A 121,896-nucleotide genomic window follows, 5' to 3' on the forward strand; every position below is an offset into this window, starting at 1 on the left:
GGAAAGGGTTAACTACAATGACTGAAATATAAGATACTAGAGAAATCCCTTGGTTTTAAACACAGAGATCTGCTTCTGGGTTCACCATCCCAGAGAAACTAGAGCGAATGGTTATTTTCAAAGTCGCCCTGTTTTTTTTTTTTTTTTTTTCTCTCCCTTCAAAAGATGCACACATTTCACCTAGGGCGTTTAATCCCAGTTCTTGATAGGCTAAAACAGGAGGATTGCAGCAATTTAGTGAGAACCTCAGTAAAACCCTGCTTCAAAATAAAAAAATAAAAGCTGGGCATGGTGCCAGGCGTGGTGGCGCATGCTTGTAATCCCCTCGCTTGGGAGGCTGAGACAGGAGGATCGCGCAGGTTCGAAGCCAGCCTCAGCTACTTAGTGAGGCTGTCAGCAACTTAGTGAGACCCTGTTTCCAAACAAAATATAAAATAGGTCTGGGAATATACCCCGGAGGTAGAAAGCCTCTGGGTTCCACCCTCAGTACCAACAAAAATTAATTAATTAATTTTAAAAAGTGGAGCTGGAGATATAGCTCAGAGGCAGAATGCCCCTGGGTTCAATCCCAAGTACCAACACACACACACACACACACACACACTATATATATATATATATTTAAATTCCTCTAGCCCCCAAAGTGTAAATTCTATCACTTAGGTAAAAAAAAAAAAAAGAATGCAAATATTAGAATTAGCCATTTTGGGCAATTGTGAAAAGAAAAACCAAAAAACAAATCCATAAAACAGGGGGGGGGGGAATCCCATCAATAATATGAAAGAATGCAGAGGAACTGCGCTCCAGACGGTTTTCCCACCCATCACAATCCTTGGTAGTTTTCATCAGTGAAGCTGTGTGGACCAGCTAGAAAGTTAGACAGAACGTGTGGATACGACACCCGGATTCACCTCTGTGCTCCCGCGACAGAAACACAGCTTCTCTCGCAAACAGAATCGTCCTGTTTAACCCTCAGCATGAGGCCGAGGCTTGTGCAGCCGCCCTCGCGCTTTGCAGTGAGACATCGAGTTCCCCTTCGTAAAGAACAAAACCTTCTGAAGCCTGTGAGGCTGCAGACGTCACAGGAGCATAACAGACACAGACAGAACTTCCAGACAAAGGAAATGACTCAGCCTGCACCCAGTGTGCAAGGGCACCAGAGGGGGAATAGATAGATAGAGGGGGAATAGTAGATAGGAAATGTCCAAATGAGACAGCGAACGCACATACCACGCTCCTGAGCCGCGGGACCAGGTTCTCACGCTGTGCTCTGGGCTATTTTTGTTGTTGTGTTTGTTTTGTTTTGCTGTCTAAAAGTTTACAGTACTTGGGAGGCTAAAACAGGAGGACTACAGATTTAAGGTCAGTCTCGGCAACTTACTGAGACCCTGAGCAATTTGGTAAAACCCTGCTTCAGAGTAAAACATAAAATAGGACTGGGGATGTAGCTCAGAGGTAGAAGGCCCCAGGGTTCAATCTCAAGTACCAACACACACACACACACACACACACACACACACACACACACACACACACACACTCCTCCAGCCCCACAAATACAGATTTTATCACTTACGTTAAAAAATGCAAATAGGAGCCGGGCGTGGTGGCGCACGCTTGTCATCCCAGCATTCGGGAGGCTGAGACCCGGGATCGCGGTTCGTGGACAGCCTCAGCTACTTAGTGAGGCCCTCTACAACTCAGTGAGACCCGGTTTCAAAATAAAGAATGAAAAATAGGGCAGGAGGTGTAGCTCGGAGGTTGAATGCCCCTGGGTTCCACCCACAGACCCGCAAAAAAAAAAAAAAAAAAAAATGCAAATATGAGAACTGTGCTCACACAGTAGATAGGAAATTATAAGACACTGTCAAACCATAGCAATGAATATGGTCCACATATGTGTGATTGCAAAAATTCCTACCCAAAAAATTCATTTGCAGCCTGGCATGGTAGTGCACGCCTGTAATCCCAGTACTTGGGAGGCTAAGACAGGAGGATCACAGGTTCAAGGACAGCTTCATCAACTTAGACTCTCAGCAACCTAGCCAGACCCTGTTCTTTCTCCTCCTCCTCCTCCTCCTTCTTCTTCTTCTTTTTTTTTTTTTTTTTTTGTGGTACTGGAGAATGAACCCAGGGGCATTCTATCTCTGAGCTATACCCCCGCCCTATTTTTTATTCCTTATTTTTAAAATTCTTTATTTTGAAACAGGATCTCACTAAGTTACAGTGTTTCACTAAATAACTGAGCCTGGCCACAAACCTGCAATTCTTCTGTCTCAGCCCACCAAGTACTGAGATTATAAACACCACCATGCCAAGCCTCAGACTCTGTTTCAAAACAAAACATAAAACGGGCTGGGAGTGTAGCTCAGAGGTAGAATACCCCTAAATTCAATCCCCAGTACCAAAAAAAAAAAAAATTCATCTGCAATACATAAGACTATTTGCAATTTACAGTTATCACTTGAGTATATAAAAAGACTTCTGGCACGTCTGCATTAAGACTTCTGGAAGCCAGTTGTGGTGACACACACTTGTAATCCTAGCACTTGGAAGGCTGAGACAAGAGGCTTGCAGGTTCAAAGACAGCCTCAATTATATCACAAGACTCTTAGCAACCTAGCGAGACCCTGTTTCCAAACAAAAAATAAAAAAGGCTGGGAGTGTAAGCTTGAAGGTAAAATGCCTCAGAGTTCAGCCTCCAATACCAAAAATACATAAATAAAGAACCATAAAGACTAAAAAGTGAGGAGATAACCTACCCCCACCATATGTACTGAAAAAATAACATTTTCTGCAAGCCAAAATTCAAGTTATGTCTAAATATTATTAATGGCACAATCTGGATAGATACATGACAGACTCTTCTCGAGTGTTAGTGCCTCTGCAGGACTAAACATGGGCTGCAGCCGCCTCCCAGACAGCCCATCGAGGGCGGGGGACGGCACGGCCTCCTCACCACTCAGAGTGAGTTGCAGAAGCTGGCCTCAAACCTGTATCCTCCTGTCTCAGCCTCCATGCCCAGCTCAGTGTGAGATTAAAGTTCACACCTCTGTGAAATCACAAAAGATCACATGTCATGAGCTTATAATAAACTTCTTCAAAGAGAAAAAGCTCAAGGTCTGTAAAAACTCAAAGGCCCTGCTTTGATCAATAACTGGTTTCAGCCATGGCATGGTGGCACACGCTTGTAATCCCAGATTTGGGAGGCTGAGATAGGAGGATTGCGGTCTACAGACAGCCTCAGCTACAACTTAGTGAGGCCCTTTGCAATTCAGTGAGACCATGTTTCAAAATAAAGAATTAAAAAAAAAAATAGGGCTGGAGGTGTATCTCGGAGATAGAAAGCCCCTGGGTTCCATCCCCAGTACCACAAAACAAAACAACAACAACAACAACAACAAAAAAAAACTGGTTTCAAAGACAAGAGTCAGGATTCCTGGACAGCTTAGCTGGTGGGAAAGCGAAGGAATTCAGACCCCAAGTCCCTCTGGTAGAATACCTGGGCGGGTTCACTCTCACGTGTGAAATGCTGCCCTGGCAAAGGCATCAACCAGCATGATTTTGTTTTGCTGTTAAGGAACTAGATTCTAGCTCCAGCCCAAGGCTTAATGTTTCAATAATTAGGAACCTGAAGACATTAGTAAATTAGAAGGGAACTGGGAGAAACTGCTTACACAGTGGAGGAGGAGGAGGTACAGAAGCAAATCCCTAGCAACAGCAACCACTTGGAAACAGACATTCCTCTTACTGACTAGTTACCTGACACTTAGTGACTAATAGTCAGAAACCTCCTGATGGAGAAGCACACGGCGTTACTGATCACTGGTACAAGACAACCCGACACGGCACATTACCTCCCTTGAAAGGTCTTGCTGATAGCTGGTTCCATTTTATGGAATAGCTTTAAAACTTCTTCACATTAAGCCGGGCAGGGTGGCACACACCTGCAATCCCAGTATTTGGGAGGCTGAGACAAGAGAGAGCAGGCTCAAGGACAGCCTCAGCAACTTAGCAAATCCTGTTTCAAAGTAAAATAAATACAAAGCCGGGCGTGGTGGTGCACGTTTGTAATCCCAGCATTGGGGAGGCTGAGACCAGAGGATCGCGGTTCGCGGACAGCCTCAGCTACTTAGTGAGGCCCTCTGCAACTCAGTGAGACCTGGTTTCAAAATAAAGAATAAAAAAAAAAAAATAGGGCAGGGGGTGTAGCTCGGAGAGCGTATGCTCCCGGGTTACATCCCCAGACCCGCAAAAAAAAAAAAAAGTAAAATAAATACATAAATAAATAAAGGCAAAATGCACCTGAGTTCACTCCCCAGTACCAAAATCAAACAAACAAAAACTTCTTCACATTATGGCAAAGTTTATACATTCAATTCTAAGTACACTAATTAAATAAGTACTTACTTTGTGCTTGGTAAGGGTCTCAAGCTTGTCCAAGCAGCAAGAAGCGGGAAGGACAAGTTCCTGCTCATTCTACGTTCAGAAAAAAATCGACCCCCATCAGCTGGGAACTGCTCTCCAGGGAGGGCAATTTCTTTCAGAACTTATCATTACAATGAAAAGACCATTTGAGAAGAAAATTAAAAGCTGTTTTGTTTTGGCATTAGGGATTAAACCCAGGGCATTCTAGTTCTGAGTCATACCTCCAATCCTTTTCTCCACTTTTTATTTTGAAAAGGGTCTCGCTCAGTTGTCGCCAAGGGTCTAAGTACCTGAGGCCGGCCTCCGACCTATAATCCTCCCGCTTCAGCCTCCCTAGTTCTGAGATTTGGGGCATGTGATATTGAGCCCCACTGAAAATGAAAAGTATTTCTATTACCATGAAAACTTTTAGGAATCTCCAAAGTCCTAAAAGGTATGCAAAACTCATCTTTCCCAAATAAACTTGATTGCTTATAACAAATAAATATGTTTCCAAATATGAACAGAAATGAGAAAAGAAGTTCTTGTCTTCCTGGGTTTCCAGCTGGTGGAGTAATCCTATTTCGAAAATGGCAAAAAGAAAAAAAATCTGCACTGTTGTATAAAAATGTGTTGACTTAAAGGATCAAATTATCTAAGTATTAAAAGTGACATTATTCCGTAACAAATGGTCTGTTTCCGCAGGGAAAAAAATAATTCTCCTCCAGCTCTCTTTATGGCCAACTATTTTATACACTGTCTCCTGAATGTTCCAGCTGTGCGGAACGACAGCTGTTTGGTTAGCAACACACCATCTTAAATTACTGTGCTGTTCAGTAAAACGGTCTAATGACTTTTTGAAGTTGTCATTATTTTTCCTGTCGTTTGTTTTTTAGTTTTTGAGGCACATGGACAGTCTAAACCTTTTTATAACCTACGAGATGACTTATTCTTCCTAGATGAGGAAGATTATTAAAAGTCTTATAGTGGCCTCCAAGCTTCTCCGATAGGCATCTACTGTATTTTTATTTACCACAAATAAAGCATCAACACTTGCCATCATAAATAATAGTGCTTGGCTGCAAACTGGATTTCACAGTCCAAAGAAAAAAAAACAATCCATTTATTTTAGAATATTGATTCTCTGAAAGGGATGTTCTCGTCCTTCCTCGCGCCTTGAAAGAGTGAAGTCACTTAAAAACGAGGGTTTCGTGCTCTGGAATACCATACTTCCCTTTATGCTCCTCAAACAGCCTCCTCAGCTCCTCCAGGTACGTCTGGTGCAGCTCCTCGATCTGCTCCGGGGTTGGCTGCGGGGTCTGGAGCACAGGAATGGGGCGGCCAACTGCAAAGACAGAGAACAGTGGGGCGGAGGCGCCGCGAGCGCCCCCGCGCGGCGGCCGGGCGCACAGCCCGGGCGGGACCTGCCAATCCGAGGCCCGGCCCGCTCCCTCCATAGCTGTCTGCATTTTACTGGCTGTCTACAGCGGTCATACCATCCAAACTGCTTAACAGAGGGCCTTCCTTCCCGGCAGACAGTATTGACAGTATCTGGTGGTTGTGACTTCGACTCAAACGCGCCCCTGTGCCGCCTGCAGCTGTGAAGTAAGTGGAAATAGCTGCGCCCCCACGTCACCAGCATCCCCGGGACAGCTGCCAGCGGACCACAAGCTCTCATTATCAGCGCTGTGAAATCCTCCAGTCATGTGACAGTGTGGCACCCCTCTATTCTGACTCCCTTTAATATAGTTTGTTTGTTTGTTTATTTAATTTGCTGGGGGTTGAACCCAGGAGCATTCCACCTCTGAGCTACATGCCCAGCCCTATTTTATTTTATTTTATTTTTATTTTGAGACAAGAGTTTTTACTAAATTGCTAAGGCTGGCCTCAAATCTGTGATTCTCCTCTCATCCTCCCAAGTACTGGGATTGCAAGCATGCACCACCATGCCTGGCCCCATAATATCTTTCTAAACAATAAAAAGTATGCATACCTTTATAGCTAAGTAGCTGTACCAGAGAAACACATATAATCACAAGGATTCCACCGTGTATAATAATGGAAAACTAAAAGCCCCAACAGACAAATTATTAAGTAAGCCAAGGGGCATTCATTTAGTGGAATTCCAGGCATCAACTTTAAAAAGATAAAAAAAAAATACGTGCCACACACACACACACACAACTAGATGTATAAAATGTACTAAGTGGAAAATAGAAGTTGAAAAAAACCATTATCCACTTATGAAAATAAGTCTATAAGTACATTAATGTTTTTAGTGCATAGAAAAAAGCCTAAAAGACAAAGAAACAGATCCCTCTAGAAAAGGGGGTAGGAAAGGGAAAGTTTCACTTTACTTATATTGTGTAACTTTTCTACAAATAAGAATATATTTGTTTTTTACTTATGTAATTAAAAATATATTAATTAGCCAGGCCTGGTGGCGCATGCTTGTAATCCCAGTTCTTTGGAGGCTGAGACAAGAGGATCACAGGTTCTCAGCCAGCTTCAGCTGCTTAGTGAGGCCCTCCACAACTTAATGAGACCCTGTTTCAAAATAAAGACTAAAAAAATAAGGCTAGGGGTGTAGCTCAGAGGCAGAATGCCCCTGGGTTCAATCTCTAGTACTGCAAAAAATACATATTTTTATATTTTGTTTATATATCATTTTACATATATAATATATGATGTTATATATTATATATAATTATATATATATATATATATATATATATATATATATATATATATTAGCTGGGCATGGTGGCTCACTCCTGTAATCTCAGTACTTGGGAGGCTGAGACAAGACGATTGCAGGTTCCAGGCCAGCCATAGCAACTAATCAAGACCCTGCTTCAAGATAAAAATGACTGGGGGTGTAGTTCAGATTTAAATGCATCTGGATTCAATCCCCAGCACAAAAGTAAAATGAAAAAAAGTGTATATATATATATATATAATATATATACACACACACATATATATATACACTAAATATATATGCTAAATACATACTCTAATTCAAAATAAATCTGGTAACTCCTATACATATTATAAAAATGTTTATATAATAAATAATGCACACTACATTGGCCTCAGTTTTAGGCAATATGATACCTATGGCTTGGGCGTTGTACTCATGGCGCCCCTACTGATCCGATGCTGCCACTGATGCCAAGAACTGCAGATGTTCAGGACGTCACCAAGGCCAGGCAGTGAGCTTTGTGTGTGCTACCGGGGTTTGAACCCAGGGTGTTCTACTTCTGAGCTACCTCTCCCCTCCCCGCCCTTTTTATGTTCTGTTTGGAAACATGGTCTCGCCAGGCTGCTGAAAGTCTCACTGAGTTGCTGAGACTGGCCTCCAACCTGCACACCTCCCGTCTCAGCCTCCCAAGCAACGGGATTATGTGCATGAGCCATGCCATGCCTGGCTAAGCTGTTTCTCTGACTTTTGATCATCTTGGGCATGGAGCGAGTGTGAAATTAAATGAATGCATAGTGGAGGGGGTCCTTTGCCTTAACCTGAACCTGTCCGTGGTATACACAACGCTCTGATCCATGACGGGAACAGAAGGTGCTGGTTAAAAGAACACCGAGCAAATGTTAAGTGACAGAGCAGGAGGACAATGATGAACGGCATCGGCAAGGGGGCAGAGAGAAGGGAGCGCTCGCTACACACAAACACAGCCTCCGGCAACATTAAGAAACTGGAATACTAAGAGCGGCACCAGAGACAGCCTCCGGAAGCTCGCAGCCAGGTTTTTCTTTACAGTTTGTATGTCAAGCTTACGCACAGTAGACATCAGTCCTCTTTAACTCCGCATAAAGAACTGGAAAAATAGCCGGGCATGGTGATGCACGCCCGGAATCTCAGCACTTAGGAGGCTAAGACAGGAGGATTGTGGGTTCAAGACCAGCCTCAGTAACTTAGTGATACACTCAGAACCTAGCAAGACTCTGTTTCAAACAACAACAAAAATTTTTTTAATGAGATGGGGATATAGCTGGAGATAGGATTCCCCTGTGTTCAACTCCCAATATCACCAAAATGATGTTAAAAAAAAAAGAACTGGAGCCGGTCGTGGTGGCACACGCTTGTAATCCCCGCGCTTGGGAGGCGGAGACAGGAGGATCGCGCAGGTTCGAAGCCAGCCGCATTGGCGTAAGAGACCCTGTTTCAAAAATATAAAATAGGCCTGGGAATGGAGCCCGGAGGTAGAAGGGCTTCCAGGAATCCCAGTACCACCAAAAAAAAAAAAAAAAACTGGAAACATAACCATCTCACTGCCAGTTGTGGCTGGAAAGACAGACTAGGCAAGGCTGATGTGGTGATGGCGGAATGTGAAGCTGGTGTTGGCAAAACGCCCCGGGCTAGCCGGGGTCTAGACGGTTTAGCGCACTGAGCAAGGCACTCTTTCTCTGTCTTGAATTTTCACATGCAGAGGAGAAAGAGACAGTAGAACCTGATGATTTTGAAGCTTCCTTCTAGCTCTGACCTTTGAAGAAAAAACTTGAGAGTACATACAGATCTACTAACAAATCTGTGGCTTTATACACACAGGCTGTGTTTTCTTAGTAAAACTCCCCCCAATGAGAGAAGGCAACTCGGGCTGGGGTGGGATTAATAAAGAGACACATTGGCCTCAGAAGATGAAGTCTGCTGCTCCCAGCGTGTGTGTGAGAGTGGGTGGAGGAATTGCTGGGGATTGAACCCAGGGGCATGCTAACTCTGAGCTACACTCCCAGACCAATTTTGTTTTTTATTTGGAAAAGGTCTAAGTTGCTCAGAGCCTCCTATGTTGCTCAGGCTGGTTTCAAACTTGTGACCTCTTAGCATTTACAGCTTATTTTAATTAGGACTTGGGCACTCTGAGTTAGTCAGCCTTCTATCCCAGGAGCTATCTATCCTACATTAATTTCATCCTGTTCTCTTTTGTCATGGTTAGATATAAAATGTCCCCTAAAGAGCTCCTTTGCTAATATCCAGGGTTGATACAGTGGAGCCCTGAGGGTTGTAACCCAGCAGTGGATGTCCACTGTAATGGATTCCCCTGGGTGCACTCAGCAGGCCAGCAGCGTGTGGCTGGGGGCGGGCCCTGGGTGTGGACTTGAGAGTATATAAATGGTTCCTCCTCCCCCTGCTCTCTATCTCACTTCCGGCCGCCATGATGTGAGGAGTGCAGCCCAAGTACTCTCCTGCTTCTGCCACTGCTCCCTGAGATACGGGGTCCCCGGCCTCACATGGAGCCTCTAATCATAAGAAAATAAATCTTTCCTCTAAGTTACCAGTCAACCTTTTAAATTATAGCTGCACGAATGCTGACCAGAACGTCTTTCATTATATTGCAGGGGGCTCTTCCAGAAAGCTCGCTCAAGCGTGCTATGCACTGCGAATGTCACAGAGCACTTTTCCCTTTATTATTATTTTTTATTCTTTTGCAGTACTGGGGATGGAACCCAGGGGCATTCTACCTCTGAGCGACACCCCAGCCCTATTTTTTATTCTTTATTTTGAAACAAGGTCTCACTGAGTTGCAAAGGGTCTCACTACGTAGCTGAGGTTGGCTTCACACCTGTGCGATCCTCCTGTCTCAGCCTCCCAAGTGCTGGGATTACAAGTGTGCGCCACCACGCCCGGTCGGACTTTTCCCTTTAGATGAGGCAAGTAGGCTACATGCCTACTTGTTTACTTGTAGACGGACTGCGATGCCGAAAGTTCCGAACTACCCACACACCCCAAAAAACCCAGGAAATTAACACTTAAGTCTCACACTCCTGCTCTTTCTTTCTAAACTAACCCAAGACTGGATTAGAGGGTGAGACTTTTTTTTTTAATTGCTTTTTAGGAATAAAGCCAGAGGTAACAAAACAAAACCTTGCTCCTCAGGACCACAGTTTGACTAACAAGCTGCAGGAAGCCCAGCTGACAGGATTGAGGTTGAAAACGGCCACGCTGTGTGTGGCGGGAAATAGCCTCCTCTTGTGAATTCTGCTTCCTAACTGCTTTGATGCCTACCTGCGCCTGTGTTGGAAGAAAAGCTATTATTTATGAGGGGGTCTTCTAGCCTTCTAGACATCATTAAAAGAAATCCCGGAACAACCTAGTGTGGCCGCCATTACTGTCCCTGTTTTTACAAGTGAGAACGGCAAGGCAGCTAGCTGAGGAAAAACAGCCAGACACGGAGAACAAGACCTCAGGGATGAGCTCCAGCCAAAAGGCAGTGAGATGAAACCTCCATGCCCCTCCTGCCCCGGGGGCTCAGAGGGGTCACCATGCCTCCTGCACAAGAGAGGGCCGCTGGGGAGTACGGCAGCTCCAAGGGCCCCATTTTGCCCCAAATCCTAGCAGCCCTATTACGACTTAGCCCTACGCTCTTAGGCCCAATTCTCCATTTCTTTGGGCTTCGGTTCACCTTGGCAACCTGGAATAGTCTAAGTTTCCATCCCAGTGTAGTTCTTACTATCTCCGGCACTGTGAGGGTCATATGAAAAATCCACCCAGAACCGTCCTAAATTATCACAAATTGGAAGATTCTACGAAGGGCCCCCGGAGCCCTTAAGAGACCAGAATCCACTGGGCATAGTGGCGCACGCTTGTAATCCCAGCACTTGGGAGGCTGAGACAGGAGGATCGCACAGGTTCGAAGCCAGCCTCGGCAACTGAGTGAGGCTCTCAGCAACTTAGTGAGACCCTGTTTCCAAATAAAGTATAAAATAGGTCTGGGAGTGTAGTCCGGATGTAGAAAAGCCCCTGGGTTCCACCCCCAGTATAATAATAATAATAATAATAATAATAATAATAATAATAATACCAGAATCCTCTCTCTTTGCAAAAAGTAGAGTTTTTTTTTTTTTACTACTAAGAAGAAACAAAAATACTTTGGATATAGACTAAGTTAATTGCAAGCCTTTGCAAAATTTCTCTTAACATAAAGAAAAAGGCAGCTGGAAGGGGCCGCTCTTGGAAACAGAACTTCCTCCCCCTGCAAAAATCAGCCAACACCTGAGCGTGGCGGAGCCAGGAGCCAAAGCTCCTGTTCCTGTGTCACCGCTCTGAACCATGGCCAGGCTCGCTGCGCACTGATCAGTCCATCCCACAGCTCAAGATGCTCTGAGCCTTGGTGGCCTGAGCAGCCGCCCTGCCCCAGTGTCTACAGTGCTGCGCTGTGTACCTTGGTAGAGAATGAGGGCCTTTGTGGGCCTCGGGGAACCCGGTGGACAAAAGTTTGGAAATTTTCTTTAGTTTCTTCTCATGGAGGCAAAGAATAAATACTTTCTATTTTTTTTATCTCTCTCTCTCTCTCTCTCTTCCTTGCCCTCTCTTCCTCTCCTCTACACACACACACACACACACACACACACACACACACACACCTTGTTCTATTTTTCAATCGTTAGAAAGATTCCATAGTTTATGACTCTATCTTATATAAGAACTGCTCTTTCTTAAGATGTTACTAGCTGGAAGCCCTGCATGGTGGTGCATGCCTTTAATTCCATTACTTGAGAAATGGAGACAAGAGGATCACAGAAGCCAGCCTCAGCTACTCAGTGAGATTCTGTTTTAAAATAAAAACTAAAAAGTGCTAAGGGTGCAGCTCATAGGTAGACTGCCTCTGGGTTCAAGCCCCAGTACAAAAAAAAAAAAAAAATGCTATCTATAGAGCTGGAGACAGAGTTTGTACCAAGTAAGACTCTAAAGAGGAGAGACGGGTCCAGACAGAACTTGAGTTCAATTCCAACTTCTGGCTTAGGTGGAGGCTCAAAAGGTGCCCGAAGTAAGCAGATGCACACACATGTGTAAGAATGTATATGTGTAAGCATGCAAATGTGTAAACATGCATATGTATAAGCATGCAAATGTGTAAGCAGGTAGATCATATACTTACATACACACCCTTACTTTTTTTGTCCTGGGGATTGAACCCAGGGGCATTCTACCTCTGACCTCCCCCCCAGCCCTATTTTATTTTTAGTTTTTAGAAATGAGGTCTCATTAGGTTGACGAGAGCCTCACTACTTGCTGAAACTGTCCTTGAACCTGCAATCGTCTTGTCTCAGCCTCCCAAGTATTGGGATCATAGGCATGTGCCACCACACCCAGCTTAGACTCAACGATTTCTATCATTTTGTACACATAAGCACATATACGCATGTACACATATGAATTATTATTTTTACTTGGAAAGCATTTGAAGGTAAGTTGTGTGGATCAATGACTCAATCATGTGTATTACCACTAAATATTTTCTCCTCCCTGGCCTAAGAACAAGAACAGTGCCTACATAACCACACTTTTATCATACCCCCCAAATTTAACCTCTGCGCAAAATCATTTTGCACTCTGTCCACACTCAAACTTTATCAGCCATCTCAACAATATCATTTATAGCTGCCCTCAATCCGTAACAGCTGTGGTGGGTCCCTGAGCACCCTCAGGGACCTCCTCCATCTTTCATGACACTGATATTTTCAAAGAGTGCAGGCCAGATGTTTTATACAATGTCCCACAATCTGGATTTGTCTAATGACTTCCTGATGATTTGATTTGGATAAACATTTCTGGCATAAAATTTCCACAGGGAAAGCTAAAACACTTGATGACTTTTGGTGAGCTGGGAGGGAGGCCTGTGCTCTGTGTCCCAGCTGCATCTGCACCAATCACCAGAAGAACCCACGGAGAAGACAGGACAATTATACTTATCTTCCTCTCTCTCCTGTGTGTGCTCTGTGTGTGTGTGTGTGTGTGTGTGTGTGTGTGTGGTGTATGCATATGTATATGTATATAATTTTTTGGAGATTGTGGTGGTACTGGGGATTGCTCCCAGGAGCATTCTACTTTGAAGTTATACTTTCAGCCCTAATTTATTTATTATTTATTTATTTATTTATTTATTTGTGTGCTGGGTATTGAACCCAGGGGCACTCTACCTCTGAGCTATACCTCCAGCCCAATTTTTTATTTTTTTATTTTTTGGTGGTACTGGGGTTCCTGGAAGCCCTTCTACCTCTGGGCTACACTCCCAGACTTATTTTTATATTTTTATTTGGAAACAGGGTCTCTTAAGCCAGTGCGGCTGGCTTCGAATCTTTGCTATCCTCCTGCCTCCCAAGCGCGGGGATTACAAGTATGCGCCACCACGCCCAGCTATTTTTTATTTTGAAACAGGGTCTCACTAAGTTATGGAGGCCTCAATAAGTAGCTGAGGGAATCTGTGATCCTGGGTCCTCCTGTCTCAGCTTCCTAAGTACTGGGATTAAAAGCGTGAGCCACCACACCCAGCTTATTTTTTATTTTGAAACAAAATCTTGCTAATTTGCTGAGGCCCTTGCTAAGTTGTCATAGCTGGGTTTTTTTTTTTTCAACTACGCTACTCTCAGAACTTGTCTCTGTTCCTTCACTCAGTCACAGGCCTGGTCCCAGTATTACCAACTGCCGCAAGGGATGAAGGGATGGCAGAAGGTCATCTGGGTCTCGTTTTCGATCCTCTATCAACCTACAACCCTCCTGTCTCAGCCTGTTGGAGCCATCTTAGCCCATGCGATGAGGTCACTGTTTTGGACCAGCTTAACCAGGTATACAGTACATGCTAAGTGGAAATTGACTGCAGACAGACAAGCTTCCTTGGGCCAGCGGGGACCGAAAGCTGGACTCTGATGACCTTCTATTCTCCTGAAATGTTTACCCTGGCTTTCCCTAGTTTTCGTCCTTGCCTACCACTCTTTAGTCTTAACTTGTGATTAAAACACCCTAATCTTAACTTGTGACCTCCTTCTCGTTTGCTTTGTTTGAACCCCATAAAACAAAGGCCCTGGCTACATAAGGCCAGGAGAATTGTCACCTATCTCCTCCCCAACCCCCTAATTGTTAAATATACATTCTCAAAAGTATTATATCAGGTTTCGTGTTGTCATGTGAGATAGACTAGCGTTAGGAAGCTGCCTTAGCAGCGACCTTCTGAGGTAGGGACCACAGAACAACTTTCAGGGAGCTGCCTGGAGCAGCAAGCCTCCATGGTGGGACTATGGAGCAAGCTGCTAGAGCCTGCTGTATCAGCCTTTCGGGTACTAGGATTACAGGCGTGCACCACCACACCTGGCTTATCTCCTCTATTATAGTTGAAAAATCTCGGGCTCAGGGAAGACAAAGGAGACATTCAAAGTCGCTTGGAATCAAATCTCAGATCTACTTGGCTTCCTCCTGTACATCCTGTGGATTCATAATCAGTGCCTTCTTTGAGCCCTATCAATACACGTGAAGCTGGGACCTGCCTCAGATGCAAGCCCTCATGGCGTACCATGAAGGAAAAAACCAACTGTGTGTGTGTGTGTGTGTGTGTGTGTGTGTGTGTTGTACTGAGATTTAAACCCATTCTACCATTGAGCTACACCCCCAGTCCTCTTTATTTTTTATTTTGAAACAGGGTCTCACTAAGTTGTCCCAGCCTCACAAATACTGAGATTACAAGCATGCGTCAGCACACCCAGCTAAGAACTAAGTTCTTAATGGCATTGTTTGTATTTTTCCAATGTCGCTATCAGAATTAAAATGAAATAAATACTTCAGAAAACAGGCCCTGTGGGGCGAGGTGGCACATGCCTATAATTCCAGGACTTGGGAAGCTGACACAGGAAGATCCCAAGTTCAAAGTCAGCCTCAACAACTTAGTGAGGCTCTCGGCAACCTAGCAAGACCCTGTTTCCAAATAAAAAATAAAAAAGGGCTGGGTGTGTAGCTTGGAGGTAGAATGCCCCTGGGTCCAATCCCAGAACCATAAAAGGAAGAGGAAAATGAGGAGGAGGAAGAGGAGAATGAAGAAGAGGAGGAGGAGGAGGAGAATGAGGAAGAAGAGGAGGAAGAGGAGGAAGAGGAGGAGGAGGAGGAAGAGGAAGAAGACGAGGAAGAGGAAGAGGAGGAGGAGAATGAGGAAGAAGAGGAGGAAGAGGAGGAGGAGGAGAATGAGGAAGAAGAGGAGGAAGAGGAGGAGGAGGAAGAGGAGGAGGAGGAGGAGGAGAATGAGGAAGAAGAGGAGGAGGAGGAGGAAGAGGAGGAGGAGAATGAGGAAGAAGAGGAGGAAGAGGAGGAGGAGGAGGAGAATGAGGAAGAAGAGGAGAAAGAGGAGGATGAGGAGGAGAATGAGGAAGAAGAGGAGGAAGAGGAGGAGGAAGAGGAGGAGGAGGAGAATGAGGAAGAAGAGGAGGAGGAGGAGGGAGAAGAGGAGGAGAATGAGGAAGAAGAGGAGGAAGAGGAGGAGGAGGAGAATGAGGAAGAAGAGGAGGAGAATGAGGAAGAAGAGGAGGAGAATGAGGAAGAAGAGGAGGAAGAGGAGGATGAGGAGGAGAATGAGAAAGAAGAGGAGGAAGAGGAGGAGGAAGAGGAGGAAGAGGAGGAGGAGGAAGAGGAGGAGAATGAGGAAGAAGAGGAGGAAGAGGAGGAAGAGAATGAGGAAGAGGAGGAGGAAGAGGAGGAGGAGGAAGAGGAGGAAGAGGAGGAGGAGGAGGAAGAGGAGGAGGAGAATGAGGAAGAAGAGGAGAAGGAGGAAGAAGAGGAGGAGAAGGAGGGAGAAGAGGAGGAGGAGGAGGAAGAAGAGGAGGAAGAGGAGGAGGAGGAGAATGAGGAAGAAGAGGAGGAGAATGAGGAAGAAGAGGAGGATAATGAGGAAGAAGAGGAGGAGAATGAGGAAGAAGAGGAGGAAGAGGAGGAGGAGGAGGAGGAGGAGGAGGAGGAGGAGGAGGAGGAGGAGGAGGAGGAACAGCCATCGTTGTCCAGGAGTGAGGAGAAACACAGCACTTGGAAGCTGGAGAACAAGACCAGAGCCCTTCCGGGCCCCACAGAAATGCAGAGCGGAAGCTGCAGGGTGTTTGCAACCTAACAGCCTAACACTGGTCTCACTTTTTTTTTGGGGGGGGGTACTGGGTATTGAACCCAGAGGCATTCTACCCCTGAGCCACTCCCCCAGCCCAGTTTAAATTTTTTTAAATCAATGTCTTCTGAATTACAGAGGGCTTCACTAAGTGGCTGAGGCTGGCCGAACACACCAGCCCACAGGGAGGAACAACCAGCTTAGCCGCACATGGCAGGGATGTTTCTTGTTTGTTCTCAGGTCCCCGCATCCACGGAGTCGGGGCTCAAGAAACATTTGTGAATAAACAATGATTCTCTCATCAGCCTGTCTGATTAAAGTAATTCTTAAGTTTCTAGGAGTCTGAGAGGTGCACACTGGAAATCTTAAGGTGAGTCTCAGCAAGTGCAAGTGTTGGTGCCAGGACAGGAGGCGAGATGGGGCTGCAAGTGTGGGCGGGAAGGACACGCCACGGGAGCTTGTGGGGTTTGTCCTGTTTTGTGGTACTAAGGATGGAACCCAGGGACAGTCTACCTCTGAGCTACACCTCCAGCCGTATTTTTTATTCTTTATTTTGAAGCAGGGCCTCACTAAGTAGTAGCTGAGGCTGTTGGTGAACTGAGATTCTACTGTCTCAGCCTCCCAAATGCTGGGATTACAATTGTGCGTCACCACGCCTGGCCAAGAACACATTTCTTAAAGGGAATTAATGAATAGGACACCATCAGACACAACCCTGTACTGTTAGTGAGAAAGGCTCAAGTTGTAATGAATCTTCTTCTTGCAGTCAATGACAAAAAGTAGCCTAAGCTATGTGAAGAAACTATTTATAGGGTGGAGAACCTGGGCTTCTCTGAGTACATGTAAGTAAGATAACTGCAGATGAAGAGATGCTTTAGGAGAAATCTAAGTAATAATCCCTGAGTCCTTATGATGTAAGGTATGTTATAAGTCCTTATGATGTTAAGGTATTAACTTAGGTCCTTGGATGACCTAAGTTAATAAACTCTTAGATAACTAGAAGGAGAAGAGGCCACAAAATAATTTACCACTCTGGATGCTGCTGGAGTCCTGCCCAGGGTGGGAAGAAAGAGTTCTTTCCAGTAGTCAGAAAAAAAGTGCATTGATTTGAAATAGAAATATGCAGAGTTCAGGCTGGGCGTGGTGGCACACGCTTGTAATCCCAGCATTTGGGAGGCTGAGACAGGAGGATCGTAGGTTAGAGAACAGCCTCCGTAAGTAGTGAGACTCGTCAACCTGGCAAGACCCTGTTTCCAAATAAAAGTAAAATAGGGCTGGGGATGTACCTCAGAGGTAAAACGCCCCTGGGCTCAATCCCCAGTACCACACACACACACAGACAAGAAAACACCCCCAAACTTAAAAAGCTCAGGCCACCCAGGTGATATCTAGATAACTACCATCATTTAACTCAACAGAACACACTTTTCTCTGGGCATTTAAAACTTATTTCATGTGAACATACAGGAGTTATATCTAATTAAAAATTTCACTCTCAAAACCGTTCCTTACAATTTCCTTTATATTACCCCCAAGAAGCCAACAGTAGTATTTTGTACATAGGGATCAAAATTCATATATTAATATTATGCCAAAAAATATAGTCAACTGATCATGAAAAATACAACTGTCCTTAATACACTAGCTAGCCAACAAGCTGTAAATAGTCTGTGAGAGTTAAACAGTACTGAAAATGTTAGAGTTATGAAATTTTATTGTAGTCACCCTGAGAAAAAAAGTTTTGTTCTTCATAAATAAAAAAGAAAGAAATTATCTTTTGAAACCTTAAGAAAAAAAATGGGCCACGCGTGGTGGCGCACACTTGCAATCCCACTGTTTGGGAGGCTGAGACAGAAGGATCACAGTTTGTGGACAGCCTCAGCTACTTAGTGAGGCCCTCCGCAACATAGTGAGACCCTGTTTCAAAATAAAGCATAAAAAAATAAGACTGGGAGTGTAGCTCAGAGGTAGAATGTCCCTGGGTTCCAAACCCAGAACCGGAAAAAAAAAAAAGGGGGGGGGAATTAGGTCATTGCATGTGAAAGACAAAACTCATATAAAACAAGGATAGAAAACCCCATTGTGGCAAAACAGTTGGGAAAAGAATAATTCACTACCTTTGGATTTTATTTCATCCATGATGAAAATATTATTTCAGTTTCATATACAGTATCTCACTTTGGCTAATTCTGCTCAGAACATCCTCATTTCAACTCTCCAGTCTCCTCTCAACCTGAAGAGCTAATTACTTTGCGCCTGTCCATTTACTTATTAGTTTGTGCATTGACATGGATTCTCCTGGCCTCAAACTCCGAACCCCAGGGCCCAAGCCATCCTCCCACTTCGGCCTCCCGAGTAGCAGGCACTGCGGACAGACATGCACCACTGTGCCCTGCCCCGGTCATTCTGGATCTTCCTCCTCCTCTCCCCATCTCAATCCCCCCAAAAAACATACAACTTTTTAAAATAAAATCAGTCAATATTAGAATATATAAAAAATAATGAGTTGCACCCCCCAAAAATGCTTTTGCTATAGAAACCAGTGCCAGTGTGAACCGACTGTGATGAAGGTCTGTTATACAGAACTTTTCATCTATTTAAAAGATGAAAGAATTGCTCAAATCATCAAAGAATTGGTATGCGATTGGTGGCTAAGACAGAGAAAGAGATTCACCATGGAGTATTAGAAACTTCACCGGGAAGATGGCGACAGAGAAAAGCGGGGCTTAAGAGCCCCGCTAACAACAAATCTCCATTACCACAAAATCAGCGCCTTTCAAAGCCAGAAAACAACATCACCAGAGAAACTAAAAAAATCACCAGGCTCCAGAGAGAAAGCGGACTGAGAACAGAGCCACAGAGTAGATCCTCACGCCAGAGGACGCGGCTTCACGCCTGAGGACGCGGCAGCAGCGCCATACTGCTGGCGGCAGCGGAGAATTCACGGGACGGCCACAGCAAGCCGAGGGGAGCCGCTGCGGAACAGCCAGGCGGGATTTCTCGGCGCAGAGGGCATCTAAAGCTCCCAGTGGCTGAGCTCAGCACACGCTGCAGGGATTCAGAGTGGAAATCAAAACCAAGAAAAAAAAAAAAACGCCAGCCCCATAGCCGAGGGCGTAGCAGCGGCGCCATATTGCCACCGGCGGCAACAGCACCGAATTCACTGAATTCAGTACAGCTACATCTGCGTACTCAAGAACAGTGAGTCAAATTGTGGGCCACAGCGGAGAAATCCCAGTACTGTACTCACTGGGACTTGACCCAGTGGGAGAGGGGCGGTGGCAGATATAACACCATAGGAGAACGTGCAACCTGGCACCCCCCACAGTCTAAAGCAGCCTCTATCGACTCTCTGGGTCGGAGACTCTGTGATACAACCCAGTAAAGGAGTAGTGGGGTCTGAGATACTACTGACTCGAGATCCAGAGCACCTTAAGTGAAGTCATAGTGACCCAAGGGAAGAACCCAGAGAAGGCACAAACATCCGAAATCATGGGAAAGAGGAATAATACTGGAGCAATGAATGCTCACAACCCCACAACATCAGAACCCGGTAAAACAGAAAATCAGAGATTTCTAGAAGATCAAATCAGGAAAATAACTGTAGAAATAATAGAGGTGCTTCAAAAAGAACTCAGAGAGAGCCAAAAAGAGATAAAGGATGCAATTAATGAAGTAAAGGCCTCAATTCAAAGCACAAACAACCGATTAGAACACATGGAGAACAGAATCTCGCTCTTAGAAGATGATCATTCCAAAAATGAACGCATAGTTTCTAATATAGGAAAAAATATCCGACAGCAGGAATCTGATATTGAAGAAATATGGGCCCATTTTAAGAGAGCTAACCTAAGAATAATTGGAATAGAGGAGGGAAAAGAAAGTGAAACCAAAGGGATCAACAATCTCTTCAAGGAAGTAATAGCAGAAAATTTTCCAGACATAGAGCAAGAGGTCGATACGCATGTCCAGGAAACGTATAGAACTCCCTTTAGACAGGATCGGAGAAGAGGATCCCCACGCCACATAATTGTCAAAATGACCAATGTGGAAGCCAAGCCGAGAATCTTAAAGGCAACAAAAGCAAAGGGCCAAGTGACATTCAGAGGCAAACCAATTAGAATCACTCCAGACTTCCCAAACCAAGTTATGAGAGCCAGAAGGGCTTGGAGTAACATATTCCCAATTTTGAAAGAAAACAACTTCCAGCCAAAAATTTCCTACCCAGCAAAACTTTCTATCAAATTAGATGGAGAAATAAGAAGCTTCCATGACAAACAGAAACTGAAGGAATTTATGTCTTCAAAACCAGCACTAGAGAAGATACTCAAAGAGATTAACTACAAAGAAGAAATAGGTAACACACATCAGAACTAGAGAAAGAAGATTTTCCATCCAACAGACAATTAAGATTGGTTATCTGTGGAGATTCATTATTTATGTTAGTCTGTTACCTATCTCTAAAGGGTATTGTTTGCCTTTATTGTTGTTAATTTTTAGGATTTCTAGTTGGAATATTAATATACCTTCAGATATAGCATTTGGAAATATTTTATCCCATTCTATTAGTAACTTTTAACTCTGTTTAGAATGTCTTTGGATATACAATATGTTTTTTTATTTTTTAGGGAGTTTGTATACTCTTCTGTTGCCTGTGCCATTGAAATCATAACCAAGAAATCACTGCCAATTTCAATGTTGTGAGGTTTTATGACCCAGATTTTCTCCTAAAAGTTTATAGTCTTAAGATTTATATTTAGGTCTTTTATCTATTTTGAGTTAATACTTGTATATGGGATTAGGTAAGGGTCCAATTTTATTCTTTTCCATGTAATTATTATGTTTCAACAATATTTAGTTAAAAGATTATTATTTCCCCCACCAAATGTTCATGGAAACCTTGTCAAAAATAACTTGACAATATAGGGAAGAATTTAGCTCTAGGCTTTTATTTAACTCCAATGGTTTATATATCTGCCTTTAGAATAGTACTACACTGTTTCAATTATTGTAGCTTTATATGGTTTGAAATCAGAAAATATATATCTTCTAGCTTTGTTCTTTTTCAAGATCGTTGTGGGTACCTAGAGTCCATATTCCATATTAGGATAGATTTTTTTTTCTGAAAAATAAATATATAAATATATGATAGTTTCACCTAAAAAATAGGAAAAATAGATTCTCTGGTAAGAAAGAAAGCAAAAAGAAATATTGAAATGTTATCTTTAAGTCATCAAAAGCTTGGTATCAGACAAATGAAACTGTTATGTGAGATTATCATTTTTAATTTTTGATAAATTGCTATAATACTAGATGTCAATCACTAAGCCAAGCATGGGAGGGAGGGATAGGGAGAGAATGGGGTGGGGATTGGGTGGGGACTGACTGGGTAATGTGTGCATGTATGTCTACAAAAGTATGTATCCCACCATGATGTATGAATACAGTGCACCAATTAAAAATAAAAAAATAAAAGTAAAAAAAAAAAAAAAAAAAAAAAAAAGAAACTTCATTTCTTTTTTTTTTTTTTTTTTTTTGCGGTACTTGATATGAAACCCAGGGGCATTCTACCTCTGAGCACCCCCAGCCCTATCCCCAGCCCTATTTTTTTATTCTTTATTTTGAAACAGGGTCTCACTGACTTGCAAAGGGCCTCACTAAATAGCTGAGGCTGTCCTCAAACTGCGAATCTCCTGTCAGCCTCCCAGATGCTGGGGTTACAAGTGTACTCCACCATGCCCAGCTAGAAACTTCATATCTGAAACTGGATTCTACTTGTAATTCAATAGTGGTATTCTTCCTCCCTCTCTCTCTCTCTCTCTCTCTCTCTCTCTCTCTCTCTCTCTCTCTCTCTGGCAGTACTGGGGATGGAACCCTGGGGGCAATCTACCTCCTAAATATACCCCAGCCCTACTTTTTATTCTTTTATTTATTTTTTTGGTGGTACTGGGGTTTGAACCCAGGGGCTACCTACATCTGGGGCTACACTCCCAGATCTATTTTATATTTTATTTGGAAACAGGGTCTCACTAAGTTGCCGAGAGCCTCCCTAAGTAGCTGAGGTTGGCTTTGAACCTGTGCCATCCTCCTGGCTCAGCCTCCCGAGCGCGGGGATTTCAAGCGTGCGCCACCATGCCCAGCCTATTCTTTACTTTGAAACAGGGTCTCACTGAGTTGCAAAGGGCCTCACTAAGTACCTGAGGCTGTCCGAGAACCACGATCCTGTCTCAGCCTCCTAAATGCTGAGATTACAAGCGTGTGCCACCACACCCAATGAATCAATTCCTATTCAAATGGAACACGTAGCTGCTTCATACACAGAATGCACACCATAATCAAGGCTCCAAGGGCGTCTACAGGTTCTTATTTCAGGAAGTTCATACTCAAAGCCACTTCTCTCTGGCATCAGTGCCTCCGTCAAGAACACTGAGCACTGCTTACAGTAAGATAATAATCGTGCTCATTTTGTGTACGTACCCACAGTGTGGATGGGCTTCCGATAGGGCATGAGGCCAAAACTGTACTGAAAAATCCCTCTGGCATGAAACAGCGGCAAAGCAAAGCCCATGATTTTTTGCAGTTTCTCTTGCACAGCTCGGAGCCAGGAGCCTTCGGGGTTGTTGATTTGCTTAAATAGTTCATTTTCTCCAAAAGAAAACACTGGGACCAAATAGGCACTGCAAGTAACAAAAGGGAAGAAAATGAATTTTAAATTAAGGATTTGAATAATCCTATTTTTTGATCCTGGTATGCGTGCCAGTATTCCAGTACTTAGGAGGCTGAGACTGGAGGACTGCAGGTTTGTTTGTTTGTTTGTTTGTTTGTTTTTGTGGTACTGGGGGTAGAACCCAGGGGCTTTTCTACCTCCGACCTATACTCCCAGACCTATTTTATACTTTATTTGGAAACAGGGTCTCCCTAAGTTGCTGAGAGCCTCATTAAGTAACTGAGGCTGGCTTCGAACCTGTGCGATCCTCCTGTCTCAGCCTCTCAAGCACTGGGATTACAAGCGTGCGCCACCACACCCAGCAGGATCACAGGTTTAAGGCCAGCCTCAGCAACTTTGTCCAGTTGACTTCTGCAGCAAAGAACAGAAAATTCTTTTATTGCTGTTTTTATTTTATTATTTTTATTGATGCCTTATAATTGATTATACATACTAGCAGGATTCATTGTGATATATTTGTACATACACAAAGCATAATTTAAAAACTTAGCCAGGTGTGGTGGTGCATGCTTGTAATCCCAGCATTTGGGAGGCTGAGACAGAAGGATGGCAGTTTAAAGACAGCCTCATCTACTTAGTGAGGCTCTTTGCAATTCAGTGAGACCATGTTTCAAAATAAAGAATAAAAAATAGGGCTGGGGGTATCGCCTGGAAGTAGAATGCCCCTGGATTCCATCCCTAGTACCAATAAATAAATAAATAAATAAATAAATAAATAAATAAATAAATGCAAGCTTAGAAGTTTAGCCGGGCGTGGTGGAACACACTTGTAATCTTAGTACTTGGGAGGTGGAGACAGGAGGATTATGGTTCGCAGACAGCCTCAGCTACTTAGTGAGGCCCTCTGCAACTTAGGGAGACCCTGTTTCAAATAAAATTAAAAAAATAGGGCTGGGGGTGGAGATCGGAGGTAGAATATCCTTGGGTTCCATCTCCAGCACTACAAAAAAGAAAAGAAAAATTAAAAGTTCTTAAACGCATTTACGCTTTCCTAGACTGTATTGCTAACTTGATGTTAAATACTGCAACTGTATTATCCCTGAAACCCTCGGGGTGGGGGGTACTTCAGTAAGCTACCCACTGATGGGATTTTATTCCAAGGAAAATCAGCGTTCCGCTGGGCATGGAGGTACATGCTTCTAATCCCAGTACTTGCAAGGCTGGGACAGGAGGATTGTGGGTTAGAGGTTAGCCTTAGCAACTTAGCAAAACTCTTCAGCAATCTAGCAAAACCCTATTTTGACATAAAAAATAAGAAGAGCTGGGGATATAGCTCAGAGGTACTGGGCTCAATCCTCAGTACGAATGGACAGACAAAGAGAAAGAAGGAAGGAAGGAAGGGAGGGAGGGAAGAAGGGGGTAGGGGAGGGGAGGAGACGGAAGGGGAGGGGAGGGGAGGGGAGTGGAGTTTATTCCTAGAAGCTTCTCTGTCCTTGTCTTCTGTCTGCTCTTTGGCTGAGAATTTGTGCTGTGTGCATACACTTTGGGTTTCTGTGTTGCTCTTGTTAATTGTTGGACAACATGGCACTGAGCTACCTTGATGGAGAGGCTAGATTCTTTCCCCAAGAACTTCCCTTTCTCACACCTGCTAATTGCCAGAAATACTTGAAGGGTGTCTTTTTTAATTTTTTAGTTTTTGGGACTAGGAATGGAACCCAGGGGCTTTCTACCTCAGGACTACATTCCAAACCTATTTTTTAAAATATATTTTATTTGGAAACTGGGTCTCACTAAGCTGTTGAGGCTGGGTTTGAACCTGCACAATCCTTCTGTCTCAGCCTCCCAAGTACTAGGATTATAAGTGTGCACCACCATGTCTGGCTGAAGGATGTCTTTAAGGGCCGGAAAAACGACTTTCCTTCTTTGTGTTCATTTAGTAAAGTCTGAACATTCATAACCTAGTTACTTTAAACAAGCAGCCGCTTACCCATGGGTCAGAGCGATTTTAATGAATCCTTTCCTCCGGCGGATGAACAAGGTGAAGGTTCCAGGGTGGGCGTCCAGGGATTCTTCTGCACCCCCGAGGACAATGACGGAAATGTGTCCACCTCCCTCCTTGCTCAACACGTAGGACACGCTTTCCTTGGAAACGGAAACTGGCCCTTAGTGAGTAAAACAAAAAAGTGGAACTCATCATCCTTTTTAATTAAAAATAAATCTTTTGTAATACTCTATGGCAATACTGAACCTTTAACACAATTTCCTAGACTGCTTACTTTGGGAGCATTTTGTAGGGTCGTAATTTTTTTTCGGAGCCAAATCTTTGATAATGTATTCATTCCATTAATAAGAGGTAATATTTAGGCAGGTGATAGGTTTGATCATTAAAATGTCACCTAGGCCGCTATAATCCCTGTGCTTGGAAGGCTGAGACAGGAGGATCGCACAGGTTCGAAGCCAGCCTCAGCTACTTAGTGAGGCTCTCAGCAACTTAGTGAGACCCTGTTTCCAAATAAAATATAAAATAGGTCTGGGAGTATAGCCTGCAGGTGGAAAGCCTCTGGGTTCCACTCCCAGTACCACCAAATAAGTAAATAAATTTTAAAAATGTCACTTGATGAGCCGGGTGTGGTGGTGCACACTTGTAATCCCAACATTCAGGAGGCAAAGACTGGAGGATCCCAGTTCGCAGACAGCCTCAGCTACTTAGCGAGGCCCTTCGCAACTCAGTGAGACTCTGTTTCAAAAATAAAAAGACTAGACGCCAGGTGTGGTGGCACACGCTTGTAATCCCTGAGTTTGGGAGGCTGAGACAGGAGGATCGCACAGGTTCGAAGCCAGCCTCAGCTACTTAGTGAGGTTCTCAGCAACTTAGTGAGACCCTGTTTCCAAATAAAGTATACAGTAGGTCTGGGAGTATATCCCGGAGGTAGAAAAACCCCTGGGTTCCACCCCCAATACCACAAAAATAAATAAATAAATACATAAATATACTAAAAAATAGGGCTGGGGGTATACAATACCCCTGGGTTCTGCTCGCTCTCAGTACCGCAAAAAAAAAAAAAAAAAAAAAAGTCACCTGATCAGCCAGGTGTGGTGGGGCCTCTAATCCCAGCATTTGGGAGGTTGAGGTAGGAGAATTGAAGGTTCCAGGTCAGCCTCAGAAACTTAACTAAAATAGGGCTGGGGGGTGTAGTTCAGAGGTAGAATGACCTGTGTTCAATCCCCAGGACCAATAAACAAACAACCAACCAAATAAATAAATGCACACACAAAACCAGAATGCAGGAAACTTCATAAAGACAGAGCATGTCTCATCTCTTAAAAGAAAGATACACTAATTTGAGTTTCTACTATGGGGAGTTCTACTCTAGTTTTATGCAAAACTATGACAGAATTCTGAATATTCTCTTTGGAGGTACAGAAGACTGAATTAGAGCAGCCCTATTCTGACAGCGCTGTCAATGTCCCTCTGTATGTACGTACGTATGTATCTGACATAGGGTATTGAATCCAGGAGCATTCTACCTCTGAGCTGCACCCCTAGCTCTTTTTAATATATCTGTGTGTGTGTGTGTGTGTGTGTGTATTTTTTTTTCAGTACTGGGGATGGAACCCAGGGTCATTGTACCTCCAAGCTACATACAAAGCCCTTTTTATTTCTGAAACAGGGTCTCACTGAATTGTGAAGGGCCTCGCTAAGTAGCTGAGGCTGTCTGCAAACCGCGATCCTCCAGTCTAAGCCTCCCAAATGCTAGGATTAAAAGCATGAGACACCACACCTGGCTCTTTTTTTAATATTTGTTTGTTTGGTTTTTGTTTAGTAGAGCTAGGAATTGAACCCAGGGGCATTCTACCTCTGAGCTGTACCCCTAGCTCTTTTTAGTATTTATTTGTTGGTTGGTTTATTTGTTTATTTATTTAGTGGTGCTAGGAATTGGACCCAGGGGTATTCTACTGCAGAGCTATAACCCTAAACCTAATTTTACGTTTTATTTTAAAATAGGGTCTCGCTAGGTTGCTGAGAGTGTCACTACTTGCTGAGGCTGTCCTCGAACCTATGATCTTCCTGTCTCAGCCTCACAAGTACTGGGATTACAGGTGTATAAGACCATGCCCAGCCTTTTTTTTTTTTTTAAACAGGAATTTCACTAAGTTGCTGAGGCTGGCCTCCAGCCTGCATCCTTCTGTTTCAGCCTCCCAAGTATTGAGATTAAAAGCATGTGCCACCATGGCCAGCTGTCTCTCTTACACTCTAACCTCATCTAGACCCATGGATTCAACTACCATTTGGGTGTGCCCCGTTCTCCCAAATCCAACTTCTGAAAGACTTTCCTCTTTGGTCTCCCTGACCACAACTATCAGGGATATCTCCACCTTGTCGGCACTAAGACTCCTCAGTCTCCTTGTCTCCAAACATGGCTCACTGAATTCTCCTTCCTCGTGGTTTTTCTTTCAACATTACCAATGAAGGTGAATGGATGTGGGGTGTGTGTGTGTGTGTGAGAGAGAGAGAGAGAGAGAGAGAGAGAGAGAGAGGGAGAGGGAGGCAGCGCGCGCAAGCATGCACCCAGGGAATTCTACCTCCAAGCTACATCTCCGGCCCTATTTTATTTTTAAACAGAGTCTTATTAGGTTGATAAGAGTCTCACTACTTGCTGAGGCTGTCCTCGAACCTATGATCTCCAGTCTCAGCCTTCCAAGTACCAGGTGTGCACCACCAAACCTAGCAATGGGACCACCCTCTCTCCAGAGCCCGAGCAGAAGCAGAAACCCCCATGCTTCTGTTGGCCCCACGCCGCTGGTTCACTCATCCACCCACAAGCTGCACCAAACACCTGCCGCAGCCAGAATCTGAGAATAACAGTGAAACAGTTGCTGCCTTCATGAGGATGGATCAATCTTTAAGTCCTGTACACTCTATCAAATATATTTTACATTGATCTCTCCTGCATGTCCACCATCGAACCCCTTCTCCCCTCTTGCTAAACACCACATGAAGCCTGGTCCCTGGTGACAGCCCGCAGCTCATTCCCTCCAACCCATGTGTACTTGAGGCTAAATGATCTTTCTAACACAAAAAATCCAATCAGGTCCCTCTTTGGCTCACATCTTCCACGAGTTCCTCGAGCTGACCTATGATATAAACTCTAAGTCTCTGCACAGTGTCCAAGGCTGCTGTGCTCCAATCCCTGCTACCTGCTCCTTACTGGGTACACAGAAAGAAACATGAGCTTTAAAAAAGTCTGATCAAGCCAGGCGCGGTGGCACACGCTTGTAATCCCCGCACTTGGAGGCGGAGACAGGAGGATCGCGCAGGTTTGAAGCCAGCGGCGCTGGCTTAAGAGACCCTGTTTCCAAATAAAAATATAAAATAAGTCTGGGAGTGTAGCCCTAAGGTAGAAGGGTTTCCAGGAACCCCAGTACCACCAAATAAATAAATAAATAAATAAATATTAAAAAGTCTGATCTGAATGACACCTGACGAGTACAGACACACCCTAATGGGCCAAGATGAGCGGGAGATGGGATTTAAAAGGACTCGCAGCCATGGAAACCTTCTGAGCAAGACACCTGTCAGCAAGGGCTTTCCACACCCTACTGGTTCCTTCTACATGAGGTCTGGTGCACACGTCTGTCTTTTCTTCCGTCCATAGGATGGAATAGGGCTGGGGGTATAACTTGGAGGTAGAATTCCCCTGGGTTCCATCTCCAGTACCACAAAAACAAACAAATAAAAAAACCAAAGAAAAAGATTGCATGATATAAACCAGTGCAGCAGACGGGTTTCCTGTCAAATGTCACCTCTCATAAGTAGCAGTGGCTGTGGGGCACCATTTGGAGGAAGGCTCTGAGATGGATTATTTGTGTCTGACCTGACCACGGAGAGAAGGGTATCACACTTGTTCTCAACTACACTGCTCAGATTCACCTGCGGCTACATTCTGAATCAGCAAATGACTCTGCTGCAAATATATTTCTGTGTTCTCTTTAAATTTTTAAATTTCTAATTTTCTTCCTTTTATAAAACTCTAACCCCATATCTGAAAAACAAGATGAGGAGCCAGGCAAGCCGGGCGTGCGGGCACACACTTGTAATCCCAGTACTTGGGAGGCTGAGACAGGAGGATCGGTTTCCAGGAAAGCCCCGGCAAGTAGTGAGACTCTCGTCAACCTTGGGAGACCGTGTTTCAAAACAAAAATAAAATATGGTTGGGAGTGTAACTCAGAATGTTCCTAGGTCCAATCCCAGTACTACAAAAATTATAAAAAAAAAAAAAAAAAAAAGAGCCAGGCACTATGGCACATTTTTGTAATACCAATTCTTGGAAAGCTGAGCCAATAGGATCACAGGTTTGAGGCCAGCCTCAGCAGCTTAGAAGACCTTGTCTCAAAATAAAATTAGACTGGGAATGCACAGTCCCCAGCACAAACAACGGCCACCAGAGAGGAGCTCCCGCCCCGTAGTAGACTGGGAGGGGTTGTTGTGCCCTCTGGAGGCCAAAGGCCAGATCGCTTTGTAGCTGGGAGTGAGTGCGCCCTCTAGAGGTCAGATGCTAGAGCTTCTCGTATTTTATAGGGCTCATGGGTCCTCTACTACCGGAGCCCATCCTGGACGCAGTTCCATTTATGAATCAACAGGAAGAGGCTAAAAACGCAGCCACAGATCCTGGTGCTTTGGTGCTTACTGATCTCCTACCAGATACATATTATATGACAATGATGACTTCAAAAATTAGCAGGAAGTAGTGAAAATCTGGAAGGGCAAGGAAAATTCTATCCCTAAATATGCTGCTTATTAATCCTGAAATTATAGTTTTTCAAGAACTTCCCACTTTTATATCTAGGAATTGCAAAGGCAATCATAATTATCCTACTCAATAACCACAAATAAAGAGCACACTTCATAAATTACTATAGTTCATGGTTCATCAATAAGCTCATCAAGTCGGGAAACCAAACGAACTGAGCCTCTGAAGTTGAAATGAAAGCCAACAACACAAGCTTAGGCTCCCTCGGTCTCTCTCCTCTCCCTCTCTCTCTCTCCTCTTTGTGGTACTGGAGATTGAACCCTGGGGCATTTTACCCCCCAACCTATACCCCCAGCCCTATTTTTATTTTTATTTTTAAACAAGATCTTGCTAGGTTGATGAGTCTCGCTCTCATCATGACAAGCTCATGCTGAGGTTGTCCAACCTGCAATCCTCTCGTCTCAGCCTCCCATGGAATATGCCATGATGCCTGGCTCCTCTTCTGGGATTACAGCCATGCGTTACCATGCCCAGCTCAAGCTTGGGTTCTGTATACATTAATCCTTATAACATTTCAGATTAATTTTATTATCAGAACTGGCAGAGTTATGGTTTCTCTCATCAAAGAGTATTTCACTGGTTGAGAGGAGCAGGGCACAATGTTTAATCTGGGAAGACTAAAGATAGCAAGTTGAGTATATGTGGCTTGTATCACGGCCATTACTCCCAGATGCAAAAGACATCCGGGTGCGGTGGTGCGCTTCACAATCCCAGTACTTGGGAGGCTGAGACAGGAGGATTGCATGCTCACGGCCAGCCTCAGCAGTTGGACAAAGCTCTCCACAACTTAGTGAGACTCTGTTTCAAAATAAAACAGGGGTGAGCCGGGCGTGGTGGCGCAGGCTTGTAATCCCAGCATTTGGGAGGCTGAGACAGGAGGGTCGCGGTTCGCAGACAGCCTCAGCTTCGTAGTGAGGCTCTTAGCAACTCAGTGAGACCCTGTTTCAAAATAAAGAATAAAAAATAGGGGTAGGAGTGTAGCTCGGAGGTAAAATGCCCCTGGGTTCCATCCCGAATACCACCAAATAAATGAATAAATAATAAATAAATAAATAAAACAGGGCTGGGGAGTAGCTCAGAGGTAGAAGACTCGTGGGTTCAACCCCCAGTACCACCAAGAGAAGGACTGTGGGGGTAGGAGGAGGGGGAGGAAGAAGAGGAGGAGGAGAAAAGGATACAATGGAGGACATTTTCCATTTTGAATGCTCATAAGAGCATATAAAGTGCCTCTCCAAGGGTGCGGTGTACCACTTGTTGGCTCCGTGGTGTTTCTACATCTCGATATATAAAATGCATTCATTCACTTATTCTTTCGATGGATTCCTACTTATCGAGCGTGCCTGTGTTTTAGTCGCCATGCTAGATGGAACACTGCGGCACCTCAGGCCATGGTGGTGAGGGCCACCGGGTCAGGGACGCGGGGTTTTGCTCTAAGAAGATGTAAAGCCGGGCGGCCGCTGTTGCTCCTGCCCCAGCACCTTCACCAACAGCCCTGTCGGCGCTCACCGCAGCTCATCAGGTATTCTCGGAAGAGCGGGCACCGGAACCAGAACGGGAGCACGTGGAGAAACGCGGTGAAGCCCGGAAACAGCGCCTTGAAGTCCGAGTGATTGGTGCAAAAATTTCCGAAGGCTCCAGCCACAAGTACGCCATGGGGGTGAAACCCAAAAATATAGTTGCGACTTGGATCCAAATCCCAAGTTTTGATGAGCTACAGCGCGTGCGCATCGAGATAAAGAAAGAAAAGGACCACTCATTACTTCATTAGTTCCTAAAAGGACCCGCGATGAGTTCTCATATTGAGAGGAAATGGAGACCATCATATATTCTTCCCTGAGCTGAAACTATTTCTAAATTTCCAAAATAGTTTCTGTACCCAGATCTCTGCCCACACACAACCTTTCAAGGTTTGGTCGATTCATAGCTGAGCGTGGTTGAGATTACACAACTGTAATCTCAGCACGTGGGAGGCTGAGGCAGGAGGATCTCAGGTTCATGGCTAGTCCCGGGAACTCAGCGGAGCCCTCAGCAACCTAGCGCAACCCTGTTTTTCAAAATAAAAAAAATAAATAAAATAGGGCTTGGGGTGTAGCTCGGAGCTAGAACGCCCATGGATTCAATATTCAATACCACGCACGTGCGCACACACACGCACAAGTTTGGAACAATTCAGCTTCAAGTTCATTTATTTAGTAATGTGGGCCAAATTGTAGGCTTCCTCCCCGCTGTGGTTTGAATGTGATTTCAAAAAAAGCAAGCATGGGAAACTTAATCCCCAATATTGAGAGTTGGGACCTGAGGGGAGGTGTTTAGGTGATGGGGACAGGGTAAATAGATTAAGACCATTATCGTGGGAACAGGTTCCTTCTAAAAGGACAAGATTGGGTCCCTCTTGCCCTCTCTGGACCTTCTACATTTGCCGTGGGATAAAGAAGGCCCTCATCAGACGCTGCGCCTTGACAATGAACCTCCCAGCCTCCAGGACTTCTTTCCTTCATAAAGTACCCAGTCTCTGGCATTCACTTATAGAAGCACAAAATGAACTAAGCCACTCCCACTGAAGAGGAAAAGGCTTGAGACATGTGATTGGATTTTACAGAGCAGTTATACTCACATGAATTGGAAAATAGTCCTTAAAGTACCTCCAAACAGTCCAGTTTCGGACCCAGTTGGATCTCCTGCCTCCTTGCTCTGGGGTCCGCCAGTCAAAGTAGAGCCAGGTCAAATAAGGGACGTAAAGGAACCAGTAGTTGCGTATCATCAGTATCACGGTGATTCCAACACACACCTGAGCTGCAAGAAGGGGAAAGCCTTGTGGAATCAGGATCAGTTAGCATCTGCTCTACGTACCACACAGCCCTGGGCCTGTTAGCGGGGCTTTAACACATACAGGTGTGTTAAGCTGAGCCTCGGCCCAGGTGAAGTGGTATAACAATGACGATAGTGCATTGGCTCACATTTATCTGACGTCTATCATGTGCCAGACAGAAACTCTGCCTGCAGGTTTTCATTTAATCCTCATAAGGTCACAGCACCAATAAAGTAGCCACAGAACTTTATGCCTTTTACCGAAGGAAAATAGAGGTGACGGGAGATGCCCAAGTCACAGGGCACACGGAGGCTGATCTGCCTGAATCCCAGGCCCGGCCCCTCCACCGAGCCCTGGGCCCCCAACAGACAGAAGGGCGGGGAGGGCTTCCTACACCCCACAGCCAGGAGAAGTCTGACACAGTCAAGCGACAGACTCCATTTTCAGGAACTCCTTTGTCAAAGCCAGAGACAGCATATGAGGGACTCTTTAGCACCTACTATACATGACTCCTTACCACTTTTATAATGAGAGAACGATTCTAATTTTTTTATGAACCTAATAACACAGCTTCAAAATACACAGGGCAATCCAGGCACGGTGGTGCACTCTGTAATCCCAGTTCCTGGGAGGCTGAGACAGGAGGATCGCAGGTTCAAAAACAGCCTCAGCAACTTAGTGAGACTCCCAGCAACCCATTAATACCCTATTTCAAAACAACATATATAAATAATTAAATTAAATTAAAAAGGGCTGGGAGTATAGGAGGTAGAATGCCCCTGGGTTCAATCTCCAGTACCACAAAAAATAATAATACATGGGGCAAAACTAATAAAACCAGAACTGGATAGTAGTTAACAGAATGCTCACCTTAAAGAGTACCCCAGTAGGCCAATTTGTACTTTTTTTTTTTTTTTTTTTTTTGCGGTACTGGGGATAGAACCCAGGGGCATTCTACCTCTGGGCTACAACCCAGCCCTATTTTTTTTTCTTTATTTTTGAAACAGGGTCTCACTGAGTTGTAAAGGGCCTCACTTAGTAGTAGCTGAGACTATCCTCGAACCATAATCTTCCTGTCTCAGCCTCCCAAGTGCTGGGATTACAAGCGTGCGCCACCATGCCTAACTAATTTGTACATTTTTAAATGTCTGTCTTATGCATTACAATTGAAAACATTTATAAAAAGAAATATATCAATGTGAGAGAACAAATGTGCATAAAGCCTGGAGCCGGACACAGTGGTGCTAGCCTGTAACAGTGGTGCTAGCCTGTAATACTGGTACTTGGGAGGCTGAGACAGGAGGATGGCAGGTTTGAGGCCAGGCTCAGCTACTTAAAAAGATCCTGTTTCAAAATAATTTTTTTTTTTTTTTTTTTTTTTTTTTTTTTTGGTGGTACTGGGGTTCCTGGAAGCCCTTCTATCTCCGGGCTACACTCCCAGACCTATTTTTACATTTTTATTTGGAAACAGGGTCTCCTAAGCCAGCGCGTGCGGCTAGCTTCGAACCTGCGCGATCCTCCTGTCTCTGCCTCCCAAGCGTGGGGATTACAAGCGTGCGCCACCATGCCCGGCTTTCAAATTAATTTTTTAAAAAACATAGATTTGGGGATATTTCTCCCAGATAGAATGCCCCAGTAGTACAAAAAGATAAAAGTTAAAAAATAAAACATGTGCATCATTTCTTTCTGGAACCTTCCATGTAATATTTTCAGACAACTGACTCTAGGTATCTAAAACCATGAAAAGTGAGAACTGTGGACAAGGAAGGTTTGCTGATATATAAATACACGCCGAGAGACGCATACATATTTGGCCCCAAACAATAATGTTTCTTATAGATAGGTCAATTTTATTTCCCTGTGTCAATTTCATTGAATTGTACCCGTGGGCCTCGTCAGGGAGCTGGCTTGTCACTCTGACAAGTTAAAGGTTAGCGAAGTGGGTGGAAGGTGAAGGCCTTGTCCACGTCGTCCCCACCCCGGTCCCTGGGGGGGTTCAGCTGCATTCTAGAACTGGCCCGAGAGCTGCTGAGAGCCCAGCAGCAAGGCCATGCCCTCTGTCCCCATTCCTACAAGGACAGGTCTCCTGCGGACAGGTTACCAGGGCTGGTTAATCTCCTGTTTATTTTAGGAAGGCATGCAAAATATTTATAAGAAGCATAGACAGGCCTTGTGCTTCTGTGCTCAAAGCCCGGTCGGGTGAGCCGGGAGAAGGGAACCGCAGTTGCTGGGTGGGACGGCTTAAGAAACCTCCCCTCTCCCTGAAACCCTGCAGGTGAACATCGCTAACATCGCTTCCTGTTGACGGCCGTGGGAACTGAGGCTCAGACGGAGACTCTGAGTGCCCAAAGGATTTGAACCTGGATCTGCCGAATGCAGGCGTCGCTGTCCACATTCATTCTGATTTAAACTCCCGAGACACACCTGCTCATATTTTGATATTTCGTATCGTAACAGAGCCAACATAGTTTTTAGTCTCTTGATTCTATATTGGATCAAAAGAAAACACTATTAAAAACAAGTGACTAAATAACCTCTACTTTCTATTTTAAACTCATTGAGCAATCCAAAGCAACTTGATTCTTCTAGATTGGAAGCCAAAGAAAAGGCATAGACACAAAAGTTGGTGCACCTTTCAAAACTGAGGATGATACTCTTTAAAATGGTGTAGATTGAGCCGGGCGTGGTGGCGCACGCTTGTAATCCCCGCGCTTGGGAGGCAGAGACAGGAGGATCGCGCGGGTTCGAAGCCAGCCGCGCGCGCTGGCTTAGGAGACCCTGTTTCCAAATAAAAATGTAAAAATAGGTCTGGGAGTGTAGCCCGGAGGTAGAAGGGCTTCCAGGAACCCCAGTACCACCAAATAAATAAATAAATAAATAAAATGGTGTAGATTGAGCCGGGTGTGGTGGCACGTGCCTGTAAGCCTAGTACTTGGAAGGCTGAGACAAGAGGACTGCAGTTCAAGGCCAAAGTCAGCAACTTAGTGAGACCTTGTCTCCAAATCAAAAATAAAACAGAGCCAGGGTTGTAACTCAGAGATAGAATAGCCCTCAACTTGGTACTGCACCCCTGGGTTCAATCCCTAGTACTAAATAAAAAAAATTGTCTTGATTCACAAACCAAGTTGAATCGAAGGACTGAATATTAGCTGGGTTGAGTTAAATATATTGTGGATTAAAGGTCATAAATTAGATCACACCACTCATGCTCCACTTAACTCCCGTGGATTCTATATTTTCTATGGCATTCACTTTTGTGGAGATAAGATTTACCTTTTTTAAAATTTACCATTTATATTTTATTTTTAGTTTCAGTAAGTGGGGATTGAACCCAGGGGCATTCTACCTGTGAGTTACACATCTGGCCCCATTTATTTATTTGTTTGTTTATTTATTTGTACTACTAGGGACTGAACCCAGGGGTGCTCTACCACCGAGCTCCACCCCCAGCCCCTGTGTGTGTGCGCGCGCGCGCGCGCGCGCGCGCGCGCGTGCGCGCATGCATGGGGGGGGCGGGTGTACTGGGGGTTGAACTCAAGGGCATTCAACTCCAAGCTAAATCCTCAGCCCTTTTTTATTTTATGTTTTGAAAGAAGGTCTTGCTAGGTTGCTGAGTCTTGCTATGTTGCTGAGGCTGTCCTCGAACTTGTGATCCTCCTGTCTCAGCCTCCCAAGTACTGTGTTTACAAGCATGTGCCACCACACCCGGCTCATACTACATTTAAAAAGTATGAATAGCTGGGCGTGGTGGCATATGCCTGTAACCCCAGTACTTGGGAGGCTGAGACAGGAGGATTGTAACTTAGTGAGACCCTGTTTCAAAATAAAGAATAAAAAATGGGCTGGGGTGGAGCTCAGAGAAACACTAATGCTATTCTGGACAATAGAGTGGTATAAGTCCTCCCAAGAACTTGTTGCATATCTTCCCGGGGCCAGGCATCTGCTCCCTCACCAGCCTGTGGATGAGGACAGCCATACGGACCATTCTCCAAGAAGCACAGACATAGAAAAATGCAATGATACGGGTACAACTGATGATCAGTCCCATGAAGGGAAAGGACTGGTGTGCTCAGAGATGAAGGCGTGTGATGAGTTAAGAAGCTAGGCTCTAATGTCAGGCCACTGCACTGAGCGGCCGCCAGTGGTTGAAGCGGGGACTTCATACAGAATACTTGGGTTTATACCCAGCTCTTCTGCCTGTTACTAGCTGTGTGGCCTTGAGCAATTTACTTCACCTCTTAATTCCTCCATCTGTGCAAAGAGGACAGAAATAGTCCTCCTTCCTAGGGTCCTGGTGAGGATGTCTTGGTTAAGAGCAGCAGTAGGTAAGCTGGGCGTGGTGGCATACCCTTGTAATCCCAGTACTTGAGAGGCTGAGACAGAGGACTGCAGTTCGGGACAGCCTCTTGGTGAGGCCCTCTACCGCTTAGAGACCCTGTTTCCAAAGAGAGAATAAAAAATAGGGCGGGGGGGGTGCAAAAAAAAAAAAGAGCAGTAGGTACTGAGAACAGCACCTGATTCATACTATGTGCTGAATAAGGTTGCCTGTTATTATCTCATTGGTCTTTTGGTTCAGAGCAAAATGGAGTATAACGCTACCAGCAGTGCCTCACAGTTTGGCCTGTGCATATTTTCTTTGTTGGTGTGTTGTTTTATTTTGTACTAGAGACTGAACCTAGGGGCATTCTACCTCCAAGTTACACGCCTTGAACATGATCTCACTTAAGGTGCCGAGGCCAGTGAGCAGTCTGGAATCTGCAAGCCTCCTGCCTAGCCTCCAGGTACCGGGATTACAGGGGTTAATCTGCACCATCGTGCCCAGCTTGAAGGTATGCTTTAAAATTTCCTTTCTCATAAGACCTCACTGCACACCAGAGTCATTTGGCCAGTTCTTTTAAAATTCCTGATGTAGGACTGGAGATGTAACTCAGTGGTCCAGCACTTGCCTAGCATGGGTGAGGCCCGGGGTTCAATCATAGAATAGAAAAAGAGAAGGAGGAGAAGGAGGAGGAAAAGAAAAAGAGCAGAAAGGGGGAGGGGAGGGAAAGAAGAGAGGAAGGAGGGAAGGCAGGCAGGCAGGCAGGCAGTCCTGGTGCAATGGCTCTATTCCAACATCAATGAATTTGAACCTTCAGGGATGAAGCCTGGGCAGCTAGACTGAGAACCACTGATCAGACATTAAAAATGAAAAATCTCTGGGTGTGATGTCACATGCCGGTAATCTTAGTACTTGGGAGGATGAGGCACGTTCTAGGACAGCCTCAGCAAGCAGTGAGCCTCAGCAACCTAGTGAGACCCTGTTTCAAAAATAAATAATAAATAAGTAAATAAATAAATAAATAAATAAATAAAAAGTAGGGCTGTGGGTGTGGCTCAGAGGTAGAACGCCTCTGGGTTCAATCCCCAGTACAAAAAGAAAAAGTAAAAACCTCTGAGCATGGTGGTACATGCCTGCAATCTCAATACTTGAAAGGCTGCAACAAGAGGATCACATGTTCAAGGCCAACCTCAGCAACTTAGTGGGGCCCTCAGCAACTTGGCTTCTTTCTTTCTCTCTTTCTTTCTTTCTTTCTTTCTTTCTTTCTTTCTTTCTTTCTTTCTTTCATGTGTTACTGGGGATTGAATCCAGAGGCATTCTACCTCCTGGCTACACCTGCAGCCCTATTTTATTTTTATTTTGCAACAGTGTCTCACTAGGTTGATAAGAGTCTCACTTAGTGAGTATGTCCTTGAACCTGAGACCTTCCTGATGAGACCCTGTTTCAAAATAATAAAAATTGTTGGGGATGTGGCTTGGAGGTAGAACATCCATGGGTTCAATGCCCAGTACCACCCAAATAAATAAATAAATAAATAAATAAAAATTAATAATTAATAATTAATAATTAAATACGGCCGGGGTATGGCTAAAATGTACAATGATCCCTAAGCTCAATCCCCAGTACAAAAAAATAAAAATAAAAAGTAAATAAGACAGCGCTGGGAGTATTGCTCAGATGTACAATGCCCCTGGGTTTAATCCCCAATAGCACTAAACGGATGGGTAAATACAATGAGGCTGGGGTGTAGCTCAGAAATAGAATGTCCCTGAGTTCAATCTCTAGTACCAGTAAATAAATAACATAAATAAATGTAAAGACTATTTCCGGTGTGTAAAACTTTATAGTGCAATGAGTTTATTATGTACTCATAATCTTAGAGCATGCAAAGGACCTTTGCTTCAGAAGGGTTTAATTCTTCACAGAAGGGGTTCCCAATAAGTCCTCTCTCACATCACCCTCTTTTGCTCCAAGGGCACAACAAAAATGAAACAAACAAACAAACAAACAAACAAACAGGAAGCCTTCCTGTGCCTCCAGAAATTTGGTTCCTGTGTTTTATTTAACTGCTTGGGTTTAACCTGGGATTCACCTTCAACACACTCCTGGGTGGAATGATTTCCGGATAGAAGCCACTCAGTACAACCCAATGTGCAACCTGGCCTTGGTAAGCACATTTATGAGGGTGGGAAGAGAGAATCTGGCTTTAAATACCCGGGCATTGCTTTTCCATTTAAGAGCCAACTGCTCTAGAAACGAGTTGACTAACTTTTGACAGGCTAAAGTACAATGTCCTAAGCTGGGTGTGGCGGCACACGCTTGTAATCCCAGTACTTGGGAGGCTGAGACAGAAGGATCACAGGTTCGAGGTCAGCCTCAGCTACTTAGGGAGGCCCTCCGCAACTTAGTGAGACCCAGTTTAAAAAAAATAAAAAAATTAATAGGCTGGGGTGTAGCTCGGAGGCAGAATGCCCCTGGGGTCAATCCCCAGTTCCGCAAAAATTTTAAAAAATAAGTAAATAAATAAAGTACATGTCCTCCAGCTGAATCGAGTCTTGGATACAATTGGGTTGATACAATTGCCCAAACCCACCGAACTCTATATATTTATTGAGACAGGAGGAGCGCAGGCTCCAGGCCGGCCTCAGCGGCCTGGAGCGGCTCTCAGCAATTCAGCGAGATTCTGTTTCCAATTGATAAAGAAAATGGGGCTGGGGGGTGTAGCTCGGAGGTAGGATGCCCCCTGGGTTCAACCCCTAGCACCGCAGGATTCCAAAGGGAAAATAAGGTTGGGAAGCAGCTATTTGCTACGAGGTCCTCCGGGAGCCGGACGCCCAAGCGCAGAGTCCGGATCGCCCGGGCGCCCCGGGGCCGGGCTGCAGGCGCGCGGCGCGTCCCGGGGGTCGGGGGGTCCCGGGGGTCGGGGGGCCGCGCCGCGGGCCTTACCCAGCAGCAGGAAGCACAGGACCCACTGCAGCACCGCCGCCGTCTGCAGCCGCCGCGCCAGCGGGAGGTTGAGCGGCGCGAACTCCATCTCCGCGGTCACCGCGGCGAGCAGGCGGAGGGGAGGCGGCGGTGGGGGCTGCGGGCCGGGGATGGCCGCGCCCCCCCAGGCTCCCACCGCGACCTGACCGCGGTCACCCGCCGACCTCCGTGCGCTCGGCCGCAGCATCCGCCCGTAAACCCACCCCTTCCTCCGGGCCTTCAGCCCTGGGGAGTGGTACTCAGGGATCCCAGCGGAGGACGAAGGCGGGGCGGTGTCCTCAGACTCGGCCGAGTCTTGGCACTTCTCATTCATTCATTCGTCCGTCCGTCCATTCATTCAGTACGTATTTATTGTGAAAGTACCATGCTCTGGGTAACCAAGCGCCCAGGTATAATGCGACTCAGCTTTAAGGAAATACGAAAATGGTTTATGCTGAGCCAAATATAGGTGACCCTCATGTGGGCGCACCCATTCAAAGGAACCTAGCCCTACGCGCACGCCTGTAATCCCAGGGGACTCTGGAGGCAAGAAGATCACAAGTTCGAGGTCAACCTGGACAGCTTAGCAAGACCGTGTCCCAAAAATGAAATTTAAAAAATTGTGCGTGTGTGTGTGTATGTGAGTGTGTCCAACTGGGTGGTAGAGCACCCCTGGATGCAATTCCCAGCATACATGCACACCCTAAATGATAGGCTCCGTCTTGGAGGAGATTCCATGAGTTTTTTGATTCACAAAACAAAGTCACAAATCAATCGGTGTACCAATTAACTTGGGAGCGTGAGGTCGACAGACTACAGCTCAACACAGAGCCCTGTCGGTTCCGCTGTTACCTTACAGCCTTCTTAGCTTAGGGTTGGTGGAGGCTGGAAGTCGCCTAAGCCTACTGACACATTCCCAAAATTTTTCATAGTAGTTCCGGGAATGTTAGGTCAGATACAAAAGTTAGAGTGAGTGGGTTAAAGGTCTAAAATAACCCCAGATGGTTTTGGTTCTGGACCTATGACATTCCATCTCACCGTCCTGACATTCTAGCTGGCCAGGTCAAGCGATTGCAAGGCTTTTAGCATAGGTGCTGCTGCTTCGGAGAACTTCAGTTCACAGGACGTAATACAGTGTCTTTTTTTTCTTCCTTCAGAGTATTGCTCATGGGGGAAATATATATAAAATAACTACACAACTGGGTGTATATTACAAGCAAGACTGGATAACTAGAAGATTCTAGAAACTGGACTAGAAGGTCAGGGAAATGTCTGAACACATTTCTTGACTTGAGATTCGACAATGAATTTAGGTAACTAAGGAGGTCAGAGGTCAAGGCCAAGGGAATTACCTTCTGGAAGGCCTTCCCAAAGGGGTGAGTTGAGAGAGAAAATATGTGTGTGTGTGTGGGGGGGGGTTACTAGAGATTGAACCCAGGGGCATTTTACCTCCAAACTAAGAAACCTAAGCAATCTAGGGAGACCCTGTTTCAAAAATAAGAAATAAAAAAGGGCTGGGAATGTAACTCAGAGGTGTTAAGTGCCTCTGGGTTTAATCCCAAGCTCTATACATAAATAAATAGTAGGATGGCTTAATCAACTGGATTCAAACCTACCTGGTCAATAAGAATAGCAAAACACTCAGAACTGGGATTACAGGCATGCGCCCACACACCTGGCACTCCCCCCACCCCCAGTACTGAAGATTGACTCCAGGGGCATTATACCTCTGCAATATTTAATTAATTAATTAATTTTTATTTTTAAATAATTGTTATTCATTTTTGTTTTTGTAGTACCAGGGATTGAACTCAGGGGCATTCTGCCTCTGAACTACATCCCCAGTCCTTTTTTTTTCTTTCTTTATTTTGTGGTATTGGGGATTGAACCTAGAAGCATTCTACCTCTCTGAGCTACACCCTCATCCCTATTTACTTACTTACTTATACATTTATTTATTTATTTATTTATTTATTTATTTATTTTATCACTAAGTTGTAGAGGCCTCACTAAGTAGCTGAGGCTGGCCATGCCCCCAGCTCCTGTCTCAGCCTCCTGAATGCTGAGACTACAAGAGTGCACCACCATGCCTGGTTTATTTTTTATTTTGAAACAGAGTCTCACTAAGTTCTAAGGAGGATTTGAACCTGTGATTCAACACTGTGATTCAACACTGTGAAAGTGTTGAGATGCCGACTTCACCCAGAGCCCTTGATCGTCAGGATGTGTTTGGTCACTTTCCCAGAGTCCTCAGCTGCTAGAAAAGAACTGTCATGTCTCCTCACAGCCCTCAGGAAGCCAAAGACAGCCCTATAGGGTTCAATCTGTGCAGCAATTCATTGTTGTTGTCTTCAACCATTAAATCATTCAAGTAACCTTGCCACACTCAACATGTGTTTGTGTATGTTCTGTGTGCCAGGTTACTAGAGCTAAGTGATTGTTGGATTAAAATAATGAGAAAGGGGTTTGTTTTTTTTTTTTTTTTTTTGCTATTTTTTGGATTTTTTTTTTTTTTTTTTCAGTCCCGAGGATGAAACCCAGGGACACTGTACCTGCGAGCTACATCCCTAGCCCTAGTTTTTAGTCTTTTTATTTTTGAAACAGGTTCTCACTGAGTTGCAAAGGGCCTCACCAAGTAGCTGAGGCTGTCTGAGAACTGTGATCCTCTGGTTTCTGCCTGCCAAATGCTGGGATTACACGTGTGCGCCATAACACCCTGCAATAAGAAAGTTTTTTTGTTTTTGTTTTTTTGTTTTTTTGGTACTGAGCATGGAACTCAGGGGCATTCTATCTCCCAGCTACACCCCAGCCCTATTTTTTATTTTTTATTTTGAAACAGGGTCTCACTGAGTTGCAAAGGGCCTCACTAAGTAGAAGCTGAGGCTGGCCTTGAACCGCAATCCTCCTGTCTCAGCCTCCCAAATGGTGGGATTACAAGTGTGGCTATGAGGAAGTTTTAAGTCTGAAAATAGTTTCTCTATATGAGTCACATTGGTCTGTAGAGTTAAAATGAACAGGAAAACATGAAACCTAGGTATTATTTCTCCAGATTACACATTTCCTGGAATAGGAAACCGAGAGCACAGAAATTGAGTGATTTGGCCAAAACATCTCAAACAATTATTGACAATTATTGATCTAGTCTATATAGTCAAACAACCAATTCTTCTCTTTAAGAGCTAAAACAACAGATAAAGGAAAAGCAACATGGTTTAAGGTAATGGTTTCAAAGATTTTCTTCAGATACGTTTTTTTCTTAATTTCAAAAACCTCTGATGTACAGGTTTTCAGCCAGCCTCAGCAAATTGTGAGGCCCTCAGCACCCCACTGAGACCCTGTTTCAAAATAAGAATAAAATAGGACTTGGAGTGGACTGAACTCATTGTACTGAGTTCAATCCACAGCACCGCAAACAACCTCTGGTTTATACAGCAAAGCAAAGCATGCTGCTCTGGTTGGAATATGATAGGCAACCCAATTCCTACTTAACTCTGAATTTTTCTCCTTCCCAAGGTAACTATATTTTTATCAAAATGAAATCAACATCAGTCATAAACAGTTATAGTCATAGAACCTCTGAGGTTCCCCAAAACACAGCTGGGAAAACATGTCTTGTTTGGGTGGACAGCCCAATATTTGGAGAAATACAATGTTTGAATGGGGTTGTAGTTAGAAACCATATATATCAGCTAGGCATGGTGGTGCACGCTTTTAATCCCAGTACTTGGGTGGCTGAGACAGGAGGATTGCGCAGGTTCGAAGCCAGCCTCAGCTACTGAGTAATGGAGGTTCTCAGCAACGTAGAGAGACCCTATATCCAAATAAAATATGAAATAGATCTGGGAGTATAGCCCAGAGGTAGAAAGCCCCTGGGCTTTCCATCCCCAGTACCACACACACACACACACACACACACACACACACACACACAGAAATCATATATATTGTGCTAGGTGTGGTGGCCTCTGCCTTTAATCCTAGTACTTGGGAGGCTGAGACAAGTGGATTGCAAGTTTAAAACCAGCCTTAGAAAGTTAGCAAGGCCCTCAGCAACTTAGTAAGACTCTGTTTCAAAATAAAAAATAAAGCTAGGTATGATGGTACAAACTTGTAATCCCAGTACTTGGGAGATTGAGACAGAAGAATGGTAGGTTTTTGGCCAGCCTCAGCAACTTAGTGAGACCCTATTTCAAAGTAAAAGAATTTTTTTAAAAAAGGCTGGGGGTGTAGCTTGGAGGTAGAAGGAGGTAAACTGCCCCTGGGGTCCATCCAAGTACTACAAATAAATTAATTAATTAAAAATTATTAAATAAATGCTTTAAGAAGAAAGGGGAAAAGTATAAAAATTAAAATAGGGCTGTGAACCAGGTGTGGTAGTGCACGCTTGCAATCCCAGTACTTGGGAGGCTGAAACAGGAGGATCGCAGTTCAAAGACAGCCTCAGCTACTTAGTGAGATCCTCCACAACTTAGTGAGACTCTGTTTCAAAATAAAGAATAAAATAAATAGGGCTGGGGGGGGGTAGAATGTTGAACATGCAGAGGTAGAATGCCCCTGGGCTCAATCCCTGGTACCACAATAAATAAATAAGTAAATAAATAATAAATAAATAAATAAATAAATAAATAAATAAATAAATTAGGGCTGGAGTGTAACTTAGATATAGAATGCCCCTAGGTTTTATCTCCAGTACAAAAAGAAAAGAAAAAAGAATATACATAAACACTGAGTGTTTACTAACTCCCAGGTTCTGCTATGTACCACATCTGACTTAAACCCCATGGAATTTTCCAAGGTAGATTCCTTTTATCAATGAAGAAACTGAGACTAAACATCAGACAAATTATTCATGCAAGATGCAGAAGATCTAGGTTTCAATTTTTTGAAAATGGGATGTCTGCTTCTAAAGCTCAAACAAGGATCTGCCATACTAAGGCATATAATGTAAGGAAGGACCCGGGTTGGTAACACACCGGTAACCCCAGGACTGGGAGACTGGGATGGGTGGGCTGCAGGTTTGAAGCCAGCCTCAGCAATTTAGTGAGACCTTATTTCAAAATGAAAATTGCACCGGATGTGGTGGTACTTACCTGTAATCCTAGTACTTAGGAAGCTGAGACAGGAGGATCACAGGTTTGTGGCCAGCCTCAGCAACTTAGTGAGACCTTGTTTCAAAATGAAATAAAATAAAATAAAATAAGGCTGCGGGTATAGCTCAGAAGTAGAATGTCCTTGGGTTCAATCTTTAGCACACAACACACAAATGCTGGGGGTGAAAGTCAGGAGTACTGGCATACGCTTGTAATCCCTGCACTTGGGAGGCTGAGACAGGAGGATCGTAGGTTTGTGTCCCGCCTCAGCTACTCAGTGAAGCCCTCTACAACATAGTAAGACCCTGCTTCAAAATAAGGATTAAAAAATAGGGCTGGTAAGCCGGGCATGGTGACGCACGCTTGTAATCCCCGCGCTTGGGAGGCTGAGACAGGAGGATCGCACAGGTTCAGAGCCACTCTCAGCTGGCTTAAGAGACCCTGTTTCCAAATTAAAAAATATAAAATAGGTCTGGGAGTGTAGTCTGGAGGTAGAAGTCCCCGGGGTTCCATCTCCAGTACCACACACACACAAAAAAAAAAAAAAAAAAAAAAATTAAAAAATAGTGCTGGGGTGTAGCTCGGAGGTCGAATGCCCCAGGTTCAATTCCCAGTACCACACACACAAAAGAAAAAAACATGATTATTTGGTAAGGAGAGGGAAGATGAGGCTTGGGGAAGAGACGTATTCAAATAAAGTTATGTCCATACTCGAAGGTGTCACTACCAATCTCACTAACGCATGAGGCGGGAAGGACAGCGCGCGGGACACAGAGGGCAAGACACCAGGTGCTGTGGGCATCGACGTTTGTATCACGTTGAGTCTCGCCAAGATGTGTAATTACAACGCACCAATACAAGTATGAAATTTTAAATAATGTTTCACTAGCTGGGCGTGGTGGCGCACGCTTGTAATCCCAGCGCTTGGGAGGCTGAGACAGGAGGATCGCACAGATTCGAAGCCAGCCTCAGCTACTTAATGAGGCTCTCAGCAACTTAGTGAGACCCTGTTTCCAAATAAAGCATAAAATAGGTCTGGGAGTATAGCCCAGAGATAGAAAAGCCCTGGGTTCCATCCCTAGTACCACCAAAAAAAAAAAAAAAAAAAAAAAAATTTCACTGTAAATCAAAATGTTTCTTTCCATATTGAGAGTTATTAGAAAGGATAGTTTAAAACTAAAGTTAGTATTCTGATTTTCTTTTTTCTTTTCATGTGTGTGTGCGCATGCATAAGAGATAGAGACTGGGGATTGAACGCAGGGGCGTTCTACCTTCGAGCTATACTTCCAGCCCTATGTTATTTTTTCTTAATAGGGTCTCACTAGGTTGATGAGAGTCTCACTACCTGCTGAGGTTGTCCTTGAATTTATGATCCTCCTGTCTCAGCCTCCCAAATACTGTGATTACAGGCATGCACCATCACGCCTGGCTTCTGATTTTCATAAAACACATTAATCATGAAAACAAACATTCTCTCCCAATCACAGTGAGAGGGAGACAGACAGACAGACAGACACCAACTGTTGTGGTTACCATAATTCACTGAGAATGAGCACTTCTTGTTAAAGTCAGAAGGCCCTATTTTATTTTTAGGCCCTAGCTCTATTTTATTTTTAAACAGTCTCACTAGGTTGCTGAGTCTGTCCTTGAATCTGTGATCTACCTGGATCATGAACTTTCACCTCCTATCATGTGAGTACCCAGGAGGAGTTGGCTGGCTGCAGTCCAGAAGAGAAGAGGGTTGATGCTACGGGGAGGTGCTGTGGACCCTTAAGAGGCGGGGCCTAGCGGGAGGTCCTTAGGTGCCAAGGGTGTGTACTCCAAGGGAACTGTGGGACCCTGCATCTCTCTGTTTGCCTCCTACTCATGATGTTAAATTTCCCCTGGACATGCACTCCTGCCACGATGGGCCATCTCATTGAACAGGATAGATAACCAAACAAATGGTGCCATCCTATGTTGGCCAAAATAAACCAGTTTTTACTTCATAAGAATCCTGTGTCAGGCACTTTGTTAGAGTGCTAGGAAGCTGAAAGATACAATATTCTATGCTATGTGATCCTTTTTCTTTCTTTCTTTCTCTCTCTCTCTCTCTCTCTCTCTCTCTCTCTGGGTGGGAAACAGAGGCGTTCTACCTCCAAGCTATACCTCCAGCGCTATTTTTTTTATTTGTTCTTTATTTTTATTTATTTATTTTTAGTGTGGTACTAGGGATGGAACCCAGGGGCATTCTACCTCTGAGCTTCATCCCCAGACCTATTTTTTATTACTTATTTTGAAACAAGGTCTCACTGAGTTGCAAAGGACCTCACTTAGTACCTGAGGATGTCCCCGAACCAGATACTCCTGTTTCAGCCTCCTGAATACTGGGATTACCTCAGCATCTCAAATGTGCACCACCACGCCCAGCTCTTCATTCTTTATTTTGAAACGGGGTCTCACTGAGTTGCAGAGGCCCTCACTAAGTAATAGCTGAGGCTGTCTGTGAACAGCTATCCGACTGTCTCAGCCTCCCAAATGCTGGGATTACAAGCATGCGCCACCACATCAGGCCTATCTGGTCTTTTCAAAATACCAAATTATTCTTTTTTACTTCTCTTTCTCTCCCCTTTGCTAGAGGAGATAAATATCTTTTTACATGTGAAAAGTAGCAAGTTGATCATATCACTGATAAAAATCCTTGAATTTTTCCTGTTGCTCTCAAGGTAAAATCTGAACTTTTATATATGACCCAAATTATAGGTCATTTACCTCTCTCCTACTCTAAGTTTTAATCATTCTGGACTTTTTGTCGTACTGGAGGTTGGACTCAGGGGCATTCTACCTCCAAGATACACCTCCAATCCTATTTTATTCTTTTATTTTGAAACAGGGTCTCACTAATTTGCAGAAGACCGCGCTGATTCGAAGCCAGCCTGGCTGGCTTAAGAGACCCTGTTTCCAAATAAAAATATAAAATGGGTCTGGGAGTGTATCCCAGAGGTAGAAGGGCTTCCAGGAACCCCAGTACCACCAAAAAAAAAAAAAAAAGAAAGAAAGAAAGAAAGAAAGAAAGAAAGAAAGAAAGAAAGAACAGCCTCAGTAACTTAGCAAGTCTCCTGGCAACCTAGCAAGACCTTGTTTCAAAATAAAAAAAAAAAAAATGGCTGGGTTATGTCTTGGAAGTAGAATGCCCCTGGACTTAATCCCCAGTATCAGAGAAACAGAATCAGTGGAGGGTGGGTGGATGGATGGACAGATAGAAAAATGATAGGTGGATGGGTGGTAAATGAATGGATAGATGATTGATAGATAGATAGATAGATAGATAGATATGTTATAAAGTGTTGGTCCAAGAAATTATGGAGACTGAGAATCCCTCAATCCTGTCTGCAAATGGGAGACTCAGGCAAGTGGGTGAGGAGGATTGAAGGCCTGTGAGCTAGAGAGTTAATAATGTAAATGCTGTCTGATGGCCTGAAGGCTGAGGGCAAGAAAAGATGAATGTCTTAGGTCATTGATAACATCTTAGCGTATTGAGCCATCCTCCACTCTTTTGTTCTATCTAGACGCTATATGTATTGAATGATACCCCCCACATCAGAAGGAGCCATCTTCTTTTACTCAGTCCACCAATGCAAATGCTTAACTCTTCCAGAAACACCATCACACAACCAGAAATGACATTTCACAAGTTGTCCTAAGTAGCTCAGGCTGGCTTTGAACCTGAGCAATCCTCCTGTCTCAGCCTCCCAAATGCTGAGATTACAAGTGTATCCACCGGGCTTGTTTCTGCCTCCCAAGCACGGGGATTACAAGCGTGCGCCACCACGCCCGGCGCTGAGGTTGTTCTTGAACCAGCAATCCTACTGCGTCTTCCAAAGTACTGGGATGACAGGAGTGTATGACCACATCCAGTTTTTGATACTGGGAATTGAGCATAGAGGCATCCTACCTCCAAGCTACACACCAGCTATTTTTATTTTCTATTTTGAGACAGGGTCTTATTGTTTTAGGTGTATATTATTATTTCTATATGATAGATATTTAGATAGAGATTTAGAGTGCATAAAACACTTTGGAATGCCCAGAGACGAGCATGTCAACATGCAATAGTTCAATAAGTCTTTTATTCAGCAAGTACTTACTAAGCACTAATTTTGGGCAGAAAGCTGCATATGGAATTGGAGGTTTGCCATTCATGGGATGTTGCCAATCTGTTATACTGGTCATGGAGAAGGGACTCTCGGTGGCCATAAAGGAAAAATAACGGAGTGAAAACTTGCCTAACAGTCAGGGTGGCCTAAATCCAGCTCAGTTTCTGCCCCTCAGCAGGACCCTCTGGAGGCGCTCTCTCACTGTAATGAGCAAGGAGAGGGCTTCCCCGTGGAACTGCCTCTGCTCTGCTGTGCAAATTGGGTGACTCCAACAGTTTGTGTCTTAGTTCCATTATCTATAAAGCAGAAACAATAATAGTATCTGCCTTCATGTGTTAGCTTCCCATGGCTACTGAAGTGAATTACCACACACTTGTTAACTTAAAACAGAATCTTTTTTCTCTTACCATCCAGGAGGCCAGGAACCCAAAAGCAGTTTCACTGGGTCAAAATCAAAGTGTGTATAGGGCTGCTCCAAAGGCAGAATCCCCTCCTTACCTCTTCCAGTTTCCTGTGGCTGCTGGCATCTGGGTTGTGGCTACCCCACTCGGATCTCTGCCTTGATCTTATAAAAATACATGTGATTGCATTTAAGCCCCACTGAGATTGTCCAGGATAATCTCCATCTCAGAATCCTTTAACTTAATCTGAAGAGGCCCCGATTCCATATAAAGTACCATTTGCAAGCTCCAGGGATTGGGTCCTGATATCTTTGTGGACTATTATGCCATCTCTTTCACTCAGGGTTGTTATAAAGGAGGAAATCTAAGGCTGGCAAAGGGCTGAGCGGAGCTTCAGCCAATAGAGAGCACTGATAAATAGCACGCTTCCGTTTCTAAAAATAGGTCTCTAACAATGCCTACTTACAGGATCGCAGTAAGGCTGAAACAAAGCTCAGGCGTGCATACCCGTGCATGGATAAACACAATACTTAGGGTTCAAGTTTAAACTAAGTGTGAATGCAGGAATCAAGTAAAGGTAGAGACCTGTTCTTTCTCTCTCTCTCTCTCTCTCTCTTTCTCTCTCTCTCTCTCTCTCTCTCTCACACACACACACACACACACACACACACACACACACACACACACACCACTCCAATGTGTATTTACACGTCTTCTTCCCTAGGGAGTTTCAGACCAGCGCACTCTTTTCTTTTTTAAGAATATTTTACTTATTCATTTTTTGGTGTTAGGCATTGAACTCAGAGTCATTCTACCTCTGAGCTACACCGCTGCCTGTTTTATTTTGATTTTTGATTGTTGCAAAGGGCCTCACTAAGTAGTAGCTGAGGCTGTCCTTAAACCATGATCCTCTTGCCTGCGCCTCCCAAATACTGGGATTACAAGCATGCGCCACCATGCCGGGCTTATTTTGATTTTTTTCCCCCGGGTCTGGGTCTGGGGATGGAACCCAGGGGCATTCTACCTTTGTGCTACACTCCCTGCCCTATTTCTTATTATTTATTTTGAAACCGGGTCTCACCGAGTTGCAAAGGGCCTCACTAAGTAGCTGAGGCTGTCCGCGAACCGCGACACTCAGGTCTCAGCCTCCCGAATGAATGCTGGGATAACAAGCGTGCGCCACCACGCCCGGCTTACTTTGATTTTTGAAACAGGCTCTTACTAATTTGCTGAGGCTAACTACGAACCTGCGATCCTCCTGTCTCAGCCTCCCAAGTAGCCTGTGCCACCAGACCCGGTTTCAGCAAGCTCTCTTCAACACCTCAGGGCAAGACTTTGCATTTGGAGGCCCCGCCCCTCTCTGGAACCTCCCCTTTCTCGTCCCGCCCACCAGACTCAACGTCCTGGGTCCTTAGCGCGATCCGCATCCGGGCCTTTGGAGTCTATCTACATTTTATGCCTGTAAAGTTTTGGCCTATTTCATCCAACAATGTCTCTTTGCTAAGGTAAAAAATTACTAAAATAGTACAAATAGATTTACTTATATACGTAGATTAATATTATTGTATTGTCATTAATAATTAGAGCAAAAGAATTGTTGAAATGAGACTGGCTGTATTTAAGACAGCCCGCATGACAGGCGCCGGGTCCTACGCACCTGGGACGCGGGGCCGCTGCTAGCGCGCCGCGCAGGCGCAGTGGGCCCGACTCGCCATGCCGACTGTCAGTGTGAAGCGCGATCTGCTCTTCCAAGCCCTGGGCCGGACCTACAGTGAGTGCCCGCCCCATCCCTTGGGCTCCGCGGCTCTCCTCGCAGGCTGGAGCGCCATCCCAAGGGCACGGTGACAACATCCACACTGGCCTGCACGTCTCGGCCGTGCGGGCTCCGCCGTGTTCTGATGAGCGAGGCGGCTGGGCTGGGTGGAGGTAGCTTCTGGATGCGTCTCGTAGCAGCTGCTGGCCCATCACCCGCACGTGCCGGGCTCTCGGTGTCATTCATTCATTCATTCATTCATTCATTGATCTGGCCTAGCACCGATGTTGGTGGCTGGTTACAGAGTAGGAATGAAGCCTGGGTTGTGCCCCGAGTATGGACTTTTCTGTGAATAAGAAAGCGCTGTGGGAACTCAGTTTGCGACGCGGTGGCAGGAAGTTTCCTTTGGAGGGAGAGAAGCGCATTCCATCTTCGTTTTATTTTGTTGAATATTTACCCAGTGCTGCTATGTGTGAGGCACTGCTGTAGGAACTTAGGGCTTTATCTGTGCACATGGCACAGAAGGTCCACGTGCTCATTCTCATGAAGGAGGCAGGCCGTAACTAACGCGAACGCTTGTGAAGTTATTCTGGGCAGTGCTAAATGCTATCAAGGGATGCCAAGAGCAGCATTTGATAGGCTGGCTAGCGTTGAGTTGCAACTCGAGTGATGAGTCTGTTCCATGGGCTTAGTCTTCAAGGTACCTACACTTCATCACTTCCTCAGTTCTAAATAAAGGCCATTTGGAAAAAAGAGGAACTGCTAATTATCATCGATCTAACATATATAGCATTTGAAATGACATCTGTCATAGCTGGAGGTGATGACACACTCTTATAATCTCAGTACTTGGGATGCTGGGACAGGAGGATCCCGGGTTGGAGGATAGCCTCAGCAAGTAGTGAAGCTCACCAACCTAGCGGTATCCTGTTTCAAAGAAAAGAAAAAAGGTGTGGGGGTTTAGCACAGAGGTAGAATGCCAGTGGGGTCAATCCCCAGTAACACACACACACACACACACACACACACACACACACACACACACACACACACAGATATCTGCTATATCCATAATTAGCAGCTTATGTGAAGGCTGTAGCAAGCAATTTGAAAAAGCTGTTTGCTATTAGATTACAAGATGATAACAAAGACTTAATCTATTTCATAAGTGGTACAGTTTCCTAGAATATTACTATTACTATCCAGGTGTGGTGGTATACACCTATAACCCCAAAACGTGGAAGGCTGAGACAAGAGGATGGCAGGTTTGAGGCCAGCCTTAGCAACATAGGGAAACTCAGCAACCTAGAGAGACCTGTTTCTAAGAAAACAAACAAAAAGGGATGGGACTGTAGCTTGGAAGTAGAATGCTGTCGGGTTCGATTTCCAGTACCACATTACCATACACACACACAAATATTACTGTAGAAACAAAGTTAGCTTTTTTCTTTTTTAAGCACTGGGGATTGAACCCAGGGTCATTCAGCCTCTGCCACCCACCCCAGCCCTATTTTATTTTTATTTGGAATGATGGTCTCACTAAGTTGCAGAGGGCCTCACGCAGTAGCTAGGCAGGCCACAAACCTGTGTTCCTTCTGTCTCACCTTCCCAAGTACTGGTATTACAAGCATGCACCACCATGCCTGGCTTCAAAGTTAGCTTTTATTTATTTCATTATTATTATTATTATTATTATTATTATTATTATTATTTGTGGATCTGGGGATGGAACTCAGGGGCATTCGATCTCCGAGCTACACCCCCTGTCCTATTTTTTACTCTTTATTTTGAAACAGGGTCTCACTGTGTTGGGGAGGGCCTCAGTAAGTAGCTGAAGCTGTCCATGAACTGCGATCTTCTGGTCTCAGCTTCCCAAATGCTGGGATTACAAGGGTGCGCCACCACGCCTGGCTCAAAGTTAGCTTTTAAAAAAACATTTCTCGCCGGGCGTGGTGGCGCACGCTTGTAATCCCTGCGCTTGGGAGGCAGAGACAGGAGGATCGTGCAGGTTCGAAGCCAGCCGTGCGCGCTGGCTTAGGAGAACCTGTCTCCAAATAAAAATGTAAAAATAGGTCTTGGAGTGTAGCCCAGAAGTAGAAGGGCTTCCAGGAACCCCAGTACCACCAAAATAAAAAATAAAAAAACATTTCTCCAGTGGTACTTTTACAGATCAACTATTCTCATGGTGTCATTCTCCATAGGGTGCTGTCTTAAGTCTTGAAAGTAGATGTAATACCCTTGCCCTTTGAACTGGGCTCTAATTCTTTAATCACTTTTTATTACCTAAAATGCTTATTTGTATTTCTTATTCTTCTAAGCCATGTTCTGACTAGTGTTTTATGATAGCTACCAGAATTGCACAAGATGGTATGTGGCAAATCCTTGTTTAAAACATCTATAATTAGTTCCAAGCCAGGGAGTGAGCAAGGAATCTCGATTCCCATAGTGTTTGTTAGCTTCTGGGTCTTTTGAAAATTCTGATCAGAAAGATTGATGTTCTTGAGATATACTTCGGTGCATCTGAACACAATATAAACTGGCTTGCATTGTGTTCTTTCTTGAGACCTTTGAAGTGTCAGTTGGGTTGTGGTCACAGTTGGATGTTCAGCATGTACAGCGAATAATAGTGTGGGTCTTTCTTGTTTATTTTCTCTTCTTTCTGTTTTTTTTCTTTTCTTGCTTTCAGATGTCTTGTTCATTCTTTTCCTATCTGTGGTCTCTCTTTTTTAGGGGAAGCCTTCCATATGAAATTCCATTGTTTCTTCCAGATACCACCACCCCTTTACCTCTTTCTCTCTCTCTCTCTCTATCTATCTCTCTATCTCTCTGTACTGGAGATAGAACCCAGGGGCATTCTTACTCTCAGCATCCTCTCTGGTCCTTTTTTTTTTGCAGGAACCCAGGGGCATTTGACCTCCGAGTTATACCCCCTGCCCTATTTTTTATTCTTTATTTTGAAACAGGGTCTCAGTAAGTTGCAGAGGTCCTCACTAAAGTAGCTGAGGCTGTCCGGGAACCACGATCCTCCACGATCCTCCAGTCTCAGCCTCGGGAATGCCTGGATTACAAGCGTGCACCACCACGCCCAGCCCACTCTGGGCCTTTATTTATTTTTTGTTTTGAAGCAGTTTGGCTGATTGCTTGAGAGTCTACATGACCGAGGCTGTCCTCTAACCCGCTATCTTCCTTGTCTCAGTTTCGCAAGTACTGGGATTATAGGTGTGTGCCGTTACCCCAGCTAACATGTATTTTCTTTTCTTTTTTCTTTTTCTTTTTTCTTTTTTTTTTTTTTTTGCACTGGGGCTTGAACCCAGGGTCATTCTACCTCTGAGCTACATTCATAACCCTATTTTATTTTTTATTTTGAAACAAGGTTTTACTATGTTGAGGCTGTCCTTGAACCTGCAATCCTCCTGTCTCAGCCTCTCAAGTACTGGGATTACAGGTGTGCACCATGATGCCTGGCTTTTTTTTTTTTTTTTTTTTTTTGCAGTACTAGGGATGAAACTCAGGGCATTCTACCTCTGAGCTATACCCCAACCCTATTTTTTATTCTTTATTTTTGAAACAGGGTGTCACTGAGTTACAAAGGGCCTCACTAAGGTGCGTGCTTGTAATCTCAGGACTTGGGAGGTTGAAACAGGAGGATTACAGTTTGTGGGCAGCTTCAGCTACTTGACCCTCTCTAATTTAGTGAGACTCTATTTCAAGATAAAGAATAAAATAAGGCTGGAAGTTGTAGCTCAGAGGTAAAATGCCTCTGGGTTCAATCTCCAGTAAAACACACATACACACACACACACACACACACACACACACACAATTTTTTTTTTGGAAATGGGGTCTTGCAAAGTTGCTGAGGCTGGCTTTGAACCTACCATCCTGTCTCAGCCTCCCAAGTACTGGGATAGAGGTGTCCGCCACCACGCCCGGCTCCCCTTTGTCTTTTCTATAGGATTGTTTACAACATGTTCATTTGTTTGCCCCAGAATGAGAGGCCTGAGGGCAAGTAAGTGAGAGATGCAATTAGAAGCCCAGAAAAGTAGTAATTGCTCAGAAGTGCTGTACCATCTCTTTTCATATTCTCTTGGTCACACAGACCAATCCTGACCATAAGTGGAAGGGGAACTATATTTACTGGGGTGGGATTATTGGGGCTGTCTTGGAGACTGGCTCTCTCAGTCCTCCAGTGATTCTTATTCTCCCACGTGCAAAATATATTTGTCCCCAGACGTGTCCTCCCTTGCAACAGCAGTCGAGAACCCAGAACCCTGTCATCCGAATCAAGTCTGAACGTGGACTTAGCTCTTCAGATGTAGTCCCTGAGTGAGTTAGCTGCCTCACAAACATCTGACCTACGGAGGTGGGACAGTCCAGGATGACTACTACAGACACTCCCCTTCAAAAGAGGAGAAAATGAGCAGGGTGTGGTGGCCCACATCTGCAACCTCAGTGCTTGAGAGGCTGAGATAAGGGGGTCTCAGCTTCAAGGTAGCCTCAGCAACTCAGTGAGACCCTATTTCCAAGGAAAATAAGACTGAAGGTATAGCTTGGAGGTAGAATGCTGCTGGGATCAACCTCCAGTACCAAGAAAGAGAGGGGGGGGGGCGGAAGACACAAAGTAACTGGTCCATGGTCATTCTGAAGTCTAGTTGTGGGATATTCTTTTCTCTTCTTAAAAATAGCTTTATTAGTATATTGTAACTAGATCAGAATGAGATTAAAAGTGATATAAACATACACGCCCCTACGTTCCACCCTGCTCCCCTGTATGTGTTAGTGAGATTGGTAGTGGTGCCTTTTTTTCCTTTGGTACTGGGTGTGTGTGCGTGTGTGTCTGTGTGCGGGCGCGCGTGCGCATGTTGCTGGGGATTGAACCCAGGGGCATTCTGTCTTTGAGCTATGCCCCAGCCCTATTTTTTATTCTTATTTTGAAACACAGTCTCACTAAGTTGCAAAGGGGCCTCACTAAGTAGCTGAGGCTGGCTGCAAACCTGTGATCCTCCTGTCTTAGCCTCCCAAGTACTGGGATTACACATGTGTATCACCACACCCTACCTGGTACCTGGGATTGAACCTAGGGACATTATGTCTCTAAGCTACACTCCTAGTCCTTTTTATTTTATTTTATTTATTTATTTATTTATTTATATTTTGTTTTGAAGCAGGGACTTGTTAAATTACTGAGAATCTTGCTAAGTTCTGAAGGTGGTCTTGAACCTGTGATCTTCCTGACAGCCTCCCAGATATTGAAATTATAGGCGTGTGCCACCATGCCTGACTGTGACACCTACGAATTTAGCCCTGGGAGGCCTTGATAAGGTCTCCAGGTCTGGCTTAATTTCCCTGGCTCTGTGTCTCCCCTCTTCACTACTGGTTCCACCCTCTGAGTAGATTTTTTTTTTTTTTTTTTTTTTTGGTACTGGGGGTGGAAGCCAGGGGCTTTCTACCTCCGGGCTACACTCCCAGGCCTATTTTATATTTTTTTGGAAACAGGGTCTCACTAAGTTATTGGGAACCTCACTAAGTAGCTGAGGCTCGTTTTGAACCTGTGCGATCCTCCTGTCTCAGCCTCCCAAGTGCTGACTGAGTAGATCTTATACCCAGGAAGCATGTGCTCCATAGATGATTAATTTCTCAGTGGATTCCTGCTAATAGAATCTTGAAGGTTCAAAGACTTTGTTTTGTTTTGTTTTTTCTTCCCTTTTAGGTGTGAGCTGGCAGTGTTTCTGCTTATATATTTCTTCTAAAAAACTTCTGTGTCTTTGATGAATTTTACTGACTTCCTGTTCAGTAGTCAAAAGCCATGCCATCCACAAAACTTTGAAATAAGCTGTTTCTGTTCTTTGGACCTCCCTTTATACAGTGCTCCTAATTGAGTTCTGTTGTGTAATTAATTGAATTTGTGAAGCATACTCTTAATTTCTTTATATTACCTTTTGTTTCAATGAAATGTGCCTTTTGTCTTTGGACTCTAATATTTTCCACTCATACCCTCAATTTATTTTATACCTTGGATTTGATATTTGCTCGGAAGTTATTTCTTAATTTTAGAAGTTTTAAGCCAGGTATAGTGGTACATGCCTGTAATCCCAGTACTTGGGAGGGTGAGACAAGAGGATCATCCAGTGTCAGCTACTTAGTAAAGCCCTCCACAAGTTAGTGAGACCCTGTTTCAAAGTAAAGAATAAAAAATAGGGCTGGGGTTGTAGCTTGGAGGTAGAATGCTCCTGGGTTCCATCCCTAGTACTGCAAGAAAAAAAAAAATAGGGCTGGGACTGTATCTCGGAGGTAAAATGCCGCTGGATTCAATCCCCAATACCTCAAAAGAAAAAGAAAAATTAGCAGTTTTACATCTGTAGAGGCAGTGGTGCCGAGGAGTGCACCACCATGCCCGGCTGAGCGTTTTAAAAATCAACATGTTGGCTTATTTTTTTGTTTCATAGCCCTTTAGTTTATCTCTTAGCTCACATAAGTAGCAAGGAAAAAACCAAGGTGCACTTTGAACACTGATTGAAAATCTTGGTTTGCATTGTTAAACTTCCTGCCCGTATGTGGGAGGGGTTGCCCTTCAGCTTTACAAGGCACTGCCTCCACGTCTACACCCGCAGCCCACTCAGAGACCTCCAGGCTTTACTGACAGCTTTGAAGGCACTAGGTTTATTTACAGGCCTGCTGTCCCTTTCCCAAGCTACTCCCATAGATATAGTTTTTGTTATGACAGCATTCCACTTCCAGGGACTAAGATAATGTATTAACAGTCTACTGCAGCCATGCGTGGTGGCGCACACTTGTGATCCCAGCATTCGGGAGGCTGAGACAGGAGCATCGGGGTTCACAGACAGCCTCAGCTACTTAGCAAGGCCCTCCACCACTTAGTGAGACCCTGTTTCAAAATAAAGACTAAAAAATAGGGCAGGGGGTGTAGCTCGGAGGTCGAATGTCCCTGGGTTCCATCCCCAGACTCACACACACACAAAAAAAATCTATTGCTATATAATAAGTTAACCCATTATTTAGGCGTGTGAAACAGTGGGCCTTTATTATTTCACACAGTTTCTGAGAGGCAGGAACCAGAGAGTGACTTGGCCGCGTGGTTCTGACCCTGCATCTCTCACCACATGTGGACAAGCTGTGGACTGGGGCCTCGGTCATCTCAAGGTGTGGCTGAGCCGGAGAATCTGCTCCTGCTTTGCATCAGAACTAAGTCCACACAAGGGCACAAATAAATTCCAGGAGGCGGGATTGCTGTGAGTGTGTGGGGTAGGGGAAGCTTACAGGCTGTTACCTGTGTCACTACCTGCTGGTGACATCCCACCCTTTTGTTTCCTGAAACCAGAGACCTGGGAGTCATCCCACACTCCCGCTCACTCCCTGGTCCACCTGCCACCAGCCATTAAGCCTTACCAATGTTGCCTCGAACATTTCTCCTGTTTACTTCTTCCTCGTGTGCATTGTTTTTGGTTTAGATGAAGCCATCACCGTTTCTCACTTGTAGGATGCTCTGACTTCAGTCCATCCTCCACCCTGCCACCAGTCTCAAGAATGGAGGTCTAGGGCCAGAGAGGTAGCTCAGGGGAAAAGCGCTCCTTCAGCAGAGTGAGGGCCTGGATTTGATCCCCATCACTGCAGACAGACAACCACAAAAGCCCCCCATCTAACCATGCTTTTGCCCAGCTGAAAAACCCTTCAGTGAAACTCCCAATGCGAGTAGACGGACGAGAGGGCAAGTCATTGGCACGTCACGATCGTCCTCTTCCTGCTTGTTCTGCTTCGTGACGTGAACCTGGTGCTTCATCGTATTGAGCACGTCCCACTCGGCCAAGCTCTTGCTTCGTTCCCCGCAGCCTCTGGCTACGTCCTGTCCCTGAAGCCCTTGTGACCCTGAGTGGAGCCGTGTGCCACCTCTGGACTTACCTACACTGCTTGTTTCTTTGCTGAATGAGGAAGTACTTAATGCGGAAATTGTCGTTTATCTTTGTAACCCTGCCTCTGGCACCTGGCATTTAGTGGGTACTTAATAAACATTGTTAAGCTGAAGTTCTATATCTGGATCAGATTTTTTTCCCCCTCTCCGGGTGGTAATTGATCCTTGGGCTTCGTGTGCGCTAAGCAGGCACTCCACCACAGAGCTCTGTCCTAGCCCTGAGTCAGGAATCTTAAGACAGCTTTCCACTGGCGTATACTGGTAATGACGGTTTGCATTCAAAATTTGCTAATATGTGAGTGCTGCATCAGGTATCAGAGCAGAGTGGAAGAAAGGACATTATTAATTATTGTAGACCCACGATATTTTAGGATACTAAGCCACATCCATCTGCCTCATCTTACTTAAATATTTCCAACAGTTGTGCTAGAAATGGCCATAAAAGATGGCCTAACAGATGACATCGGTGAATTTACGAAATGCCCAAGCCTCGGAGCTGGTAAACGGGATAGTCAGAATTCAAAACCTGATCAGCTTGACTGGAAGGCAGGTGTCAGGCTGCCTTGGAGACCTCTAAATGACGGGGCATGCACGACCTTCCTTTGTGTGGGGCTTGTGTTTTGCAGCCTACTTTATATTTGATCTCTATTTAACAGGTTGTTTTTTCCTGAGTCTATGCAAACTTCCCAGCACTGGTAACCCAATCCTATAGTTGATGCTAGTATTATCAGTCCTTTAAGAGTTTTTCCTTTTTTTACCTTTTAAAAATTTTTGACAAAACTTTTTTTGTGTTATTGAATGGTGATGAATGTCCTATTTGCTGATCGCTCAGTGTAAGGTAACTAGTAATAAGAAAATACAGTTTAATATATAGTTCTCTTTTGTGAACAGATCATAATTAATGGTCTCTCTCTTTTTTTTTACTCCCTCTAGCTGACGAAGAATTTGATGAACTATGTTTTGAATTTGGTCTGGAACTCGATGAAATTGTATGTATTAGGTATTTATTTTCTAGATAATTCTGTGTATAACCTCAGTTGTTAGAGATGGCTATGTTTTATCTCTGTAGTTAAACTAGGATGATTTCTTGTGTTCTCTGTCTTCAGGGGAAGATTACTTTGCCTCTCTGGGTTTCGTACATTAGTCTTTCTGGTGGGCCTTCTTTTCATTTGTCAAATAAGGGGTTTGGATTATATAATCTCTTTTTGGGGGGCATACTGGGGAATGAACCAGAGGCATTCTCCAAGCTACACCCCTAGCCTGATTTTATTTCTTTATTTGGAAACAAGGTCTCACTAGGTCTGAGGGGCCCACTCTTTTGTGGAGGCTGGCTGTGAACCTGTGATCCTCCTGTCTCAGCCTCCCAAGTACTGGGATTACAAACTTGCCACTACACCTGGCTTGGATTATATGGTTTTTACAGGTGCTTTCTTGCTCTGAAATTTATGTATGTGGTCTTTGATTCGTAAAAGATTTTTGTCAAATGGCACCACTGGCAGACTCAGTCTTTGTATCTTTGGATCCTTCTATCTCAGCCTCCCGAGCGCTTGGAGTACAGGCATTAATTATGTCACCACTCCGAGCCCGTATGTGGTCTTTCCATGAAATAATACTGAAAATGAAATATTTTAGCTGTTCTGTATATGTGTGTATTTTGCAAAAAAAAAAAAATTAGCTCACTTTTTATTCAGATACTTTCATTAATCTCATAATCATGTTTTCTCTCTCTTTGCGTGGGTCCATCCTGAAACCTACCACTCCCCTTGAGGACACTCAGCTTTCTTCACTAAAAACCAGTCATTGAGCCGGGCGTGGTGGGGCACGCTTGTAATCCCCGCGCTTGGGAGGCAGAGACAGGAAGCCTCGCTGGCTTAAGAGACCCTGTTTCGAAATAAAAAATATAAAATAGGTCTGGGAGTGTAGCCCGGAGGTAGAAGGGTTTCCAGGAACCCCAGTGCCACAAAAAAAAAAAAAAAAAAAAAAAAAAAAATCACAACCGGTCATTGGAACTGGAGGTTAAACGTGTGGGGGGGCCTTCTACCTCCAAGTTACACCTCAGCCCTTTTTACCTTTAATTTGAAACATGGTCTCACTAAATTGTTGAGACTGGCCTCGAACCTGCTATCCTCCTGTCCCAGCCTCCTAGGTGTGCGCCACCAGGTGTGCGCCACCACATCCTACAATGTTGGTTCTTTCTCTTCCTCCTCCTGCCTTTCCCCATCCTCTCCTCCTCTTTTCCCTTTTTCTGCTCTTCCCTCTGCCTCCTTTTCTTCCTCTTGCCTCCCAAGATTCTAGGTGCCTACACGCCTTGGGCTTGTCGCGGCTCTGCACAGTCCCAGCACTCTGTGGACTTCTGTGGCTGCTCAGAGGTGACCTGGGTGCTAGTGCTTAGTGAGCAGAAGTGAGTTCCTCTGAGTACTGTGCAAGTGCAGATTATAGTTTTTCATGTGGGCAGAGGTTTGAACTGCTCACTGGAACATCAGGAGCACAGCACGTAAAAACATCGTATCTGTTAATAGAAATCTTATCAGTTATTTTAGTTGCTTATTGGTGGTGTAAACAGTGGCAGTTCTCAGTAAGGTTGGGTTTCCAAATGAATAGTAACACTAACAATTGAAATATAACATCATTTTTTCTTTTTTTTCTTAATTGGTGCATTGTAGCCATACATCTTAAATAACATTATTTTGATTGAAAATTTTAGAATATATTTATAGTTCCCTGTTGTCATAAACATAACAAATAGGAATTGACTTCTTGGCAATGGTTATCTTTCTCATTTATTGATTGATTGATTGATTGGTGCTGGGGATTAAACCTAGGGGGCATGCTGTCTCCGAAATAAAATTGGGTTAGGGGGAGAGATTGGAGGTCGACTGTCTCTGAATTCAATCCCCAATACCAAAAAAAAAAAAAAAAAATCAAACCACATGATGTCGATATAATAAACCCATTTATTGTAGATATAATAAATCCATGTTTGGTGCAGCAAAGAATATTATAGTGATTTTATTAACTTTTTTTTCTTGTTTTAGACTTCTGAGAAGGAAATAATATGTAAGGAACAAGGTAACGTAAAGGCACAGGGGGCCTCCGATGTTGTTCTTTACAAAATTGATGTTCCTGCCAATAGATATGATCTCCTGTGCCTGGAAGGATTAGTTCGAGGACTTCAGGTCTTCAAAGAAAGGTGAGAAAATGCTAATGCAGGTCTCTTGCTTTTCTTCCCCTATGCATTGGCAACCATTATTTTAAGAAAACTTGTATGAGCACAGAGTTTAGATCAGCACAGAGGGATGATTAAAATGAGTCATGGAGATGGTAGCCATTTGAAAATTTACCTGATTATTGAGTCATGGTCTTTTGTTTTGGGGATATATTTGAAAACTGGAGGTTAATGGCTTTCAGGCTTCTTAAAAAGTTCTTTAGGAAGCCAGGCATGGTGGTGCACATTTGTAATTTCAGCATTTGCGAGGCTGAGGCAGGAGCATCAGGGTTTGCAGACAGCCTCAGCTACTTAAGCCCTTCGCAACTCAGTGAGTTTGAAAATAAAGAATGAAAAATAGGGCTAGGGGTGTAGCTCTGAGGTAGAATGCCCTGGCTTTCATCCCCAGTACTGCAAAATAAGTTCTCTAGCAGGTTTGTGTGATTTCCCCCAATAATCTTGCTGGAATGGATAGTTCACTAGCTATGTTAAAGTTTGGGAGGGAAAGTAGAGGTGGCAATAGTTTATGTTTGTCTTAAGAATTGAAGGAAGCTTTAGAAAACCTGAATGTCTTATGACGGCCTACACATTGGGCATGTCAATTGGCTTCTTAAGTTTCAATTGCCTTTTATATAATGAAGATTTTTAAGGTCCCTTCTAACTCTTCATGTAACATATAGAGAGAATGTAAGGAATATATATAGTGAAAAAGGTAAAAGAAATAGCTATCAAAAAGAACTCTGTTTTTTTTATTACTTATTATCTGTGTGTGTGTCTTAGATTGTGAAATTATGAAAAGCAGATGAATGATGGGGTTGTTTGTGAAATGATAATGATTAGTTGCTTGGTTAAGGTACTTATAATTTTGGGATTGACCAAATTTGTTCTATGCGTAATGATCACATGCTTATTTAGGGTTAAGAAAACCCTTTCAGAGTATGTTTCCTAAACCTGCTGGTTCAGAATCTGTTTTTTTTTTTTTTTTTTTTTTTTTTGCTGTCCCGGGAATTGAACCCAAGGGCATTATACCTCTGAGCTATACCCCCAGTCCTATTTTTGGTCTTTTTTATTTTTGAAACAGGGTCTCACTGAGTTGTGAAGGGCCTTGCTAAGTAGCTGGGACTGTCCGCCAACTGCAATCCTCCGGTCTCCGTCTCCTGAATGCTGGGATTACGAGCGTGCACTATCACGCCCGGACAGACAGAATCTGTATTTTTAATAGGCACCGTGTGTGATCTTTATTATTAGATGTGATTAGGAAAGTGACTTAAAACTTTTGCAACTTGAAGCAGAATATGGTTCATGGACCAGCAGCGTCTGCATCATTAGAGAGCTTGTTATAAGAGCAGATTCTCAGCCCGGATCCATTGAATCGGGATCTGATATTTAACAAAGTCCTCTGCTGATTGGACACACACTGAAGTTTGAGAAGCATCGCCTTAAGAGAGTAGCTCCAACTCCTGTTGACAAAAACTGCCCTGAGACGCTTTTAAAATGCACCACTTACCAAGCCTTTAGCTGGCCTTTCCAATTCAGTGGATCTAGGTAGGACCAGGGAATCTGTGTTTTTAATTAACCCTGTTGTTTTCTTAGAAGCTCAGTCTTGTGGGTGCAATAAAACTTACAGGTCATCTAATCCAGCAGTGTGGACAGTGTTCTGGGATCATAGGCCTGGGCCGCCACAGCCCGCTCTGTATGGTAATGGTTTTGTAGCCTTTGCCGGGACTCCAGTGATAGGAACTCGTTACCTAAAGCATCTTGTACCATTTCTGGGCAACTTTAAATATTAGAAAGTTTGTTAGTTTTTATTATTACTTAACTAATAATGTAATAATGTTTTTATTATTACTTAACTATAGCCCGTCATCCATTGCCCTAATTTTATTGATATGTATACTATTTATTTAAGCGTAGTATATAATCAATTTATCAAATATTTTGACTATGAGTAACCTTGTGTTACTATTCTTTTAGGATAAAAGCTCCAGTATATAAACGGGTAATGCCTAATGGAGAAATTCAAAAGTTGATCATCACAGAAGAGGTAATAAGTTCTTATTCCTACCCCTCTCCCCCCTTTTTTTATGGTACTGGGGATGGGATCCAGGGGCCTTCTGCCTCTGGACCACTCCTCAGCTCTACTTTATTTTTTATTTGGAAGTACTCTCGCTGAGTTGCTGACAGTCTGCAAACTCACGATTCTCCCATCTTAGCCTCCCAAGTACTAGGATTGCAGGCGTAAACCACCAGGCCCAACTTATTTTCCCTTTATAAGGACTCTGTGTGTGTCTATAAGGTGGGAGGAAACAGGAACAAATCTGACTTTTCTATCACTGCAGTTTTCTGTAATCCTTTGCTAAAATGGGTGTTTTAGTCCCTAGCTCTAGTATCAACTTATTACCAAGAAACAAAAGAGAGCAAAGTACCTATTGTCCATAAATAATTTTGGAAAATCTTCAAATAATTTTTTAAAACATATTTAAAACTCAGCATGGTGCCACACTTGTAATCTCAGTATTTGGGAGGCTCACACAGGAGGACTGCAGGTTCAGGGCCAACCTCAGCAATTTAGCAAGGCCCTCATCAACTCAGTAAGACCCTGTTTCAAGAAAAAAAAAGTAGGACTGTAAACATAACATCAAGGTAGAACCTCCTGATTTTATTCCCAAGACCAAAAATTAAATAAAACACATTTGAGGGCTGGGGCCTGGGGTTGCTGCTTATTGTCAGAGTGCTTGCTTAGTATTTACATTTACTATTATTATTATTATTATTATTATTATTATTAATTATTATTTTTGGTGGTACTGGGGTTCCTGGAAAACGTTCTTCCGGGCTTCACTCCCAGACCTATTTTTATACTTTTTTATTTGGAAACAGGGGTCTCTTAAGACAGCGCGGCTAGCTTCGAACCTGCGCGATCCTCCTGTCTCTGCCTCCCAAGTGCGGGATTACAAGTGTGCGCCACCACGCCCGGCTAGCATTTACATTTAAAGGGGTTATTTTAGTGAAAGTATAAACTATGAGCATATTATTTCTATATATTAATTTTCCCAATGCTTTTGTAAGTTTTTAGAAATCTTACTGAAATGTAAATTCTGTGAGGCCAGTGACTAGCTCTTGATTACCACTCTTATTACTTGTCGATGGAATAAGTGAAAGTACACTTGTTTGAATCAAACCCTGTAGCATTGTCAGGAGAGCAGCCATGTTCTTATGAGCTCTTACTACAGAGAAAAGCCTCAATATTTACCATCTTAATGGCCTTTTGATTTTCAGACAGCTAAAGTACGCCCTTTTGCAGTAGCAGCAGTTCTCCGGAATATAAAGTTTACTCAAGATCGATATGACAGCTTCATTGAACTTCAGGAGAAATTGCACCAGAACATTTGCAGGTTCGGGTTTCGCCTGTTTTCTGCTTGGCGTCCCCTCTCACTCTCCTCCTTCTGCCTTCCTCCCTCTGTACATCTTTCTGTTTCCTCCTCGTCTGTAGATTGTTTTTCAATATTCCTAAATGAATTGTATGTGAGAATTTAATTTTGCTTTACCAGATATATATTTGTTACCATTTACATTTGGTATATTCATGAAGAAATGGTGGATATTTTTTGAGTACTATATAGAGAATTATCTAGTCCTAGAGATTTTCTTGTTTTTTTTTATCATTTTGTTCAAATCATTATTAATGAATTATACTACTAAGTATTAGCTTTGGTAATTTGAAGTATGGTGTAGAATTTTAAAAATGAAAAAAATATGGATATGGTGGTATATGCTTATAATCCCATTACTTGGGAGGTTGAGACAGGAGGATCACAGGTTCGTGGCTAGCCTCAGTTACTTAGGCCCTCTGCAACTTAGTGAGACCCTGTTTCAAAATAAGAATAAAAAATGGGGCTGGGGGTGTAGCTCAGAGGTGGATTCCCCAGTACTGAAAACAAACAAACAAACAATGAAGACGAAGCCTGTAATTACAGTTGCAAGCCTGTAATCACAGTACTTGTGAGGCTGAGACAGGAGGATCACATGTTCAAGTCCAGCCTCAGCAACTTGGTGAGACCCTCTGCCACTTACTGAAACCCTGTTTCAAAATAAAAAAAATCGGCCAGGTGTGGTGGTGCACGCTTGTAATCCCAGTACTTGGGAGGCTGAGACAGGAGAATCATAGGTTCATAGCCAGCCATGAGACCCTGTTTCAAAATAAAGACTAAAAATAAAGTTGGGGGTATAGCTCAGAGGTAGAATGCTTCTGGGTTCAATCTTCATCTCAGTTTTTTATATAAATATAATTGCAGATAGATAGATAAAACTTGAATTTGAGTGTGGGGGTATAGTTTAGTGATAGCATCTGTGCCTAGCACAAAAAAAATGAATGAATGAATAAACTGGACTTTAAGTTACTAAATTATACTTAATTCTATCTCTACGTTACTATTCATCATTTCCTGCACAACTCTCTTTGGTGCAGTGATATTCAAACCTATAATTTCTAAACTCTTAAAAGTCAAGGAAGGTAAGGATGGGAGTCCTTGAAATAATTTCAGTATTTCAAAAACTCCTAATAAAAATGATATATTTAGATATGATGAGAAACCCAAGCCTTCAGTATATAAAGTTGTTCTGTGTTGGTCTTGAAGTAAGTTATATCATAGCCAGCCTTGGTGGTGCATACTTGTAATCCCAGTACTTGAAAGGCTGAGACAGAAGGAACACAGGTTCAAAGCCAGCCTTGGCAACTTAGCAAGGCTCTCAGCAACTTAGTGAGACCCTTTTTCCAAATAAGAAATAAAATCTGGCTTGAAGTAGAATGCCTCTGGGTTCAATTTCCAGTACCAAAAAAAAAAAAGTTATTTCTTATTGATCTCAAGGTGTGTGTGTGTGTGTGTGTGTAATTTTTTTTTTTTTTTTTTTTTTTTGCAGTACTGGGGATGGAACCCAGGGTCATTCTACCTCCAAGCTACACCCTTAGCCTTGTTTTTTTATTCTTTATGTTGAAGCAAGGTCTCTCTGAGTTGCAAAGGGACTCACTAAGTAACTGAGGCTGTCCTCGAACCATGATCCTCCTGTTTCAGCCTCCCAAATGTGGGAATTACAAACCATGCCCAGCTATCTCAAGGTATATTGACAGTTACATATGTCTTGAATAAAAATAGAAAAGTGAGTTTTTATTTCCTTGTTGTGTACTGGGGATTGAACCCAGAGGCATTATACCTCTGAGCTACATCGTCAGCCTGAATATCACTGCCTGAGTATCACTATAGTGATATTGTATAGTGATATACAATAGATAAATTATGGAACCAACCTATGTATTTGGTTCATCTCCCCCCCCCCCCCAGTACTGGGGATTGAACCCAGGGGCATTCTACCTCCGAACTACGCCTTCCAGCCCTATTTTTTATTCTTTATTTTGAAACAGCGTCTCTCTGAGTTGTAAAGGGCCTCACTAAGTAGCTGAGGCAGTCCATGAACCTTGATCCTCCTGTCTCCACCTCCCAAATGCTGGTTCATTCTTACTTTTCTTTTTTTTTTTAAGTGTTAATTGGGGATTGAACTAGCCTTGCAAAGTTGCTGAGGCTGGCTTAGAACCTGCAATCTTCCTGTTTTAGCTTCCTAAATATTAGGATTATAGGCATGTGTCACCATGTCCAGCTTCAAGTTTTATATAATTAAAAAAATTGAAATAACTTTTTTCATTTTATCAGATCACTGTAGAATGAAACTAGACATTAAGTCAGGCATGGTGGCGTACACTTGTAATCCCAGTATTTGGGAGTCTGAGACAGGAGGATTGCAGGTTCGAGGACAACCTCAGCAATCAGCAAGTAATGAGAATCTCATTACCTAGTGAGACCTTGTTTCAAAATAAAAATAAAATAGGGCTCAGGGTTGTAGCTCAGAGGTAGAATGCTCCTAGGTTTAATCCCCAGTTCTGGGGGAAAAAATAGGGCTGGATAGAGCTCAAAGGTAGATCCCTCTGGGTTCAATCCCCAGTATCACCAAAAAAACCCCAAACAAAACAACAACAACAAAAAAACCCCAAAACAAAACAAAAACATACCACTACTTAACTCTTAACAATCTAGTGAAACCTTGTTTTAAAAACAAAAATAAAAAGGGCTGAGGTACAGCTCAGACCTAGAAGGTCCCTAGATTCAATCCCCAGTACCACACACAAAAAAAAAGGGAGAAAGAAGAAAAAATCATGGCTTGCTTTATGGCATCATGCGTGATCTATCTTGGAAAATGTTCCATGTGTTGATGAAAAGAATCTGTATCCTGCAGCCGTTGGACAGCATGCATTATAAATGTGCATTGGGTCCATTTGATCCGCAGTGCCGCACATCTCTGACTGTTGAGTTTTGTCCAGGTGACCTATCTATTGGTGAGATGGAATAGTGAAGTTACCACTGTTAGTATGATGGGGCCTGTTCTTCCCTTTATTACTGAAAGGTACATAGTTGTCCTTGACGTTTTGTTAATTTTCTTTGGGACGTTTTGAATATTCTTTGTTCTGTTCTTACTGACTTACTCTTCTGAAACATTTGGTGAGCTAATATATTGAGAATGTTTGGTACGTTCCTATTCACAGTGTTTCCTTGAGAATTTTCTGTAATGCGGGTCTAGCGGTCATAATTCCTTTAGTTTTTGCTAAACATTTTTTTTTTTAATACTGGGGATTGAACCTAGAGTCATTTACCTTTGAGTTACACCCCCAGCCTTTATTTTTTTTCTTTGTTTGTGGTACTGGGGATTGAACCCAGAGGTTTACTACCTCTGAGCTATACCCCCAGCCCAATTTTATTTCTTATTTGGAAACAGGGTTTCACTAATTTATGAAATAAGGTATCAGCTTAGCAGAGAACCTCCCTAAGTTGCCAAGGCTGGCTTTGAATCTGCGATCCTCCTTTCTTAGCCTCCCAAGTACTAGGATTACAAGCATGTGCCACCACACCCAGCTCTTTTTATTTTGAAACCAGGGTCTTGCTAAGTCTGAGGGTATCCACAATCTATCACTACCTTAATAAGTAGTTGTGAGAATTTGTTCATTATATCCCACTAAGATGCCATATAGTAGCACTGGACTATTTTAGGGAAGTATTTAAAATAAAAATTTTAAAGCAGAGAGTCTATGTTATTTTTGGATTTCTGCTTTTGTATATTCAGATCTATTTCCCTCTTCCTTTCCCTTCCTTTCCCCTTTTCCACTTTCTCTCAATATTTAGGAAAAGAGCACTGGTTGCCATTGGTACCCATGACTTGGACACTTTGTCAGGCCCATTTACCTTTACTGCAAAGCGTCCTTCAGATATCAAATTCAAGCCTCTGAATAAGACCAAGGAGTATACGGCCTGTGAATTAATGAACATCTACAAGGTAAATATTCTTTTTTAGTATATATTAGCTTGTAATAAAGTCTTCAGATATCATCAAAGCAAGTCTTAGAATTAGGGAAATGTAATGAATGCTTTGTAGAAAATAATAATATCTGGGGACCAACCAAAAGATACTGATTCATCTGACTTAGAGTAGGGCCTAGATCATTTTGTTTTGTTTGTTTTTACTTTTTAAATCTCTAGGATGATTTTAAAGGACTTATAGAATTGAGAACCTCTGAAATAGACTACACCATATAGTAATCTTTGAATGTGTATATAACTATTATTATTATTTTTTTTTTGCGGGTCTGGGATGGAACCCAGAGGCATTCAACCTCTGAGCTACACTCCATGCCCTATTTTTTATTCTTTATTTTGATACCAGGTCTCACTGAGTTGCAGAGGGCCTCACTAAGTAGCTGAGGCTGTCCACAAACCGCGATCCTCCTGTCTCAGCCTCCCAAATGCTGGGATTACAAGCCGGTGCCGCCACGCCCGGCTGAATGTGTATATAATTAAAATTCAAGCTAGTATAAGGAATACAATATTTTGCTAGTTTTGTGTGTTGTGAGGAATCGTTAGAAAATGTCTGCCTCCCATTAGCATTTTTGAGTCCAACGATGAAAATTAATTCAGTGCCACTTTAGATTGCAAATAACAAGTAAAAATAGTGAGCATCATGTAGAAGAAGTAGCAGCTATCTTTGACCTGATTCGCACATGATTTCTTTGGGTTTATTCAGATAGCTTTGTGCTGGTTTGCATTTTGTTTCAGATGACTCGACCATACTTGAAAAATAGCTCAGTGATCTTCTTATCTCTTCCCAGTAGGAGATGAAGTTGAATAGGATATTAAGATACTAATTTAAGTTTGCAAGTCTTCTAAGTTTAGGACTTTCTGTGATTTGACATGTTTTAATGTTTTTCTGATTCTCCCCTCTTCTAATATCAGGTTCATGTATAAATTGAACTATAGTAATAAAAAATAGAACATTATTTTGTTCCACCTAATTTTTTTAGACTGACAATCACCTCAAACATTATTTACATATCATTGAAAACAAACCTCTGTACCCAGTGATCTATGATAGCAACGGTGTTGTCCTGTCGATGCCTCCGATCATCAATGGTGAGTCACTTTATAAGCATCTTGGATTATTGCTGTTTCTTCTCATTCTAAAGGATTTTTGTAGAATTCTCAATGGACTTGGCTGAATCAAATCAAACAATTCAATCTGAGACTCTTGATTCTTTTGTAAGTTTAATTTTACTTATTTATATTTTTTGCAGTACTGGGGATGGAACCCAGGGGTATTCTACCTCCTAGTTACACCCCCAACCCTATTTTTTATTCTTTATTGTGAAACAGGGTCTCACTGAGCTGCAAAGAACCTCACCACGTAGTTGAGGCTGGCTGCGAATTGCCATTCTCCTGTCTCAGCCTCTCAAATTACAAGCATGCACCACCATGCCTGATTTGTAGATTTTATTTTAATACTTGTTTTCATTCATCTATTAAATACATTTTATTGCTGGTTATTATATATTTTATAAATGCATGACTATTTTTAATGCATTATACTATTTTTATTATTTATGTTGACGCTTTGGTTATAGCAGTAATTGATTTGGTTAAACTCAGAGTCAAACTCTGGCTGTAGTTTTATAGTTAAACTAAAACATTTTGTTTATTGTTTTTTATTGGTTCTGGGGATTGAAACCAGGGGTGTTTCATCTTACTGCTATATCCATATCTCAATTTTTTATTTTTTGAAACAGGGTCTCAGTAAGTTGATGAGGGCCTTGCTGAATTGCTGAGGCTGGACTTCAGTCTGCAATCTTACAGTCTCAGCCTCCCAGAGTACTAGGATTATAGTCATGTGTTACCACACCTGGTTTAAACTGTCTACATTTTGTACTCTAATTTCTTTCTTTCTTTTTCTTTTCTTTTCTTTTTTTTTTTTTTTTTTTGAAGGGGGCACTGGGAATGGAACCAAGGGGCCTTTACCTCCCCAGACCCATTTTTATATTTTATTTGAAAACAGGGTCTCACTAAGTTTCTGAGAGCCTCACTAAACTGCTGAGACTGGTTTTGAACTTGCGATCCTCCTGTCTCAGTTTCTCAAGAACTGGGATTTCAAGCATGCACAACCATGCCCGGCTTTCTAATTTCTTTTTGAAGGCTATTTTTATGAGGCAGTCTGAATGTGTTGGTTTAACTTGTTTCACATGTAAAGGAGTATCTCTTTGAAATCTCAGACTCTAGCAGTTACAGTGGTCAAAAATATGGGCCTCTGGCCAGCATCCCCTGCATAAGTCTGTAATCTTAGTATTTGGGAGGCTGAGCCAGGAGGATCACAGATTCAAGGCCAACCTTTTTTTTTTTTTCCGGGTCTGGGGATGGAACCCGGGGACATTTGACCTCCAAACTACACCCCCAGCCCTATTTTTTATTCTTTATTTTGAGGCAGGGTCTCACTAAGTTGCGGAAGGCCTCATTAAGTAGCTGAGGCTGTCTGCAAACTGCCATCCTCCGGTCTCAGCCTCCTGAATACTGGGATTACAAGCGTGCGCCACCACACCCGGCCAAGGCAAACCTTTAAATGTAGTGATACTGTGTTTCAAAATAAAAAATATAGGCCGGGCGGGCGTGGTGGCGCACGCTTGTAATCCCTGCGCTTGGGAGGCTGAAACAGGAGGATCACACAGGTTCGAAGCCAGCCTCAGCTACTTAGTGAGGCTTTCAGCAACTTTGTGAGACCCTGTTTCCAAATAAAATATAAAAAAGGTCTGGGAGTATAGCCCGGAGGTAGAAAGCCTCTGGGTTCCTCCCCCAGTACCACCAAAAATAAATTTAAAAAGAATATATATATATATATATATATATATATATATATATATATATATATATATATATATATGGCTGGGGGTATGGTTCAGAGGTAGAATGCTCCCGAGTTCAATCCCAATACCAAAAACAAAAACATGGGCCTCAGAGTTAACCACCTAGTCCAAATCTTAATCTTGCTGCCTAAGAGTTTGTAATCCTCATCAAGCAGCGTCATCTTTTCAAATCTTAGTTGTCTGTAGTTATATGATAGGGTTGTGTTAACAATTAATTAAGGTAACACTTAGAGGCCTGATGTTATTGATCAGTACTCTCCAGCTTGCAGTAGGTAGCTTACAATAAAAGTCCCATATCCCCTTACCTGTGGTAGATTCTGTTGTATTCTAAGTTTAAAATGTGTTTTTTGTTTTGTTGAGTCATGTTATACACTGACATTTCTGAAACCGATTTGTTTTTACTGCTCTGTGTTTATTGCAGGAAATCATTCCAAAATAACAGTAAATACAAAAAATGTATTTATTGAATGCACTGGAACTGACTTTACTAAGGTAAGTACAGTTTTTATTCTAATTTTGTACCATCAGACAGTATAGTGTTTACTTCTAGGCCAAGACTATATGGTTCATATTAAACTATATTTATTTGGTAGGTGGGAACATGACTTAGAAATTTAGAAAATTAAAACTATTTTGATATTCTATACTTTGTTTATGGTGTTTCATTAACTTGAGAAATGTTTAATGAGCACTTAATGTCTGCCTAGGAATTTAATAAAAAGTTACATATTTTTTTTAACTTTAAAATGGAAGAATTAGAGCCGGGCATGGTGGTGCACGCTTGTAATCCCCGCGCTTGGGAGGCAGAGACAGGAGGATCGCGCAGGTTCGAAGCCAGCCGTGCGCGCTGGCTTAAGAGACCCTGTTTCCAAATAAAAATATAAAAATAGGTCTGGGAGTGTAGCCCAGAGATAGAAGGGCTTCCAGGAACCCCAGTACCGCCAAAAAGAAGAAAAAAGAAACAAGAAACCCGAGATGGAGTGAGGAGAGGTAGGCTGTGCAGAGTCACACCGCTAGGAGGTGGCCGAGCCAGGACCCAAGCAGTCTGGTTTCACAGACGTAGGATGTAGATAACATTTACCCCAGTCTGTAGCCTTCTTTGTCCTGAAACCTGGGGAACCGAGGTCGGGGCACTAAACGATCTGTCTCAGCCACGGGTTGTAACTCTCAGAACGGCATAAATGCAGAGCACCTGAAGGGAAGAGTGGGCCTTCACACAGCTTTTCCTCCACTTCCTTTCTTGGAATGTGTACAGAAAGGTCTATTTTTAAATGTGTAGGTACTAAATTATGTTAAGTGCTCATTACCATCTGCATGAAGAGAGACTATGTAGATTACCATAATGTTAATTTTCTTCTTTTGCAGGCAAAAATAGTTCTTGATATTATTGTTACCATGTTCAGTGAATATTGTGGAAATCAATTCACGTAAGTGCCTTCAGCAAGTTTATTGATGAGACACCGTTCTGAAGCCCAGGCGTTAAGACCTGGTGCAAGACATGACAGTGGCGAACATGGTTCCTCTAACTAGAACACAGAACGTGTCTGGGGAGATAGACTCATGTACCTCCTGTAGAAAGCGACAGGCGCTAAGGCCCTTACAAAGTCTCGGTGCCGCCCTGGTGTTTGTGAAGGTGAGCTGCTGCCTGCTGAGGCGGCGGGGAAGGCCTCTTGGAGGTAGCGAAACTAAGCTGAGTTCAGGGATCATTGGATTTGCATCTGTAGAGAGGGAGGAGCAGCAGACCAGGCAGAGGTAGACAGGCCCCTGCCAGGGCACAGCATCCTGCGTGTGCATCTGTCAGATTGCTTTTTTTTTTTTTTTTTTTGCGGTACTGGGGGTGGAACCCAGGGACATTCTACCTCTGAGCTACACCCCCAGCCCTATTTTGTATTCTTTATTTTGAAACAGGGTCTCACTGAGTTGCAAAGGGCCTCACTAAGTAGCTGAGGCTGCCCGCAAACCACAGTCCTCCTGTCTCAGCCTCCAAAATGCTGGGATTACAAGCATGTGCCACCATACTCAGCTTAGTCAGATTACTTTTAAAGCATGTTTTTAATTTAAAAATATATTTAGTGCCAGGCGTGGTGGCACACGCTTGTAATCTCCGTGCTTGGGAGGCGGAGATAGGAGGTTCACGCAGGTTTGAAGCCAGCCACACTGACTTAAGAAACCCTGTTTCCAAATAAAAATATAAAAATAGGTCTGGGAGTGTAGCCCGGATGTAGAAGGGTTTCCAGGAACCCCAGTACCACCAACATAAATAAATAAATGGATAAAAATATATTTAGCACATCTATATGGTCCTTACTCTCTACCAGCATCACTATGATGTTAATTATAAATCATTATAACATCACTATGATGTTAATTATAAATCAAAGTAAACATAACTGTAAAAAGAATGACTGGAACTTTATGGGCTATATCAGTTGTTTTGTTGTGTATTTTTTTTTAACTGATATCCATTTCAGTGAATATATCAGTTAGCTTTTGTCATGTAACACACTGCCCTGATAAAGCCTGGGATACCAGATTGGCCTAGAGTTCATAAAGGAAGCATACTTTGCACTACTGGTAAAGAAACTTTCCTCCCTCTTTCCCTCCCTTCCTTCCTGCCTTCCTCCCTTTCTTCTTCTTTTCTTTTCTCTTTCTCTCTCTCTTTCTTTCTTTCTTTCTTTTTCTTTTTGCAGGTCTAGGGATGAAACCCAGGGGCATTTGACCTCCGAGCTACACCCCCTGCCCTATTTTTTATTCTGAAACCGGCTCTCACTGAGTTGCACAGGGCCTCACTGAGTAGCTGCGGCTGTCTGCGAACCGCGATCCTCCAGGTCTCAGCCTCCCGAATGCTGGGGTTACAAGCGTGCGCCACCACGCCCGGCTTTTTTTTGTTCTGAGGCTTGGTCTCAGAGACATTCTACCTCTGAGCTACACCCCCGGCCCTATTTTATTTTGATTTTGAAACAAGGTCTTGCTAGGTTAGTGAGAGTCTCACTGCTTGCTGAGGTGAGGCAGTCCTCGAACCTGCGATCCTCTTGTTTCAGCCTCCCAAGTACAGGGATTACTGGCCCGTGCCAACACTTTTTAAGTGGCCACTGCCTCAAGAAACGTGGGAATCTTAGGAGATTCATCCAAGCCACAGTGTTAGAATGTGACTGACTGAATGTGTAGAGGCTGGATTTGTAAATCAAAATAAAGATTTACTAACCATACAGATTCCTAGACTTTATGGCCCATTGTTTTCTTAAGTATTTTCTGATTTTTTTCTTTTAGGGTTGAAGCAGCTGAGGTAGTTTCTCCTAATGGAAAATCAAATACCTTTCCAGTAAGTATTTAAGAACAATGATGAAGATGACAGTGCTACCGAGTGGCTATAGAGTACGTGTATTCTTGCTGCTCGTCTGTCCATCCGTCCGTCCGTCCATCCATCTGTCCACCATCCATCCATCCATCCACTCACCCACCCACCCACCAAACTACCCTCGTGCCAGGCATTGTAGTATGTACATTATGTTGATTCAGTCCTCAAAATAATCCTGAAAGCATTATTATTAGGCTTTTTCTAGAAAGGATCTTGAGATCTTGTGATGTGAAGCAGGTTGCTTATTACTATTACGTGGTGGAGCTGGGATTCCAGTTCAGACAGTCTGACTTCAGCACTGATTTATATAACATAAGGCCCTAATTCTTATTTTTTATTTCTAACGAGTTAACTGGGTAATTTATAGTCTCATCCCTTTAAAGATTATTTGGCCCTGCAAATCTAATTAGTCTATTCACAGTTGAATTAACAATTGCTGAGGGGCATAACTGTAACTAATAAATAATTCCAGATGTATTAATAAGAGTAATTTTGCAATAAGCACAGTTATTGTTAGGACTTTGGATCTTGGTTAAAAGTCTAAACTAGTATCATTCTTAATTGACTGGGTTATTTCCCCCCAAAGTGATGTCATAAAAAGTGGATGTTAAGCCGGGCGTGGTGGCGCACGCTTGTAATCCCCGTGCTTGGGAGGCTGAGACAGGAGGATTGCACGGGTTCAAAGCCAGCCTCAGCTACTTAGTGAGGCTCTCAGCAACTTAGTGAGACCCTGTTTCCAAATAAAATTTAAAAAAAAAAAAAGGTTTGGGAGTATAGCCCGGAGGTAGAAAGCCTGTGGGTTTCACCCCCAGTACCGCCAAAAAAAATAAAAAATAAAAATAAAAGGTGGACATTCTAAAACATGACAGTATCACAGTCATTTAGTTGTGGCTCTGACTTTAGTCCAAAGAGTGGACTGAGACCATTCTTTGGTGAGCTTTTATCCTTTGGATTTTCCACTGTTTCCCTGTTATTTGTGAAGTGAGTCAGAGCCTAAATAGTTAGTAGCTTTTAAAGTAGATTAAAGTGATAGAGATACAGAGAGACTGGCACACTTGAAGGCCTAGTACTTGGGAGGCCGAGAAAGGAGGATAGCAGGTTGGAGAACAGCCTTAGCAGTACAACAGGGAGATGCTCCACAACCTAGCAAGAACCCGTTTCGAAATAAAAATGAAAAAGAGTTGGGAGTGGGGAGTGGGGACAGAACTCGGAGGTAAAATGCGCCTGGGTTCAATCCCCAGTACTACCAAAAAAAAAAAAATCGTTTGTCTTCTGATGTTTAGCTCACAGTAACTATTTAATAGAGGTTTGTTCTTCCTACTGTGATCGTTAGCATCTAGCCCCACACCTCCCAGGCTCCCACGTGCGCCCAGGTGCTGCCCCCGGGCATCTTCGTGGCCTGCAGACTGGACATTAGTGTGTCCAGAGTCCCTGCTGCTGCTCTGGGGCCCTGAGCTCTGCCTTGCTCACGGTGCTCCAGTGATGCTGCTCTTTCTGCCTTGGGAGTAGCGAGGCTCTGGATCGGGCCCTTCCACGTGTCAAAACAGGTTCTTATTTATTTATTTTTGTGGGTCTGGGGATGGAACTCAAGGGCATTCGACCTCCGAGCTACAGCCCCTGCCCTATTTTTTATTCTTTATTTTGAAACCGGATCTCACTGAGTTGCAGAGGGCCTCACTAAGTAGCTGAGGCTGTCTGCGAATTGCGACCCTCCGGTCTCAGCCTCCCAAATGCTGGGATTACAAGCGTGCGCTACGACGCCCGGCTAGAACAGGTTTTTATTTTTTAATTTTATTTACTTATTTATTTTTTGGTGGTACTGGGGATGGAACCCTTCTACCTCCGGGCTACACTCCCAGACCTATTTTATATTTTTTATTTGGAAACAGGGTCTCTTAAGCCAGCGAGGCTGGCTTCGAATCTGTATTATCCTCCTGTCTCCGCCTCCCAAGCATGGGGATTACAAGCATGCGCCACCACGCCTGGCTGGAATAGGTTTTTAAATGTGTGGCCTTTTAGGCAGGCACAGTGATGCATGCCTGTAATCCCAGTACATGGGAGGCTGAAGCAGAAGGATTGCAGGTTCGAGGCCAGTGTTTTTTTTACATGAGATTATGTAAAAATAAAAAGAGCTAGGGGTGTAGTGTACAACTAGGGCACTCTTAGGTTTAATCCCCACTAAAATTAGGTTTAATTACCACTAAAACAAACAAAAAACAAAATAAAAAAGGGTTAGGGATGTTCTCCAATGTTTTCAAATAGTAAGTTTATTTATTTATTTATTTATTTATTTATTTATTTATTTATTGTGGTACTAGGGATTGAAACCAGGGGCATTCTACCTCTAAGCTATACCCCCAGCCCTTTTTATTTATTTTGAAACAAGGTCTTGCTGACTTGCTAACAAACTGTCTCAGCCTCCCAAGTACTGGGATGATAGTTCTGTGCCACCACGCCTGGCAAGTTTATTTGCAATATGTGACTCCAGAGACAATTTCTTTGTAGGGTAATAAAACTGTAACAACAACTAACTGAATTAGAAAGATCTGTTGCTGTATCTGATGGGGAATGATTTAAACTTTCAAATTCTTTTTCTCTTTAAGGAACTGGCTTACCGAAAAGAGATGGTGAGAGCTGATGTAATTAACAAGAAAGTTGGAATCAAGTACGCTTTGAAAAATTTATTTATTTACTTATTGCTGGAGTGTGGGAATTAGGCTCTCTCTCAATTTGTCATTAGTTTATTCATTAGTTACTTTATGCTTGATGTGTGCAAACCTCATACAAGGCTGTTCAATTTTTTTTCTGAAAGAAGGCGTGGAGAAGATTTTTATATCCTTCAGGGTAAGTTAAGAAATGATAGAGCTTTGGTTAGGATGTATAATGGGACATATAAAGGAACGCTATAATTTCAGGTAGTAGCATATCTGAAAATGAAATATAAATATGTTTTACATAATCCTTCAAAGTTTATGGTTTGTATTTTTTTTTTTTCTTCAGAGAAACTCCAGGAAATCTTGCCAAGCTTCTGACCAGGATGTGTTTAAAGTCAGAAGTCATCGGTGATGGGAATCAGATTGAAATTGAAATCCCTCCAACCAGAGCTGACATTATCCATGCGTGTGATATTGTAGAAGACGCAGCTATTGCCTATGGATATAACAACATTCAGATGAGTCTCCCGAAAACATACACCATAGCTAATCAAGTAAGATTGCACCCTTAAATAAACACTCCGTATTGTTAGAAACTGATTATTGAATGCCAGGAAGGCTTCGAGAAAAACAGAATGTAGGAATTAAGGCTGTTTGGGCATGCTGTGCTGTGGGAGCATTTGTTATGGAGGGGATACAAAGCAGATGCCCAAGTGATTAGAGTCCGTTGAAAACCTGTAATGACTGGTTCTTTGAAGAAAGACAGGTTTTGAGTGTGGAGCCCTTGTTGAATCTCAAACTGGGAGACTCATTGTCTCAACTAGGACCTGAAAGTAGAAGCTTGAGGGAGATGCAGGGGTCGAGGGGGCGGGGATGCCGTCTCTCTGTCCAGAAGTAGAGGGCTGTCGCAGTGCTGAGGGTGGGGGATGGTGGTATTAGCAGTGTGTTAATGAGGGGGATGTTTTCCGTTAACAACATATATGTTCTGTATAAATCTTTTAAAGAAAACAAGAGATTTTATTGAGGTATGATGGAGTACATTTTCCCCCCAGTTTCCCCTTAATAAGCTCACCGAACTTCTCAGACACGACATCGCAGCGGCCGGATTCACCGAAGCGCTTACCTTTGCTCTGGTATGTCTTAGAACATGCTTTTTTCTGTTGGCTGATTGTTCAATACATAATTCAGATGTCTGAATTATTTATTCTGTGATTCTGTATATGAATTTTTAAAATCTAGACTGCTAAAATGGACAGATTCTAGAAGAATAGCTCTGTTGCTTGCCATTGAGTGACTTCTGGTAAGAACTGTTGAAGCATTTCTTTGTATAATCACAGAAGAACATGGAGGCCTAGGAAAAAATGTCTGAAGTGACAGATGACAAAGTATTTTATAGTTTCATGTAAGTGTTGAGGGTTCACAGTGAATTTCATAACCCAATTTATTAAGTTAGGCTATTTGGTCTTAATTTGGTTGTGGCTGTGCCCACTAGATGCCGCCCTGGTGAAGGGCTTGTGGACTGTTCCACATTAAACCTATTTCTTTGCCTTTGAACATGTTCACAAACATTTGCTTTGAGTTGAAAAGCTGACATAAAAGGCTTAAATCAGGAAATGAATTTTGTTACAAAATCAGAAGGAACTCTCCTTCCCCCACTAGATTGACCATTTAAAGGAATAAAATGTGTATGCGATTTGTAGGATTTTTTTCCCCCTCTTCGCTGAGTGTTTCTATGCTGCCTACCATGTAGTTCTTACGTATCCAAGGAAGTTTTAATTCAATGACCTCTGGGGTTGGGGGTGCTACTTTCTCCTACCCCAACTCAGTCCCAGCCCTGAAATTCTCAATCTTTTGGGATAGTTAAGGGATTCTTTAGATTTTCTAGTTTAGGCTTTGAGTTTTCAGAATCAGCAGTTATTCACTCGACATTTATTGAGGTCCTGTTGTAAATGCCAGGCACTGTACCACTGAGGAAGCCTAGTGCTGAGAGAAGATGATTACCGAACACATTTCCCACAGCAGTGGAACCATGAGCAGAACCCTGGCCTCTTGTCTTCCTAGAGCAGTGCCTTGCTGCTGTCTAATTTAGTACGCTAGGTTTATAGCACCACGCTATTCATGTTGCACACACATATCCAGTTATGAGCATCAAAAATTTTTTTTTTTTTTTTTTGTGGCACTGGGGTTCCTGGAAACCCTTCTACCTCCAGGCTACACTCCTAGACACCTAAAAACTTTTATATTTTTTTATTTGGAAACAGGGTCTCTTAAGCCAGCGAGGCTGACATCGAACCTGCGCGATCCTCCTGTCTCTGCCTCCCAAGCGCGGGGATTACAAGCGTGGGCCACCACGCCAGGCTTGAGCATCAAAATTTTTACTAAAGTAAAATAGAAAAAATAACTGAGAAATTTATTTTATAAAATATGTAAGGACCGGGTGTGGTGGTGCACACTTGTAATCCCAGCATTTGGGAGGCTGAGACAGGAGGGTCATTGTTTGTAGACAGTCTCAGCTACTTTGCAGTTCAGTGAGACCCTGCATCAAAATAAAGAATAAAAAATAGGGCTGGGTTGCCGGGCGTGGTGGCGCACGCTTGTAATCCCCGCGCTTGGGAGGCGGTGACAGGAGGATCGTGCAGGCTCAAAGCCCCTCACTGGCTTAATAGATTCTGTTTCCAAGTAAAAATATAAAATAGGTCTGGGAGTATAGCCTGGAGGTAGAAGGGTTCCATCCCCAGTATCACCAAAAAAGAAAAAAAATAGGGCTGGGTGTGTAGCTCGGAGGTAGGATGTCTCTGGGTTCCATCCCCAGTACCGCAAAAAAAAAAAAAAAAAAAAAAAAAAAATGTAAAATGTGTGTGTTTATAAAATATAGGAATCATTGCACATATTGTTTTTGGTACTGAGAATTGAACCACCCAGGGGCATTCTACCTCTGAGCTATACCCCCAGCCCTAGTTTTTATTCTTATTTTGAAACAGGCTACAGGCTTTCATTATGTTGCAGAGGGCCTCACAGTACCTGAGGCTGACCGCGGACCTGTGTTCCTCGTCTGTTTCCCAAGTACTGAGATGACAAGCGTGCGCCACCAGCCCGGCCAACACACACATTTGATAGAGTCAAACAGAGCCCTATGGAGTCAACCATAGTCCCCCTCCCTACTTCTGTGTTGCTCTGCAGAATGACTGCTGGTAAAGTCGGGTGTGTTCCCTGCCCTTCTTCATGAACGGCGCACTTGGACTATGTAACTGCACAGCCCCAGGTCTTTGGAGGAGCAGCAGCGCTGACTGTCCGGCCGCTGTTGCAGGGGGTGCTCACCCCATGCCGAGGGCTTTCTGTGTGGGTCCAGCTCGCCTCACACAGCCCTGTGGAATAGCAGTTAACTGCTGTGAAGACAGCAGTAATAACTTGTCCACTCCATGTCAGTCAGTTGCTGTGGACTAGATTCTAGCCCAAGCCTGTTTTCATCCGAGGCTTGTGACTGAAATACCACAGTCTAGATGTTAGAAACAGTCAACTCAGCTGGGCGTGGCGGTGCACGTTTTTAATCCAAGTATTTGGGAGGCCGAAACAGGAGGATCGCAGATTTGAGGACAGCCCGAGCAAGTAGTAAGACTCTCGTCAACCTAGTGAGACCCTGTTTCTTTTTGGTGGTACTGGGGGTGGAACCCAGAGGCTTTCTACCTCTGGGCTATACTCCCAGACCTTTTTTTTTTTTTTAATTTGGAAACGGTCTCACTAAGTTGCTGAAAGCCTCACTAAGTAGCCGAGGCTGGCTTCGAACCTGTGCGATCCTCCTGTTTCAGCCTCCCGAGCGCGGGGATTACAAGCATGCGCCACCACGCCTGGCTAGTGAGACCCTGTTTCTAAATAAATTAAAATAGGACTGGGAGGGCAGCTTGGCAGTACACTGCCCCGGGTCAACCTCTGGTACCACATACATACATACATACATACATACATACATACATACATATATGCAAACTGCTTCTTGACCCTAAGTGTACATAGTTCATAGCTCATCCTTAAGTGCGAGACTGGGAGGACATTTCAAACAAGGGCAGAGAGGTGCACAGGCCACAGGGGATGAGGCTGGAGAGTGGGAGAGCAGAAGGGCCTGGGTGTAGGTTATACCACCGTCTAGCGCCACACACACATTTACTTCCGCTCCATGTCATGGCTAGAGCTCATTGTAAGAGAACTATTACTGTTAAATGATGAGTTATTGAATTAATAAGCTAAATTCTTGACTTATTACTAATGCACTAATTTGTATAGAAAATATACATTACTATGATATCATTGTAAGTTGACTAATGGCTTTACATTTTAAGTTCAGTCATTGCTTTTCTATGTTGGTTAGTTTCGTATGTATTTTCTTAGTGCTCCCAAGAAGATATTGCTGATAAACTTGGTTTGGATATCTCTGCAACAAAGGCGGTCCACATAAGTAACCCTAAAACAGCTGAATTTCAGGTAAGAATTTTAAGTAAGTAAGAATTTGGGTAAAAACTTGAGAGGGCAGTATATGAGTTAGGAAAACTTTCTTTGGTTTTCTTTCCCATACCTCATATGGCAAAATCTTAGAGTTTAAGCCGGGCGTGGTGGCGCATACTTGTAATCCCCGCGCTTGGGAGGCTGAGACAGGAGCTTCGTACAGGTTCGAAGCCAGCCTCGGCTACTTAGTGAGGCTCTCAGCAACTTAGTGAGACCCTGTTTCCAAGTAAAACATAAAATAGGTCTGGGAATATAGCTCATGTAGAAGGTCCCTGAGTTCCACCCTCTGTACCACCAAAAAAAAAAAAAATCTTAGAGTTTTAAAAAAGTTTACAGCTGGTTCTTCTATAGTTTCTTTTCCTTTTTTGTGTGTGCTTAGTAATTGAGCTCAGGGGATTCTGCCTCCAAGCTACACCCCCAGCCCTGCTTTTGTTCAGTTTTGAAGCAGGGTCTCACCAGGTTGCAGGAAGTCTTGCTGTGTTGCTGAGGCTGTCCTTAAACCTGTGGTTCTCCTATCACAGCCTCCCAAGTACTGGGAGTACAGGTGTGAGCCACCACACCTGGCTCTGGTTCTTATATGCTTTGGTAATGAAAATTCTTAACACTACTTTTTGCATGTGATGGGTTTAAATTCAAGGCATTGTACTTGGTAGGAAAGTGATCTACCACTGACTTATATTCCCAATACCCCCAATTTTTAGAACTTTTGCCAGGCATGGTGGCTAATATTTGCAAAGCGAATATTTGCATATTTTAGACTAATACTTGCATCATTTTTTAAAGTAAATTTGAATGGATTTTTTTTGTTTATTTCAAATGTATCTTTTTAACCCAGTATAATTTGTCAAGCATTTCTTATATGATAACTAAGCCAGGCATAGTGATGAATGCCTGTAATCCCAATTCCTGGGCAACTGAGACAGGAGGATTGCAAGTTCGAGGCCAGCCTCAGCAACTTAGTTGAGACCCTATTTCAAAATAAAAAGTAAAAAAATAAGGCTAGGGTTTAGCTCAAAGGTAGAATGCCCCTGGGTTCAATCTCCAGTACCACCAAAAGAGAGAAAGAAAAAAAAAAAAAAAGACACAGTAACTGTTATATTCTTTCCACTTATGTATTTAATGTAAGTAGAAGGGAAAAAAAACAGAAATGTATGAACTGTCACTATAAATAGCTGTGGCTTAGCATATTTAAGAATCAATATTGCTGCATAAAATATATTAGAGATGAATGCTATTTAGACTTGACAGGTTCTATATTTTATCTTTCCTTTACCAACATCCTACCTTTCTAAAATGGCTGACATTTTAATTTATATAATTTTAATAAATAAAATTTTAATAAATATAATTTGAACTCCAATTTAATTATAATTATATTATTTTAATAAATATAATCCTAAAATATATTTATTTATGGCTAAATAAATTGTAAAGATGTTCATGTGCTTGTAATTAAGTTCTTTCTGCAAAAAGATTTTACCCAGGGGTCTTCTACCTCCAGTATACCCTAGCCCAGTTTAATTTTTTGTTTGGAAACGTAATCTTACTAAGTTATTGAGACTGGCTTTGTATCTGCCATCCTCCTGTCTCTGCCTCCCAAGTATTGGGATTACAGGCATGTGCCACTATGCCTGGTCTGCATAATTCTTACCTTTGGGCTCTTTTCTCTTAGTAGATATGTTAGAGAATGGATGAAAAAAGAAAAACATTATTTAGTAAAATATGTAAAATACTATTATAGTTATTATAAACAAAATTACAGAATAATACTTCCTCCCAAATTAATGATAGTATTAATATCTTCAAATGTCTACTCACTGTTTACATTTTTCTAAGCATTTTGTTTTTGTGTTTTTTTTTAACAATTTGAGTTATGCATGAAAGGTGATTGACATGCTTCTTAGATAGCCCACAGGTTGCCTATCCATCTGTTTCTTTCTCTTGTTCTTCCTCCCCACTCACACCCCCGTTCTTTCACTTTTTGTTGAAGAAACTGGGCTATTTGTCCTATAGAACTCTCACGCTTAGGAGTTTGCTGAATATCTTCCAGTGGTATATATTACTGAATATATTTCTAGCAAACTGATAGCTAGATCTAGGAGCTTGGTGGTAGAGTGCTTGTCTGCCCAGTCTGTGCAAGGTCCTGGGTTCTGTCCTCAGTATTGCCAAAAAAAAAAAAAAAAGTAGCTTGCTTTTATTCCAGTAAGTTCAACCTCCTTTTACCTCTTAACACTGTAGTTTCCTTTATCTGGGGGGAATATGTTCTAAGACCTTCAGTGGATCCCTTAGATCAACCCTGTATATATAGGTTTTTCCATGTATAGCTACATAAGATAAAGTTTGATTTTATAAATTAGGCACAGTAAGAGATTAACAACAATAGCTAATCATAAAATGGAACTAAGCTGGGCATGGTAGCACCTGCCTGTAATCCTAGTACTTGGCAGGCTACGGCAGGAGAATTGCACATTCGACATCAGCCTCAGCAACTTAGTGGGACCCTGTTTCAACATAAAAAATATTAAGAGGGCTGGGGTTGTAGCTCAGGTATAGAATGCCCCTGGGTCCAGTACCATAAGAACAAAACAAACAAGAAAGCCACGTGAAATGGAACAAGTATATCAATGATACTGTAATAAAGCTTATATGAATATAGTCTCTTTCTCCTAAAATATTTTTTGTTTTTGTTTTTGTTTTTTGGTGGTACCGTGGTTCTTAGAAACCCTTCTACCTTCGGGTTATACTCCTCCTGTGTCAGTCTTCCAAGTACTGGGATTATTTACAAGTGCGGGCCACCATGCCCTGCTTTTAAAAAAAAAAAAAAATTGCTTCACACAATCCAGCAAGTCCTTTTAGCAGACTTAGTGTTAACTGTACAGGAATTAGGAGGGGCTGCTATTGAGCTAGGAAGGCCAGAGCAGACCTCTGTAGGAGAGATAGTTGAGCAGAGATATGGAGGAAACAAGGCTCTGGAGGAAGAGCGCACAGGCAGGGGAGAGAGCAAGTGCAGCGGCCCCAGGCGGAGCCCTGCTTGCTGACCCACACAGTGTCTAGTGTGGCTGGGTGCCAGAAGGCAGGGGAGCACAGAGGTGGCGGTGGAGAGGGCAGAGCCTGATCTGTTGGGCCATGTAGGATGTGTTTCATTCACAATTTCATGGACATGTCTGTGATTTTGAGGAGTTTTGTGACTTGATTTAGATTTAAAGGACTCTGGGGAAAGGAGACGATCCAGTGTCAGGAATGGAAGCAGAGAAGTCAGACATTCAAATAAGCTCATGTCATAGTCTGGGGCAGAAGCTAATTCATGGTGCTTAGAGTTTGATTGCAGAGAATAATTGTAATGCCATATACTGCTCATAAACCCTTGTGTTAATGTGATGTGGTGGGAGCTAACAGCTATAGTTTGAAGTGAGAAATTTACTTTATGGATAAAAGCAGTGAAGTTTGACTTCTTTAAAAAGAACTAGGAGCCGGGCGTGGTGGCACATGCTTGTAATCCCCACGCTTGGGAGGCGGAGACAGGAAGATCGCGCAGGTTTGAAGCCAGCCGCGCGCACGCTGGCTTGAGACCCTGTTTCCAAATAAAAAAGTATAAAATATAGGTCTGGGAGTGTAGCCTGGAGGTAGAAGGGTTTCCAGGAACCCCAGTACCACTGGGAAAAAAAAAAAAAGAACTAGGATGTGTACTTCTTCTGACTAGTGAGACTGAAATGAACTGGTTGTGATGGCACATACCTATAATCCTAGTACTTGGGATACTGAAACTGGAGGACTGCAGCCAGTCTCAGAAACTTGAGGCCCTCAACAACTGAGTAAATAGGGCTAAGGTGTAGGTTCTGGGTTCAATCTTCAGTACCACACACACACACACACACACACACACATGCACACACAACAACTGTACATATTTTATTTGCTTTAGTAAATAAAAACCAGAAATGTAGCCACAGCCTGTTCATGTAAGCTGTATAATACTTTTTACACCTACACATGTATTATTTTCTTTTCATTGTGTGTGTGTGTGTGTGTGTGTGTGTGTGTGTGTGTGTGTGTGTTACTAGGGATTGAAGGGCATTCTACCTCTGAGCTATATCCCTAGCCCTATTTTATTTTTTATTTTTATTTATTTATTTATTTGGTGGGACTGGGGTTCCTAGAAGCCCTTCTATTTCCGGGCTACACTCCCAGACCTATTTTATACTTTTATTTGGAAACAGGGTCTCTTAAGCCAGCAAGGCTGGCTTCGAACCTGCGCGATCCTCCTGTCTCCACCTCCCAAGCACAGGGATTACAAGCGTGCGCCACCACGCCCAGCCTATTTTATTTTCTATATTGTAACAAGGCTCACTGTGTTACACTGAGGCTGACCTCGAACCTGTAATCCTTCTGTCTCAGCCTACTCAGTACTGGGATTACAGGTGTATGCTATCATGTCAAGCTTGTCCTGGTATTTTAATTGAATTTACATTTTCCCTGGTCCTGTTTTTAAATTTCCTATGAATCTTTATTTAAATTCAGGTATTTAAATTCTTCAATTATCCCATGAAATGGGGCAAGATATGAAAATTCACATTTAGAATCTTTAAAGCCAGCTTTCATTTTAGAAATGATGATGAAAACAATAACCAATTCTTAGGTATGAACAGTCTCATTTAGTCTTTCACATATTTTCTAATCAGATTTATTATTATTATTTTATATTTATTTATTTATTTATTTTTTGGTGGTACTGGGGTTCCTGGAAACCCTTCTACCTCTGGGGTACACTCCCAGACCCATTTTATATATTTTTTTATTTGGAAACAGGGTCTCTTAAGCCAGCGCGGCTGGCTTCGAACCAGCGCCATATTCCTGTCTCCGCCTCCCAAGCGCGGGGATTACAAGCGTGCGCCACCACGCCCGGCTCAGATTTATTATTTTTGTTTTGTAAATCTGGAATCGAGAATATTTTCAGTCTTTATTGATCTGGATTTGAAAATTAAAAACGACTTATATATTTTAGGCATTGCATTTCCAGGCGTGTTTTCTGAAGCTGCAGCCTCTGCTCAGTTAAGTTTGACACTGCAATTCCACGTTTTGTCCTGTAGGTGGCACGCACTACTCTTCTTCCTGGCCTCCTAAAAACCATAGCAGCAAATCGGAAAATGCCCCTTCCTCTGAAACTATTTGAGATCTCTGACGTTGTAATAAAAGATTCTAGCAAAGGTAAGAATGAATCACCTTTGATTTGCTAGCTTTAAAGCATTTATTGGTTTATTATGAGAATTTTAATTCTGAAAGAGTAAATAATTACCTCTTTGAGCCCATTACCTCGCGTCAACACTTACCAACACATGGCTAGGATTCTCTCATCCATATTGCTACCAACATCCCCCCCTTCCTTTTTTTTTTTTTTTCTTTTGCAGTTCTGGGGTTGAACCCAGAACTTCATGCCATACAAGCACCGAACCCCAACTCCTCATGTTATTTAATGTGCATCCCAGACTGTGTGTCATTTCATCAGCAAGTACTTTAGTTCATATGATAGGTGATAAGCTCTGCCACTTTTGTTATCACACCCTGTCAGATATCTTAGTGTTTCACTTTTCCCAGTTTTTTCATAAATTTTTTATGATTTACTGAATGAGGATCCTATCAATGTCCAGATATTTAGTTGCTATGTCTCTTATTTTTTGAATGAAAAGCCCACTTTAACAAATGATCTAATAATACTCATGAAGAAAAAAAAAACTTACGAAGAGCACTATTAAAAACTGGAAGAGGGGTGTAGCTCAGTAGTTGAAGGCATGCTTAGCATTTATGAGGTGGTAGGTCCCATTCCCAGCACCACAGGAAGGAAAGAAGGGTGGAGAATCACTAGAACATTTCTCTTTTTTTCTCATTTCATGTGATTTATATACATAAACACTGGAATAATTATTTTTTCTTATGTCATGTGATTTGTATACATATACTAATATGCTCAAAATCTTGCCGTTCTACTTAGCATTGATTGTTCGGCATTGTTGTTGTACCACTGATTGTGAATGTGTTTTATTATTTTTGTCCCTTTTCAAAATGCTGTGGACTTGTTAGTATAGCAAGTTTCGTGGTCCAATACTTGGGGTACAGTGGTTTAATAAGCATGTCATATGTTTAATAGGTATCTAAACTGATTGCCAGGGAAGTCTGTCTTGCTCAACGGCGATGTCTCTGTCTCTGATGCAAGCCTGACTGATGAGCTGTATGTGGAGTGGTCCCTTAGTGGGTGCTCCCTTGCTGAGTGCTGTGCTCCCCTGCTATCTCAGATGAGTGCATGGCTGGCAGTGTTCCTTGGTAACTGGGTTTTATGCATCAAGTCCTACCAATTTTTTTTAGTACTTCTGAAAAATTTCAAAGAAACTTCAAAGTTTATGAGTTTGTAGACTCTTGAGTAGACTTCTTACTCTAGAGTCTACAGGAGTCAGAGTGTGTTCTTTTAAATTGGTTAACAAAGCAAAGATATTTTACTCTATTGCTTCTGAAAAGGGGTAGTAGGCATCATTCTTAACTACCAAAAGTAGTCAAAGCTATTGACTGAATCATCCCATCTTGGAAATAGATATTGTAGAGGCATAACCGTGTTGACTTTCACATGGAGGTTGTCCATAGCAAACTTTCATTTTTATTTCCCAACAGTGTCCCCTTAACAAATTGAAAAATTCAGATAAGAAGAAGACTGGTCATTTGCCCAGAGCTTCATAAAATATTGGATTTGGAGGGTTAGGCTGGAGGTTAGGTCTCAATGTACATATCCTCTGAGAATAAAAGTTAATTTTAATATCAGTCTATATAGAATTTCCTCTGGCTGGTAGATCTATAATAGAAATTAGAAAACATTTTTACTGCCAACTGCAAATAGCTTTGAGGGTTCTCATGACTCAGACCCTTCATTGGTACAGGAAACTGAGAATTTATTACAGTTGCAATATCACATTTAGCTCTTTACTTTGACTTGAGTCTTCACCTTAGTTCTTTGAGTTTTTAATTTATTTTTATTTTTTGTGGTACTGGGGGTAGAACCCAGGGCCTTTCTACCTCCATGCTATACTCCTAGACCTATTGATTACTTTATTTGGAAATGGTCACACACACACACACACACACACTTTTTCTTTTTTTTTTTTTTTTTGGTGGTACTGGGGATGGAACTCCTTCTACCTCCAGGCTACACTCCCAGACCTAATTTTTTATATTTTATTTGGAAACAGGGTCTCTTAAGCCAGTGAGGCTGGCTTTGAACCTGCATGATCCTCCTGTCTCCGCCTCCCAAGTTCAGAGATTACAAGTGTGTGTCACCATTTCCTGGTGAAAATTATATTTTTTTATATTGAAATTATATTTTTATATTGAATTTATATTTTAAATTGAATGTATTTTTTAATTTATATTTTGTATTATTTTATATTTGAATTTATATTTTATATTGAATTTTTATTTTTTATATCAAAATAGAGTGTTGCTACATTGCTGAGGCTGGCCTCAAACCTTCGATCCTGTCTCAACCTCCCAAGTACCGGGATTACAGGTGTGTACCACCACACCCAGCCCAGTCATACATTTTTAGCTCTAAGATTCTGTAGCAGATCTTGTTCATACCTGTTTTTAGTTGAAATTATTTTGATGTGTTTTCCCCATTGATTCATTTCCCTTTGATTCTACTTTTTTCCATTGTCTTACCCTGGTTTGCTCTTTTTCTTAAATATCTCCTATCATTCCAACTCGATTAGTGAAGAAGGGAGGTAAATGTGCTCCTAAGTGTACCATCTTGAAAGCATAGGTTTGCTTTAATGTATTTGGGGCCTGTTTTCTGTTTAGGTGGGCCTGGATTTTATTTTATAACAAAAGACGCCTTTCTGATGGAGTATTCTAAATACGTACATGTGGATTCCCTGCTTGTCATCTGGTGTGCATCGAGGACTCTGTAGGAGAGACAGCACGGCATCTTGCTGCGTAGACACGACAGCCGAGTGCTTGGGTTTCCGTCAGGGTTCTGTTCTTTATCAGCAGCTTAACTTTGGCAGTTTGCCTAATCTCCCCGTGGCTCAGTTTCTTCATCTGTACAATGGGCATAATGGCAGCATTTATTTTATTAGATGTGTTCTAAGGATCAAATAAAATTTAAGTTTCAGCCACACAATAAACAACGTTTGGTGTTGCTCTTGTTGTTAGAGTGATAGCAATCCCAAAAAGCCATATAGCCGGGCGTGGTGGCGCACGCTTGTGATCCCCACGCTGCTTGGGAGGCGGAGACAGGAGGATCGCGCTGGCTTAAGAGACCCTGTTTCCAAATAAAAATACAAAATAGGTCTGGGAGTGTAACCCAGAGGTAGAAGGGTTTCCAGGAACCCCAGTACTGCCAAAAAAAAAAAGCCATATACCTAGCCTAGAGTGACTTAATTGGCTTTTCTTCTATTGTGCCCTTTTCTTTTAGGATAAGAAACAAAGGCATACTAATGTGGGGATTTACTTGAGAAAACAGGAGTGTTGATTTGGACTAATTCATCACTCGTTCTTTTCAGTTAGTTGACATGTGTGTTTTTACTTTCTCCCCAAACAGTGGCCATTTCTCTGCTGTATTTACCTTAGCCATCTATTCGTAAATAATGAAACTTTTTGAAGAAAAAGATCAAAACCACCAAAAGTTAAATGATAGAAGAGTTTTCCAATTAATATTAAAATGCCCCAAATTCTCTTTAGCGGGCCCAGTTTTCAAATTACAGGTTCAGAGGGGTTGGGGATGCGGTGGCAAGCCTGAGCTAGCGGCCTCATTCAGCATATTAATAGAAAGTGTATTTTAATTCTTTTTCTTTTCTAGGGATCACTTTAGAATATAAGAGAAAGAGTTTCCAGTCTTGAGGGAGATAGACCTGTGAACAGATTCTTACAGATCATACTCAGAGAGGATGCCCAGAGTTCCCTGGGAGTGTGGAGAAGGAGGGCGCAGTCACTGTCACTGACTTGTTTGATTCCGTTAGGAAACTCAGCACCCCTGGCCGCAGGTCAGTTTCCACTAGGCAAGCCTGTCTTCTCAAACAGAAATGAAAATGGAGTCTTCACTGGATTTCAACAAGCCTCCTACAAATTCTGTCTGGCCTGCATTTCTGGGAGAGTGGATGGAAGACTCCTAGCCTCTATTTTCAAGCTTGACCTAGTTGGACATTTCTTCTAATAACGTGGACTCTTGACTGAGCGGCCATGTTGAGCCAGGCTGCCAGGCTGCCAGTGTAGAGACCGAGTCAGGCACACTTTTCAAGCAGCAAGACTTCCACTCTGAGTCGGACGCAGTCAGGCTCTTTGAGGCTGAGCCAGCCATTGCATTTATTGAGTCTCTAGAACCAAAGTTGCCGCAACATTTTAAAAACTGAGGCGTGACTCAGGGACTGAGCTGATCCGTCCCCTGTTGGGCAGAGTGGCATGTGTCTTCGGAATGAGGGGTTGAATGCAGACTGTGCCGTGGGGTGAGTTCTCAGCTATACAGCAGGGAAGTCAGCAGAGGAAGCCTTCCTGTCGGCTGCTGTGTGAGCGCGTGGTTGGTTTCAGTCATTAATACTTTGGTTCTTTCTGTTCATTGTCAAGAATAGCTAAACTAAAAACGAAATAGTAAAACTGCAGGGGAGCAAAGGACATAAATGTGAAGTGCTAGTCTTTCTGTTCAGAAAAGCAAGTATGAGTCGCACAATCCAGTATTCTGATTTATTCCTCAGTGGTTGCTGAGGCGGCCAGTGTCCTAGAATCTTACTGCAACGCACTGGGTTGAGTGAGTCTAAATTGAAAGGGAACAAGGACCTAAAAAAGATTCATTTGGCCTTGTAAAGCATATAAGAAAAATTAGATTAGCAGGTCACAGTCCTCCAGTTTTTATTTGACATGTGTCGATGGAGCGCCTTCATAGTCAAATTTCATGCAGTTTGGTTTTCACTATTGAATTTAATTTTGCTTTGGGTTTTCGTAGATGTGATAGTAGGTGAAACAGGCTCATGGCCTGTGAGCTCGTTTTCTGGTGCAGTGTGCGTGCACCAGGCCTTCGCTTCCTGCTCACACCACCCTCCATTCCCAGAGCATTGTAGCAGGCCTGGTTGAAGCCCCCGCCCCTCCAGAAGGAACAAATAAATGAAACTGTCTAAATAATTTCTAAAGTTTCACACACTGCTTGAAGCTTTTCTAAATGAGAGAATGACCTGTCTCCTCACTCTGCCTAGTATGGATGTGAAAATGTAGTATTTTTTAAAAAACTTATGTGCAAAAATTTTTAAGATTATTATTCCCTTTCCCCCTTGACCACCATGGCTCCCATAGAACATAACCGACTCTTGTCTTGACTTTGTTGTTGGTTTGTACATTATAGGTAAATGCATGTTGGCTTATCTATATTATTTTTGTAAGCAGCTATTAAAAAACAGGGACATGTGCAGGGTCCTGGGTTCATTCTCCAGAACCATGACATAAATAAATACATAGATTAGGTATGTAAATAAATGAGAAAATGGAGGGACCTGCCAGATCTTTAGAGGTTGTTTTTTTTTTTTTTTTGTATATGCTTGACAAAAACTCAATAAAAGCATTTTATAATAGGCTTGTGAAATAACTCAGTTCTGAAAAATTATCCATTAATTCTGGAACCTTCAAATAACGGAAGATTATCTAGCATCCACATGTGGAATGTGGTTTTCTGAAAAGGGCTTATGTCATCGGTCTGGATTAATTTAATTTCACTATTTCATATTTTTGGCATGTAGAATTTCCAATTAATAATTCAAAAAATATGGGTGTAAGGAGCATTGACATTAATGATTTTTGAAGTAGCATCACTCGCATATGTGATGGCATTTTAACTGTGTAAATATATCATTTTTAATATAGAAAGTTATTTTAGTGTGTTTGGTTCCACATAGTTAAGATCTGCTAACTTGAATGTAATGTACTCTGTCATGCATTGAATATTTTATTTTTTTAATAGATAAAAATCCATTCCAGGTTTATGTTAACTAAATAAAAGCCAACCCACAAGGAGATAACTTTTTTTCTTGTGCATCGGGAAGGTCACAGACTTTTTATTCACATTTATTTCTTGGCTTTTCCACATCATTTAAAAAATAAGCGTCTGTATTTTAGTACTATAATATAGAAATAGTTTAAGGGAAACTGTAAGTTTTTTTATGTTTTTCAAATTGAAAATATATTTTTAATGTCTTGGAATGTTTTGTGAAAGCAGGGTACAGTGGCTTGCACCTGTAATCGCAGTACATGGGAGGCTGAGAGAGGGAGATCACGGTTTTGAAACCAGCTTCAGCAACTTGGTGAGATCCTGTTTCAAAATAAAACTAAAAGGGCCAGGGAGTGTAGGTCAGAGATGGAATGCTCCTGGGTCCAATTCCTAGTGCATGCCTACAAAAGCTTTTGTGAATATGAGTAATTAAAAAATAAGGTGCCTAGCTGGGCCTGATGACGCACGCTTGTAATCCCAGCGCTTGGGAGGCTGAGACAGGAGGATCGTGCAGGTTGGAAGCCAGCCTCAGCTACTTAGTGAGACCCTGTTTCCAAATAAAATATAAAATAGGTCTGGGAGGATAGCCCGGAGGTAGAAGGCCTCTGGGTTCCACCCCTAGTACCACCAAAAAATAAAAATAAAAAATAAATCAATAAATAAAAAATAAGATGCCTAACTTCTTAATGCTCAGTTTGGAACTAATTGCCACTTTGTGTGTGCAGCGATGTTTTCCATTTCTATAAGTACCAAAGATACAGGTAAATAATTGTTAATGTATACACAAACTGGATTTTGCTTTACCTTTCTGTTCTGCACCTGTTTTTCCCTCGAATCCACTTCATCTTCCAGATGGAAGCTTATGATTTATTTACTTATACTTATATAATAATGAGTATAGGTTTGTACTGTAGTTTTGCAGAAATATGTCTGCTGCAGTGAAATTCTTTGGATCCCTTTATAAATACATAGTTTTAGAAACAGACTTGGTCATTTTGTAGGCATACACGTTTAAAAATCTGTTAATTTATCAAATTCTCCTCCAGAAAAGATTTTCTTAAACAAATGTATACCTCAAGTGTATAAAGGTGCTTTTTTTTCTTTCTTTTTTGGTACTGGGGATTGCCTCTGAGCTACACCCCCAGCCCTATTTTTTTATTCTTTATTTTGAAGTAGGTTCTCACTAAATTGCAGAGGTAGGTTCTCACTAAATTGCAGCCTCCCTAAGTAGCTGAGGCTGGCAGGGAACCTGCATTCCTCCGGTCTCAGCCTCCCAAGTGCCAGGATTACGCGTGTGGGCACCACGCCTGGCTTATAAAGGTTTTTGTTTTCCTATATTAGATGTAAGTTTTGAAGGTCTTACAGCTTTTGTGAATCATTTAGGTAGGAATATTTTGGAAGAATAGAAGAAGTGGATTAGGGGAGGGCAAACAGGAGGGGAAAGATGAGGTTTGAGAGGGAAACAGATCAAGTAATGTTATTTATATATATAAAAGTATCACTGCCAGTTGCATTAGCTTGTATGGAGAGGGGCCTGTGGAGGGAGACTTTATTGGGGCTTCTAGATGAGAGCGGGGGAAAGGGTCTCTTGATGACTCTGCCCTTTCCCAGCCTGTGCCTTCTATGATAACAGGACCAAACACCACTCTTTTACTTATAAACACTGGTACTTTGGTGAAAGAGACTATACCAAGCAGGAACCTATTCTAAAAACTTGAGTGTGTGCAATAGTCATATACGGGGGATGTCGTGTACCACATCACTTGCACGCTCTTTAGCTTGGGCCACTGTAGCTGGCCGCCCGTCTTTGGGTGGTTTACATCAGCCCTCTTCGGCAGTACTTTGAAGTCTGTGAAATACGTAGATAATTTAGGCTGACGGACTTGGCAGGCCATTTGAGAAGCAGACTTGTTTGATGGCATGACACAAGAGGTCTGCTAACCGAGTTAGAAAGGACTGAGGCGTTTCCAGCAAAACCTTGCTTTGGCATGAAACTTAAATAGTTCTTACTTTGTGGTGCGCAGTCAGTGAGCTTCCTGTGATGTAATACGGGTCTCTCCGTGCAAAACACTAGGACGTAGGGATTTTCCTAGACCTTGCTGCTGCTCCAAAGATCAATGGGAGGGACCAAGTATGTGGCTATTTTCTCCTTTAATTCAGCTCAGCTGTAGGAAAAGGACTTTCTGGCAAGATGTGAGGTTGCAAGTCCAGAAAGATTGAGAGCCCTGGGGAAATGGAAAAGCAGCTCGTCAATGGTGGAGTTGGTGGGCCTGCCTAAATAATGAGGGCAGTCTAGTGATTATGGTGGGTCTGATACAGAGCCCTAAAAGTCGGTGGACTTACATGCTTGTAATCCCAGCATTCAAGAAGCTGAGGCTGGAGGATTGTGGTTCATGGACAGCCTCAGCTACTTAGCAAGGTCTTAGGTCTTTCACAACTCAGTGAGACACTGTTTCAAAAATAAAAAGACTAAAAAATAGGGCTGGGGGTATAGGTCAAAGATACATTGCCCCTGGGTTCCATCCCCAGTACTACAACAACAACAACAACAAAATTATATATATGTTGCAAAATTAAATCTAAAAATATATAGCCCATTATTATATGTATATGCTCTCAACATCCTGAAACTTTCTTAAACAATTTAGAATTTAATTCTTAAGCTCCTTTTTTTGTTTGTTTGTTTGTTTTTTTTTTTGTTTTTTTTTTTTGTTGTTTTTTTGTTTTGGTGGTACTAGGGTTTCTGGAAGCCCTTCTACCTTCGGGCTATACTCCCAGACCTATTTTATATTTTTATTTGGAAACAGGGTCTCTTAAACCAGCGAGGCTGGCTTCTAACCTGCGCGATCCTCCTGTCACCGCCTCCCAAGCGCGGGATTACAAGTGTGAGCCACCACGCCCGGCGTTTAAGCTCCTTTTTTAATTATAATTTTATTTTGATCACTAAATTTTATTTTGATCACTAAAATTAAATTTTTGTTTTAAAGTTTTTGATACAGATATTGCTACTCTTACTTTTTTTTTACAATACTATTTTATTTATTTATTTTTTATTATTATTTTGAAACAAGATCACACTAAGTTGCGGAGGGCCTCAACAAGTACCTGAGGCTGGCTATGAAACTGTGATCCTCCTTGTCTCAGCCTTCCAAGTACTGAGATTATAAACATGTGCCACCATGTTGAGTTACTATCTTTTTTTGTGTGTGGTACTAGTGATGAAACCTGGGTTCATTTTACTTCTATGAAGTACAATGAGGGTGCGCTACACCCTCAGCCCTATTTTCTCCTCCTCCTCCTCCTCCTCCTCCTCCTCCTCCTCCTCCTCCTCCTCCTCCTCCTCTTTCTTCTTCTTCTCTCTCTCTCTGGGACTGAACCTAGGGGCATTCTACCTCCGAGTTACCTCTCAGCCCAATTTTTTATTCCTTTTTTGTGTGTGTGGTATTGGGGTTGGAACCCAGGGACACTCTACCTCCATCCGATACCCCCAAACCTATTTTTCATTCTTTCTTTTGAAACAGGTCTCACTGAGTTGCAAAGGGCCTCACTAAGTAGCTGAGGCTGTCTACAAGCTGCAGTCCTCCTGTCTGTCTCCCAAATGCTGGTATTACAAGCATGCACCGCTATACCCAGGTACCAATTTTTTATTTTTTATTTTGAAACAGGGTCTAAGTTGGCAGAGGGCCTCATTAAGTAGCTGAGACTGGACATAAACTGGATCCTCCTGTTTCAGCCTCCTAAGTACTGGGGTTACTGGCATGTACCACTACACCCAGCTATGCTTATTATTAAAGTAAGTTTTACTTAGCTTGGCAGTTGGGAAAGAAAAAGTAACGCCCTCTCTGCTGCCAGCAGCATTACGCTGGGCAGCTTTCTCAAAGCACAGGTGGAGCTCAGCACGGCCTGAAGGCGTGCCTGCATGCCCAAGTGGAAGCACCACGTGGCAGAGATACCCAGGAGGAGAAAGAGTGTGTGTGTGTGCGTGTGTGTGCGTGTGTTCCTACAGTAGAATCGGGCACTCATTTAAGTTTATGCCTGTGGTTGGTTTAGTGGGGTTTTATTCCTGCCTAATTTGAATACTTTTCCTTACATCTTTTTTTTGTGTGTGGGTCTGGGATGGAACCCAGGGGCATTTTACCTCTGAGCTACAGCCCCTGCCCTATTTTTTATTCTTTATTTTGAAACCAGGTCTCAGTGAGTTGCAGAGGGCCTCACTAAGTAGCTGAGGCTGTCCGCGAACTGCGATCTTCTGGTCTCAGCCTCTCGAATGCTGGGATTACAAGCGTACGCCACCATGCCCAGCTTACATCTTTGATATAGCTTTTCGGTGCCAGGGAGGCGCAGTGTGGTGCGCTTGCGTGGCCTGAGACATGGCCCAGTGCTCCCGCTGGTGGCTGCCTGCGTGTTCCCGTCCCTTTCCAAGCCAGCCGTGTGTTCAGAAAGTAATTGTGGAAGGGTTAGTCTGTGGAAGCCCTCTACTGGCGTTCACTTCTTCCATTTGGGATGTCTACAGTCAAGGGCGTTCTGCGTGCTGTCCACTAATAAATGTTAAGTGGGTCAGAAGATTAACTCAAAATATACTTCCCATAATTTACAATACCATTGGTAGCTAAAAACTTCACAGATTTAAAGATAACATATTCCATTTGCTTACATGGAATTCTTAAATATCACGGAAACAAGTATATCAAAAACATTTCAAGAATGCACAATTTTAGCTCGGCATGGTAGAGCATGCTTGTAATTCCCATCCTTGGGAGGCTGAGACAGGAAGATCGCAGGTTCAAGGCCAGCCCCAGCAACTTAGGCCCTTCAGCAACTTAGTGAGACCCTCTTTCAAAATAAAAATAATGTAGATCTAGGGGGTGTAGCTAGGAGGTAGAATGCCCCTGGATTCAATCCTCAGTTCAACCAACCAAGAAAGAAAGAAAGAAAGAAAGAAAGAAAGAAAGAAAGAAAAGAGAAGGAAGGTACATTGTTGACTATGTTAGGCGAGTTGGTGTAGAGCCTGCGTAAGTTTGGTCTTTACATGTATTGCTTCCGTGTGAATCCTTTACGGTGGACCATGCTGCAATGCAAAGAATGCGCGTTAGAGTCAGCCAGTCCGGAACAAGCCTTCTTTTTATAACTTACTAGCAATGTAATTTATGATGACTAGCCTGTTAGCTTGATTTGGGGCTAATTATTCCTCATCCCTTTATTGTAGATAAGTAAATACCTACCCTTGCAAGTAGAATTACAGGTTGATCGACGCATAGGCACTGTATGCCTCGCACGTAGTAGCTTACCAGGTAGGGTTAGTTTCCCTTTGCCCCACTTATGTGCTCGCTCTTCTGTTACCTTAATATTAGAGTACATTATACATTGTGCACTTTACTCAAATAAACGTCACCACGAGGTCCGAGGAGTATCTCGTCCCCAGACCCCCATGTCGTCCCCGGTCAGTCACATTTCCCCACATCTAAACCCAGGCATCCACTCTGTTTTCTGTTGCTAGTGTTTGTCTTTCCCAGAGTGTCGTCTACATGTACTCAGACTCTGGCTTTTGAGACTGGCTTCTTTCATTCAGCATCATGCCTTTGAGAGTCATCCGGATTGTCCAAGTCCATCAATAATTTGTTACTTTTTACTGCTGAATAGTATTCCACTGTATGGATATACCAGTTTATCTTCTCATACATCAGAGTTCATTTGCATTGTTGTAATTATTTTTAGAAACATTATTATGCTTTGTAAAATTTTTAGAATAGAACAATATATCTCATCTGTCTGTGTGTGAGGACATACTAGGGTATTCTTCCTCTGAGCTACACTACTAGCCCTATTTTTTTTTTAATTTTGAAAAGAATCTGGCCCAGCTTGAGGGTTCTTCACTCCTTCCCCAAATTAAACACCATAGTAAATTTGATGACTTCCTTGCATTTCTGAGTTTGAATGCTTCTCTTCATGTTGAATAATCTGTTTTCTTTTTTTGTTGTTATTGTTTGTTTTGGGGTGAGTCCGTTCCTTCAATAATGGTTAATGCGACCCAGTGACTAATTCTTTTATTTTTCCAGATGTAGGTGCAAAAAACTGCAGGAATCTCTGTGCTGTTTATTACAACAAGAATCCTGGGTTTGAGATCATCCACGGGCTGCTGGACAGAGTCATGCAGCTGCTCGCTGTGCCTCCCGGCGGCGATCAGGGCGGCTACGCGATCAAAGCGTCGGAAGGTAGGACACCAGCAGGTGGGCTGGCCATCGAGGAGCCTAGAGGCACCAAGTGCCTTGCTTTTGATGTAGGGGTGTGAGAAGAAAGGGAAGTAGGGCTTTCTATGATTTGTTAGTCTTTTCTAGAAAATATTCCTTTTCCCTCTAGCACTTTAAGAAACCCCTTTTTAGAGCTCTCTTACGTGGCGCCCAGCGCACCGTGTGTCATCTGAACCACACTGTCCCCTCACTACTGGCACCTTTGTGCCACCATCAGAAGCCCACGCCGGGACCCAGAAGCCCCACAGTGCCGGCTCACGCCCCAGAGCTGCCGAGCCAAGGCCTTTACGGCCAAAGCAAAATTGCCGAGGTTAGTCTGAAAGACTCCATACCTGTTAATCAAGTCAGAAAGTTCACTGAGCACGGTGGGAACCTCCTGGATAAGAGCTGCAGTCAGATGCAGTTGGTGGGAACTTGCTAAGTGAATGGAAGTGTGAGCACCTCACAGAACGGTGGGCTGTTCACTGCCCAAGGATGTCTGCAGCACTTGCCCTTCATTTCCCTGTAGCTTGAACTTAAAATTTACTTTGTTTAACAGGAGATCTAGAAACAACTTAAATGAAATATTTTACCGCTAACTTCGTCCATTTACCTTACTACATTTTTATAACTATATTTGGCTTCCAAAATTTCTAACAACCTTTTTTTGGGGGTGGGGGGAGGTCTGGGGATGGGACCCAGGGGCATTCGACCTCCGAGCTACACCTCCTGCCCTATTTTCTATTCTTTATTTTGAAACAGGGTCTCACTAAGTTACAAAGGGCTTCACTAAGTAAGTAGCTGAGGCTGTCCGCAAACCGTGATCCTCCCGTCTCAGCCTCCCAAATGCTGGGATTACAAGCGTGCGCCACCATACCCGGCTATTTTGTTTCTTTTAATAGTTTTTTTCCCTACTCCTCTTAGACCTTTTTTGTTGTTGTTGTTTTGCTGTTTGTTTAAATTTTTGTTTTATTTATTATTTTACAGTAATCCTGAAATATATAGGTCCTTTCTGGGTTGAAGATGTGTGGGCTCATCTTCTTTTTATTATTTATTTAAATAAAATTGAGAGATTTATTAGATCAGGGAGTTTTTACTCATTTCTCATTAGAAATAACCCTGAGAATAAATACATTATACTTGTAGAATTATAGCATTATAATTGAATCTTGCGCTCATCCGGTGTGGCTTTACAGGTGAGGGGCGGCGGGAGGCGAGCCGAGGCGAGCCAGGCCCCAGCGTGGAGCCCGGGCTCTTTTCCCAGTGCTCTCCACGGCCGTGCCAGGCTCATGGTGCCTTTGCATGCTCGCTCACCCGCTCACCATTCCAGTTGTCCCGGCTAATGGTAACCTGCAAGCTGATGTGAACATTTTTTCCCCTTGTATGTAAAGTCTTTTCTCAGAAAGCTTACTTAATAAACAAATTAACTGAATTTAAATCAGTTTTCCAAAGTAGATTTGTACCATGTAAATGAGGTTTGAAAGGTTGCAAAGAGCTGAACTGAAAGGTTGCAAAGAGCTGAACTGGTCAACTCAAGCCATAATTTGTTGTGCATGCAGCACTGTATATAATTTTTATATCGACTCTGACTTTTATATAAACCAATATCTGTATCTTTATATGGTGACTCTCCTATCTTTTTTTTTTTTTTTTTTGGTACTGGGAGTTTAACTCAGGGGCATTCTACCTCCGAGCTACACCCCCAGCCCAATTTCATCTTTATTTTGAAACAGGGACTCTCTATGTTGATGAGAGTCTCACTGCTTGCCGAGGCTGTCCTGGAACCTGCAATCCTCCTGTCTCAGCCTCCTAAGTACTAGGATTACAGGTATGGGCCGGCCACCACACCTGACTCTTAGTTAGATAAGTTTCTTAGACATTCATGTCTTAGCAGAGTTTGAGTTTCCAGTTGAGAAGACAAGGGTGGGTAGGACAGAGGCCCTGCTTAGAAGAGCCTGCAGGGGAGAAGACCACCTTATCCTCCCCTCGCACTGAGCCTGTAAGGCGTGTGCTTTGAGGTCCACAGAGACACAGCTTCTCCAGGGATGCTGGGGGAGTAGGTGGAGCTAGGGAGCAAGGCCAAGGCCCAGGGGGAAACAGGCCTTGAGGGCGCAGGAGAGAGTGTGGTGACCGCAGGCAGTAGGCGCAGCGAGGGGCTGCATTTAGAGTCCTGGGTGCTAGCAAGGGGCTTTCCACGAGTTAGAGGGAAAGGACCAGGCGCCATCTACCTCTCTTTAAGCAGCGATGTTAGCTCTGTGCTCCAGCAGGGTTCATCCGTGGAGAGAAGTGGTGAAGAGCAAGGGGGAAGGACAGTGAGTTGCTGGAGAACGGGGAGGATGAGAGCCTGAATGGCAATCACAGGGGTCTAGGAGATGGCCGGTGGCGGAGCGCGTGCCTCACATGCACAGGGCCCTGGCTTAGTCTACAGCTCTGGGGGAATAAGGGGAGGAGAGGGTGGTGGCAGCAGTGGTAGCATTTGGAAAATTTCTTGATAACATGTCCCCCAGAACCTTTTATGATATAGTTAATACGTGTTGATATCCTTTTTTTTTTTTTTTTTTTTTTTTTTTTTTTGGTGGAAACCCTTCTACTTCCAGGCTACACTCCCAGACCTATTTTATATTTTTATTTGGAAACAGAGTCTCCTAAGCCAGTGTGGCTGGCTTCGAACCTGCCCCATCCTTCTGTCTCTGCCTCCCAAGTGCGGGGATTACAAGTGTGCACCATCACGCCCAGCTCTCGATCTCCTTTTAAAAAGTCAGATTTTTTGTTTTTGTGTGGTACTGAGTATTGACTCCAGGGGTATTCTACCTCTGAGATATACTCCCATGCCCAATTTTATTTTTATTTTGAAACAGGGTCTTGCTAGGTTGATGGGAGTCTCACTAGTTGCTGAGGCTGTCCTTAAAACTGTGATCCTTCAGGCTCAGTTTCCCAAGTACTGGTAATATAAGTGTGAACCATCATACCCGGCTTTAAAAGTCAGAATTTTATAATTCTAATTTTTTTTTTTTTTTTTTTTTTGTGGTACTGGGGATGGACCCCTTCTCCCTCCAGGCTACACTCTCAGACATATTTTTATATTTTATTTGGAAACAGGGTCTCTTAAGCCAGCGAGGCTGGCTTCGAACCTGCGTGATCCTCCTGTCTCCACCTCATAAGCGCGGGATTACAAGTGTGCGTCACCATGCCTGGCTATAATTCTAAATTTATTATATAATTTGAATCCTATATAAATTATCACTGAAACAAAGTATAATTCTTAGTATTTAATTTTCCTGGTATGCAGATATCTTCTGTGGTAGTTCAGAATGTGTTTTTAAATTAGAAATACATTTAGAAACTTTAATTGGTTGGCTTTTTTGTTTTTTGAGGGTGTGGGGATGGAACCCAGGGGCATTCGACCTCTGAGCTACACCCCCTGCTCTTTTTTTTATTCTTTATTTTGAAACAGGATCTCACTAAGTGTGGGGGGCCTCATTAAGTAGCTGAGGCTGTCCGCAAACCACGATCTTCTGGTCTCATCCTCCCAAATGCTGGGATTACTAGCGTGCGGTGGGGGCGGGGGTTTGAAACCAAGTACTTTATGTTGTTTTGTTAGGCCAAGTGGCTACTTTGGTTTTGATTATTTAGACTCAGTTTCTCTTTTCTTTTAAGTCTTTATTGGCTCTCAGAATATTATAATGTCTTAGAGTTTTTCCATATGAACTGTCTAGTAGGTGGGTGAGAGCAGCTTTGGTACAGCGTGTCTAGCCGTGTATGGCCTGGGTCAATGTGTGTGGCTGGCTTCCTGGAGAAGGGGGTGGTTACTCTCGCTGCCCTTCACCCATGCTGGCCACACAGTCGCCCTGGATTTGTGGGCATGGGCCGCATTCCCTGTGCTTTTGCCCAGGATGCTTTCTGTAAGAGCCGTCAAGCCAAAGAGTATTCGTGTCATTGTAAATAATAATTTCTCATTTTTCAGAAGGATTTCTAAGTCTATTTTGATTATCTAATGACAAATATGATTATCCTTTTTTCTTTTTCTACGGTCAATAAACTCAAGGCCTAAAGAAATGGCTTGTCAAAATAAGTCAGTGGTAAAGCTGGTATTAGTTCTTCATCTAATATATATGCATACATACATACCACAACTAAGAAACAGAGATGGTTTTCCATACTCCTAGCAAATCTTTAAACACATGAATCGGTTGTTGGGGCGTGTTTAACTACACCATTTCCTTTGACTTAATGTTATTTTACATAAAGCTTTTTCTGCTAAAACAAGGCCTTCAGTGTATCAAAGGAAGAGTAGAAACAGATTAAGAGCTACTGTTTTGTGCCATTCTTGATTACTGAGCTGTCTTCTATTACTCTGGCATATGGTTTACTTTTTAATAATTAAAAATCCCTAGTGGCTTTGCAATTGTAATTGAGCTAAGTCTGTTCACCAGAGACTCCTGCTAATGTCAGTCACGCTGACGGTTACACCTAATTTCTTTCTGTCCTTTTTAATGTATACTTTTAAAATGTGTCCAAGCTTGCTTTTGTGCTGCTTTGTGTGCTGGTTGGGATAAATGGAGTAGAACGTGATTCCCCTTTGAGAAACGTGGCCACATCCTTCCTCTGATCATCACATCGACCAAGGAGTTGTGCTGCCGGTGGGTGGTAACCTCGGCTGTGATGGGGCAGCGGCCCTGCGCAGCAGATGGAGGGTTTCCATAAGCATCAAGGGTGACTGCAGCTCCCGTGAAAAGCCGTGGCGGCCTAGTCTAGGTACCTTCCCATGCTGAGCACTTTTGCGCTGTGAGATTATCAAGTGAGATAGGATATCAAGTCAGCGCTAGAATAAGGTCGACACTGTGTGAAGAGATCAGCCTTTAACTTGATAGCAACCTGCAGAGCTTTTTAAGGTTGTAAGAGCTCAGCTCGAGGTCTCGGCGGCATGTGATCGGGTGTATGCTTTTTTTCAGGCTTCTCCCCTTTGTTTCTGTGGTTTGTTGCAAACTAAATTGTGTATGTTAAGATGTGTTCATCCTTAGCCGGGCGTGGTGGCGCACGCTTGTAATCCCCGCGCTTAGGAGGCAGAGACAGGAGGATCGCGCAGGTTCGAAGCCAGCCGCGTGCGTTGGCTTAGGAGACCCTGTTTCCAAATAAAAATATAAAATAGGTCTGGGAGTGTAGCCTGGAGGTAGAAGGGTTTCCAGCAACCCAGTACCCCCACACACACACACACAAAAAAAAAAAAATTAAAAAAAAACACAATGTGTTTATCCTTTTCAAAAATCACTTCTGGGCAAGGAGAATTCTCACCATTTTTATGTTTGGAGCAGTTTTGTGGTTGCTGGGCAAATTAGTGGCAAAAATAATTTCTTGTAGGTTGTGCTGGGCTTTGTTTGTGATTGGCTGCATTGACTTGAAAGTGTCACGCCCCCCCCCCCAAGCGAGTTTTGATTATTTACAATTCTACAGGAAACTTTAGTTTAACCTGAGACAAGATGCCTGATCAGAAGTTTTAGAACTTAGTTTTGGCAATTCTAGTTTTCATGCTGCTCAGAATTCGTTTTGTGAAATGAAAAATAACCTTGTAAGTAATATGCACATTTAATCCTACACCATATGTACCCACCGTGGTGACTTAGCTGCCTTCTGCTACAGTCGCACCTAATGACCATTGGCTTGACCTGTAGGTCATGACCTCGCTCCCCTCTCTGACACCTGGGAAAGATTTCAGATGCTTAAAAAAAAAATGGGTGAAATTGTGATGTTTCTCTGGTCACACTGGTTCTGAGTGTAATAGGAGCTTGGAAATAATACGAGAAAGATATCTACTGAAGAACTGTTAAAGCTAAGGTGTTCAATTTATGGTGATTTCCACGAGGCATTCTGCACTGCAATAGAGGGGATCTGTATAGCATGCCTGCATTTAGTCACCAGGGACAAAGACATTATTTTGAGAAAGCCTCAGGTGGAAAAAGAAGTGTGGAAGTTTTCAAGCTTCCAACTTTGTTACCCCATGTAAAAGTAGTTCTCACTGCTCGCTTGTCTACTTTTTTGTGCGTAAGGCAAGCTTTTCCAGTACTACCATTTCCGCTGGCTTCTTTGCAGGAATTAAGACTCAGGGCTGTGTGAAAGAAGGGGTGATTGCCCCAGTGGGGTCAACGGAGTGGGAAGGGGCCACGGGGCTTGTTAAAGAGCGTCAGCGCTGGGCATGGAATCCGCTCGGCCCGCGCTTGTGCTCAGGCCTGCTACCGCCCTTGCCGCGCTCTCACACGCACAAGGTGAAGTGCTCTCCAGGTTTTTGTGTATATTAGTACTTTTCTGACATTTTAGAGCACTCAACACCAGGTCCCACATTGTATGGCTTAATCAGCTCAGTAGTCCTGATCGATAATTGTTATAATGTTAGTATTTCCAAGCCTTTTAAAATTAATCTAAATTATACCTTCTATACATTTTTCTTAATCGCCCCCCCCCCACATGAGGTTTTGTTTTACTTGGTACTGAAGGTTGAATTTAGAAGCATTCTACCTCTGAGCTATACCCTCTGCCCTACTTTTTATTTTATTTTGAAACAGGGTATCGCTGAGTTGCTGAGGCTGTCAGTGAACCCGCTATCTTCCTGTCTCAGCCTCCAAAGTACCAAGATTACAGGCTTGTGCCACCATGCCCAGCTGAGAGGGTACTTTTATTTGCACATCGTACTCCCTTCTATCCTACCTTCAAACTAGAACTTGGTCTCCACTTTTCTAGAGAAAAAGATGCCATAGCCTAAATATTAAAAGATAAAAAAAAAAGGTTCACTTTTAGTTTATAATCTTTAAAGGGCTCTTGTCCTGAAAACCTAAAGGATTTTTAGGGTGATTTTGGCTTTTCAGCTTTTTTCTTTTACATATAAGACAGTTTGAATTTTAGGTAGCAGAAATTTTTATATTCATCAAAAAAAATTTTTTTCTTTTGGTACTGGGGATTGGATGCAAGGGCATTCCACCTCTAAACTACACTCCCAACTTTATATTCTTTATTTTGAAACAGGGTCTCACTAAATTGTGGAGGGCCTCACTAAGTACCTAAGGCTAGCTATGAATCTGTGATCCCCTTCTCTCAGCCTCTCAAGTTTACAAGCATGTACCTGGCTATATTCATCAAAATTTATGATGGTTCCTAAAATCAGTCGCCCTCCAGTTTGGGGGATGACTGTGTGGTGTGTGTGTGTGTGTGTCTGTGTGTGTTTCTCTGTACTTCCTAGCTCCATTCTTAGGGAAGATTTTGCAAGTTCTGGCAGCATATTCGTTTAAGAACCATTGTCCTGTGAATTCTTAGAAAATGGTGTATTTTTGTTTTGTTTCTGTGGTAATGAGGATTGAACCCAGGGATGTTCTACCTCTTAGCTACACCCCCAGCCCTATTTTATTTTTTTGAAACAGGGTCTCACTAAGTGTGGAGGGCTTCAATGAATTGCTGAGACTGGCCACGAACCTGTGATCCTCCCAAGTACTGGGATAACAGGCATGCGCCACACACCTGGCCAAGAATGACGTATTCTGAAAGCCAAATTTCACTCTGAGTAGCCTATAGAGTTTTAGTTCAGAAGGACTAAGAGGATGATCAATGGGTAGATGGGAAAATAAATATTTAATAAATCCCTAGATAGTTTCAATAAACGTGGAGAGGCTTGCTGAGCGCACGAATGCTCAAAATACAGGTCTTATTTCCCTAGTGTATATGGCTTTGACTTTGACATAAGAGAAATAAACTTTTGTCTTGTTAAGTCATTGTTCTTTGGTGTGCTAGTAGCAGGGGCTTGCTATTTCAAGCTCTTTGAGGACTGAGCTAGGGAGTATGGAAACACACAGACACACACACACACACACACACACACACACACACACACATACACGCGCGTGCGTGCGCACCGCAATTGGAAAGTGATTGGTTCCAGGAACCATCCCCACATCCCTGATATAAAATGGCATTCATAGTATTTGAATATAACCTACACACATCCTTCTATACATTTTGAGTCATCTCTAGATTATTTACAATATCCATAAGTCCACGACAGTGCCCCCAATTTCAGTGTAACACCGCCCATTTTCTCCAAATCCATATTTTTACCTCTCTTTTCCAACAGTGGAAAACCTGGCCTCTGCTATTCTCAGCTCCCGGATCACTCGATCCCTGCCCCATTACTGAACTCTCTCCTTTACTAGCTTCTCATCACTGAGGCTGTGGCCCCCATGCAGGGCTGCCTGCTGGCTCTGGTCCCTCCCCTCCGCCTTGGGCTCCTGTGGCCAGTGCTGGCTCGCTCCCCCTGGCCCCTTCTCCTCCTCTCCTCTCAACTCCCTCAGCCCCTTCAGGTTGAATTGTTCTGGAAGAGAAGGGGAAATTACTTGAATTCCTACAAAGCCTTTGGTAGTGAGGACTAAAATGAAGGAGAGAAAATGCACACACTGGGACTTTTCGTAGTATGGGAAATATGTTTTGGGCTCGTCTGAGAATATAGTTTTTCTGCCTCACACCTGGAATCAGCCATATTTTTTAATGGCCCTTCCTCTGAGTGAGAAATCAAATTTAGATCACAATCTGGGTTTACAACTGTTCATAACTGCTGAGCAAGACATTGTTTCTAGGACTTTTTAGTATATAAAGCTGCAAAACCTTTCCCTCTAAGAAAATGCACTGTATTCACATTTTTAATTCATGTTCAGCTTTTGAGGATTTTTACATAATATATTTGACTTTATAGTTCTCTTTATGTTAAAATTCGTAGTTCCTAACACATTTACATTACTACCTGCTTGCACTATTTATCTGTCATAGTTTTGAAATAAAGTTGTCAATAGTATTATTATTAACGTTGTAATTACTGAAAACAGTTCATGATTTACCTTGAGTTCTTTTGGTTTTTAGGATGTAGCCTATGAAATGTTCTGTCCCCTGTACTCCCTGTCTCTCTATAGATTATAATTTTCATTAGTTTCGTTTGCCCTTCTAGAGTTTGCTTTGAAATATAAGTGTGCAGGTGTGTTGGTATTCTCTTCCGCTTTATTTCCGGAAGGGCTGGCCCTGTGCACGGTGTTGTGTAGCTGCTGCTTGCTGGGCACTGCTGCGGTTTTCCTGCATATGGCAGCATGGGGAGGGCTTCCTTCCTTCTTTCTTTGATTGGTGTGGTGTGATTCAGCGCACGGAGTTGCACCCCTCATTTGACTAAACTGGCTGTCGACAAACGTTGAGTTATGTCTAATCATTTGCCATTACAAATAGTGAAATCATTATTAGTTGAAACAAGACCTTAATTTTGCAAATGAAATAGTTAAATTATGATTTTTTTAGGTTTTAAATGATCATATGTGCCGGGCATGGTGGCGCACGCTTGTAATCCCTGCGCTTGGGAGGCAGAGACAGGAGGATCGTGCAGGTTCGAAGTCAGCCACGCGCGCTGGCTTAAGAGACCCTGTTTCCAAATAAAAATGTAAAAATAGGTCTGGGAATGTAGCCCGGAGGTAAAAGGGCTTCCAGCAACCCCAGTACCACAAAAAAAAAAAAGATCATATGTGCAGTATATGTAGCAATATAAGATGTAGAAAGATTCTGAAAGGAAACATACTATTACTAGGGGCTATAAAAAGTACTTAGCTGATGCTCTGTTATATGTTGGATTTTTATAATAGTTCCAAGACTATAAAGTATCAAAGTGACAGCTTGTCTTCAGATCCATCTTCCTCTTGGTTTTTATGAACTGATTTATACTGGAGACTTAGAGAATGTTGGCATCCGTCATCTTTTCAGGGTGCTTTACTCCAGACTTCCTATCCAAAGGCTTTCTTGAGAGTGACATATTTGGGGCTGCTGTGTTTTGTTTTGTGGTGCTGGGGATGGAACCCAGGGGCATTCTACCTCTGAGCTATACCCCCAGCCCTAGTTTTTATTCTTTTTTTTTTTTTTTTTTTTTTCGGTGGTACTGGAAATGGAACCCTTCTATCTCCGGGCTACACTTCCAGACCTATTTTATATTTTATTTGGAAACAGGGTCTCTTAACCCAGCGCGGCTGGCTTCGAACCTGCGTGATACTCCTGTCTCCGCCTCCCAAGCGCGGGGATTACAAGTGTGCGCCACCACGCCTGGCTTTTATTCTTTATTTTGAAACAGGGTCTCACTAAGTAGCTGAGGTTGTCCTAGAACTCGCATCCTCTGGTCTCAGCCTCCCAAATGCTGGCCTTACCAGTATGTACCCCCACGCCCAGCTTTTTTTTTTTTTTTTTTTAATGTTTTCCCCCTAACTTTGCTTCTGTCATTGATCCCCTTAAGAGTAATAAAGTCATTCCTCTGGATCCCAACACCTTTTCACCATCTCTGGTTTTCCCAGTTTGCTGAAACCAAAAATATGGTTTGGTTTAGAAATTCTCACTGCTTAGAAGTAAATAGCTTATTATCAGTTTAGAAAGTTAGAAGGTTGTTAAAGACCCCTTTTTTATTTTTTATTTTTTTGCATTCTACCCAAAGGCATTCTACCTCTGAGCTACACCCCCAGCCCTAATTTTTATTCTTTATTTTGAAACAGGGTCTCACCAAGTTGTGGAGGGCCTCACTAAGTAGCTGATCCTCCTATTTCAGCCTCCCAAGTACCGGGATCACAATCATGTGCCACTACCCCCAGCTTCCAGTATTTCTTGTTAAGAAGCTAGATTGAACGCCTGTATACCTAATGCTTGCTCTTTTTCTTTTTTGGGGGTGGGGGGTTTACTGGGATTGAATCCAGAGGTATTATACTGCCAAGCTACACCCCAGCCCTTTCTGGATTTTATTTTGAAATAGTGTCTGTCTCACTAAATTACTGAGGCTGACCTCAAACCTGGGATTATGGGCATGTGCCACCATGCCCGGCTCTTTGCTCTGATTTTTAAAAATTCACTGATCCATAATCTGCTTCGTTTAAAAGTTAGAAATGCATATTTTCCTGTGGACTTTTGGGGCGGTGAGGCTACCAAAGCTTCTGGATGCACGTCTCCTCCAGATTGCTTCCACCTGCCAGCGCGTTTCTCCTCTCCTCTATTTTATGTAAGTGACAGGCAGGCTGTTCGCTTCACTGAGGCTCCAGTTCGCACTTGCTTACACCAGTGTGGGTAGCTGTGGCGTGACTTGTGTCCCACACGGGGTGACTTTGGCCACGGGGGGGGGGCGTGGATCCCACCCTCCTGCAGCCTGTGGAGCAGCTGGGCTTTTAGGGCGGGAGTCCTGAGGATCTTCCTGCTGCGGGTGGGGGCCACGCAATGTGGCAGCTTGTCCTTGGGCCCTGACCTTCTCCTCTTGCAGCGTTTGTGTCTTGTTGCTATTTTCTTTTTCCTCTTCAGGTCAGGACCTTCATCCCCCACCCCAGACACTGCGCTGTGACACTCGCCTTCCAGAGAGAAGGGTTTCTAGTCACTCTCGTAATCCTTAAAGGCTCCTACTTTGTGAACTGCATTCACCGAACAAAGCTTTTTTTCCTGGAATTATTTTAAATGATTTGATGGGGGAAAAATGCTTTGAGCCATTTTTTCACCCCACAGCAATGGAATTTTAAAAAGGCAGGAGCTGATACTATTGGGAAAGTTTTTATCTGTGTTGTACAAGATTAGAACAACATGCTCTTGTAAGTCTGTGGTTTCTTGCTGCTACCTCTGCTGGCAGTCCAGTGTTTAACATTTTCATAGAAAATGAGTTGCTTTCGTTCTTTCCTTCTGGAAAATTATCCAAGGACAAGCAAACATAATGTTTATAAAAGCCCCGTTTATAATAGTGAATAATTGAAAACAATTCTAAGCTATTTAGAGAGTAATTTGGTCAACCATGCTATATAAATATAATAGAATGTGATTAAACTGTCTTTAAGCTTATGAATATAAATCGACTTGAAAAAGCAGATCCAGAGATGGCAGACACTAATTTTAATGACAGGAAATAATATACTGTGTATTAAACAGTAGGACGTTGCTGCGAATCCTCTGTCACTTCGGCCACGTGACTGAGGGCTTCATTTCATTGTGCCAGTTTCTTTATCTGTAAAATGGGAGCAAGTACTTGCCCTGTCTGCTCCATGGCATTATTGGGAGAGGCAGGTGCAGGTCCGCATACTAAACAATGTTCTCTGGAAGTATGAATGATCCATTAAGACTCTGTCATGTGTGGAGAGGGAGGAGGAAAGGGAAAGGGGAGATGCGGGGAAGGAAGCAGACCAAATAAAGATGTGTAGTCATGTGCCAGTACATTTTTAAAAAAGCATATATAGTCTGTGTTCCCTGTAAGGCTCTAGGTCTTGTCAGTGTTACGGCATATTAATAATTCTGCAGCGCATACCCGAGTATGGCCTAAGGTTAGGGCTAACCAACAGTCAGTTGTCTCCTCCTCCCCACACTAACTTTTGTTTATTTGTTTAACTTTAAACCTGAAAAAAGTTTGCAAACATAAAACGGACAGCTTGACCAAAAACTTAAAAGCATTGTGCTGTGGGCCACACGGAGGGCTGTTTCAGGGCCTTCTTTAAAACCCTATGCCTGCTCTAGCCTGTGTCGTGGCTCGCCTTGGGCAAGGCCCTCGTCTCCCACCCCCACCCCCACCTGTAACCTGCGGTCCACGGCGCCCGGCCGGGCCAGGGCTGCCGGACACTGGGGCCAGTTGTACTGGGGATGGAAGATGAGCAGAAGCAGGGGACCGTGCTTTATAGTTCCACTATTCTTTTCTTTTTCTTCTTCGTGTCTTGCTTGTCAGCTGAACCTAATTCTGAAACTAAAACACACTTACTATAGTTATATATTTGAAGTTATGTTTGCTCAGGTTAACCAAGGGTCTCAACTGAATTTGTTAACTAATTGTAAATTTTGAACACAATCTCATTTATTCAGCATTTCATTCTTTGCCTAATTAACCTTATCACAGCCTCCTCCTCCTCCTCCTCCTCCTCCTCCTCTTTCTCCTCCTCTTCCTCATCATCATTATTTCACTGTACTTGTGAAGGGAGTAATGAATGCGTGGTTCTTATTTGATTTGAGAAACAGTCCCTTTAAAGAATCTTGTCAGGTGAAAGACTAGGAAAAGTACTGTTTTGTTTTGTTTTCTTGGCCCAGGAAGGCAGGGTAAACTGTAGTTTTTATCTTTGTAGTTATAACTTTAAATATATCCTGTTGAGTGCTTAAGAAATGTGAAAAATTGCCGGAAAATGATATGGGTGTCAGGCAAATGTACTGTGAGGGCAGTTTTTAGGAATAAGAGTTTTTGAAGCGGATTGACAGTCTCAGAGCGCTTTGTAGCCTAGAGTTAAAAGTCCTTCGGTTTTACACAAGTTAATTTGAGACTGATTCAACATTGTAATTAGGTATGTCACTCTGAAGCGCTTGCAACACTACCGGTCTTCAGGGTTTGAAACAGGAGTATATTTGTGTGTGGTGGACACCTAGTAAGATCGGACTGTGCTAATCGATCTATGTTTCTCTAACATTTTCCATTTAATCATTTAACATTTGCTCTTATAATTAACCACATTTTAGAAAGTAATAGCTACTGGGCTGAGAATGTACCTCAGTGGGAAAGCACTTGTCCAGCGTGCAGGGGGCCTGGGTTTGACCCTCCCAACACTACCAAACAAAATGCTAGCCACGGAAACAGTGATGGATTTATGTATACCAACTAAGACTGGGAGATTATAAATCTAAATATCTATTTAGTCGTGAGGGGATTGTAGTGATTTATAAAAGGCGCTCCAGTTGAAGACATTTCTCTGTTAGGTCCCCAGGAGCCGTCCTCATGCTCGGCCTCAGCCACGCCCTGTCCTGGGGGGAGCTGCGGCAGGACTCCTCGGAGCTCCCTGCTGCGGGCTGAGGGCACCAGCTCTTCCCACGGCCAGTCTCTGCCTTCACGTTAAGAGTTAATGATGTCTGCAGGTGTGTTGGGATTAGCACTGTAAAGTTGTGTAAGGGGTTTTTCTTTCTTTTGATCTTCAGAAAGGGATGAAAGATGGCCATTAAACTCAAAGGATTAGGTCCCCTCTCTTTACAGACTTTGGTACCATAAATATTTCACTTCAAATGCAAGGTGAGAATTGTATACATCTGGGGGAAAATGGCTGTTTTATATTACCAGTTGGAAATTATTCCGTCTCCACTTACAAATTAAATGGTCTTTGCAGAGGTGTTTTCTCCTGAATGTCCTGGGATTTGAAAAAAAAAAAAGTTTTTTCCTTTACATCTCAGTAGTGATATTTTGGCTCTTCATATTCCTCCGTCTTTCCTTTCTTTCTACAAGTTCATGTATTATCTGCACTGCACCCTTTCTCCCCTTGGATATTGCCCCTCTTTCTGTGATTCTCTTGGTGCCCTTAAAAACTGCTCGTTGTAAACTTTGAGAACAGCTTAAGAATGATACCGTGCCCGCATGTATGGCATATATTTTCAGTTTATCGGCCCTAGAACACCATTCAGAAAGAGAAGGATGTTGATGTCCCAGCAGCAGGGCGAGACAGTTACTGTCCTACATTTTTAGGAAACTGTTGGGAAGCCAGGATGAAGTCCAGAGAGGAGGGAGGGCTGCGGGCCTTGTCTGCTCTCACTCTGTCACCACCAACCAGTCCCCTCCAGGATGGAGCACCAGAGGGGAGACTTACTTTGATTTGTATTATCCTTGGTGGGGAGAGAAGGGTTCTGGCAGGTCCTTCCTTTACCCCATATTATATAATTAGTCGCTTAAAACACATTTAGGATACATTCACTTGGCACAGTGCCTTACAATATCTATATAATTCTGCATTCATCCCTGAATTTGGGTATGTATGTGTGGGGAAAGTACACAAGGACCGTTTTGTTATCAGTCATGATGTATGTGGCAGACATTTCCTTCTCCGGTGTTCTCATCCACCCCTATCCTGCTCTTCTAGAAGATTTGGGTGGTAAAGTACCAAATTGTAAGCAGTTATAATGTCTGAGTTTAAACTCTAGGAGATGTATTGGTTATAAGAAGAGAAGGAAGAGTAAATTATGAGTAAAGGGCCAGATGACACTTTAGGGTGGCGGTAGATGAGGAGCCTCGGCCAGTGCTCTCAGATCATGTCTGCTCACTTACCTCCTTAAGCTTCTGCTTCCGATGCTTCAGGAAATTATAGGAACAGCTGTGTGTGAAGCTTCTCCAAACCTCGTGTCTGTGCTATTACTCTAAAAAAAAGATGGGCAAAAAGAAACTGTGAAAGGTGTTTGGCAACGAGCAAGAGAGGTGCTCGCAAACTCTTTGATGGTCAATTAGCCAGAAAATGTGCTAAAGACTGGGTGCTGCGCTGGATTATGGGCCCAGGAATGACCCCGAGGTGCTCAGAGTGGCCCTGCCGTTCAGCACAGAGACGATTATAGACCTGGAGGAGATGCCACAAAGGCTTTAATTAAGGGGCTTACTCACACCCCCACTAAGTTGGGGAAATTAAACTCTTTATTTGTGCTTAACTGATGTTTCTTTTGTCAGGGCTTCCACATGTATTTCAACAAGAACACTATTTCTCAAAACCTGTTTTGCATGGGAATCCATTGTCCTGGGATGGGTATCAGCATGGCTGAGTTTAATCAGTGGGGAGAAGTCCTGCAAAGGTGGGCGCCCGATGCTGTCTGCTGGGGGCCTCAGGACACGGTTGAGAACTGTCCTGCCTACACAGCTCCATATACCAGCAAGCAGGGAGCTGTTTGGACTTAAATAGACAAAGCCAGTATGCTCTGTAGAGTTGGAATTTTAGAGTTCCTGCATTCACACTGGGATATGATTTCCCTTGGATTGGCAACTTTATGTCTCCAGACACAGCATGTTGCTATTTCTCCAAAAACATGGTTTTGTTTGTTGATGAGATAAAGTAGCCTTTGGATGTTGGCTACCATCCAGGTGTGAGTTTTCCTAAGTGTGCACCGTACTTAGTTCCATTCAGATATGACCCTCTGTATTTTAGACAGACTGTGATTTCAGATGCATTAGCCCTCGCTAGAGCATTAGGATCGCTTCGAGCTGCCTGAGCCCCTGAGCTAAACTGCCCTCCATCTGCCAGCAGTGGCGATTGGCTCATCTTTGAACTCTGGGGCTGAGTGTTGCTTTAGTGGGTGCGTCCTCACTGTCAGTGAAATAGCTCTGCCTGTGAAGTTTGGTTTGATCCAGAAAGGTCTTTCAAAGCCAAGAAAGGCTTATGTTTTAGGGATTGTAAATTTCCTTTTGGCATTTCCAGATCCACTGTAACATCAGTCAAGGAACACATTGTTTCGGTTCTCTCTCTGCCCCTTGGTACTTTGACAGTTCTCCTTCTGCCCCTCAGTGTGTGTACGTGTAGCACAGGACCTTGCTGGAAATGAACAGATAATACAAGATCATGCCTCTCTCATAAATCTGAACTTGTTAGAAGTGAAAAAATGAAAAATGATAAGAAAAATTTAAGTTGTCATCATAAGGTAAATTGTGCAGTTTTCAGCAGAGTGGAGTTTATACAGAAACCCCAGCACTGGGCTTTTCTGTTTAAGTCGGAGCTAAGAGCTTAGAGTCAAATCAGAGGACCGCGGGCCCCTTTGGGGAACAGCTCAGGGTGACTTGTGACTTACTTCCCTGTCTGGGGCAGGAGCTTTTGACACTGTCATTTAGGATGCTGCCGTACTTGAGTAGATCTTAAAGTATAATGTAAATTTCAGTTCTCTTTACTTTTATTTGGAAAGAGGGAAAACTAGAGATATAAATATGTTTGCTTGACCAGGTACTTAGCTGGTTAATGAGCTAAGGCAAGGTTTGATCCAAACTTCTAGAGAGAAATCTGGCAACTGAAGAAGAACGTAACTGAATTTTGCTAAAAAGTGCTGATCCGAAAGTTGTTATATGAAGTAAAAGCTCTGAGTTCTTATCTCTCAGCCTTTATTTTGCTAACATTGTCAGAACTAACACATCTGGCTTAGATTCTAAGATAGTTTGGTTTTATGCTTCAGTAGAAATGAATCCAATCAAATTGGAATTGAAGGTAGATAAAAGGAAAGATTTTGGTGCAGCAAGGTTATCGGGGGAGGTCTTGAATATTTCCTTTCTGAGTGACCTTTTAAAATAGGCCAGGATCTTTTTCAGATGCTACGTTTGAGCTATAGTTCTGCATAAAAGGTGCTGGGGAGCCGGGGTGGTGGTGCACTCCTGTAATCCTAGTACTTGAGAGCCTTAGATTGCAGGTTCGAAGCCAGCCTCAGAAACTTAGTGAGCATCTTAGCAACTCAGCATGACTCTGTTTTCAAATAAAAAAATAAAGATGAAAAGAGTAATTCTCACCAGTTCTTGTGGGCTGTGGATCTAGAATTGATGATTATACTGTTTACCACTCAATCCTCACACAAACTTCACTGGTTTGTTATTTTAAATTTGTATTCTTTTTGTTTTTTTCAGTTAGAAAGGATTCTTTTAAGGTTTTTTGGTGTGTGTGTGTGTGTGTGTGTGTGTGTGTGTGTGTGTTACTGGGGATTGAACCCAAGGGCATTCGACCTCTGAGCTACATCTCCAGCCCCATTTTTAATTCTCTAGTTTGAAACAGGGTCTCACTAAGTTGCAGAGGGGCCTCACCAAGTAGCTGAGGCTGGCTGCGAACCTGTGATCCTCCTGTCTCGGCCTCCCAGGTACTGGGATTACAAGTGTGCGCCGCCACATTAGGCTTATGTAAAGCCATTTAAATTAGATTTTTATTTGATAAGATTAAAATATGCCATCTTTATCAGATTTAGCAAGAATTCAGATCTCACCAAGTCTCAACATAAGTTCAGTTTGATTTCTGAATTATTTTGACTCCCTTCCTCACCTTCTCCGTAAGAGTGGATTTGTACACAGAGCTTAATACAGTACTTAAATGCAGTTCATCTGAAGTCTTGCTTTGACCGTGACGTAGAATCTTTTAGCTTGACAGGATGTGAGAAACGAGCCACCTGGTTATATTTTTACCAGGTTGCTTCATGTTAAGAATGATGATTAAAAATGTTTTTTAGATCTTTCCCCGGAAATAATAAACATTTCTGTGCAGATTAGAAAATATGTATAATTCTGTGAGCCTGTGGTATTAACTTGGTAACAGCAGATTGCCCTCCCTTCCAGTGGAGTCTGGATTTCCTAATCACACTGAACTTCGGGCCCTTGAGAGACTCAGCGGTTTGCTCTTCCATAAATAATGCACACACTCTGAGTGGCGGCCGGCGGCCCGTGGCCCACTCTGCTGGTATTTATAGTTCCTGCCAGTAAACGCCTGGTTGACTCAGCCGGGAGCCGCGGGCTCATCCCTTTCAGTGGGCGGGGAAAGGAGCGAATCAGCGCTTTCTCCAACTTCGCTGGGGTCCAGGACCGAGAAGCTCTGGCGAGCTGGTAGTGTAAGACTAGGACCGGCCTGTGTGCTTGCTGGTCCTGAGCTGGCACACCTCAGGAGCGTTACCGGCTCGGTGAGCTCGGAGCGGTGCGCTGGCACCAGAGGAGAGCGCTCTGGGGCAGACTTGCGCGCCTGGGACTGGCCTTGGCTGTGGTTTTACAGGAGATGCTCCAGAACTGCTGAGGGCGCTCTTTTGAGACAGGAACTCGTCAGCGTAGCCTCCAATTAGCCGCGCGGTTCCCTGCAGCCTACCTGTGGCAGCGCAGCTTGGGTTGCCCCTGGGTAACAAGGTGGACAGGCGTGGCATCATGGAAAGTGAGCGAACCCAGGCAGACTTCGCGCCCAGTGAGAACCCTACGCAAAACCCACCCGTCACTGCGCGTCCTTCTCATTAGTTTCATGTTTCAGTCCGTTCTTGGTCCTTTATAGGACCGATCATGGGTGTGAGCGCAGCTCCCGTGAGGCTCTCCTGACTGCTCCCTCGGCCTCCTTTATTTTGTCGTCCTTCCTCCGAGCTCTGTATACAAAATACTGGGCCCTTACTTTCCTCTTTGCCCCTAATTTTTTTCTTGCAGGAGTTTCTTGGTGTGATGGCAAACACTTCTTGTTAATACTACAAAGTGTAAGGCTGCACTGTGTTTTCATAGCCTGTGGTTTAAAGAAGAACGGTTATTTTAAGGCAGACTTGTGGGCTTTTAGTGTTAAATGTCTGTTGACATTTTTGCCAGAAGAAACATTGATTTTTCTCTCTTGTTTTTCAGGCCCTGCTTTCTTCCCCGGGCGATGCGCTGAGATCTTTGCCAGGGGTCAAAGCATCGGGAAGCTCGGGGTCCTTCATCCTGATGTTATCACCAAATTTGAGCTGACCATGCCTTGTTCCGCCTTGGAAATGAATATTGAGCCCTTTTTGTGAAGACAGGTCCGTGTTATGTGACTTCATCCCCGAGTGTCCTTCCCCCTTCACTGGTATCCTTCAGCTCTCTTCCACAGGGAGCACCCATTTGTGCTTTAATGTTTAATAAAGTAAAAAGCGCTGTCTGGCTCTGGGCAGCTGCATTAAGCCAGCTTGTGCGCTGTTGAGTGTGCGTCTGCGTGGCGCTGCGGTGCTGGGGACAAGCCTGGCGGGTGCGGGGCCGGCTCGAAGCAGAAGCGCTGCTCAGACACCAGAGCGTCTCGCCGTCACCCGGACTCCTGCCTGCATCCTCCACCCCACGTTTTTCCTTATCAATGAGCGCGGCGATTGATTAGAACACACATTACAGGCGTGTGAGATAAGTGAGGGTCAGAGCTTTTACTTTCTGCACTTGACATGTATTTGCCATTGGGAAACAAGATCATAGTATTTTTAGAAAACTTTTCAGAATAAATTAGTGTCAGGCAGTTACAGCCTTTGAAGTTATTTCAACTAATAGAAAAACATGTAGCACAAATATTCAGAACACGCAAGAAGCTGGGTATGATGGCACAGGATTGTGATCCCAGAATTTGGGAGGCTAAGACAGGAGGATTGCAGGTGCGAGGACAGCCTCAGCAAGTAGTGACACCCTCATCAAATTAGCAAGACCCTGTTTCAGAATAAAAATAAAATAGGACCGGAGGTGTGGCTCGGAGGTAGAATGCCTCTGTTTTCCATCCCCAGCACCACACACACACAAAAGTGAGGATGCGGAGGTATTTCACAGGCTGTAGTGCTCTGAGAGGGTGCACACCCTAGATCTGCACTGCCGGAGGAGGTGAGCCGGGCACCTAGTGCTACCAGAACGTCAGGAAGTAGCGCAGGGCCAGCTTCTGCATTGTAATCAGTCAACCTCAAATCGTGGTGTGAAATACTTAGTCGAGCTACTAGTTTCTGTTTCATTTTATAGGAAGTGTGAGAGCTCTGTCTCAGAAGCTAAGCTTCTGCCAGTTCTACGTGTCTTGCATCCCAGTTTCCCTTTCTTCTTTGGTCTAGAATCTGTCTCTTAAGTCAGGTCGCATCTCTTGACAAAACAAGTTGGGTCTGGTTCAATGTCTGAGACAAATTCCTGTTGAAAGAATAAGAAACGTGGCCGGGGCTGGGAACAGAGCACGGTGGTAGGCTCTGACTGGCACGTGCCGAGGTAAGTCCCATGCGGAATGGCTAACAAAGATCATGGAGCAAGACGTATGTTGATGGAGCCACTAAGAAGAACTTAGTCACGTTACAGCCTTGAGTGGCAGCAGCATTGTCTAATGTGGTAAGATGTTTGTACACGTAGACTTTCACCTCACCATTCCATTTCTGTAGTGAGTACATCCTCCCATTTTAAAATTAAAGTGAGCACACGCTTGTAATCCCAGCATTCAGGAGGCTGAGACAGGATGATCGCGGTTTTCAGCCAGCCTCAGGTACTTAGTGAGGCCCTTTACCACTCATTGAGACCCTGTTTCAAAATAAAGAATAAGCAGGGCGTGGTGGCGTACGCTTGTAATCCCCATGCTTGGGAGGCGGAGACAGGAGGATCGTGCAGGTTCGAAGCCAGCCGTGCTGGCTTAAGGGACCCTGTTTCCAAATTTTAAAAAGTATAAAAATAGGCCTGGGAGCATAGCCCAGAGGTAGAAGGGTTTCCAGGAACCCCAGTACCACCAAAAAAAAAAAAAAAAAAAAAAAGAAGCAGAATAAAAAAATAGGTCAGTGGGTATAGTTCAGAGGTCAAATTGCCCCTGGGTTCCATCCCAGACCCACAAAAAATTAATTAATTAAAGTGAGACAAGCCCTTAAAAAATAGCGCCTATAAAGCCAGCCATGGTACCACACGCTTGTAATCCCAGTACTTGGGAGGCTGAGACAGGAGGATTGCAGTTCCCAGCCAGCCCTAGCTACTTAGTGAGGTCCTCTGCAACTTAGTGAGACCTCGTTTTAAAATAACAAATAAATATAGGGCTGGGGGTGCCATGTAGAATGCTTCTGGGTCCAATCCCCAGTACTGGAAAAAAAAAAAAAAAGTGAAGCACATATTAGAGGACTTGGATACAGCATACGTACTTTTTTTTTGTAACTTATACAACATGCAGCCCTACTTAAAAAAAAAATGAGTAAAAAATTGAAAAAAAATTTGAACTGTATGGCCTTATAAAGATTGTTATGCAGGTTTTCACAGTGTTATTTCTAGTATCTGCAGATTGTAGTATATCCATTTTGTGGCAAAAA

General features: G+C 43.1%; 2 protein-coding genes across 5 annotated transcripts; one reads left to right on the top strand and one right to left on the bottom strand.

Moving 5' to 3' along the window:
* Positions 1–5,597: 5,597 nt before the first annotated feature.
* Positions 5,598–40,176, bottom strand: MOGAT1 (monoacylglycerol O-acyltransferase 1; the record flags this gene model as incomplete). Its single annotated transcript, XM_080689311.1, has 6 exons — positions 5,598–5,752; positions 22,749–22,948; positions 24,926–25,100; positions 31,257–31,461; positions 32,365–32,543; positions 39,825–40,176. 6 exons carry the CDS (start codon positions 40,174–40,176, stop codon positions 5,598–5,600), a joined length of 1,266 nt encoding a protein of 421 aa, XP_080545437.1.
* Positions 40,177–51,182: 11,006 nt separating this feature from the next.
* Positions 51,183–119,640, top strand: FARSB (phenylalanyl-tRNA synthetase subunit beta; the record flags this gene model as incomplete). 4 transcript variants are annotated; one of them, XM_080688910.1, is made up of 17 exons in its annotated part: positions 51,183–51,240; positions 60,083–60,138; positions 62,185–62,339; positions 64,329–64,398; positions 65,634–65,749; positions 69,581–69,731; positions 70,753–70,861; positions 73,058–73,128; positions 74,002–74,063; positions 75,907–75,958; positions 78,598–78,659; positions 78,995–79,202; positions 79,701–79,781; positions 83,032–83,124; positions 88,233–88,350; positions 100,207–100,362; positions 119,489–119,640. In XM_080688910.1, the coding sequence occupies 17 exons, from the start codon at positions 51,183–51,185 to the stop codon at positions 119,638–119,640; spliced, it is 1,770 nt and encodes a 589-aa protein (XP_080545036.1). The 4 variants fall into 4 exon arrangements, with proteins under 4 accessions (XP_080545036.1, XP_080545038.1, XP_080545037.1 ...); XM_080688912.1 differs by lacking the exon at positions 100,207–100,362; XM_080688911.1 differs by lacking the exon at positions 79,701–79,781.
* Between the last annotated feature and the right edge of the window lie 2,256 nt (positions 119,641–121,896).

This window comes from Muscardinus avellanarius (assembly GCF_963383645.1).
Source record: "Muscardinus avellanarius genome assembly, chromosome: 2".
Taxonomy (NCBI): domain Eukaryota; kingdom Metazoa; phylum Chordata; class Mammalia; order Rodentia; family Gliridae; genus Muscardinus; species Muscardinus avellanarius.